General features: G+C 38.6%; 1 protein-coding gene and 1 non-coding gene across 3 annotated transcripts; both read right to left on the reverse strand.

Annotated features, from left to right (window-relative positions):
• Positions 1–51435: 51435 nt before the first annotated feature.
• NEIL3 (nei like DNA glycosylase 3) lies at positions 51436–110866 on the reverse strand. 2 transcript variants are annotated; one of them, XM_064370985.1, is made up of 11 exons: positions 110711–110866; positions 99646–99770; positions 84987–85121; positions 84198–84411; positions 81054–81128; positions 79278–79444; positions 64777–64946; positions 62901–63321; positions 56617–56791; positions 54826–55013; positions 51436–52193 (listed from the first exon to the last, which is right to left on the reverse strand). In XM_064370985.1, the coding sequence occupies exons 1-10, from the start codon at positions 110864–110866 to the stop codon at positions 54831–54833; spliced, it is 1821 nt and encodes a 606-aa protein (XP_064227055.1). In that variant the 3' UTR covers positions 51436–52193; positions 54826–54830. The 2 variants fall into 2 exon arrangements, with proteins under 2 accessions (XP_064227055.1, XP_064227054.1); XM_064370984.1 differs by lacking the exon at positions 51436–52193 and having other exon boundaries at positions 54547–55013.
• LOC135272601 (U1 spliceosomal RNA) lies at positions 92071–92234 on the reverse strand. Its single transcript, XR_010340621.1, has one exon. It is a non-coding gene; the product is annotated as a U1 spliceosomal RNA (small nuclear RNA).
• Positions 110867–144179: the final 33313 nt, after the last annotated feature.

Here is a 144179-nt window from a genome sequence, read left to right on the forward strand (position 1 = left end):
TATCTTATGTATAAGGTCACTAAACAACAAACAGGATTGTAAGATTGTCACCTTTGCTTCACTGTCCACTTCTCCCATGTACGTGTAAGAGGAATATATAAATGTTGTGCCTCGTATAACCCTCTTGGGGACACCTTGTCACCTTGTCCTGACTCTGTGTTTCCCGGGCTATCATCCTCAAATTTGGCTCAGAAAAAAAGCTCACTTTAAATTTCTTTAAGTTATCGTGCTTGTTATTTAACCTTTCAGTCAACACATTTGAGAGTTAGATTGAAAGGTGCTCTTTGTGGCACTTGGATCTTCCTCTGATTTTTTTTCAGATTACCAGACAGTAGGTGCTATCACAGAAAGACCAGGCTCTCATGGCTACAGGGAGAGAAAGATTTGAGACAATGATTGTATCATCACTGGTGATCCGTGTCTATGTGCTTCTGTGCTTTCGGATTTGGTTTTTGTATTTCTGAAAAGCTTTTGCAAAAATTATAACGGAGGAAATGATGACAGTGAAAGAAATCAGGCCTAACCAACTCCGTCTTGCTTCTAACCTTTAAGCTGTCCTTGTTCATTCCTGGGCATAGGCCAAACTAACTTTGGGAAGGAATTCAGTTCATGATTTGATTCTGAAACAAAATTGTTAATAGCCCTTTCTGGAAAAAGAAAAAAAAAAAAAAAACACCTTCTTGCCTGGGGACCGGTCTGCCTTTGCAGGACTAACAGATGAGCTACGAGATTAGAAGTTACAGTTTAGGGATCGTGCAGCCTTCTGCTCCAAAATACTGAACCTCTCCAAATTGCTCCTGGGGATAACATCATTACCGTAAAACCTAAGATCAGTGCTTGAGATATTTTGCAGACCCTGTACTCACTGGAGCAGCTGACACCACCCAGAGGAGTAATCTAGCTCAATGGGTTCTGCCATCCTACCCAGGAACAGAAAACAGCAAGAAAAACTTGCTTTGACCCCCTCTGATTCCATCTCCGACCTGACCAATCAGCACTCCCCACTTCCCAAGCCTCTACCCGCCAAATCATCTTTAAAATCTCTAATCCTAATGCTCTGGGAGACCAATTTGACTAATAATAAACCTCAGGTCTCCCACATAGCTGGCTTTGAATGAATTGCTCTTTCTCCACCGCCATTCCCCTGCCTTGATAAATCAGCTCTGTCAGGCAGTGGGCAAGGTGGTGAACCTGTTGGGTGGTTACATTTCAAGGTGGTGAAAAAAGGCTTATCTGTGTACACATTCAAAGCATTTTGATTATATAGAACTGCTAGACGCTGGGCACGATGAAGCATGCCTGTAGTCCCAGCTACTCTGGAGGCTGAGGCTGGAGGATTGCTTGAGCCCAGGAATTCTGGGCTGTAGTGCGCTATGCCGCTCGGGTGTCTGCACTAAGTTCGGCATCAATATGGTGACTTCTTGGAAGTGGGGACCACCAGGTTGTCTAAGGAAGGGGTGAACTGACCCAGGTCGGAATCGGAGCCATGCTGATCAGTAGTGGGATAGGGTCTGTGAATAGCCACTGCACTCCAGCCTGGGCAACATAGCAAGACCCTGTCTCTAAAAAAACTGCTAGACGCCTCTGACCATCAGGTGAAGTTTAGTTAGTTTTTTTTTTTTCATTTCCATATATGTTTTATAATAGCTTAATATTATTTTTTAAATGTTCAATTTTCCCATTTTTCCTGATGAATCACCTTTATCTTCTTTCCACAATGAGATAATTTAAATCTCAGCAAAAATGCTATCCCTATTTTTAAGGTAAGGCTACAACCCTCAGAACTTCATGAGTCAGATGAAGGAACTGCTTATGTAGGTAAGATTACAAAGGAACCTAGGTGATTCTTTATACTGAGTAGGCAGAAAGTGACAGCTGGGTGTGAAATTTGAGTTCTTTGCCTTCTAGATTAAATCACTGTCTTCATGTGATATTAAGCTATCATTATGGGCTCACGCATAAAACAAGGATTTTTTTAGTTAAGCTACGGGCTTTCTTAATTTTTCACAAAATGGAAACTAAAGACACTATCTCTGAAATTCTATAATGAATCATGACTTCTACCAGATAAGACTGCAGAGTACTTAATCTGTGTATCTTACTCAGATAGAAGTTCTGACTCATTTTCAACACTGTGTTAAATATATTTTTCTTTGATTAATTAATGTATTTATTTTTGAGACGGAGTCTCACTCTGTTGCCCAGGCTGCAATGCAGTGGCATGATCTCAGCTCACTGCAACCTCCACCTTCCGGATTCAAGCGATTCTCCCGCCTCAGCCTCCTGAGTACCTGGGATTACAGATGCATGCCACCATGCCCACCTAATTTTTGTATTTTTAGTAGACATGGTATTTCACTATGTTGGCCAGGCTGGTCTCGAACTCCTGACATTGAGTGATCCACCCACTTCAGCCTTCCAAAGTGCTGGGATTACAGACTTGGGCCACTGCACCTGGCCTTTTATTATTGACAGAAAAAAATCTTGCAAATATAGATATCAGCCCCTAAATCTCATTTAGCTGATTACTAGTGTTTTGATGGAAATGCCACATTCTCAGTTAAGAAGCCTAAACATGTAGCAGGAGAAACCTGAGTCTGATATAGGAATAATGGAGATACTAGAGAAGTCCAAAGAGAAGGTAGGGACAGGAGCAGGAAATAAACTTGCCAGGAGCACCTTCACAGCTTTAGAGGAAAGTGAAGTAGGGGGTGGCTAGGCTGTAAAGCTGATCAACGATAAAATGCAGAATCCTACCAATAAAAAGAATTTCTGTCTTTCTTTCCTCTTGGTATTTATTTGGTATGTAACAATTAAATAGACATGAATCAGCTCTGCAGGTCTTCATCTTTCTTCACTTCAATACTTGAGCATTTCCAGAATAAAAGCCTCCCCTAATCATTCTCAAGATATCTTCCTATTTGCAATGCAATCTCCTCAGCTGAAGGAACAAGCAACAGCCTTTCCTGGAAGCATGCGGAGAGTGTTTAAGAATCTTACTGCTTTAGGTTTAGTGAACAGGAAAGCGTAACCTTATTGGTTGAGTAGGAAGATAAAAACACAGCAAGAAAGCCATGGTACTTCCTGTGATGTTAGAAACATACATGAAAAGAAATAATGTAGATCAATAGGGAAATGAAGAAAGACTTGCCAACACTAAGTCACCCTTCCTTCCTTCTCTCTCTCTCTCTCTCTCTTTCTCTTTCTTGACAGAGTCTCCCACTATCGCCTGGGCTGGACTGCAAAGGCACGTCCGCCTCCCAGGTTCGAGCGATTCTCCTGCCTTTGCTCCCAAGTAGCTGGGATTACAGGCGCACACCACCACACCCAGCTAATTATTATTATTATTATTTTGTATTTTTAGTAGAAACGGGGTTTCACTATGTTGCCCATATTGGTCTTGAACTCTGACCTCATGATCCGCCCACCTCAGCCTGCCAAAGTGCTGCGATTACAGGCATGAGCCACTACACCTCACCCCAAGTCACTTTTTCTATGTGTTAGCAAGCATTCTCCCTAAATACAGCCTGCTATGTCCTTCACAAACACACCGCAGGCTCTGAGTAACAGGTTTGATCCGCCAGACGAATTGAGAAAGCCCTAGGGATGCAGAAGGAAACGGACAGTGATCTACAGGGAGATGGATTACACCTCCAACTTGCCAATGCGAGGCCCTTTCCTAGGTCAAATCCTGTGCTAACAGCAGTTGCTAGCTCATTGATTTTTTCCTTCAGGAAATCTGCCTCTGCAGAAAATGTGAAATGAGCAGAATTCTAGGAGCAGGAGAGGGAGAAGGGTGAATATAAGTATGGCTTGTGTTAGAAATAATACTAGAAAAAAAAAACATACATTTTTTGGGGGGTTGATGTGAGAGAAATCTTACGTTTTTCCAGAAGATATTTATTAGAAGTCTTCCTAGGTTCAGAAAGGCAGACTAATCTGAAACTCAATGTGACCTAAATCATCTGAGATTTGATGTGACTCAAATTTTACAGAACTTAGCCCAATTACTAAATAGTTTTGTTTATTATCTGAAATTGCCTTTATAAAATTAGTACTTGCTTTTAAAATGTGGGAATCAGCAGGTGTGCATTCTCTCTGCACCTCTATCATTATTTTCTGTGTATTTTTCAGCGTGAAATATGGATAATCTATGTTACACACATATGTATATATGCATAACATGGTTGTAAACACTCCCCACAAATTGCTGGAGGCTGTGTGATGTGTCAGGAGGGACTGCGGGGAAGATGGTCTGTGGACTGGATGAACTGCTGAAAAATCCAACAGTTGCCAGGAATGATTCTGCCTATACTCAGAAAAGCATTCTGTTATGGTTTGGATGTTAGTTCCTTCCATATCTCATGTTGAAATGAAATTTAGAAAAAAGAAAAGAAATGGAATCACCAGTGTGGGAGGTGGGAGGTGGTGAATCACGGGGGCAGATCCCTCATGAATGACTTGGGCCATCACCTTGGTGATGTCTGTGCTTTCGCTCTGAGTTCACCCAAGATCTAGTTGTTTCAAAGAGTGTGGCATCTCCCTCCTGGCTCTCTTGCTCCTGCTCTTGCCACGTGACGTACCTGCTCCGCTTGCCTTAGGCTATGAGTAAAAGCTCCTTGAGGTCTCTCTGGGAGCTGAGCAGGTGCTGGTGCCATGCTCCTTGCACAGGCTGCAGAACCATGAGCCAATTAAGCCTGTTTCCTTTTTCAATTACCCAGTCTTAGGTATTTCTTTCTAGCAATGCAAAAATGGCCTAACACAACCCTAAATCTCAAATAAGGAGAAGCAACAGCATTAGAAAAAGGAAACCACAATTACTGTGAAAGAAGAATGAAAAAATCTTCTTCCTCTTTACTCAAGCTGTATTTCACCTGTCATCTGTGGGTTTTGAGAAAGCAAACTTAGCCAGCCCTCTGCTGAGAACAGTTGCTAACTACCAAGAAAACTGCTGATGCCAAGCGAAACTGTGGCCCTAAAAAGGTAGACCAATAGGGCCGGGTGCGGTGGCTCACGCCTGTAATCCCAGCACTTTGGGAGGCCGAGGCAGGTGGATCACGAGGTCAAGAGTTCGAGACCAGCCTGACCAACATGGTGAAACCTTGTCTCTACTAAAAATACAAAAATTAGGTGGGCGTGGTAGCACATGCCTGTAATCCCAGCTACTCAGGAGGCTGAGGCAGGAGAATTGCCGGAACCTGGGAGGCAGAGGTTGCAGTGAGCCGAGATCATGCCACTGCACTCCAGCCTGGGCGACAGAGTGAAACTTCATCTCAAAAAAAAAAAAAAAAACACTAAGGTAGAACAATAGATCCATTCTTTCTTTGTTTATTTCTTGATTTTCCCCATGTCTCAGTCACTGTTCTAGGCTCAGGGATACAGCTATAAAGAAATAGGCAAGACCCACGAATCTCATGTGCTTGAGGGAGAAAGGAGGAAATTATCAATAAGCAAATATACGACTGAGATCATTTCAGGCTGACTAGTGGGGTATAGATGCAGCTTTAGACTGGGGATGACAGAGGTTCTCTCTGAGGGGGTAACTTTGACTGCAACTTGAACGCTGGAGTGGCACCAGGCACGGAATACATGGGATCTGATACTTTGCAAAGAATATTAACTAGCAAAATTGGTCCATAATTATCATAACCATTTTTATACCTACAGAGTTGCAAAATGACATATTACTAAAGCATTTCTGAGAGTTCTGGCAACTCCCGTGCAAATGCTGCGTTAAATACAATGCAGAGTATCTCCTAGGCATTATTCGAACTTTTTATAAAATTCATGTAGCTACCACTCGTACCACTCAAATATGCCACACTCATACAGGCATTATTTCTTCTGTTAAGATAATCACCATCTCCTTTGGTCCTTTCAAACTCTCGGCACTCTCAGTGTTTAGAAAGAGTGTTAATTTAAAGAAAAAAAAAACCTTGGGCTGTGTAAGAATTTTCTTCTTCTTTTACTTTGAGACAGAGTCTTGCTCTGTCACCAGGCTGGAGTGCAGTGGCACCATCTTGGCTCACTGCAACCTCCATCTCCTGTGTTCAAGTGATTCTCATGCCTCAACCTCCTAAGTAGCTGGGATTACAGGCATGTGCCACTACACCCAGCTAATTTTTGTATTTTTAGTAGAGACGGGGTTTCACCATGTTGGCCAGGATGGTCTCGATCTCCTGACCTCATAATCTGCCCTCCTCAGCCTCCTAAAGTGCTGGGATTACAGGCATGAGCCACTAAGTCTGGCCTATGTAAGAATTTCCTTAGACAAAGAGTATATACTACACACTTGTCTTAGCAGGAACAAGTGTTTTTTCTTGTCCCTGATTCAAAACCATTTTGTGTTGCTTTTTGTTAGCTTTAAAATAGCAGAGATATAAGTGATAATAAAAATGCTGTTTTTCTACTTTCAGAGTACTTCCACAGAAAATAACTTCCTTGTAATATGAGTACTCATTCCCGAAGCTTACTCTTGTGTGTAGGCAGGTAGATATTCATCCATGTATTGTGAATGTACAATTTGAGGAACAGTAGTCAAAAGTTTTTATTTATTATGGTTTCTAGCAGTTGCCACATTCTCAAAATTTATATTTCTTTCCCATTTAATGGAAGTCGTTGATAGTCTCAGACTGGTGATACTAAAGCTGTTTATACCCTGGTGCAAATGACTCTCGCTCTTATCCTAGGATTTGGTATTGGTGAGGGCAAGGATAAAAGTAGAAAAACACTGTGTTGGCCGGGTGCAGTGGCTCACGCCTGTAATCCCAGCACTTTGGGAGGCCAAGGCAGGCGAATCACAAGGTCAGGAGTTCCAGACCAGCCTGGCCAATATGGTGAAACCCTGCCTCTACTAAAAACACAAAAATTAGTGGGGTGTGGTTGTGGGCACCTGTAGTCCCATAGTCCCAGCTATTTGGGAGGCTGAGGCAGGAGAATCGCTTGAACCTGGGAGGCAGAGGTTGCAGTGAGCTGAGAGTGTGCCACTACACTCCAGCCTGGGAGACAGAGTGAAACTCTGACTTAAAAAAAGAAAGAAAGAAAAAACACTGTGTTTGTGGCAAGGAGTGAGAAGAAACTCATGTAGAACAGGAAGACTGTGTGTCCAAAACATGTATATTCTTGCTGGTCTCCATACAGCTGGGGCAGAAACATTTCTCTAAAAATAGGATGTTGATATAGAAAACTATTAACGTCTCTGGTAGATCATTCTATTTACTCAGAAGATTTAATGGACTTTCTTGAACAAATAGCATTTATTCTGTGAGAACTATTAGAAATATGATAAGACATTCTTCTTGCCCTCTAGCGGCTTATAATCAAGGGGAAGGGTGAGAAGTTTAGAGAAAACTAATATTGGGAATGAATTTTGTGGGTTTGTTACATTTCTTCATGTCTTACCAACAGAGGTGCAGAGGTGCAGACGACCTTTGTTTTGGGCTATCTTTCCAAGGATGTTTGTTTAGTGAACAGACTTGAAAGACAGCGAAGGGAGCTGCCTCTGGACCAAAGGACAGGTTTGTTTGTGGTCCAGAATAATAAATTAATGTCTCTGGGCAAAATTTAGTCAGGTTTACTGGTTGTTATAAAGGATTTGGGTTCCCTAAGTTCAGGGTTCCTCTCCAAAGGGCAACTCACTGCACATACAGGGAACTAGAGTTTAGAGAACTTGGATAAATGCTGATATGCCAGCTACTGCTGTATCTTTGTGTAAGAAAGTCCTTTGTCTCTGACCCAGGAGTTTCATGTCTTCTGCCAGCATTCATGAATCTGATAGGTAAACATGTTAGCTTACTTTTAGATAAAATTTCAGATGCTCCACAATTCTTGACAACCAACATGCTACCCATTTTTTATTTCAAACACAGTAGATAACTAATGATAAAATAAAGTTGACAATAGGCCTTTAATAGAAGTATATACAAATTATCATGAAAGTATATCTGAGGACAGATAATTTTGATTAGAGAACATATGGGAAGACCTAGAAAGCAGAATTTGAATGGGGCCTTGAAGGAAGGGTGGGACTTCAACAGTTAGAATATCAGGGAATGGCATTACTAGTAGTGGGAACAGTTTGAGTAAGTCTAAGAACATGTTAGGCAAGGAGAGACTGGTTATACTGATGGTTAGTAGAGTCAGGAGAAAAGATGGAGCAACAAGCCTTGAAACAGGGATAGCATCCAACTTTTTAGGGGGACTATGTAATGATGTTTTTGCTTTTTTTCTTCCTTAGAATCATGGAAGTTGTTGTGAGTTTTTGTTTTGTTTTGTTTTGTTTTTGTTTGTTTTTGAGACTGAGTCTTGCTCTGTTGCCAGGCTGGAGTGCTATGTAATAATATTTTTGCTTTTTTTCCTTCCTTAGAATCATGGAAGTTGTTGTTGTTTTTGTTTCATTTTGTTTTTTGTTTGTTTGTTTTTGAGACTGAGTCTCCCTCTGTTGCCAGGCTGGGGTGCAATGGTGCGATCTTGGCTCACTGCAACCTCTGCCTCCTGGGTTCAAGTGATTCTCCTGCAGCCTCCTGAGCAGCTGGGACTACAGGCATGCACCACCACGCCCAGCTATTTTTTGTATTTTTAGGGAGACAGGGGTTTCACCATGTTGGCCAGGATGATCCCATTCTCTTGACCTTGTGATCTGCCAGCCTCAGCCTCCCAAAGTTCTGGGATTACAGGTGTAAGCCACTGTGCCCGGCCTGTCCTTTTTTTTTTTTTTTTTCCCACAAGAAAGTTTTGCAACCTAAGTACTTTGTATTGAAGAAGTTGCTTTGGTGCCAGAAAAAAATAACAAGTAATTTCTACCTTTTAAAACTGACGGTTGTCATTGTCTTAAAATTTCTGGACAAAGGTGGGGTTTTTTTTAATTGCTTTAAGAAGGAGGAAGAATATACACTAACACTAGAGATTCACTGTTCAATGCCAGCTTGCATGCAAGGTAGGTGGCGTGGTGGTTATCACCAGGACAATGAGAATCCAGAGCATTTTCTCTTTGTCCAATGTAATCTGTGACTCTAGAAAATGAAAAATACCCGTCTTGGCAAAGAAGCACAACTTCCCTTTCTGAGCAGCTGCTCAGACAACTGAGACTTATTCAAGGGGCATCCCAATAACTTTGAACAGCAAGTCTTTAGTTTCTTCCTTGCACAGAAAAACAAAGCCAGCTAAATATGCACATAATTTCCAGAAATAAAGTCTGATGAATGTAGCCTTCATTTCTTGAAAGACCTTAGTAAATGTCAGTGATCTAAAAAGTACACTCCAATGCCACATCAAGGACCATGCTTACTAGAAACGGCTCATTTATAATTTGAGGAAAAGAGTCAGAAATGAAATGTAGGAACATAGCTTTTAAGACCTCTTAGCAGTTGATTCTTGATAGGATTGATGTTTAAAAGTTCTAGCATTAATGATATTTACAATAACGAAATATGAAAGCATCAAGGTCACTTCCTAAATGTTCTTTCACTATGTTGCTTTCCAGAAGGGTAAATATGACGGAGTGTCTAGAAGCTGCCTAACAGTAGTTTTATCATAAATTCTGAATGATAAATGACTTTCAGACAGTCCTAAGCATCCCACAATGGGCTCTAATAATACTGAAGGAAAATTTTATGATGAATACAAATCACCCCTAAAGCCCGTAATACATCATGCTGAGTAATATCACAATAAGAATGGGAAAGAAAATGAAACTTTAAATAGGCATATGCTTTTACGTACTTTGATTTGAATTTGTATTCTTTCCACCCACTCCCTCAATCTAACAATAAATATTACTGTGGAAAATAAGAAAACAGCTTAAACATTTCTTGGAAAATTTGATATGTAAAAAAACAACACAAAATGTTTATTATATTAACCTTACAATTTTTCTTATTGGTTAAATCGAGAATAATGATAATGCTTTACACGTGCACCCTTTTGAAAAGATTTTTACATGTATTCTCATTTGAACTTTATAATAATTCTAAGTAATAGACATTTCCATTTTATAGCCAAAGGAATTAGTACATTTAAATGACACTGGATAGCTCACAGGTTAATGAATGATAAAACCAGGAGTAGGAACTTCAATCTCTTGGAAATTGAATATTAGTCTTAACCAACTACCTAAGGTCAACATAAATTAATTTTGGAACCACTGTTATAGTAAATATTTCTGTGTAAAAAGTGATCCCCTAACTTAGAGGTGTTTTGTTTGATGTTGCTCATGACTTTGTGGCTCAGGGGTCTGAGAAGAGCTTGGTGAGGCAGGTCCCATTGGGGGCCCCTCATGCAGAGGCAGTCCAGGTGTCAGCTAGGGCTGCAGTCATCTGGGGAGCCAGCTGGGCTGGGTGTCCCAGAGGGTCACTCACAGGGCTTTGTCGGAGTCTGGCTGTTGGCTGGGAGCTCAACTGGGGTTCTCTCTAGAGCCCCTGAAAGAGACCTGTCCAATATGGTGTCTCAGAGTAATAGGACTTCTTATACAACATCCAATCTCCCTCAAAGAGAGCATCTCAAAATAATTGGGAAAAAGCGCACAACCTTTTATAATCCAACACGTGAAGTCACATGCTGTTCCTTCCACTGCACACCATTTGTTAAAGCAGTCCCAAGGGTTTGTTTTTTTGTTTTGGTCAGGAGTGTTAAATAATTTGTGGCTTTTATTTCTTAACTATCACTGTTTCTAAAGTCATTTTCCCCTCTACTTTCATTTGAGCCAAATATAATACTTATTAATATATCTGACCTGAGTTTATGATAAATTTCCTAATAAAACTCAAACACCAAACCCAATCCATTCCTTTGGAAGTAAGATAAACTCTGGGATTCCATCAAGAAGAAATTCCATCTCTTAAGAAATCTGCCTGATTTGCCTTTATGTTCAAAATAAAACAATTTTGATTAAGAAACTGCCATTCTACCATGAGTTAAGTCCATATAGAATAAGAACAGAAGAGGCTGGGCACAGTGGCTCACACTTGTAATCCCAGCACTTTGGGAGGCTGAGCGGGGTGGATCACGAGGTCAGGAGTTCAAGACCAGCCTGGCCAAGATGGCGAAACTCTGTCTCTACTAAAAGAACAAAAAATTGCCGGGCATGGTGGCGGGCACCTGTAATCCCAGCCACTCGGAAGGCTGAGGCAGGAGAACCACTTGAAACCAGAAGACGGAGGTTGCGGTGAATGCTCTTTGTATCATTTTTTAAATTCAGGTGAGCTGCTTATAAATGATAGAAGGGAAAAAGTATAATTAAATGTAAGATATTTAACCTGGTCTTATGCAATAGCTTACATTTGTGTTTTGTGTTAAAGTTTTTGAAGTGTTTTCCTAGATCTGATTCTTATGATCCTAACAACCACCTTGGTAGGTAGATAGAATCGCTATTTGTAATTCATATTTTGCTGATAACTAATGAGGCTTGTAAAGGCTGAATGGCTTGCCCACAAAGCTCCTAAAAGTAGGTAGAAGGAGAACTAAAATCAAGACCTGGTTTATCCAGTGCTTTCTATATTTTGTATTTTTTGAGGAATCTGGCTCTGTCGTCTAGGCTGGAGTGCAGTGACGTGATCTTGGCTCACTGCAACCTTTGCCTCCTAGGTTCAAGCAATTGTCCCACCTCAGCCTCTTGAGTAGCTGGGATTACAGGCATGTGCCATCATGTCCAGATGATTTTTTTGTATTTTTAGTAGAGATGAAGTTTCACCATGTTGCTGAGGCAGGTCTTGAACTCCTGACCTCAAGTGATCCACCCCCTTCAGCCTCCCAAAGTGCTGGGATTACAGGCATGAGCCACCGTGCTCAGCCTTGTGCTTTTTCTGTCAATCTGCAAATGGAGGAAGAGCAACAGGTCAGTACAAAAGAGGAATCTTTTGGGTTCAGGTATTTGGCCAGAAGAGGCCTGAGCCAATTCAAAAATCCAGGTTATCAAACACTGCATGTTCTCACTCATAAGTGGGTGTTGAACAATGAGAACACATGGACACAGAGAGGGGAACATCACACACTGAGGTCTGTAGGGGGTCGGGTGGCTAGGAGAGGGATAGCCGGGGGTTGGGGGACAGGGGATGGATAGCAATAGGAGAAATACCTAATGTAGATGACAGGGTGATGGATGCAGCAAACCACCGTGGCACATGTATACCTGTGTAACAAACCTGTACCTTCTGCACCTGTACTCCAGAACTTAAAGTATAAAAATAATAATAATATCCAGGTTATTAGGAGAACCCAAGTTGTTTCAGGAGAGGAAATAAGTGGCAGAAAAAAAAAGTGGAGGAGAAAATGCATTAGTTCAGGATTTGAATAGCATGCAAATAAGAGTGATACACTTTAAAATATCCCATTAACCTTCATTTCTGTAGCATACAATGACCAGAGTGGACTACTCTTATTTTTCCTCTAGAATTCTCTGGAACTAATTAATTAATAGATATCTCTGCCAGTTCTTCTTAAGTTTAGCAGGTTATTTGAAGCACTAATCCTCATAGGCTTTGAGAAAGAAAAGAAACAGTCCGCAAGACATAATTGCAAATACGTGAAATTATGCAAGTGAAAGGTAATATATGAACATGAAATAGTTGAGCTAGGACTATCGGGAGACACTCTGCTTTTTTTTTTTTTTTAAGTTGTTAACATTTGTATTTTCAGTTTTAAAATAAACCTGACTGATTCTTCAGAGCCTAGCTTTGAGCAAAATGATGATACAGAGAACATGGAGATAGTGAAGATGTAACACACCTGCACTGCTTCTTAGAGGATTGTGGATTTTGCTCTCCTTTTTGTTTTGTGATCATTTACAAGCTAGTGATGAAAGGAGATTTTACGTGGCTCTAAAGTTGATTCTTGTTGAGTATGATAAGTTTGAATCCACAAACCCCCATTTACTAAGAAGTGTTGTTTGCTTGAAGACAAATTAGTCTCTGAGCCCTATTCTAACTGGGGAATTCAATCTCCGTCATTATGAGTGCCCTTCTAGTTCAGGGTCCTCAGTGTTCCTTGGGCAGGGAGAGACTCACCCAGAGTAGACTAGATGGGGACACTCCTCCTATGACCAGCCCACCTGTATGCCTCACCTGTGTTCATGTTCTGACCCACGTTGTCCCCTGAGGTTCAGCTTTGTTGCTGCTGTGGCCCTCACAGCCTGGGACAAAGCTGAGAGCCCTCTAACTAGAGTCCAGTCCACCCGAGTTCAGCCTGCAGCGCGTTCCTTCTAGAGCACTGTGCTCAAAGGCGCCGGTCTCACTGACTTCTGCTCTAGTACAGATCCCTGGAGGAGCTCAGGATTCTTGAAAACAAAGGCAATGAGAAAGTGTTCACCACAAACCACACTTGCTCCCCACCCTTCCTTCTGCACAAAGCTTCCCTCGTGCACAGGGGCACAGAGCCCTAGCTACGTGCTTGGTCAAGTCAGAGAGAAGCAAGAGGAGAGCAGAATTTCAAATCCATCTAGCTACCAATGATGCTGCCAGAATAATTTTCATCTTGTGGCCCTCTAGAAAAGCAGATATGAGGTTGCCAAAAATGCAAGATCTGACCATTTCTTTCCCAATATTCCTTTTCTTTGTTTTTACAGCTTTAAAATGGAAATGATCTCTGAAGGGGTTAAGCCTCAGCCATCCCCTGGTGTGAATATTCTACTCAGATGAACGTCCTTCTTAATTACCAAAGTAAAGATATTTGATTGGGGTGGGTGGAAGGAGGAGAGAAGGCATGGAGGTCAGGGCTAAAAGGGGCAGACAAAAGGCACAATGGGAGAGTGGGGAAGTGTGGGCTAGCAGAGGACAATGAGGAGGGCTGCAGATAGTGGTGGTTTGGAAGGTGATAAACCTTCGATTTTCCCAACTCACAGCCTCTGTCTTAATCCAGACCACCCTAGCCCAGCTTCATGTCTTCCTGCATCTTTCCTATAAGTGGGCCCCTGCAGAACTTCTCTGTTCCTCTGATCTTCTAACCTGTGACTGTCATCTATGGCAGCAGTACTGCAATACTGTTCTTTTATTTTATTTTTCTGTCTTATTTCTTTATTTTTGAGATGGAGTTTCTCTCTGTCGCCCGAGCTGGAATGCAGTGGCGTGATCTTGGCTCCCTGCAACCTCCACCTCCCAGGTTCAAGTGATTCTCCTGCCTCAGCCTCCTGAGTAGTTGGGACTACAGACGTGTGCCACCACGTCCAGCTAATTTTTGTATTTTTAGTAGAGACAGGGTTTCACCATGTTGGCAAGGATGGTCTCGATCTCTTGACCTTGTGATCCTCCCGCCTCAGCCTCCCAAGTGTTGAGATTACGGGCGTGAGCCACCACGCCCGGCCCTGTTCTTTTAAATATTTATTTATTTATTTAGAGATAGAGTCTCTCTCTGTTGTCCAGGCTGGAGTGGAGTGACACAATCTGGGCTCACTGCAACTTCTGCCTGTCAGGTTCAAGCAATTCTCCTGCCTCAGCCTCCCAAGTAGCTGGGATTACAGGCAAGTGCCACCACGCCTGGCTAATTTTTATATTTTTAGTAGAGACGGGGTTTCACCAGGCTGGTCTCAAACTCCTGACCTCATGATCCACCCACCTCAGACTCCCAAAGTGACCTCGCCTGGCCCATACTGTTCTTGAGTACAAATGGCTTCTAGATTTTAATGTTTTTCTTATAGTGGTAAAGATGTAATGCCTGAATATATACTCTATGGTATCAATAATGAACTGGAAAAAAAAATTTATATATATATATATATATACAGAGAGAGAGAGAGAGAGAGAGAGAGAGAGAGAGAGAGAGAGTCTTGTTCTGTCGCCCAGGCTGAAGTGCAGTGGCATGATCTCGGCTCACTGCAACCTTTGTCTCCCAGGCTTAAGCAATTCTCCTGCCTCAGCCTCCCAAGTAGATGTGATTATACGCATGGGCCACCACACCCGGCTAATTTTTTGTATTTTTTCTTTTAGTAGAGACGGGGTTTTGCCATATTGGCCTGGCTGTTCTTGAACTCCTGACCTCGGGTAATTCGCCCACCTCAGCCTCCCAAAGTGCTCGGATTACAGGCATAAGCCACCACCCTGGTCATGACCTGGAAAAGATTTGTGTGTTTTCTCAGCTTCTTAAATTACTTTGTTTGGGAATCGTTGCACAAGCATACACTACATTGCGCTACCTCCTCAACTACCTGAATTCCTTTTTTACGAGCTTTGCCTACCAACTCAATCCTTTAAAGCAGCCTCCAGTTCAGTAAATGTCACTCTCATTTATCCAATATTTCAAGCCTTAACCTGGAGTTTCTGCTTCCTCCTTCTTAACGGACTACGTGAAAATTCTAAGTTATTTCACCTCTCTCTTCCCTTGAATTCATCAGTCTCCTCTGCCTTGGGTTCGGCAGAGGCCACCATCATTTCCTGTCTGTGTTGATCGTTGTAGTTGCCCTCTTTCCCCAATCTTGCTTCCTTCTAGTGCCTCTTCTTCACTGACAGCAGATTTATCTTACTAAAATGTATACTGGATCAAGGCATTTTTCTTTTCCAACCTTTTCAGTGGCATCTCATGGCTCATAGGGTTGTCTTCCCTCCATTCAATGTTTTCACAGCCCTCAATGGTGTCCTAATTGTTCTCCGACCATCCTTCTTACTGCTCTCTTGAAAGTCCTTACAGCACTGTCATTTCTTCACCATCATATTGTGGAGCCATGCCTGCCTTATCACTCACAGCATGTTCAGCACTAAGCTCAGTGAACAGTGGAGGCTCACTCAATATTTGTAGAAACAGATGAATGAGTTCACTTTTTTTTTTTCTGAGACAGAGTCTCACTCTGATGCCCAGGCTGGAGTGCAATGGCGCAATATTGGCTCACTGCAACCTCTGCCTCCTAGGTTCAGGCGATTCTCATGCCTCAGCCTCTAGTAGCTGGGATTACAGGCACGTGCCACCGTGCCTGGCTAATTTTTGTATTTTTAGTGGAGACGAGTTTCTCCATGTTGGTCAGGCTGGGCTTGAACTCCTGACCGCCCATCTCAGCCTCCCAAAGTGCTAGGATTACAGGCATAAGCCACCGCACCTGGCTCAAATTCACTTTAAAATACATTTCTGAGAGTCACATATTAAGCAATTAAAATAACAAAAACTAGTACTGTGTAAGTAGAACAGACTAGCTTGAACTATCAAAGTTGAATTTTGATATGAGTTATGAATGTGGCATGAGTTGTGGGTTATTTGACATGAGATATGAGTTATGAGTTTCGATATGAATTTAGAATGCTAACATTTGAACCAGATGATCTGGTTTCAAATCTTGGCTCTGCCAAGCCCTTAGAAGAGTTTAACCTTTATGGTCTTTGGGTTCCTCATCTGGACAATGGCAATAATATTTACTTCATATGGTTATTGTTAGGATAAAAGAAGTAAACATATTAAAATCTTTAGAATTGTACATAAGTTTGATGTAAGCATTAACTATTATTAACATCCGAATAAGACAGCTCAGAATGTTCAAAGATAGTGAGGGATATCCACAAGTTTTGAAATCCTAACATGAGTAAATGTCGCATGTATTTATATGCAATATTAAAACTTTGTTCACTTAAGCTTAGAAGAATAAATGGAAAGAAACAGAAGTTTTAAAAGCAGCTGTGGACTCATGCATGGCTTTTTAATAATCACAATAGTAGCACGCTTTGTAATGTCCCCATCAGTGTTGGTCAAGATGGTGGCGACGGACCTAGGTATATAATTATATTTGCTGCCTACATTTAAATTGACATGAAATAGTAAGACAGCAAGCAGGTGGTCGCAACTAACCCTCCTTGCTCAATGAGGTCGGTATTTGATAGTGAGTGACAGGAAGGTATTTTAGAGAAAAGAAAATGTTTCTAAGCAAATCTAGTCTTCCAGATAACAGCCTGGAAGATAACGTTTTCTCTTAAAGCTAAGTCTATATCTAAAACCTGTTCTTGCTCCAGGAGCAATAGAGTCATAGGTTTTCACAAAGGTCCTTGCTAGAAAGTCATAGGAGGTGTGAGCAAGAGAATTAGATCCTACGTTTTAACATTAGAAGAAGAAAAGAAAACAAGGACTTTGTCCTAAAGTAATGTGGCAAAAGTAAAGTAGGGTACTGCTTTTGTTTTGAGTTGAAACAAAAAACATTTAATGGAAATAATGAACTAACACTATTGACATTTTGAAGGCCCACTGGATAGAACTTACTCTAATTTGCTGTTAATATACAAATCACAAAAACGTTACTCAGTATACAAATAACACAGTAACACTGATCATGTTTTATAAGTGGATATTGAGTTACAGAATAAAAACAATAATCAACTCTTGATCATATTTAGTTCTTCAGGAGGATGTTAGTATAATTTTTTTTCATTTCAATTTTACTCTAAGTTCAAAATTTAGTATGAGAATAAAGGTGAAAAACAAAAAAAGATGTATTAAAATATTGAGCAACTGCTTCTTATTTCCTTAGAGTTATCTCTTCTCAAATTGATTGGTTCTCCAAATCTAGGCAGGCACCAAGTGTATTTGACTTTTTCCTTTGCAATCTGTCTCATATCTTATTGTTTGTGTTACTATAGTAGCTACATTAGTGTAAACCCTTATCATTGCCTCATGTCTGGATTATAGATGCTTCTTGACTTATAATGGGATTATGCCAGGATAAACCCACAGTAAGTCGAAAATAGTCTAAGTCTAAGATGCATTTAATACCCTGATAAGCCTACGGGAGAGTCAAGCCATGTAAGTTGGGAACCATCTGTATTGCAAATGCTCCTATTTTCTCTCATTTCAATCCATAATAGCACACACTACTCATGAGCTAATCTTCACAAAACACATCTCTACTAAAACTCTTCAGTAGTTTTCTACAGAGTTAAATCTAGTTCCTTAAATGATTGGATCCCATTCCAACATCTTAGTTTCATATTAAAGATCCCACATCAATTGACCCTGCACTGTACAATCTGATGTCTCACCGTCCTCAAACTATAGGCTCCATAATTTCAGGTGAGTTTTCCTTCTATCATCTGCCTATATGTTAGGGAAGCCCCATCTTCACACTTTTGCTTCAGGAGCCTCCCTTGCCTAGAACAACTAACTTACCATTCCAGAGCTTACATTTCCCTAAGGTCGCACTAGTATCCTTACTGTTGTGCGAAGATTATCTGGAAAATTCTAGCTCATACCACTGTCTTCTTTTTCTGAATCCTGACAGCATTTCTGATAGCACATTATTATCAATGTTAAGTAATTCTTTCCACTGGTTTCCAGTTTTTTCATTAACTTAAGATCTTCTATATTATAAAATTTGAATAATCCCTCAAAGGCTATATTTAGACACTGAAAATGAAAAGATGATTAGTTCAAGGCAGTCACAGTGGCTCATGCCTATAATCCCAGCAATTTGGAAGGCAGAGGTGGGTGGATCAGCTGAGGTCAGAAGTTCAAGACCAGCCTGCCCAACATGGTGAAACCCTGTCTCTACCAGGAAAAAAAAAAAAAAAAAAAAAAAGCTGGGCATGGTGGCACATGCCTCTGATCCCAGCTACTCAGGAGGCTGAGGCAGGAGAATCACTTGAACCCAGGAGGCAGAGGTTATAGTGAGCTGAGATCGCCCCACTGCACTGCAGCCTGGGTGACAGAGCAAAATTCCGTCTCAAAAAAAAGATTAGTTCTAGAACAAACCATCAAAATAGCTCAGAGGAGTGGCTGGAGGGTAGATGGGAAACAAATTGAAAAGCACATTTTCAATTTGCTAACCAAATCCTCCCATCAACCAAATAAATCCCTGTAGGGAACTCCTTGTGTCATGGCTTTGGGATCATTTTGTCTCTGAGAGGTCTTCCGCTCTCATGCCCATTTTCCCTTCTCTATTCTCAACAGTTACAAAAGTTAATGAACGGTCTGTTTGCTCTGATAATAGTCAATATAGTTCAGTGACATAAAATACAATCAAGCTTTATGTCTGTTATGGTCTATGATCTCAGACTCAGGAACACAGAAATACTTTTTGATTACAGAACTTTGTATGGTTATCTTAGAATAATATGGCTGGGCATGTTGGTTCATCCCTGTAATCCTAGCACTTTGGGAGGCCGAGGCAGGTGGATCACCTGAGGTCAGGAGTTTGATACCAGCCTGGTCAACATGGTGAAACCCCATCTCTATAAAAATACAAAAAACTAGCCAGGCATGGTAGCGAATGCCTGTAATCCCAGCTGCTTGGGAGGCTGAGGCAGGAGAATTGCTTGAACCTGGGAGGTGAAGGTTGCAATGAGCTGAGATTACAGCATTGTGCTCTAGCCTGGGCAACAGAGAAAGCCTCCATCTCAAAATAATAATAATAATATATGGGATGCTTTTTTTTTTTAACCTGAGATTGAGAGAATCAGACAGAAGCACATACAATAGTTACTCAGAATTTCAAGGGATATGGTGGTAGGGGAGACCTCTACATGACAATTACAAGGAAGAAAACAGATTTTTTATATAACCTGCCTTCTAGCTAATTCTTCTACATTAATTAGACAGAAGAATTTTGAAATACAAATGTATATCATAGGAGAAATTGCGGAAATACAAATGATTAAAACTAAACTAATGATGACTGAGGGATATGATTTCCTTCCTAGGTACAAACATATCAGAACACTATAGGAGAGATTCAGGGAACAGCTATCATGTGATTAAGAGGGTATTAGTGGCATAGAGGAAGGTACTATATCATGGAGACACTAATGCTCCATTTTGTTTCATAGACTAAAGAAATCAATCCAAGACTTATGAACAGTATTTCCTTAGACACCATTTTTAAAAAGGTAACCGAAAGAAATGCAACCAATGCTTCAACATGTGGATGGCAAGAATATTCAGGGAATCTACATGCTCACTATGTAGTTAAGAATAATTACTAGAGACAGTTTAACTATCCAATTATTGTCAACACAGAGCAAAACACAGTGATGGATTTTCAAGGAATGCATGTGTTGTAGGTTGAATTTTATATTTTAAGATGATCACTTCTACTTTCTACTTAAGCCACAGAACAGAAAAGACTGTCTGGAAATGATTTTCTCCTTCAGGATAGCCTCCCAACTCAAACATTCTTAACTAACTTCCATCATGAGGCGTTAACTAGGGTTAAAGTGAAAGGTGGTGGATTTATCCAGTCAGTTAAAAGTTCAGCCCCCACAGCTTCATTCAAATGTGAGTATGTGAACAAAACTTAAACCAGTTATCGTAAATGATTATGAACAAAACATTAATAAAACAGTCAAGGAGAACATATGGACACAGGGAAGGGAACATCACACACTGGGGTCTGTTGAAGGGGGGACTAGGGGAGGGATAGCAGGGGGTAGGGAGGTTGGGGAGGGATAACATGGGGAGAAATGCCAGATATAGGTGATGGGGGGATGGAGGCAGCAAACCACATTGCCATGTACGTACCTATGCAACAATCCTGCATGATCTGCACATGTACCCCAGAACCTAAGGTGCAATAATATATATATATATGTGTCTGTGTGTGTCTGTGTGTGTGTGTGTGTGTATAATCTATCTATCTATCTATACACATATAGAAAGTCCACAGGAAAAGTCAATAAAAAGGGAGGAGACATAGCATAGTGCATAGAAAAACAGATACCATCATGGCATAAAAATCTAACAATGTAAAGTATGGCTTTGTATTAGTCCGTATAATTTTTTTTCCACATTGTCAATGAAATATATTGCAGAGATTTGTGAAGGATAAATGATGTTAAGGTAGAAGGATTGTAGTGATAAGGAGAAATGCAAACATAAAAATGTAGTAATTGCTTGTGGTGTAAGACTTTATTCATACTGTACTGGCGAAATCGCTCCTCTGGGCTAGAATAGTTTAGGGAAGGATAAATGGCTATAGACTTGGACCTGAGCAGTGAACAGAAATCCTTGCTGGAAGTATCTGTGGGTTAGGTCGTCATATAATAGGAATCAATGTCTTCTTAAAGAGGAAACACTTTTTAAAAATCCATCACTTGGTTACTCAACTTTAGAAAACAAACTATGACAAAATGCCAGTGTTGTAAAACAGAGTCAATTATCAGCAGGAAATCTGTACGCTCTTTGAAAACACCCTGGAGCAAACTCAGGAAAAGTGTGTGCTATGAATCAAAAAGAAAGATTGTGTAGCTCCTTGCCTTTGCCACCCTCCACTCCTCTTTCTTCTGCCCACCTTTCTGCCTTCCTCTACCTCTTTTTTTACTTCTGCCCATCACTACCCACTCCAAATTCCTACACAGAGAGACTCACAAATAACACAGTTAACTGGCAAGTAATGCAGGCTGGTATTATCAAAAACATATCTTTCAAAGATGGTAAGTTTTTCCAAATAAGAACAAGACAAAGAAAACCCGCATATATTGTGGCAGGTTAGGAACAATCTAGAAATTTAGAAAGCCAGAGGTAACTGAAGACATATTACTGTTATCCAATCTCTCAAACTGAACTATTGGCGTTCTTTTATTTTTCTCTCCTTCGTTTCCCATATCTCTCTTTGCAACCGAATTGCCCCAAATCTAGATTGTAAAGACGGCAACTTCTGAAGCATCTCCCATAAACCAAAATAAATGTATTTTCTTTGACACTTGAAGCAACAAGTAAGATAGATATTACAACCTTCATCTTGAAAATGAAAGCACTAAGGCTCAGGAGACCTTCAGTGATTTGCCCAGGGCCATTGAGCTGGCAAGTGGAAAGCAGTGGATCTTAACCCCTGTTTGTCTGCATTTCTTTCATCACAGCCTGTGGTTCCCCTCAGCGAACCTCATCGCCTCTTGCCCATGTTATTGCAAGAGGTTTCCTGCTTTCAGTCGAATATTTTTCTTCCAAACCATCTTTCACAGTAATCACAATATAATTTGCACAATCAAAGCTTTCCTATCTGAAATAACTTGGGATATCTATTTGATCTGTACTTTCTGAAGAATACGGTAGATTCTGAAGAATACGGTAGATGGGAAAAGGATCATAAGGAGTGCAATTACAGAAATCAAGAGAAAGCAGAGACAGCGAATGACAACAGACTAACTGAATTAGGACTTTGGAAAGTTAAAGTGGAGAATAGATGCGACAGAAGCCAGAAATGTTAGAAGAAAAGGAGGGGAGTGAAGAGATATAGGCGGTGAGTCAGGAAAATGCCATGGAAGTGAAAGGGATGATGAATGAGGGAAACTTTAAAGGTCTAAAAGAAAAATCAGCTAATAGGATGTATATAAAACTTCTAGAAAAGTCTACCATTTTGAGATAGTAAGTGTAAAAAACATAAATGACCTCAAGATGGCTTTGGACACGTTTTTAGATCATAGTCTTGTAAAGTACTATGAACGGAAGCTTCTGGTATTTGTAATAAACTTTAATTTTTCTGAGGTTAATGTCATAAAAGACAGTTATTCTTTCTTTTTTAAAGGACACTTTGCAGCTATGGTCAGAGATAGAGGTAGAGGCAGAATGGCTGGGAATCTCACCCTATGGGGGGAGGCAGCGTAGCTCAATTCTGTCTATGACTCTGCCACTGACTTAACCAGTTTACATGTTCTTTCTAAGCCTGAGGTTTAATACCTGCAAAATGAGGGGAATGATAATTTCTGTCTCAGGATGGTTATGAAAACTAAAGAAAATATATATGTATGGGCTTGGCACAGTGCCTAGGACATGGTTAGCATTTAGATCCTTACCATTTGAATGTTTAACAATTGAATAAATGGTAAGAATCTGTGAGCCTTCCCTATGATTTTGAAGTAAGAAAGAAAAGCAAGGAAACAGGTAAGGGAGAAAAAAGAGAGAAAGACAGTAAAGAAAAAAGGGAGGAAGGAAGGAAGGGAAGATGAGGAAGGAAGGAAAAGAAAAAGAGAGAGGGAGGAAGGAAGGAAAGAGGGAAGGTGTGAAGGGGGAAGGAGGGAAGGAGGGAAGGTGGGAAGGTGGAAAGGAGGGAAGGAGGGAAGTATAGAAGAAAGGAAGGTGGGAAGGGAAGAAGGGAGGAAGGGAGGAAGGAAGGAAGATGAAAGGAGAAAGGCAGGGAGGGAGGGAGGGAAAAGGGATTTTCTTAAAAATTCGAAATAAGGCAGGAGATTTCAAACGAGAAATTTGCAGTGTAAGGAAGGTCAAATAAACTGAACATCAATTTGCTCAGTAACATGAAAACTGGATGTGAAAGATTAAATTAATAGAAATGATTGAAACAGAAAGAAGCCAAATAATCTGACAAATTAATGTGTCATTAGATAACCATCTGCAAGGAAGAAAAGACAATGAAATGAAAAAATATGTGCAGATGTAATTCAAGATATTCTCAAAGCGGTACTAGACACTGTCACAGAGAAAAGCCTAGTGAGCTTGAATTGACACAGCTTAGACATTCCCACCCAGTGGTCCAATAAGGAAATAGGAAGCCGAGGACTGCAGTGAGATATAAAGGTGGTTATGGAAAGGAGCACCATGTGTGACCTAGTTTAATATTGCTTCACTATTTCATAATAGTCTCATGTGCAGTTAGTTTAAATAACATATTTGAAACAATGGTGATAAAAAGGAAAGTAAAAATAATATTAATAAATAAAAGAACAGCAGATATTGTAAAGTCAGTTAAACATCAGGCCTGCCTTTTTGCTATTTGTCCGAAAGCATCCAGAGAGTTCATTTAGCCAGTTTCAATGGAAACTTTAACTGCCTCATGCTCAATGGGGCTATGAAGTCGTTCCCTGTGGCAGCTCTGAAAGACAACTGTGGAAAACCAGTTATACCTTTGACATTTATTTCCAGCCATTTCCTTTGCCTGCCTGAAATTCTTCTTCATGTCATCAATCTCTTGATATACTCTTAAAAAATCATTATCCTCTCCTTCTGACCTGGAGGAATTCTCTCTTTCTCTTTCAGACTCTGGACAGTAGTCACTCTTTGGTGTTGTATCAGAGAATTTGATAACAGTGAGAACTACAATCTCTATGAAGGGAGAAAAATACCTTTTCCCCATCCCCAAATTCTTAAGTTCCATATAGCAAAGTGTTCAAATGATATTTTGTGAATAGTTTTATCACAGGGCATAGTTTTCTCAACCAGACTGGAGGCTAGTGAACTGTGGCCTGTGAGCTGGATACACAGATTATTGACGCCAGTTCTTTTAGTGTCATTAGTCATCTGAGACTCTTGGCCTTTTTCATTTCTGTAAGGGAAGAGTTTGCTCAGACGTGAGAGGGTTAGCATCCAAAAAATAATAGGTTGTCTTTAGAAGTGTTTTAAGTTTTTCATAGGAAAAGATGTTATAAACAGAAAACCTTATTTTTATCATACTTACTATTAACCTTTGCCTCATGGTCTAATTTTCATCAGGAAATTCTGTCACTTCGACAAAATAGAGAGCTATTTAGTCATTTATAGCAACAAGTTTAACTCTTTGTCCACATGATGCCAGAGTATCCTACCAAGTAAAAGTAAAAATCAAAATCTAGCGAAGTGCTATGTGGGAGAAGGAATGTAATAAATTGCAATATGATTTTCTATACTTTCTTATAAGAAAACATAAGAAAAATGTATATTCTTTTCCAACAACCAGTTTATATATTAATTAATCATCATTTTAAGGCCAGGCACAGTGACACTCACATCTATAATCCCAGCATTTTGGGAGGTCTAGGCAGACAGATCACATGAGTCTAGGTTCTTGAGACCAGCCTCGGCAACATGCCGAGATGCTGTCTCTAAAAAAAATACAAAGATATATATATACACAAAAATTAGCAGGGCCTGGTGGTGCGTGCCTGTAGTCCCAGCTACTCAGGGGCTGAAGTGAGAGGATCACTTGAGCCCAGGAGGAGGTTGAAATGAGCCAAGATTGCATCACTGCACTTCCGCCAGGGTAATGCAGTAAGACGGTCTCAAAAAAAGAAAAAAATTAAGATTAAAATTGAAAATAAAAACCAAAGAAAATAATGTAATAGTCCTCAATAAACCAAACAACTTCAAGGTACATTAGTGTTATGAAGTAAGAAAACATCTTTGAATTTATCCATTGTTAGACATATCTGTGAATTGTATTGGTCTTCTATATAATGTGTTGTATAGAATCTTCATGATATAGATATTTTTGCCTCTGTGGGCACAGTCTTTTGAACATCATTTCCACATTATGTGAGTGATTCAGAGATATTGACTTAAATAGATACTTTATCCAGCCTAGTCCCTTGATTTTTTTTTTAAGGGAAAAATGTTGAGGTAAGATTTCTATTCTGATACTTGTCTTTCAACAAAAATTAATGAAATGTGGTAAAATATTCTCAACTAATTGTATAAGCTAGATGAGAGTTTGTTGATGCTTTATGTTTCTTGCCTTCTTCACTTAAAGTCTGAAAAGAGGCCGGGCACAGTCGCTCACGCCTGTAATCCCAGCACTTTGGGAGGTGGAGGAATGTGGATCACCTGAGGTCAGGAGTTCAAGACCAGCCTGGCCAACATGGTGAAACCCGGTTTCTACTAAAAACACAAACATTAGCTGGGTGCATGGCACGTGCCTATAATCCCAGCACTTTGGGAGGCTGAGGAAGGCAGATCAACTGAGATCAGGAGTTCAAGACCAGCCTGGCCAACATGGTGAAACCCCGTTTCTACTAAAAATGCAAAAATTAGCTGGGCACAGGGCACGTGCCTGTAATCCCAGCTACTTGGGAGGCCGAGGCAAGAGAATTGCTTGAACCCCAGGGGAAGAGGTTGCGGTGAGCCGAGATCACGCCACTGCACTCCAGCCTGGGCCACAGAGCCAGACTCCATCTAAAAAAAAAGCTGAAAATATTTCTTACATAATATAAGATTTGAGTGAGTTAGAAGAGTCATCAATAAATGTGCTTAGCACATCAGAGAATTTGGGGAGAGTTAGAATAATAAAACAAGGAAGAAGGGGATATAGCCTTCAAAACTGGTTCAAATACCAGAGATGAGACCAATGTTTCTTAACCTTGCTTCTAATAGAAACACCCAGGAGGGGGGATCCCAAGATGGCCAAATGAGAGGCAGCTCCGGAAAGCAGCTCCCAGCAAGAGAGACGCAGAAACCAAGTGGTCTCCACAATTCCAAACGAGGTACCCGGTTCATTTTGTGGGTCTGGTTGGACAGTGGGTACAAACCAAATAGGGCAAGTTGAGGCAAGGCAAGGCACTGCCCCACCCAGGAGGTGCAGGCAACTTACCGGAGGACCGGGGAGTCTCCCACTCTGGGACTTCGGTTCGGATACAGTGCTCCACCCAAGCCCTCTACAACCCACAGAACAGATCTTCACCAGGCTGGAAAGCCTCAGCGAGCTGCCTGAACAGGGCAGAACAGCAACTTTGGCCAGAGCCGGGGCAGAAGCACCGGCTGACGCGAAAGCCAGAAAGCCGGCTGGACAGATCTACCTCCCCCGAGAGGGAAGGGAAACTGAATACAAGGAAACAGCCCATACAGCAAGACAGGTCCCCACCTCCCCTCGACAAAGCCCAGCAGACAGAAAAAAACTCTCATGCCAGAGTTTCGCACCTGGAGAGCGACCAGGAACAATGCAGCTGGGTGGGGGCTGGGGCAGCCGCCATTGCAGAAACCTGCCGAACTTTCCTGAGTAAATAAAAAATGCAGCAGCTCCACAGAACCTGTGGCAGCCCAGCAGCGCCTCTGCAGGCAGACAAAGGAAAGGCCACCTCCCCAAGCAGCTACCTGAGATAAAAACTATACAAATCCAACGAGATGGGAAAAAATCAGCGCAAGAAGAATGAAACCATCAAAACCCAGAACGCCTCTCCCCCACCACGAGATCACAATGCCTCACCAGCAAGGGAACAAAGCTGGACGGAGAATGAATTTGACAAATTGACAGAAGCAGGCTTCAGAAGGTGAATAATAACAAACTTCTCTGAGTTAAAGGAACATGTTCTAACCCAATGCAAAGAAACTAAAAACCTTGAAAAAAGGTTAGACGAAATGCTAACTAGAATAACCAGCTTAGAGAAGAATATAAGCAACTTGATGGAGCTTTAAAACACAGCACAAGAACTTCATGAAGCATACATGAGTTTCAATAGCCGAATAGATCAAGTAGAAGAAAGGATATCAGAGATTGAAGATCAACTCAATGAAACAAAATGAGAAGGCAAGAAAAGAGAATAAGAATGAAAAGAAATGAACAAAGCCTTCAAGAAATATGGGATTAAGTAAAAAGACCTAATCTATGCCTGATCAGTGTACTGGAAGATGACTGAGCGAATGAATCCAAGCTGGAAAACACTCTTCAGGATATTATCCAGGAAAACTTCCCCAACCTAGCAAGGCAGGCCAACATTCACATACAGGAAAGGCAGAGAACACCAAAACAATACTCCTCTAGAAGAGCAACCCCAAGGCACAAAATCATCAAATTCACCAGAGTTGAAATGAAGGAAAAAATACTAAGGGCAACAAGAGAGAAAGGTCAGGTCACTTACAAAGAAAAGCACATCAGACTCACAGTGGATCTCTCCGCAGAAACCCTGCAAGCCAGAAGAGGGTGGGGACCAATATTCAACATCCTTAAAGAAAAGAATTTTCAACCCAGAATTTCACATCCAGTCAAACTAAGCTTCATAAGTGATGGAGAAATAAAATCTTTTATGGACAAGCAATTGCTGAGAGATTTCATCAATACCAGATCTGCCCTACAAGAGTTCCTGAGGGAAGCACTAAACACAGAAAGGAAAAACCAGTACCAGCCACTGCAAAAAAGAACCAAATGGTAAAGACCAATGATGCAATGAAGATATTATGCCAACCAAAGGGCAGAACAACCAACCAGTAGTAAAATGACAGGATCAAATTCACACATAACTATATTAACATTAAATGTAAATGGACAAAATGCCCCAATCAAAAGACACAGACTGGCAAATTGGATAAAAAGTATTAATTTGATTAAATGTCAACCCTTCACTTTCTGTTCTTTGACAAAATGAGAATTATGCATAAAGTGCATCTGCTACATACTGAAGTATGACGTCTTGAGGAGAAACACTTGTGTGATTGAGTTGTGAGCTAAAATTAGCCAATGTTTTCACAAACACTCTTTTTACTTGAAAGGAGGGCTAACACACAAACTATACAGACTTGGATATTTAGCAGAGATTTTATTGAAAATAAATTACGTGAGCCTGATACCTCAAAGGAATAACTCTCGTGTAAAAAGTACATTTTGAAATACATCCACAATCATGAGATTTAACAGCTTCCTACTACTTAGAGACTTTTCTTATGAGATCAGTAATTATGAGTATTTTTATATTGTGTAATGAAATAATCAGCATTTGTAAGAGCTGCATACTCAGTCAATATTTTCCAAATGCATGGATGAAAAGTGTTATGCATGAGCAAGAGACCCCCCTCTTTGATCACAAGACAGAGTAGTGGAATTTAATGCAGCACAGAAAAACAAGTTCATTGATATGGTTTCAGTTTCTACATTGCTTATTGCTTTAAGAAGTTATCACTTGTCAAGTTTTGGTATCATATCAAAGAAGGAAATTCAACATTATCTGAGAAGGCAATTAAAATATTATTCTCTTTTCCAATTACATAGCTGTGTGAGGCACGTGTAGAATTTTCTTTAGGAACTTAAACCAAAAGAAGATATTGCAACGTGGGTTCAGAAGCAGAAATAAGAATCCAGCACTCTAAAGCCAGCCATGAAAGAGATTTACATCAGTGTAAAACAATGTAACTCTTCTTGCTTTGTTTTTGTTTTGAAAAAAATATAATAAAAACATTTTATATCAACATGTAAAGGGTTTATAAGTAGATATTTTTGTAATGTCTCCATTTTAATTTTTAATATAGTGAATAGCGATAGATAGATAATACACATCAACATTTTGGTTCTCATTAATTTCTCAAAATGTAAAAGATTCCTGAAGCCAAAGCATTTAAGAACTGCTGCTCTATACTGAAGGAGCAGGTGGCAAAGCCTGGCCAGATGAGTGCTGTAATGCTGTTGAGTAAACAGAAAGAAACTGAGGGAGCTGAAATAGAATTTAATACAGAAGTCCAAAGGAAGCCACTAAGATTTTGACATAGTCAAGCAGAACTGAAAGACCAAAGCGATGATTTTCACAGTGGAGAAAATTTCGGTGGTTCAGCCATGAGACACACAAGTGTGACTTGAACCAGAGATTTGATTCAGATATGTAGAGAGGAAGATGCAAACATTTTGACCTCTTTAGGGGAAATTGTTCTGATTTTTATGACAAGAAGTCAGAATTTACTCTGAGATGTTGTCATTGGGTGACTGCTGCTGATACATATGTGATGATATCTGAAGGACTGGGAAGAGGCTACGTCTTGCGGGGAAACATTAGAAAGCACATCATGCCCCAAAATTCTCTGTGATAACTTAGCTGACTGCTATCTCTTTAGTCATCTCAGGTGATAGTTGTCTTTGATACACTGGATGAGGATCTCTCTTTTTAATTTTTTAAGTATATATATATATATATATATTTTTTTTTTTTTTTGAGACAGAGTCTCACCCTGTCACCCAGGCTGGAGTGCAGTGGCTCAATCTCGGCTCACTATAACTTCCACCTCCCAGGTTCAAGCGATTCTCCTGCCTCAGCTTCCCAAATAGCTGGAATTACAGGGGCATGTCACCATGCCCAGCGAAGTTTTGAATTTTCAGTAGAAACGGGGTTTCACCATGTTGGCCAGGCTCGTCTCAAACTCCTGATGTCAGGTGATCCGCCTTCCTTGGCCTCCTAAAGTGCTGGGATTACAGGCATGAGCCAATGCAAACCACCTGAATGAGGATCTCCTAATACAATTACTTAGTTCTATTTATCCTATTAGTTATACAATGTGTTATATAATGTGTGTTACACAACATACATTTTGAGATTTGACATCTGGAAGAGTGGGAGAACCCTGTTGTTATGGTCTGAATATTGGCATCCTCCCAAAATTCACATATCGGAACCTAATAGTATTAAGTAGTGGGGTCTTTTGTGAAACAAGTCATTTTATAAGGGCTCCAACCTCATGAATGGGATTAAGACCCTTATAAACGGGGCTGAACAGAGCTGTGCTACCCTTCTGCCATGTGAAAATGCAGTAACAAAGTACCATCTTGGTAGAAAAGATCGGGCTCTCACCAGACACCAAATCTCCTGGAGCCTTGATCTCAGACTTCTCGTTCTCCAGAACTGTGAGTCAGAAATTTATTGTCTTTATAAATTGCACAGTCTAGCCATAGGACTAAGCCACCTACCTTGAATCTCTTAAGTGGAGTTGAAGCTGTGAAAGGACTGTCTTCTCAATTTGGGGGTCTAAGGGCATCAAACCATGCTCAGGGAAAGGTAGAGAATTAAGCGTATGAGCTAAAGGTTGTAGAGAACAAGACATTTTCAATCTTTGGAATATGATCTGTTTTTCAGAAAGTTAAGATTGTTTCTTTACTCTGTAACACTTAAGTAGGTTTGATATAGTCCATACAAGGGCTGACTGCGGCATGCTGCTCTTGCTTAAACATGCTTCTTACAAAGTACCTCTTGAAAGTCAGATCACTGCATTATATTTGCATCACATGTTATGCCTGGAGTATTGTCCTTTGAAATAGATTGGGCAGAGTATGCTATTCACAGAACAATAAGCAACCAGCTTGATAGAGTTACTGCATTTTAGCTCTCATGGAGAGAATGCCAAAGTAAGTTATCATAGACTACTCCTCAAAAATTAAAGAGCCTGTTAAGACCAAGCAAAGTATGGAAAAAAGAAAAACCCTCTCTCCTTGAATAAACACTTCTTTATTCAGAAGTAGTTTTCACATTCTCCAGGTCGAGCTGAAAAGTTCTCCTATAGTCTCAGAACTAAGGTGACACTTCCCTGACCACCTGTTTATAACTTGTCTTCCAATCCTTTGCAGTCATCAGATCCATGCATAGTAGCTGTGTATAGAATTGTGGATCATTGAACTTGCACAGGTCGTCTGTCATTTGTGGCACTAGAAGAGGATCTGCAATCCTACTAGAAGAGGATCTGCACCTCTACTTCTTGAGGGATGATTGTAAAAAACTCTTTTTAAAAATTTTACTTAATGTCATAGATTTCCTAATATCAGGTTCATTCTGTGATGTCATTTAAGAAAAAATAATTTCAAAGCAGCCTCAGCTATAATGCATCCTTAAAATTATGTTGGAGATACATCAAGATTAATGAGGTTGAAACAGTCAACGAAACCATTTTCTGAGAAGTGCAATGCTGAAGACAGTATCGTGGACTCAGGAAACAATTGACACCTCAACTTTGCAATGTACTATGATGTTTAAGTAATATGTCAGTGGTCTCAAAAATTTAAAATAATAGTACTTACGGTGGAAAAATAAAATTGTATGAGATCATAAAAACGTTTGTGTTCCCAAACTATTGCAAGATTTTTTTTCTGATTAATAAAGACTGCTTTATATCATTTAAAAGCACTGTTGATTGACTGTCACTGAAGAAAGACTTCTCTGGAGGAGGCACAATAGTAAGATTTAACTTGCTCAATGCAGGTAAGTAGATTGTGGCAAAGGAAGTTTATGGAAGTTCTCTTCTGATTGCTTCTGTTTCTTTAGTGACCTAGGAAATAGATAATTAAAAGTGAGGATGTGGAAGGACAGAAGATAGGAAATAACATTAAAGAATCAAAAGAGAATGGATTGAGGAAATAGATCATGATTGCTGGAAGGCATTAGGAGCCCCTCGATATTAGTAACTATAGATTTAAAATAAGAGCAGGTGCAGTGGCTCATGCCTGTAATCCCAGTGTTTTGGGAGGATGTGGTGGGAGGCTCACTTAAGGCTAGGAGTTTGAGACCAGCCTGGGCAACATGGTAAGACCCTGACTCTACACAAAAATAAAATAAATAAATAAATTTAAAATGAGACCAGCTGTGTGATTGAGAGTTTTTTTTCCGATCGATTTAGATTCAGAGATGCTGATGATGGCAGCAATGGCCTGTCCAGAACAGCCACTGCCAACACAATGGCTGCTGTAGGGAGGATAAAGGAAGGAGGCAGAGCTGGGCCTGGGGCAGTGCCATGCTCCATGCTGCCGGTGGGAGCCAGGGACAAGCGGGAGACCCCCAGAGCCTATGCCCTGGGGGCTGCCATGATGGGGTCAGGCTGAGCCACCTGTTGACAGGGGAACAGCCTGGTCAGGCATGGAGGGGCAGACAGAGAGGGGCCCAGTGAGGACCTGCTCCTCCATGGAGTGGGCAGGAGCCTGGCCCTCCCAGGCGCAGAACCCAGGCATCTCTGCACTCTGCACCTTCCAAGCCCAGGAAAGCCCTCTCTTCTCCCCTCAGACTCAGAGATGTCTACTCCCACTGCCTGGCCTCTCCCCACTCCAGGAGCCCACTCTGATACTAGAGTGCGCTTGGGGCCAAGCCCGGGTGCTATCACAGCCTGTCAGGGTTTGCGCACACTCGGGGCAGTGCTAATACACAAGGCCCCTGCTGCCTCGGCTCCCTATGGACTTTGGGCACCAATGAGCTCTGGGTGGGGGACACTGAGGGTGGCTGAGAGCAGCTTGGCACTGGTCTGCAGGTTCCCCTGGCTTGAACAGCTGGGCATCATGGACGGTGGCAGGAGGCAGACAGGCTCATGGGCAGAAGGGGGTGGGTCCCCAATGAGGCCCCAACTTCATGGCAGAGAGGGCCTGAAGGCTGGAGACTGGGTTGCCAGAGTGGGAATGTGAGGTGCCTTTTCCAGGCCAGCCCATGGCCACCCATAGACCAATTGGCATGCACTTCCTCCCCGCTGGGCCCATAGGAGCCCTGGGCTCAGCCAGAGCTGGCCAGACGACACGACAGGAAGCTGTAGAGAAGAGATGACCTCTCTGCTGGGAGCTGAACCCTTGTTGGAACACCCTGGCTGTGGAAAGGAACTTCCTCCTTTGCATCTCTTCTGAGCTATTCTATGCCTCAGTAAAGCTTCTCTTTGACTGGCTCACCCTGCACTTGTCTGCATACCTCATTCCCCCTGGTCTCAGGACAAGAACTCAGAACCGAATGCTGAGGCTAAAAGAGGTGTAACACAAACAGGGCTGAAACATGCCCCTTGCTCACCACGTTGCAGGGGAAGACAAGGAGAGAAGAGCTGTGGTCCTTTGGGGAGCCCAGACCTGGGAGTTCCTTGAGTCAGGACTATGACTCCCTCTTTGGGGCCCTGTGGTTCCTGGCATCTCCAAGCTTCCAAGCACTGCCATGTTCCTCAGTGCCAGCCATGGAAGCTGCTTGCAGTGCACTTAGCCAGTCTCAGCCTTTCGGAGAGCGAGTGCCCATGCTGGCACCTGGGGCTGCCCAGCCTGCTACAGCAGCTGGCATGTCTGATTGTGTGCAGTCATTGGACTCCATGCTTACTCACAACATATTTTTAAGAAATAACACATTGAATCCAAAGTTTTTATGGAAGAATAAAATTTTATCAATGTTAAAATAATTAACATTTTTTGTACTAAACGATGAGTAAAGATTAAGATTATAGGTCCAGAATAGAAACCTTGGAAATATTTCAGAATATATGGATATTTAGTATGTGGTAACAGTGCCATTTTCAACTAAGAAAAGATGGATAATTTAATAAATGATGATCATCAAAGGTCATCATACCAGTTGAGTTACATATGAATAGAGTCTGAATTAATAAAGCATTATATTAGTAATAAAACTATATTAGTATAAATAACCTCAGAGGCCAAGACTTTTCTAAATTTGACACAAAATAAAAACGTTATATCTAAATACATGAAATTAAAAATAACTGCATGTGAAAAAGAATTCTATGTCATGATAGAAGACAAATAAAAAATTGTAGAAAAATATTTCCAACCTATGACAACACTATGGGCAAATTAAGCTAATATAAAGAGTACCCTTAAAGCAAATTCTTTTGCCTCCCAAAAACTCAAATATATATAAACTTACCTAAAAGAAAATAAAAATTTAAACATATGAGTGATAGTGACAGGAGGTAGTCAAACGCCTAGGCAGATAGGGGCAGGTCCCTGCTGAAATCCCACCTTCAAGCCAAAAGCAGCCTGAAGGCTGAAAGATTGGACTGCTGGTTCCGGATAAAAAACATGACCCAGAGTGAGAACTTTCGTTCCTGTTTGCCTGCCCTTTCCTGATTGGTTCTTTCTGAACAATGCTTTTTAACCAATGGAATGTTGCCTTTTCCCATCTACCTGTGGCCCACCCCTCCCCCATGTGTGCCTATACAAATCTCAGACTCACTCACACTGGGAGAGATGACCTGACTTCAGGTGACTGACCTCCTTTCTATCCCCTCTCCCACTAAGAGCTGTTTCGTCATTTAATAACATTTTTTACCCTTATCGCTCTTCAGTTGTTAGCATGACCTCATTCTACTCGGATATGGGACAAGAGCTCAGGACCCAGAAAACATGGGTACCCAGAAAGGCTGTAACACTGTGGCCCTCTGCCCTTGCCAGTGGAGGGCAGCTGCTTTATGCAACAGAAACAGTGGTGGGGCCGAGGCAGTCCCAGAGGTGTGGGCTAGAGCAGGACAAGGGGCTGACCGAGCTGCTAACACACCACTGTCCATTGGGTTGTGGGGAGCAGAACTAAAAGAGCTAATTAGCACACGGTAACACCACCTCTGGGGCTTCTGGATCACGGGCACCCGTCTCTGAGTATCACCACATTCCCTGTGGGGTGACACAGTTGGTCTGGCTGCAGCCCCGCACAGAACCTGCTCCTGTGTTGATGTTCAGAGCAGCTGGGCAGACCCCGAATTCACTCACTCACATGCTCCCTTCCACCAGAGGCTGAGTGCCTGCAGTCACAGCGACTGTGGGGTTCATGCCAGAGGCTTGCCTCAGGCATGGCTAGGCGGGCCAAGTAGATGGGCTGGTCCTCTGCTGTAAGCTGGGCGAAAGGGCTGAGAAAAATTACTGCATCATGAGGAAAAATAAAGCTAGGAAAGAGTCAAAAAAATAAAAAACAGAAATATCGGGAGATTTAATTCACTCGAGAAGAAAGAAAAATAATAGTATTCTGAAAATTATATTAAAATAAGTATGTTTAGGATTTTCATGAAGGATACAAAGAAGAGTAAATCATGAAACATAGCAAACAGATGTTAAATAACAATGGTCAGGGGAAAGAAACAGATAACATTTTTTAAAAGAAAAGCAGACAAATAAAATCGAAATATATGTGATAAACTTGGGACTAGGCAAAATTAAAAAGAGACTAAATAAATTAAAATATTAACTTAAAAAGAATTCACCTTCCATGCAGAACATCAGGACTTTAAAAATATAAAACAGCACATTAACTGGAGGAAGGAATTAATGAAGGAAGCTGAATGACAAGAAAAGCACGTATTTTCACTGTGCAGAGAAAGTTTATAACACAAAAAACAGAGAAAAATCTTCAAAGTTACCTCAACCACCAAGAGATGGTATCTGGAAGATAACGCAGACTTAGACTCTAGGAAATGACTGTGGGTCCAGGAATTCGACAAAGCTGATCCTCTAGGCTCATAGAGTGGGCATGAAATACACATGCATTGCCAGGCAGGTGACATACATGTGAGAAGTAAAATGAGTGTGAGTTAGAAAGATATTTAAGGGGCCGGGCGCGGTGGCTCACGCCTATAATCCCAGCACTTTGGGAGGCTGAGGCGGGTGGATCACGAGGTCAAGAGATCGAGACCATCCTGGTCAACATGGTGAAACCCCGTCTCTACTAAAAATACAAAAATTAGCTGGGCATGGTGGCGCGTGCCTGTAGTCCCAGCTACTCAGGAGGCTGAGGCAGGAGAATTGCCTGAACCCAGGAGGTGGAGGTTGCGGTGAGCCGAGATCGTGCCATTGCACTCCAGCCTGGGTAACAAGAGCGAAACTCCGTCTCAAAAAAAAAAAAAAAAAAAAAAAAAAAGATATTTAAGGACAATTGATGTTCTCTCAGTGTTGGAGGAACAACAAGAAATAGGGCTGGGACAGAAATGATCAGTTACCTTCTAGAAAGAAGCAGCCCATAGGGGAATGTGGATCCATCTCTGATATTTAAAGAGAATCCATAAATCTAGGCTTTTAAGGTGACATCTTCCAATTATAAATACTGACACATAATTTAAAGTATGTTTCAATAGGAACCCAGGCAGGCCAAAAAGCATGTGGTGAGGGCTGGATTTGCTACTGTTCACTTCAGAGAAATGTGCACAATTAGTTGAAACTTTACGGCTCTGAACAGGCTTGATGACGGGTTCTTTGACCTATTTCTTCCTTTGCCAATAACAAGTTATTTAAGTCAATATCAAAAGAAAGGTAAAATGCAGTTTGTATTGTGAGACTCTAGTGAGACTTTCATATAAAAAGGCTGCCCTGTACAGAGACAGGGTTGTTGCCTTTCCCCCTGTAGTCAAGAACTATGCCTGATATTGTTAGATTGGGTACAATTAAATCTATACATTCCAAAACGCTTCCGTTATAGACTAATGCAAAATTATGTCTGGCTTTATTGTTTTCTTTTCAACCAAAGAGAAAGACCAGGTCAGCTGCATCTTTCAAAAATAAGTATAAACTATAAATGAATTTTGAAATGGTGTGTGATTTCTGGTGATAGAGTACTTTTCCATTAAAGAAAGTTAATTAGAGGGCCGGGCGTGGTGGCTCACGCCTGTAATCCAAGCACTTTGGAGGCTAAAGCAGGCGGATCACCTGAGGTCGGGAGTTCAAAACCAGCCTGACCAACATGGTGAAACCCCGTCTTAAAAGAAAAAAAAAAAAGAAAGTTAATTAGAAACCACAAAAATATTAATGCATTGAATATTACTATGATTTAATAACATCTTTTTGGTGAAAAAAGTCATTTTAAAATGCTCATTTTACTACTTTATTTTATTCACTTTTTGTTTCTTAGGACAATATTCCACACAGAGCTATCATTTAATGACAAACCTAAGCATCACAACATAACAATTATGATGACAGAGTCTTACTAAATCTGTTTCTTCTAATGACTGGAAGTAATTTACTTAGCAATTTGGTCTCATTTTGCCTCCTCTTTTTATGCCTAACGTTATACAAAGTTGTGTTATTTACATAATGGAATATGGTAAAAGGTTATTTTGATGATATTTTTGTGACGGAGTGAAGAGGATGAATCCATCCTTCTCAGTTACAAGTGCTCTGGTTTTACTTGGCCTAAAGACTCTTTTTGTTAAATATTTTACTACAAATATTTCGGGTTTTCAGCTGATAGAAATGTCTCAAGCATTACACTGCTGTAATGAATCACTTAAATTGCCAGGTTATATTTTACAGCTCCAGTTGCTTGAATATTTATTGTAAAGCACCAAGTACAATAATTTCCATTTTTATAATTAATGAGAAGATCTGGAAAAATAATTCTAATTGGTAAGGCAGGAGTGATTGCAATCTATTCTTAAAATTTTGTCTAAGTCCTTATGTATCCTTGTGTTTCACACTCTAATTAGAAGATCAGAAGTATACTTGTTAAAAGCTGAGTCTCAGACACTTTAATGGTGAGATGAGCCCCCCAGGAGTAAGATGCCACTTGGGTTATATTATGCATGCCCTTCTTTTCAAGCACAACTCTGTTTTTGGTGGGTTTTTCTATAATTTTTGAAATATTTCCCAGTCTTGACTCATTGCCTCTTTCATGAGTGCAATTAATCCTGATTTTGGATCCCCCAATGTAATTCTCATGACAATATCTATTGATTATATTGGTCTCAAACCTACTCCAAGGTATCTACCTTTTTTAGTTCCTAGTTTAAATCTGTTATCTTTCTAAACTTTGTCAATTTGTTCTTCATTTTTTAAAGAATGTCATTTACCTTCAGTTATGCCTGATCATGATTGGATTTCGCTTTTTTTTCCCTTCAGATTTTCTCATTTTATGTTGCTCCCAAGGGCAAAAGTAGTTATCCTTGACTTGAACTTGCCATTTCCCCCTCTTCATGTCTTCCACTCCTGAACATTTCTAATATATGCCCCTACCAGAATCTTGCCTATGCTGAGATTCTTATTTATATCTTAACTATATCTTAATCATTTTCTATATCAAATCCTACCTCTACCTCATTTATAGGCTTCTTAAATCTTTAATCTGTGAGTTTCAGACGATCTAGAATTCTGCTGCTATATCATGCTACCTCTCCATTTTTCAAAGCTCTATATTCCTGACCTTTTCTATTATCTTTGATGGCTTCTTTATCCATTTTTTTCTTTAACTCTCAGTTACCAGGTTACTTGCTTCACTCTTGACACACCCTTTAACTTTCTTTTACCCTTCTCTTGAAATCGTTTCATTAAAAATTACAATATAAAGTACCTAATTTCCACTGTGTGTCTATGAAGTTGATTTTCACAGAATCATTCGACATGATGCCAGTTGAACTCTGGGGCATGTTCCAGAACATGTGTTAGGAGCTGAATATAAAATGTGAGGCTGGTACAGATTGAGTACTGGTGTGCTTACTGAATTGATTCCTCAATGCTGTTACTATGATCATAGATGACTCTTTCATGCTAATAAAGGGATGACTGTAAATCTGGACAAGATACGACAGTACTTATATGTTGGATTCTTGTTCTTTGCTTTTTGTGGGTTCCTGCATTTTTCTGCGCTTTCTGGCTCTTATCAGCATGGATACCAATAAGCAACTTCTCAACTTACCTCTCATTTCTGCTTTCATCTTCTGAAACTCTTGAATACCAGACAATCAGTTTTATGAAAATAATGTACAAAGAGCAAATCAGCAGAATCCGATCCTCATCGTTAAGATGGTAGGAGTTCATCCCCAAAATAAGTTGTAGAAATGGAGTGCCTGGAGTTGGGGATTTATATTTTATCTTGTCAAAACATGTTTTGTTTACTGCATAGTGTTCTGCTTACATGAGATTGTCCTGGGTTCATCTTCAAATAATGTTTAATAGACATTAAAGCTGTTATTGAGGATCTCAAAGTATGTGACAATTTTATTCAACCTCTAAAATACAGATAATATGGCCACTCATTTAGATAAAGAGAATTCCTTGATGATATGATGTTATATTTCAGAAAGTTATTTTTTTAAATTAAAACATACAGAGGTATTTGTAGTTCCGTTTTTCCACTTCTGGTAACATTCTTTAGGTATGTGTCAAGAGATTATAGTTCTTGCACTGGGCACGGTGGCTCATGCCTGTAATCCTAGCACTTTGGGAGGCCGAGGCGGGTGGATCATGAAGTCAAGAGATGAAGACCCTGGCCAACATGGTGAAACCTTGTCTCTACTAAAAATACAAAAATTAGCTAGGCATGGTGGTGCATGCCTATAGTCCCAGCTACTCTGGAGGCTGAGACAGGAGAATCACTTGAATCCAGGAGGCAGAGGTTACAGTGGGCCAAGATCACACCACTGCACTCCAGCCTGGCAACAGAGCAAGACTCTGTCTTAAAAAAAAAAAAAAAAATCTGTCACAAGATTAGAACAAATCAAAAAAAGAGAGAGATATAGTTCTTGTAGGTGAAGTGAAACAAAAATATGTTTGTATACATTTAACTGTGTAAACTTGTACCTCTCTTTTTCTCTCTTGAAAGCAATAAGATGTAGCCCTGAAGACAGAGCACGGGGGTGCACCTGCCTGTATGAACGGAAGAGATATCAGAAATGCTGGAAAACTAGGACTCCCGAACCAAAAAATAATTTAACAGCATACAAGAGATGTAAAGCTGGTACAATCTGTATTCACAGACTAAAATAATTTTAATTACTAATTAATATTTACCATGAGATCCTCCATACCCACGTGTGTCGTTTGGGAAAAACGATGTTTTAGGCACTGCCTAGCTATACCACGCTATTTCTGGAGGAGCCTTAGGGAAGTCTCTGGCATCTGGTTTCTGTGATTACCAAGAAGAAACTTTTCACCATTCATCCACAAGAGGAGGCTCTGTAAAGTCAAATACACAAACAAACACAACATACCTCACTGCTCTGCTGACCTCCCAAACCAACAAACGTAATGGGCCTAATGGCCTCGACTTTGTCACACTATGAAGTGAGCCTCTCTGTCTCTCTGAAGGCTCATCGCCATGGCTGGGAAAGCCGGAGGGAGATTGGAAGCCATCACCCGACCCCACTTCACCCTGGCAAGGGTGAGCCTGATGCAAGTGGTTGGTTATGAACTGAGCTGTGCATATGTGCTTTTCTTAATGTGCAGCATTGCATAGTGAGAATCTTTTGTTATTATCTTTATAAATTGCTTCTGCCTGTTCTGCTCCTCTAATACACTGAAGATGTTGACATAACTTACATTCCAGGCCTCTGATGAAAAATTCACACAAAGGTGTCCTACTCTTTGTTAGGAGTTATAAATGAATGAGTCTCTGCCACCACCTCTCTGAGATGAAGGAAGAGACAGGAAGGAAAGGCAAAGAAAAGCATAGTTGGTGCCCCCCGTAAGTTATTTGTCAGGCATGGTTAGTACTGGGGAAGGCAGGAAAGTCACCCCAGGAGTTTTGAGATAAAGTTGGCCTCAGAGAATAAAATCAAGAAGATTCAAAATGTAATGGATGAGATTAGTTATCTGTGGAAATGACATACCCCAAGGAATAGACAAAAAGACTGTGTGGAGAAATTCAGAAACACCCCGAGGAATTTGACAATAGCAGAAGCTTGATTGTATCCATATATTTCTAGCAACAATCTAATCACAGTAAATGGATGAAGCTGTAACACAATCAAGCAGTAACTTAATCAGTTGTAGTGAATAGATTAAGTACTCTAATCACAATCAATTGCATTGTAACCCACCTGAAGAAAAAAAGTTTTAACTGAAGGTGGGGGGGTGCCTATAAGGAAATGGGGAGCCTGAGACGCCAGAATTTGTCTGTGACTTCAGCTCCCTCCAGTGTAAGACGTGTGGCCACTGTGCTCCACTTAGCAGGCTGGCAGAACCAAGGGCTGTTTCCGTAGTAATTTGGATTTCAAAAGCTTTATTCATGTGTCCATTTGCCTGCAAGGAGAGAATGCCTTTACCAGCAAAGCAGCAAAAGGCAAAAGTTTGCATTTTTAGAAATATAATTTCCTTAACTGCCCAAGAGCAGTTAGGGACATTAATAAAGGAATAGGACACATATTCACTCAACGACCATTTATGGAATGCCAATTACACTCAAGCCACTGGCCTAGGCACAGGGGATTATTCAGTGTTGAAGAAGAGAAAATCCATGCCCTTATAGAGTATTCATTTAAAAAAGAAAGACAGATATTCAACAGGTTATATGTGATTTCATTACAATTGTGATTATTTCTAGGAAGAACATATACACCTCTCTGTCCCTCTCTCTCTTTTTTCTCTTGAAAGCAATTAGATGTAGCCCTGAAGAAGATAAGCAGCCTAATCTGAACTGAGAAAAATCACGGGGCTCCTGAAGTGATCTGAGATTTAGAGAAAGCTTTTCTGAGGATTATTTTGTTTGATTGGTGTGTATCTTACTGAAGGAAGAAGAGAAAGAATGAGGGAATAAATACAGTTAGTTAAGGGAGTAAAATCAGGCTAACATTGTGAATAAAGTGAGTGACAGTAAGGAGCTCAAAACGATCCGTGGCAAAACAATTATTTGCATAGAGAGCATTTTGAAAGACTATTGCTCATGTTTCTTTAAGAGTGGCATCAAGAGAGGCTTACATAGTAATCCACATTCCAGAAATGATGTACTATTTAGAAATGAACTACTTCCAATCTGTTTTGAACCGAAAACAGCTTTGAAGATTTTACGCCACTGGAGTTGACCATGGATCAAAATTATCTATGTTCATTTCTGAAACAAAATTAGGATGCTGGAAACGTGTTATGGTTACAGCCCCATTGTAAAGCACTGGACAATCAGCTGCAGTAGATGAGACGAATTTGAGGATACAAGACCATAAGGCATGGAGGTAGAATGATTGCAAAGTGATGCTGAAGTACGGCGTTCTCTTGTAATTTCCTCTCTGAGGCAGAGAAAGGTTATTGAAAACTTTCAGATCAACCATGCACATGCTCTAAGTGGGCCTCAAGGGCACTCAGGCAGAAGCTGCATTGCCCAGGAATGGGTTAGGAGTTGGAGAGCCAGGACATAAAAAATGAAGTGCTAGAACAGTGGAGTGTGTGAGATACGAGGAAAGCACCAGCGTATGTCCGCCCCCAGTCACAGATCATAACAGAAAGGGAGCAGGAGTGGAGGAAGCAGCGGGTAGGTGAGTTGAAAAAATGTATCTCCTTGTGAAAATACAAATACAATGTTTTGGGAAGAAACACCCAGGATTGTAAAGAAGACCAATTAATTGTTGCCAGGATTATAATGCATTATGCAATTTGTTCTTTAAGTGTGTTTCCCTTAAGCTTTTATTGAGAAATCATTTGTTTGGGGTGCAGGGAAGCTGTTATGGGGGTTATTAAATCTTGCCTTTTTGAAGATTATAGTTTACGTAAGCAAGGTTTGGTGAGAAAGCAATTAAACAGAATATCAGAACCAACAAAAAAGAAAATAAAAAGGAAGAAAGGAAGGAAGTAGGGGAAAAAAGGAAGGAAGGGAGGGAAAAGCAGGAAGGATGAGAAAAGGAAATTCAGAGGTCTTGTGTACAAACAGCAGTGTTAAACTTTTCCCCTGGATTGCCAGCTTCTCTGATCTTGTTTTCTCTATCTTAACTTCAGTGAAACTTTTTTTTCTTCTTAGTTTCCAGCCCCTGTGAATTGTTCAATTGACACTCAAGACAGGATGCTTCACACTCTGAATCAGTACAATTTGTTTTGTTTTCTTCTAAGAGTCGATTGGGGAGTTTTAATCCAGCAATTTTCATGGGAATTTACATGTATAAAAGTAAGAATACCTCATTTTAAACAAACGTATGGTAAACTAACCACTGACCTAAAAGAGAGGGCAGAAAGAAAAGCAGATTTAAAAGTGATGCACAGGGAAACACAACAGAGAGAGGTCTTTTCAGTAATGCTTTGAAAAGACACAAGAAGCCGAAAACAATGGAAGGCAATCTGAAAAGAGACTGGGGATGATTATACTATTTTATTTTATACATACTATATACTCCATGTCTGACAAAAAATGGTGAATGTGAAAACTTTTTGAGAACTGTATTTCAGATTTGGGAAGGGATTTTAGACATCTTCTAATAGAACGTTTTTGTTTTATGGCTGAAGACTCTGAGGTCCAAGAGAAGTTCTGTATGTCGGCAGAGTTTCGTATATTTATTAGCAATCATTATTTATTATTATTAACTATTATTTAGTGGCAGAGCTAAAATTAGAAATCAGGTTGCCTGACTCCCACTACACTCACTGTTCTTTTTTCAACCTCACATTTCAATTTCATTTTAAATGAATTAACCCATGAATTACAACACATTTCAAAAAAGAAGTCTCACATGTTTATCCTAATATAGTATACACATGCAAATGCTTTTTGCTCTAGGACGGGGGTCCTCAAATTTGAGAATGCACAAGGATTACCAGGAGAGCTTGCTGGAGAGCAGACATTCCTGGGTCTGAATCCCGGAGAGTCTAAGTAGCTCTAAGCTGGTACTGCTAGTCCACATTTTATCAGCACTTTTACTTACCAGCGTTGCTCTAGAAAACAGACAGGGGTTATAGTAAGCCCACTCTCGGTAAGTTGGGTGAGAACAGGTAATAATTGACAATGAATGAACAGCATGAAAGTAATTACCATTATCAGAGTGGGTTGATTTTAGCTCCAGTTGTCATTCACATTTATAACATGCTAGTTCCTTTCCATGCCAAATAGCCCTTTACAAATTCTGTTTACAGGCTTCTCCTAAACTCACATGCTTGAAGTTGGCTACTACCCATCTCTTCGGTGCTACCTCCTTTGTGAAGGATTCCTTGTATCCTCCAGGTTGCCATGGGCATTCTTTTTCCTGTTTTCTCTTTGCACCCACCTCTCTCCACTGTAGCCCTTGACATGTTGGGCTGTAATTGTTACTTTGCATGCTTAATTCCCCTTAAAGGCTTTAAACTCCTTGAAGCACTGTTCTTTATTTATGCTTTAAAGTGCCTGGCTGACACCATGCACTTAAACATTTGTCGATTGATTGAACACTTAAAAAAATGAGGATAACTAGAGAGAAGAAAAACGTAAAATATATATGGTAGAACTAATTCTCCGTGAAATTTATGGTTTCTAATTTTATCTATCCATTTAATCCTTGGTAGGCCATAAATAAACTGAAAACTATCTGTCAGAAAATAATAAACGTGTATAATTTCATTATACAAAATCTTTAATGCAAGTATTCAGAAATTACGCTGCAAAAGTTTAGCACCATTGATAATACATTCGTTTATTCTGAGCCATTTTCTTTTTTTTTCAATTGTTCAATTTTTATTTTAATGCACAGTAAGAGAAATGAACTTTTAAATCAACTGAATTATATGGAAAATGACACAGCAAATAAATTAGACCCATGTTAAAAGAGGTCAGCTAAATGTCCAAACTTTAGGATATAATGGGCAGAGATAAACATAGATTCCACAGTCTTCTTTAAGTGGTGGCATTCCCGTCTGCTGCTGATCTCTGGGCAAGTTTGTAGCAAAGCTGTGTTTGAAGGACTTCAGCCTCTTTACTTGTAGTTCCTAGAATATTACAGTGGGAAGGAAACTTTGATAGAACTAGAGGTTCCTTCTAACCACATCTATTCCTGTAGCAGGTTGCTGAATTTCTTCGATGACATTCTCAGCAGCAGCTAAGCACCTCAGGGTGTCCTCATTTCATTTTCAAGAATTCTAATTTTTGGAATTTTATTTTTGTTAAAATCAAACTCATGAATGTTAGTTTCTGTTTTTCTGGATATGCCTGGAATAAATATAATTCTTTCTTTTTATCTCCATCTTTCAGATTTCTATAGATAGTTGTCATCTTCTATCTAGTATGTTTTCTTTTGTAAAAAAGGAATAGAAAAAAAGGAGACTATATTTTTTTAAATTTAGGAAAGAAATACTTATCAAGTATATGTATTAATTCAAATGCAAATACATATTTACCAACAGTGCTGTATTTAATGTCACTCAGAAAGAATAGAAGGGAATACACAAATCAAATTTGAACTGAAAATACAAACAAGTAAGAATGATACACACTCAAAGGAATTTACTAACTGGCTTCTCCTTTTTATCTATTTCGACTCTCAATAGACAAGTTTCTTAAATCATTGGTGATATCTTTGTTTCTGTATTTTTTACTCAAGAACAATAGTTATGCGACCGTTAGAAGTACGATCAGAAGACAATTGAAATTGGCAATATGCCATCAGATGTTAGAATCTGTTCGTAATTTCATAATGGTACCTCCACCCAATTCAAGACCCACCTGATAAACCTCCCTTCTACTTGAAGTCTCCATGTCTGACAAAAAATGGAATAGTTGCGTTTATGAAGCTGTTCCTGGGCTAATTATCTGCAGTCATTTCTGATTACTTAATAGGCCATGGTAGGATGTGTGTTTGCTGCTATGTTGAGTTTACACATTAGGTTTTAATTGCTGATATGGTTAATTATTGTGCTCATTGCTGCCTGCTAATAGACCATTCCTGAAAATGAGATCGTATCTCAATGGAATTTGCTTGTTTATTTTAAATAAGTAATAACTATACAACTCAGATCCTAGATCCAGTGTTTACCATTTTGAGAAGGCACTTTTTAGTGCTGTATCATTTCTAATGCATTTAAATTATTCAAGTTTGAAAAAATGAGTTATTAAACCAATGAGTCAATAACCAACTCAGATACATCAATTTCACATTTTTCCTGCTCTCCTCAGTTTCCTAAATTGTTTTCTGGTATGATAGCAAAATAAATTCTTTAAAATGGTGCCAAACAAGCTGAATGTAATAACATAATAATGAGAAAAATAAATGCATATTACAAGCAGACAAGTATTTATTAATATGCAAACCAAGATGCTCATGCTAGTGATTGGGAGTGAAATAGATATGTTAATATGGAAGGTAGACATGGAATTGTTGGAATGAGACTTTGAATTTGTTTTGCAGTTTTGCATTTTATGATAGCATTTAGTACAAAATGCTAGTATGGAGTTTTAAAAATGTAGAAGGCTGTTCTTTTGTTGATTACATATATTTGTGTTTCTGATTACCAAAAACAGATGCCAAGTGCCCACATAAATATAGATGGTTTAGGTGTTCCTCTTCATCCTTCCCTTTCTGTTCACCGTCACAGGACCTTTTCCTTTTTCTCTCTTCACTTTTTACTTCATCACGTTTTTTTCTTTTTCTTTCTTTCTTTCTTTTTTTTTTTGCGACAGAGTCTTGCTCTGTTGCCCATGCTGGAGCAAAGTGGCATGATCATGGCTTACTGCAGCCTCGACTTACCTGGCTCAAGCCATCCTCTCACCTCAGCCTCCCATGTAGTTGGGACTACAGATGCTTGCCACCACACCAGGCTAATTTTTGTATTTTTAGTAGAGACAGTTTCATTATGTTGGCCAGGCTTGTCTCGAACTTTTGACCTCAAGTGATCTGCCTGCCTCAGCTTCCCAGCATGCTGGAATTACAGGTATGAGCCATCACACCCAGTTCTTCATCTCTTTTTAACTTCTTTTTCCTCCCTCATTATTCTTTTGTTAGAGAAGCCAAACGGATTCAAATAATAAATAGTATTTTGGGCTTTCTTCCCCGCCTCCTTTTTTTTTTTCAAGCGCACAATTGATCAAAACACTTGGCTTTCTTTCTGCAACTTCCTAGAACAATAGGTTTCTTTCATTCTCTGCTGTTCCCCAGGCCCTCTTCTGAGTACTAGATTTACCCCTTCTCAAACAGATTTCAATGAATGGGACCCTGGAATGACTTGGGTCCATCACTGTGGGTGAAAGCATGTGACTCTATAATCTGCTTCAGTGTTTCCATACACTTGAAGCCACACTCTCAGCTGCAAAGAAGTAGAGAGAGAATGAGTTTAATTTTGGTAATAATTAACATTCATTGTTCTGATACATGATTTCTGTCTGGAATATAATATGTGCCTGGGTCAATCTGAGGCTTTGGATCTCAAAATATGTCATGTATGAAGGGCATTTATGAGTTCTTTCATGTTTTCTATTTCTAAATTTTTGGTGTCTCATTGGAACTTTAATACTCACCCCAGCATCTCTTCCAAATACTTACTTTTTGAAATTCTGGACTCTGTTCCCTAAACATAATCTGTATGTCCTCATGCTTCCCTGCTTTTGCACTGTTCCCTTGACCCTTAGTCCCCTTGCTGTAGGTTGTAACTCAAGTCCTTCTTTAAGGTTACTGTCATTGCTATTTCCTCTCTGAAACATTCCATGAGAATAGTTGTGACACAGAACAGTAGCAGTGCTATTTAACTCAAGAGCTTTAACTGCCAGTGCTAAACCCTTCATGTGGATATTTTATTTTATCCTCACAACAGCCCTGTAAGAACTGTATTGTTATTGTCATGTCACCATCTAACAGATGAAGTATCTAAGACTTAGCACACAGTAGCCAAAACTTAGTAAAACATTGAGATCCAGGTCGTATGGTCAAGTCAAGGTAAGGGCTGGTGCAGATCTTGGGACCAGCAGACTGACTCCAGAACTCAATTTTATTCCAGAATCTGAGTGACTAACCACCATGCACGCCATCTCCCACAATGCTGGCAGGATTGATCATTTTTTTCATTTGTTTGAGTTCCTCTGTGTCATTAGCTTAGCATGTATCCCAGTGTACATTGGCTTGCTTATCTGCACATGGGCTCCTTAAGGAGAGAGCGATTTATTTATTTTTGTATTCAGAACACAGAACTGGCCCATCTCAGGATCCATTTATAGCCATGAAACGGGAGTTGATTCTCCCTTTACACATTTATGTCCCCATTTTCCTTCACATACCTTATGATCTAACCAAATAGGAATACTTGCTATTGCTGACACCTTGTGCTACTGCTCTCAGAGATCTTGGTATAGGCTATGCCTACTGCCTAAAAGCCCTTCTATGTATGCAAATCCTCAAGGTGACATGTCAACTCTTTCCTATCTCTTTCCTGAAGCTCTTCTAGCTCCTGAATCAGATGTGAAATTTCCCTTTCTGCAACCTTTAGCACTTTGCTTAAAGTGCTTATTTTCCCTTATCATTTTTACTCATGTATGTATCTACAAGATCTCTTTAAAAATATCTGTCCCTGAATCTTTCACATAGTGGGTGCTCAATAGAGATTAACTGAATTAAACATTTATTTAAATCAGTTGGCTTTGTTTTCTAAAAAATGAACAGGTTCAAAGTCCTGGGCATTGTAAGATATAATTATATTTACTCATCTCTATAATGTCACTAAATACAGTGTAGATGGACGGCGGTATTTTTATGTCTTCTTTCCGTTTTACTGAATGCATGTCCTTTGATTAGATTAATTTTGGCCTATTTGTAAGCAAAGTTTACAAAATATCAAAAGAAAAGGACTTTCATTTAAATTACTGGAAAGATTTAACAGCTTTTAGATACTGAGGAATTTCTTTCTCTTTTATAATAAACCAGTAACACTCTTCAATGACATTTCACTGCATTCATGTTTGAATAGTGGTAACGAGGTTAAAAATGTCCAATAGACTGAAGTTATATTAAACCTCCATCTACTAAGTCAACAAATATTTACCAAGTTTCTACTGTGTACAAGGTAAAATACTTGGTAAGATTCTGTGAAGAATAAGGAAGAGTCATATATAATTTTTTAGGGAATGGAACATTAAGAAATGCAGAGAGGACAAATATAACCCGTAGTTATATTTGTATAACCGTAGTATACTCCAGAAAAGATACCGGTGCTGTAAAGACATTCACAAAAAGAAGTTTCCTCTTTTGGGAAACCCATTAGAACACTTCCTTTTTCATTTCCTTGCCCAATTTGCTAATACTAATGACCTATAATATACAATGATAAGTACCTTTAGAAAAGTACATGAAAATGATGGATTTTTAAAAATAAAATAACGTAACTAAAATATATAAAGAGAATTTGAAATGAACTTATGGGAATTTTGACATTATAAATTTAACATACGTTAGAGAAGAAAAATTACCATAACCTCATCATACCATAATTATTTTCATTTGTGTATTTTTTTCCTTTTATTTTTCCTACATAGATGATTCTTGGATATTTGCACATATTAAAGACATGCAATTCTGGGTACACCTACTTTTCCTTAACAAATGGAAAAGGAGAATAGCTTATTCAGGGTGTGGGCATCAGTGAGTCACAAAGTTCATTTAAACCATGGCTTGTGTGACACAGACGCACTTCCTACTTAAACTACAGAAGGCCAAGTCTTCTTAACTGAAAAATTAGAAATAGCAGCAACACCACAATAGCAACAAAGTCTGTCACACAGAGTGGTCAAGAGAATTAAGTGAAGTAATCTGTGGCAAGTGTTCAGCACAGCAGCTGTTGCAAAGGGTTCAAGAAACAGTGGCTCTCAAAATCTGACTCTCAGTTTTTTCTCTCATCATTAAAATATTTTATATTCTTGTGATACTGATTTGAAATACCAGGAAATGGGTAGATAAACTCCAAAGAGATGAATACCAGCAGACCATACAGCATCTCCCAAGTTATGCACAAGGATGAGCAGATACAGGCTCTGAAACCTGACAACCCTGTCCAGGTTCTGCTGCTGTGGGAGTCAATGTAGTTGATGTGGGATGATAGTAACTTTTTCCCTCCACCTAGTGATATAGGGAAACACAGGCACAGAGACAACTACTCTCCCCAACTCCAGAAACAACAGGCAACTCAGGGAATCACCTTCTGTGCCTGCAGACAGCACCACTGGGGATTGATAAAGAGCCGCAGCAGCACCAGAAGAAAGTAGACCAGACCTGTATTGCAAAGGCTCTGTAAATGACATTGTCATTGAAACCAAAGCCTACAATGTAGGCTGGAACCTACACACTAAACCTAAACAGGGTGATGGGCATGCTAAAATAGAAGATTAAATAGGATCTAGGCTCTCCTCACATAACTGAAACATCCAGGATATGATGAAAAAAAAAAAAAAATCACCTGTCATGCCCCAAACCAGGAAAACAGCAACCTGAAGAGAACAGATACTCAACAGAGGACAGCAGTGAGATTTGTCAGATTTGGGGATTATCTGACAAGAATTTTAAAGCAGTTGTCACAAAATTCTTCAAGTATCAATTATACATGCTCCTGAAACCAATGGGGAAAAAAGGGAACATCTTAGCAAAAAACACAGAAATAATGTTTTTTAAAAAACCAACTGGAAGTAATAGAAATGGAAAATACAATAATTGAAATAAAAAACTCACTGAATGATCTCAGTAGCAGAGAGGAGATGACAGAGAAAAGATTCAGTAAACTTGAAGACAGATCAATAAAATTTACTCAACTGGAACAAAAGAGAGAAAAATAGACTGGGGAAAATGAAGAGAGCCTCAGGGATCTGGGCTATGTTCCTCAGGGATCTCAGTGATAATCTAGTAATTTAACATTTGTATCACTGGAGTCTCAGAAGAATAGGAAGAGTATGGGATTGAAAAGCATTGGAAGAGATAATGATTGAACACTTCCCAAATTTGGTCATAGATACTAAAAATACATAATTAACTTTTACAATTAGAATATGGTAACAACTTACATAAAATGTAGAAAGCTCATATAATAGGTCCTTCAATCTCTCTATCCTTTATGACATAGCTGTCACGTATGTCTGCCTGCATTGTAAATTTCACAAGCTCATTTCTTGCTTTAAAAGTCCCACATATTTTAAAGAAACTAAGAGGAAATACTTTATATTCCTTATTTGCAATGTCATATTTTTTGCATTGCTACTTGAATATTTGGATTTCCATCTGGTATTAACATTCATTTTGATGAACAAAATTATAATAGATGCTTTAAAATCTTTGTTTACCATCCAACATCTGGGTCATCTTAGAGTGGGTCTTGGTTGATTGTCTTTCCTGTAAAACCGGGTCACATCATTCTGGTTCTTCATATGCTGTGTAATTTTGGACTGTATCCTGAAGAGTATAGGTATTACATGGTGAAGACTCTAGATTTGGTATGCAGTAAGCTCTCACTTCACATCATTGATAGGTTCATGGAAACTGCAACTTTAAGCAAAATAATGTAAAACAGAACCAATTTTCCCAAAGGCTAATGGATATAAGCCAGAGTTAAGTTCCTACGGCATATTCCTGGTCACTTCTAAATAGACTTCTAATGTTAAACACCAAACTTCTAAATAGACTTTTAATGTTAACACCAAAATCAATGTAAGCTGTACATATATTTAAGAAAGATGAATGAAAAAAAGATATTTACTCAAATTTTGAATAAATTCATTCACCAAACTGCATCCAGAGTAAATTCTTTTTCTTTTTCTTAGTCACTCAAATTTTGGAGTGACTGATGGTGGTTGTAGTGGTGATGGGTTAACCCACAGAATAAATGTTTGCAAATGTTTTGTACTGTGTTGTGCATTTGTATAATTATTGTATACTTGGCAAATTTTTATTTTCCTGTAATTCATATTCATTCATTCATGTTCCAACCCACTTATTCCAATTCTGGGTTGCAGGTGGTGGGAAATCATCCTAGCAGCTCAGAGCACCAGGTGGGAACTCTCCCTGGCCAGAATGCCCTCTCGTGACAGGGCAACTCACACTCATACACACTCACTCATGCTGGGACCATTAACACATGCTAGTTCACCTAAAGCACATATCTTTGGGATGTGGGAAGAAACCCAGTGTCCAGAAGAAAACTCATGCAGACATGGGGAGAGCATGCCAACTCCACCCAGATAGTGGTCTTGGCTGAAAGTGATTTTTTTCTCATAGTTGTAACAAAATGATGTTGAATGAAGTAAGTGTTAATCAAGGACCTGGTGTAGTCTTCTAAAGAGTGTTGATGTATTTGGCTCGGCAGCAGATTAATTTGGTTAGATTCAAACTGCAAAATCTCTTTCTTCATGGCAGATCACATCTTTGCTCAGCTCTCTTATCTTCAGCTTGCTTTGTTTTCAGTTTGTCTCATGCACATATGGTTCAGTGGTCAATGACATCAGCAGAGTCTCCAAGTCCTTTCTGAGATTTCCCCCTTACTTCCCAGTGGCTGTGGCGGCCAAAATTGCCTGCTGACTCTGCAGATGAGAAATATTTTAGGTTTTGTAGTGAAGTTTTGGTTGGCCTACTTGATTCTGTTTTTGTTCTGCCCTCAGGGCAAAAGCTTTAAAAAATGGGAAATCACCTCCAGCTGATTCCTTCTTCTACATTTCACAGCCCTCAAGAATCTGCCTGCAGTTCACTCTCCAGCAGTGCTTTTGATTTTGTCCAGAATCTAGAGTTATCTGCAGAAAGGTTGGGTTCAGCTGGAGCTGACCAGGGCACAAGGAGGCGGAAACCCCCATTGAGATTTTTATGAGAAATTTTGTTATAGTAGAATTAAGTCTGAAAGACTGCTGTCTTTTTAAACACTCCTCCTTTCCAAATGAGGACTTGTTTTTGTTCTTGTTTGAACCAGAATGCATCTGGCTCTTTAGGCCTCTCAGATGAGTTTCTTCAGGCCAGGCGCACTGGCTCACGCCTGTAATCCCAGCACTTTGGAAGGCTAAGGTGGAAGGATCTCTTGAGCCCAGAAGAGACCAGCCTGTCTCTATAAAAAACACAAAAATTAGCCTGGCATGCTGGCACACACCTGTATTCCCAGCTAGTTGGGAGGCGGAGGCTAGGGAATCACTTGAGTCCCACAGGTTGAGGCTGCATGCAGTGAACCAAGATCATGCTGCTGCACTCCAACCTGGGCAACAGAGTGAGACCCTGTCTCAAAAAAAAAGTTTCCTCATTTAGACCCTGCACATTTCTTATTAGGATAAGGATCTAAGTTTATCACGTACCTATTGTTTAATTTACCTACATTTCCATGTAATTAATATGCACATTTTTGGAGACCAGACTTTATGGAAGTCCTTTGTGCAGTAGACGTTTTTTCCTCTTTATTACACAATTAGCTTGCAGTCTCCTATTTTTTTGTTTTTTTGAGATGGAGTTTCACTCTTGCTGCCCAGGCTGGAGTGCAACGGCGCGATCTCAGCTCACTGCATTTTGTCTCCTGGATTCAAGTGATTCTCCTGCCTCAGCCTCCCAGTTTTTTGTATTTTTAGTAGAGACAAGGTTTCTCCATGTTGGTCAGGCTGGTCTCGAACTCCCGATCTCAGGTGATTGCCAGCCTCGGCCTCTCAAAGTGCTGGGATTACAGGCGTGAGCAGTTTCCTTCTTAATGTACTCCCTATGTACTTCACATCAGGGCAGCTAAGATTGTCAACCGTCCAGTCCATTTCCTGGTCTGTTCTGTAGACTCACTGCCCTGTTGAGCAATTTGGGTAAAGATCACTGATCCTAGGTTGGTCCTGTCTTTTCAGTGTGGAGTCAAAACAAAATACTTATAAAACTATAAAATATGCTTTGTTCTTGCCAGTAATTTCATATATTATTAACTTCTATAGCTCTGCATGGAAAAATTAGTGGTAAAATGGAAAAGTGGTTCAAGCCACGTTCATGCTGTCCTTTTAAAAAAAAATAGATTCAACAGCTCTGAAAGGACTTTTTTCTTTTTTTTTACAAGCATGCAGAAATACCTTAAGAGTCACTTTTTATTGATGGGGAACAATCATAATGATCTGTGCTAAAATATAAATAAAAGCAGGGGGAAGGGTGTTAAAAATGCAATAAAATTAGACATGAAAAATACATTAAGCTTTTGAAATTGACTTATTTAAAAAGTAACAGATGTTAAAATGAAGATGAGAAGATTTGAAAAATATAAATCAACCTCTCATTTAAACACCTACATGCAAGATCTTCTTTCCTTAAATGTTACTTTGATAGTCTGCATCCCCATCACTTTACATGAAAACACAAATTTAAAGTCAAACAAGGTTTGGCATCACCCTAGCATCTAACAGGAACGTGATGTTTGTTGCACAGAATTTAATAGATTTTTTCATAAAGGAGATCTTATTTCTTAAATTTTATTTAATAATACAATAAATATCTTTAACTTTTTTTTTTTTTTTGAGATGGAGTCTCGTTCTGTCACTCAGTCTAAAGTGCAGAGGCATGATCTCAGCTTACTGCAACCTCTGCCTCTCAGGTTCAAGTGATTCTCCTGCCTCAGCCACCTGAGTAGCTGGGACTACAGGCGCCCATGACCACACCCAGGTAATTTTTGTATTTTTAGTAGAGACGGGGTTTCACCATGTTAGTCAGGCTGGTCTCAAACTCCTGACCTCATGATACACCTGCCTCAGCCTCCCAAAGTACTGGGATCACAGGCATGAGCCACTGTGCCGGGCCAATGTCTTTAACCTTATAAATAGTGGTAGTACATGAGAAATATATTCACTACAGACAGAATATCTTATTTTATTGTGCTGCAAACAAATCCTTTCCTAAAAAAAAAAATCACTGCTTCTCCACAGTTACAAGAGACCAACAGCATACTAAAAACACTTTATTGTCATTACTAAATGCATTAAATATACATCCTAAATGGAATATGCCGTACATCTGATAAAACACATAGAACATTCATCAAGGCAAAAAGAAAAAAGCCAACGATGGAAAGATGACACACACAAGAAAAAAAAAAAAAAACAGTTCTCAAATATTGCAGTAACTTTTCAATGTATCATAGATATTCTACAGCCTTTCTATGAAACAGAAGGGACCAAACATTAGACACAGTTTGAAGAGATTAAATGCCAGGGAACCTACAGATATTAGCATCCAGGAATAATTTTTATTCCTGGCCCGTTTTCTGCCCACTGGAAAAAATTGCACTGTTTTTCCTTCCCAAGAGGACATCCAAAAAAATTCTTTCCATTGTTAGGTCCAATCTTCAATACTGTTTTCATGATGGAACGTTTGCCATGGTTGCAGAATGGGAAGGACAGATCTGCCCACTGCAGGAAAAAAGGTAAATTTAGAAGTTTATATAAAAGTTATCATGATGTACAGGCTAACCCTAGGCACATGTGATGAGTGCCATATAGTCTTCACTGCTGTTATCATTAATTTGATGTTGTAAAACACACAATTAGTTGTTGCCCTTAAAAAAACATATATCCTAAAAGAAGCATCTCTCTTACAAATTTGTTTGAATCACTCAGCAAATTGCCACAATTCTGAGCTTCCCTGTGTCTATTTACAGAAGTTTCTTCAGTTTGCTAAGAATAATTGAAAACTATCAAAATCTTGCTATAATCACCGATAGCCCTGCTATAGGTCTGTTTCAGTTAAAACTGTAAGATCAGGTGAGGCACAGTGGCTCATGCCTTTCATCCCAGCACTTTGGGAGGCTGAGGCTGGAGGATCGCTTGAGTACAGGAGTCTGAAACCAGTCTGGGCAAGCCTGTCTCTAAGAAAACCAACCAACCAAACAAATAAACAAAACAAAACAAAACTGTAAGATCAAAGATTTGTCATGATTTTAATATTAAACTTTCTTACAAAAGGAAATAATCAAATAGGGACTTACCCAGACTAAATTTGACAGATTCTATTATATTATTCTTATTAATTTTGACCTTGAGAGATATGAAAAAGGCTGTATTTTTAGCAATACCATGATTATAGCTAGTAATATTTTCCCATTACATCTACAAAAGCTTCTTGAGGAGGAAATCTGTGAATTTTGTAGGATAGAGTCATATTTTGTTCAGAGACTGAGGTCTAAAATCACTATCCAATTCTCCCTGGGAAATTCCTTAATAAGGTATCACATGGAAGACAGATATTTGATCTTTTCAAAACATCCAACCAGAAAATCTTTGCTTTAGCACTGAAACATATCAATATTTTCTTTTTTCAGTTCTATTCCAGATGAAGCATAACTAGAAAAAATATGTATCTCTGAACTATAGAATCACACTCAGCTTGATGAGATGCTCACACGAGGAATACTGGAAGTGAGACCGACTAAACGGACCTGAGGTTCTTATCTCCTGTCTTAGGTTCATCTTCAGGGACACATCCACAGAATGGGAAGGCATGAGGAATCGCCTACTGCTAAACTGCTATTGCGCCATCACGTTTTTGGGTCAAGTGTGGTTAAGTAGGATTTGATAAGGTTAATGTAAATCCCAGGCATGTAAATTCTTTTTCTTATAAACCTTTATCCAGTGCATAAGCAAAGGTTTGGATGTAGCACTGAAGTCAGGAAGAACAAATTCTTATCTTGGATTATTATTAGCCACATATGTACTACTATTACTTACTAGTGACTCAGTATTTTTCTAACTTTACATGCTAAGGGCAACACTTCTAGACTTGTGATTATAAATGTGACATACTCTAACAATGTAATAGCTATTATTTTATTAAATTTTTTTTGGCTGAATATCTGAATTTTAAGGTATTCAACATTCAAGCTTTAGACTGAATGCCAATATGGCTATTTCAAATTTAAAGGTCAAAGGTCAAACTAGGTAAGTATTGCTACTTGTTATATGTGAATAACCAAAGTATTTAATTACACTTAGTAAGCTAGATAAATCTTACACATACTTCAAAAAATCCACATTGTGCTTCTCTAGGTAGAGGACAGGCATAAAAGTGCCTGCCCTTGTTTTCACCATCCTTCCTCACGACTCGTAGAATGCAGAGGCGGTTGTGTTTACTACAGCGAGGACTGCCAGGGTTTAAGGTACGAGGGCCATCTGTCATATTAATTTGAAGTTCACTGTAATGACAGGTTGTAAAATCAGTACAGCATAAGAGTGCTAAAGGGACTGTTCACAACACTTTACTCCCACGTCAGAATTTCACTTGTACAGAGAAATTTTATCAAAAAGTGGACCATGATTAGGTAATTACACAAACTGCCGTCTTTATTCTTTGTTTTCCCAGGTAATTCTCATTTACTTCCAAAGTTACCTATGTACCTAAAACACATCATTTAAATTTCTAAAGAACAAAATCAAATTTTATTTTTCATTTGTGATATTCAGTTCTTTTCTTGCCCAATATTACACTGTAGCCACTTTTATTTCTTCTAAAATATTCTCAAGTCCAGGTTCTCCATTCCCGCTGGCCCCAAAGTAGCTAGTCAAAATCTTCTCTAATTATTTTCTCATCGGTAGCAAACTCTCATCAATGGCTCTGACAAGGCCATAGAAATCACTCTATCTGCTGTCCACTTTAAAGACAATTTTCTATGCTTTTCTTTGATCAAGGCTACTGTAATAGTCACAATCATATTCCTGCAAGAAACAGGCTGCCTGGCAGAGAGCAAAAATGTGAATTTTGTAAAGCTAGCAGAGAAGCTTTATCCTCCCCCACAATTAGGATCAAGAGTATTTGAGGTTATCCTCACATCCAGTGTACACAAGCTAGAAGCTGGCCTTGTACTGTAGCTGCATAAACAGAATTTTCTTTTTGAAAAGAAGCTTAATTTTCTATGTTGTACATATTTTAATAATGCCTTTATGAGAGTTAGTTTTTTAACAAACTAGTTAAAGAGAAAGTATTCACATTCATTAAAAGCAGAAGTGCCCTCTTTATGTTCCTATTTTTTAAAAATCTCTTTAATGATAAAACAGTTCATCCCTTCTCATCTTTTTGGTAAATTTCTAAGGAACAAAATATCATTCTTAAATAATTGTTAAAAATACTTAAAAAAAAAATCCAATGTGATTTCCCGTTTTCCTTGTTTCCTAAACTGCACTTTTTACCCAATTCTTTCTATAATGATGCTTCAATGCATCATATGTAATTGAAATGTTCAGAGAATGCAATCTTTTATTTCTGATGACATTTACTGAAATTAATTTATCTAACAGATGCTTAAATATACTGCTTTAAATATGTTTGCTGGGATGAACTCAAACATTCTGAGGGCAGTTTTCGAAGGTTTCTTCGATAGCCATTTGTAAAGTAAGAGCAGTTGTAGCCATTGATAAATAAATCATTATCATTAAATTCTTCACCAGCAACTATTTTGTTGGTACCTTGTTCAGGGTAGAGGGGTGGTGGTTGTATTTTAGAGTCATAGGTAAAACACAGAAATAGGAAAGCTGAGAGGCAAAGAACTTTTCTTTTCCACAACCTTTCAGTTCACCAATCCCCTCCAAAACTCCATTTCACCAATCTCCTCCAAAACTTTAACTACAAGAACAGCCAAATGTCTGAATAGTTGTAGCGAAGTCAAGAGATTTCACAATTAAGGCAAGTGGTTCATAAACAATGCTTTCTTTAACAAAATTAAAGGAGAAAAGATTAAGAATATTAACAGAAATGAATGAAATGATGCCTTCTTACTAAAAATTATGTGCACATAAAAACAGTTTTATATCTTATTTTGGAGGTGGCTGTTTTGGATAACAGTTGATCATTTTCTAACCCACTTGTTTCAACCTAGAGAGCTCCAGGGTTCCACATATCCAGGGAGAGGTTTAGATTCTCTTACTATTAAAGCTTTTCTGGGGAGAAAGGCAAAGGTAGAAGGCAGGATTTAAATAGAAAGGAAAGGCCCAAATGTCTTCTTTCTGCCTTCCACTCCATTTCTTCCTTTAAAAGTTAAATTAAAAACATAACCACATGCGATCTTATTCTTGGTACTCAGAGTGTGGTCCACAGACCAGAAGCATCAGTATCACCCAGAGCTTGTTGGAAAATACAGACATAGGCATCCCTTCTCCAGATTGCCTGCAGAATCAGAATCTGCGTGTTAGCAGGATTCCCAGGTGATTCGTATGCACATTAAGTTGTGACACACCAAGGTAATGTAACCAAGACACTGATATCACCTGTGATCACATGGGCTCTATATATGCACGGCTAATCTTAATTTTATGATAGAAAACATTACCCAGGATAATTAAATGTTCTGGTTAACTGAGGACATCTTAGTTCCTCTTTGTTTTAATCATCTAAAAACTTTCTAAAATGTAGCAGATTTCTTAGTTAAATGTAGCATACAAAATTGTCTATTTCAGTGATCACGACTATCATTTTGAATATTAACGCTGGGTTATAAATGATCAGGAGCTGGCAAACCTTTTCAGATTACATATTTTAGGCTTGTTGGTCTTATGGTCTAAGTTTGTTATCACAAAAAGTAGCCACAGAAAATATCTAAACAAATGGAAATAAGCTTTACACAACCAGGTGGTGGGGTGGATTTGGCTCTGCTGGCCGTAGTCTGCCCATGTACATGTCATAAGACTCAAGAACAACACCTGAGGCATAATAGATTCTCAATACTTATTCATAAATAAAACGACTGAGACCAGACAAAAACTATCATCAAGAAGAAAGACATTACTAAGCACAGATCTGTAATTTTAAAGTGAATATTATTTTTTCATGGTCAATTTATCAGTTTAACTCAGGGATGTCCAATCTTTTGGCTTCCCTGGGCCACGCTGGAAGAAGAAGAAGAATTGTCTTGGGCTACACATAAAATACACTAACACTAATGACAGCTGATGAGCTTAAAAAGAATCACCAAAAAACTCATGTTTTAGGACAGTTTATGAATTTGTGTTGGGCTGCATTCAAAGCCATCCCAGGCTGCATGTGGCCCACAAGCCTTGGGTTGGACAAGTTTGGTTTAACTTATTTTATAGATAGGGTGGTTCATTATAGTAAAAATACTGTCTGAATTTTTTTGGATTAATCAGTCCCACTGAATGTAGATTTTGTCATACAGGATTATTTCAAGGATTAAAAAAAAAAAAAGTGAAATGACTCATTCTGGATGGTCCCAGGTGGTTCTGAAATCGTTAGACTGAGAACTCCAAGAAGTAACCCAGAAACAAGGACATGGTGTCAGTACTTGCACTGGTGATTAAAGATGGATCTTCAACATCCCTGACAGCAGCAAACATGAGAAAACATTAATGATTTTGTTACTGTCATTTCACCCTTCTATGTGAGCCTTTGCATGAACTCAAGAAAAATTTCGACCTACAACACATGCATTCCTTGAAAATGCATCACTGTGTTTTGCTCTGTGTTGACAATAATTGGATCAACAACTTAAATTGTTTCTAGTAATTATTCTTAACTGCTTAAAAATGGGTTCAATCATCTAATTTAAAAGCCAGTAGCTGGATGGTGTACACATCTATCTCAAGACCAATTGGAAAATATGCCTCATCAACATTGCATGCATTGTGTGGTAATGAGAACAGTAATTAAGAGAACAAAAGTCAAAGTAATTATCATATAATATTAAAGAAAAAATAAACTGGCTATAAATTATGAATGGACCACCTGCTTTAATAGTATTATGTTGTGAGCTTCTGCTAGGCATCTTGTCCACAAGATGAACACTAGAGCTGTCAGACAAGGAGAAAAATGAAATAAATGACAGTAATTTGCAATTTATTCCTTGTAAAGTAGCTGGGTGCAGAAGGGCTGCTGGGTGAATTTATTTCATCGCTTGACATTTATTCTGCTGGTTGATCTTGATTGATTGTGGAGTCTCAGTCCTGGTGTTCTTATATTCAATACATACACAGGCTGCAGCATTTCTAAGTAATGCTATGCACTGTGATTAATCATATGATCCTATCACTAATGGCTTATGAAGAAATCATTTAAATTTAAGGTTACATTAATGTTTTTTTAAATCCCTAATTCATTAGTTAAATTGTCTAAGATTTTCTACAAAGCACTAAGGGAATAAAAATATGCCAAGATATTTCATCTAGGTACAACGAATGCCACAATATTTTAAGATGATCACTTCTACTTTCCACTTCAGCCATGGAACAGGAAAGACTGTCTGGAAATGATTTTCTCCTCCAGGATAGCCTCTCAACTCAAACATTCTCAACTAACTTCCATCATGAGGCATTAACTAGGGTCAAAGTGAAAAGGTGGTAGATTTATCCAGTCAGTTAAAAGTTCAGCCCCCACAGCTTCATTCAAATGTGAGTATGTGAACAAAACTTAAACCAGTTATCGCAAAATGATTACAAACAAAACATTAAAAAAAAACAGTCAAGGATAAGTCATCAGGATTAACTGATGGTAAATTTAGAGTTGGAATAGGAAGCTTGGAGTAAATGCATCTATTGAGCAAAGATTGTCTCAGAACTTGTTATGAAATAAGCTTTAAGGATTTCTACAGGTTGATCTAGGAGTTTACACCAAATGGTCCTTCATTCCACTGCCGAGAGGAGGCATCTACCTACCAGTAAAGGCATAGTTGATAAGAGGAAAAAATGGTGAATCTCAGAATTACACCTGAGCTTACTCTAGGTCCCAATCAAAGCACACCCCTCCATATCAGTAGGTTCCCAATCCATGAATTCAAGCAACCTTGGATTGAAAATATTTGGAAACAAAAAATAATAATAATGAAACAATAAAAAAATTATACAAAGAAAACTCAAAACAGTATAACAATTATTTACACAGCCTTTACATTGAATTCAGTATTATAAGAAGTAATGTAGAGATGATTTAAAGTATATGAAAAGGTGTGCATAGATTATATGCAAGGACTATGCTGTTTCATATCAGGGACTTGAGCATCTTGCAGATTTTGGTATTCTGTCATGTTGCCTGTAACTTAGGATAAAAATGGAAATGCTGGCAGGGCACGGTGGCTCACGCCTGTTAACCCAGCACTTTGGGAGGCAGAGGCGAGCGAATCAGCTGTGGTCAGCAGTTCGAGACCAGCCTGGCCAACATGGTGAAACCTCGCCTCTACAAAAAATACAAAAATTGGACAGGCATGGTGGTGTGCACCTGTAATCCCAGCCACTTGGAAGGCTGAGGCAGGAGAATCGCTTGAACCCGGGAGGTGGAGGTTGTAGTGAGCCAAGATCACGCCACTGCACTCCAGCGTGGAAGACAGAGCAAGACTCCATCTCATAAAAGAAAGAAAAGAAAAAGAAAAGGAAATATTAAGTTTCCTGTGTTCTGGTTAAAATAAATCTGTAAATCTAGTAGACTAGCTCAGGAGTCTTCAGGTTTTTCTATGAATATCTTGGATTACTTAGACAAAATTGGAGTTTATGTGATTGAATGCCCTGTGAAGGCCTTTTGCTGAGTTTTGGGGGGAAGGATGGTCATAGTTTGCTTTTTAAATTTAAGCTGGGCTACTTAGACGATGTCTCAAGTTATGAACAAAAGATCTGCTAGTATGTTGTTTCGTTTTTCTCATGAAAACTTGTGTGGTTCCTAGCTAATTTTAGTTGCTCAGGTGTTTGCTAATTCTAAATAATAGCATTTGTTAAACTTGCAAGGTAAATCTGTTAAATAGAGAAAGTAAATTTAGATAAACTGATAGGCTAGATAAGGTTTACTCTAAGATGTGAAAGATCTAAAGTCAATTTCTTTATTAAAGGTAGGAAGAGATATGATTTTATTCAAATAGTCGATACGTTTCATTATCTTTACATCTGGCATAAAGCAAAAAGAGACACATTGATAGGTAATTTATTTACTCTTCGGGGTGACGATCTGAATCTAGTAAGTTTCCTTTATTCCTAGGATATAAAAGGCTATGACTTTATTCAAGTACTTGATCCACCTTGTTACATCAACTGGTATGATGTGTGAAAGATGTGAATGTAATAACTCTCCTTATATCTTAAAAGATAGAGAAATATCTAAAAAGATTCTTTAAAATATTGAAGTTTGGCTCTATTTTGTTATACCAATAACTGACATGAGACAAAAAAAGTGACCAATATACTTTTGTTATTTAAGACTTGTTAATATCCTTGAATTTTCCCAAAGAACGTGAAAGATAAATGATTTACAGTCAACAACTCCATCTCACACGCACACAAAAGTAACTGTCTTAAAGACCAAAGTTAAAAACATCATACCTGTTAGAATATCCAGGGTTGCAGCTTTTAAGATCTGGTGATGAGTAGTGGGCTGTTTTCAGTTTTTTATGCGTTGGACTGAATAACTTAGATTCTGAACTGACTGTAGGTGATATGTTTGCTTTGCTGGATGGTTGAGTTATATCGTTTCTTCTCTTCTTGGAGGGCTGCTGGGTATCACTCAAACAAACATTAGTAGGAGGAGATATTTGAAACTCCTCATCTAGTATCTGGTTTTGTTCTGTTTTTCTTTCCAAAGTACTGGATTTATTGCTAAAATCAGTCAAGACAAGAGTTGTAGTTCCAAATGTAGTTTTCCGGTTGATCTTTACTTCTGTGTGAGGTTTTCCAAAAGTATTACACGGGTACTTCACTAAGTTGCTGAAGGCAGAAGAATTTTCTTCATTCTTTACCACTGAATCTGGAAGAAGAGATAAGTAACTCTGCAATAGTCCTATAAATATAACATACTGACTATGTGAAACATCTTTTTATTTGATCAAAATGTTTATGTCACTGTATTATGGTGAAATATATAGAACTAATAATACAAAGTTAGTTTGGGGAAGTCAGAATTAATCATCTTCTGGCTAGGAAATGAAATATGTAAAATGCAAAATTTCAACTTACAGAAACCCAGAGATGGGTTTAACAAAGATTTATATTTGCTTTTTATGATGTTTAAGCATTTAAAGGTCATTCAGCCATCAGTTTTGCTAATATTAGGCAAAGTATTAAAAAGTGGTAATTAAGAGGTGATGTCCCATAAAGCTTTAGGTCAGCAGTTACAGACCTGTTTCTAGACTAACAGGACTGTTTCTGTGAATGGAAAGACAAAGTGAAAGGCTTATTTAAAATAAGTAAAGATGAATTACAAAGACTTAAATCTATTAAATGCAGTGTTTCAACAAAGTATCAGAGGATTTTGAAATCTGTCCAATAATACATTTTATATCATCATTAAGATGTCTTTCTGACTCAGAAACATTAACAATATAATAGTTAATGAGACATATAAATGCATTTCAGAATGTTGAAATCAGTGTGGCAACCTAAGATCGTGATTTTCCATGGGTTCTGTCTCTGCTGAAGGATACTAAAGAAGAAGGGATAGAAACAGGAGATGCAGCAAAGCTGTGCAAGGGATAATGTCTGTCTTTTTGGCCCAGAGAACAAAACACAACATGACAGTTAACACAGTGTGGGGGTCCATAAGTCAACAATGAACTTTCTCATCTCTAATTGAAGAAAGAAATAACACTTTGAGAACACAATAGAAGCCGCAGCAATGAAATGGCTCTTAATCACAGGTTTCAAACCTCTGAGGTTTTACATGCTCTAAATGCATGAAATTGTGAGCTATAAAGAGTTATTTTGAAGGATTTCAATGAAATCAGTACAATTGTCTGGGTAAAGATTTTAATAACAAGGGGTAGAAGGGATAAAGAAGAGAAAAAATTCAGCATTTTTCTATTCCACCTGCAAAGATATTCTTACAGAAATCCTCCCTTTCAATTTATGAAACACTTGGACTGAATAACAAACTCGAAAGTTGCTGAAATCTGCATAAAACAAAGCTTTATTGAATAATTCATTAGAAACAGTAGAGAACAGATGTGATCATCTCCATTTTTTTGAGATACAAAGGCACAAACTGTTTTAGCACAAGCATGTTTTCCCTCCCTGTTAAAAAAAAAAAACTCAACAGAATATCAGCATGGTTTACATGCAAAACTGGCAATTCCTTTAAACCTCTGAGAAAGAAAGTATTTTATTTAGTTAGGGAATATCAGGATGGAGCTAGATATATTCCTAACTTTGTATAATTTACCCTCTTTAGAAATGTAACAAACTCGAAATCAAAATTCAGTCTTACCAATAGGTCTTGAGGTCAAGCAAGCATCGCATGCCTTAGAAGAGGGCTTATTTATTAAAGTACAGACCACACATGTCCACTGCTCTTCAGACTTCCGAGCCACAGAGTCCATAACGTGATCCACCCTGCTAGGTGTCCAACCGATTACACAATTTCTAGTCGGTAGCTTGCTGTAAGATAATTTTTAAAATTAATCATTAACAGCGCTATTGCCCTATTATTGTCTGGGTATTTTAGAAATGATTACAGAACCATTAGTACCCCAGTGCTATTTCTTTATTATTGCTTAGAAGTTAGAACTATATCTTAATTTATTCTTTCTTTGTAGAGATGGGGTCTTGCTATGCCATCCAGGCTGGAGTGCAGTGGCACCATCATAGTTCACTGCAGCCTTGAACTCCTGGACTCATGCAGTCTTCCCACCTGAATCTCCTGAGTAGCTTGGACTACAGGTGCACATCAGCATGCTTGGCTAATTTTGAGTAGAAATGGTATGCTATGTTGCCTAGGCTGGTCTTGAACTTCTGTCCTCAAGTAATCTTCCTGCCTCACCCTCCTAAAGTGCTGGGATTAAGGTGTGAGCCACAGTACCTGGCCAGAGTAAAATGTTTTCACCTGGACCCTACTAATTGTTGTTAAAGTAAGAACTATCAAATAAAAGTTATTTAGAGTCAAATAACTGAGTACTTTTTTTAACTAACTAAAAATATTTGGTATCACATTAAGAAGTATTTCTCAAATAATATTTTAAGTAATTGCTATATTACCAAAACAAAACTAAAATACCTTTATTCAATTAAATTATGGGAAAATACACCTATGCAGAAATTAGAGGATTTGAAAGATGTGCAAGTTTTATATTCATGTGCGTAGAAAAAAAAACTCAGGAAACTCTAGAATTTCTCTACAGTATCTGCTGAGCACTATACATTCATTACTCCATAATGATAATAAAAGATATCTCTTTGTTTTATTTCCCTTCATGTAAAACTGTTTCATGGTGGATAGGTGATTAATAGATTAGCAAGCAAACAATAAAACCAACACTGATTTTTGGCCACAAATGTAAATCTTGATTCTCCATCTGAAGTTCTTTATTGACCATGTATTTTTACACAAACGGCCTTTATACGGCTGTGACATAGTCCTACTCTCTAAAGCACAGCTAGCTATAGGTCTGCATCTAGAGCATGTCACGTGGTCATGCAACCATGGCAGCATCACAGATTCCCTTCATGATCCTAAACACGAATACTGACAAAAGCTCTTCCAGGTAAAGGCTATGTATCTTACATTTCAGAACATGAGTTCTTTGACTTTCAAAGGTAACCTTCTCTTCTGTAACATTTTGTTCTTTACATATAATTATACTAGTTTTAAAATTCAGGCGTGTCTGGTAAAATAATAAATAGCCTAAGAAAATCTGAAAGCAAGATACATCTCATTAGGATTCTTTTATCTTTACTTACCTTGACTTTTAATGCCACTCAGTATTTATCGTCCCTGTGGAACATCAGATCTTCTACAGAATTTGTTTATTTGACCTAATCTCTGTCCTCTACTAACATACTTTGAAAGGCAGCATGATGCATTTATCTATAATTAAAGGCAATTTAAATGACCTTTAGATTTTCAATGTGCTCCAACTTTTCCCTATTTTCATTTTCTTCTGTCCTATAAGTTTCCTTAATCATAAGGAGAATTTTATTGTTACATATGGAGGCTTTGGAAACATTCTTTCCTTACTATTCCATTTCTTCATCACCCATTAATAAATTCTTCCCAGTCTCCACTTGGATATGTAACAAGAATCTCAAACTTAATGTGTTGTAGTAGAGTGAGTAACGGCCTCCCAAAGACACAGGTCACAATTCCAGGAATCTATATATGTTACTTTATAAAGATGGAGGGTTTTGCAGATGTAATTACAGATCTTGGCATAGAGAGATTATTTTGGATTAGCCTGTGGTCCCTTAACCCAATCCTAAGTGTTTTATAAGAGAGAGGCAGCTGGGCAAGGTGGCTCATGTCTGTAATTCCAGCACTTTGGGAGGCTGAGGCAGGCAGATCACCTGAGATTAGGAGTTCAAGACCACCCTGACCAACATGGAGAAACCCCCATCTCTACTAAAAATACAAAATTAGCTGGGTGTGGTAGTGAATGCCTGTAATCCCAGCTACTCAGGAGGCTGAGTATCACTTGAACCCGGGAGGCAGAGGCTGTGGTGAGCCGAGATCTCACCATTGCACTCCAGCATGGGCAACACAAGAGCAAAATTCCATCTCAAAAAAAAAAAAAAAAAAAGAGAGAGAGAGAGAAGCAGAGGGAGATTTGATGCATACCAAAGAGAAGACAGAGGCAGAGGTTGCATGCAGTGATGTAGCCACACATGAAAGAATGCCGGCAGCACCAGAAGTGAGAAGAGAAAAGGAATAGGTTTCCCCACTAGTGCCTCCAGAGGGAGCACGGTCCTACCTACACCTTTATTTTAGTCCAATGAAACTGATGTTGAGCTTTTGGCATCCAATATTTGAATGAATCCATTTCTGTTACTTTAAGCTACCAAGGTCATGATCATTTATGATGGCAGCCACAGAAAATGAACACAGATAAAATTCACGATCCACCAATCTGCAGTTCTACTAGTCCATCTCATGTCAGTAAATGGCATCAGCATCACTCAATTGATCAGACCCAGACCTAGAAGTCATCCTTAATACTTTTTTTTCTCCCATTCCCGCCTTCAAGTCCATCGGCAAATCCTGTAGGGTCTGCTGCAGATGCAGATTTACATGAAGCAAAAAAAGTTCAACTTTCCATGGCTGGTGTGTCCTCTTCGGACCAGGATTGGCAGCATGGAGAACGGGAGCCATAACTCAACCACATGCTGGGGGCTCAGAGTGTTGCAGGCAGAGGTAGTCCTCGGGCCTGGGTGCTGCCAATATCACCTCACATCTGCTCAGTGCCCAGGGACAATGTTGCCTTGGTGACCCCAAGGAGCAGGTGGACTCTGACCTGAAGCTTGAGGAGAAGGACCTGAACAAGAGATGCCTCATCATTCTGTGTTCACAGGCCACCATGATTCAGGCTGCCAGGCCACTCAACCCCTACACCACCCATCCTAACCTGGTAGAATGGAGAAACCTGAGACACCTGAGGAAGACCAAAGGGCTGGGGTTCTCAAAGTCAAGTCCTCAGGCCAGCAGCATGGACATCATGTGGGAACGTGTTAGACATGCAGATTCTCAAGCCCCTCCCCAGACTCACTGAATCTCCAGCTCTGGGGGTGGGGCCTGGCAATCTGTGTTTTCATACGCCCTTCAGAAAATGCTGGTACACACTAAAGTCTCAGAGACACTGCTCTCAGGGTTTCCTTACAGCTAAGAAGTAATGCTGAAATAACATATAGGGGAAGTTGGAGATGTGTCACTATCAACAACTGTGAAGCTAAGTTTTCGTATCTAGCCATAATAAAAGATGCAATGATATTGTTGGTGGTCATATGAAAAGGCAATCAAGGAGTTTGCAGCCAAAAACATGAGGAAACACAATTACACAGCTGTGTCAGGCAGTGAACTAATAATATTTCATTTTTTCTGATGTTTGTGGTGTTTAAGAAATATAATTTGTTGTGATTTCTTATTCTAAATATTCACATTAGAACCTAACGTTGTAGACATAATTTTAAATTGTTTTTCATAAATAAGGCCCCCTAAATTATAAAAATTTCAGTCCTTAAGCCTACCTCAACTTCCAATATTATCCTAAATTCCACGTTTTTTTCCCATCACTTCCACTCTCTTCCCTGTCACCAGCATTTACCACCTGCACTACTGCTGAGAGCCCCCGATGCTGCCGCTTCACTCTGGTTCCACGACCATCACTTTCCCACACAGCGCCTAAATAATCCTCAGAAAACCCAAGTCAGCTCATGCTGCCCTCCTGCTCAAAATCTCCCAATGGCCCCAGCTCAAACTATTGACAACAGTCGCCAGAATGACTGATTTTTTCAAACATAAGTCAGTTATTTCACACCCATTCAAAATCCTCCAAAGGCTCCCATACCACTCAGAATAAAGTGGAAATGTCTTTTCTCAGACAAGTCAAGTCTGCATGCTCCTTGGTCCCTCCCAAGCAGGGAGGCTCCCTCTGTCTCTCACTCCCTCTGCTTGGTCAGTCACACATACCTTCTTTCTCTTCCTTGAACAACTCAGAGGCTTCATGCTTTTCTGGGCTACCTTCTTTGAAAATTTTATCCCAACCCCGGATTGTTACAAGTCATCAAATCTTTTAAAATCTCCTCAGGGACTAATCTGCCCACCCTATAAAAACGGAGCCCTCTCCATCACTATCCCCTACTGTGGCTGATGTTCTTGAGAACACTAATCACCTCTTATCATTGCCTCATGTCTTTTACACGTATGTATAGATATGTTTTTCTTTCTCTTGAAACAGAATCTCAGTCTGTCTCAAGAAAGGGATGAAGGAAGATTTACTAAGCAAGTGAAGAGCAAAAAAAAAGCAGGGGTTACAATCATAGTCTCTGATAACGCAGACTTTAAACCAACAAAGATCAAAAGAGACAAAGAAGGGCACATAACGACAAAGGGATCAATGCAACAAGAAGCGCTAACTATCCTAAGTATATATACACCCAATATAGGAGCACCCAGATACATAAAGCAAGTTCTTAATGAACTACAAAGAGACGTAGACTCCCACACAATAATAGTGGGAGTCTTTAACACTCGACGGTCAATATTAGACAGATCAATAAGACAGAAAATTAACAAGGATGTCCAGGGCTTGAACTTAGATCTGGACCTAATAGATATCTACAGAACTCTCCAACCCAAATCCATGGAATAAACACTCTTCTTAGCACCTCACACTTATTCAAAAGTTGACCACACAATTGGAAGTAAAACACTCCTCAGCAAAGGCAAAAGAACAGAAATCATAACAAACAGTCTCTCAGACCACAGTACAATCAAATTAGAACTCAGGATTAAGAAACACACTCAAAACTGCACAACTTCATGGAAACTGAATAACCTGCTCCTGAATGACTACTGGATAAATAACGAAACAAAGGCAGAAATAAAGGTGTTCTTAGAAACTAATGAGAACGAAGGACAATGCACCAGAATCTCTGGGACACATTTAAAGCAGTGTCTAGAGGGAAATTTATAGCACTGAATGCCCACAAGAGAAACGAGGAAAGATCTAAAATCAACACCCTAATGTCACAATTAAAAGAATTAGAGGAGCAAGATCAACAAATTCAAAAGCTAGCTAGCAGAAGACAAGAAATAACTAAGATCAGAGCAGAACTGAAGGAGAGACACAAAACCCTTAAAAAAAAAAAAAAAAAAATCGATGAATCCAGGAGCTGGTTTTTTTTTTAAAGATCAACAAAATAGACCACTAGCCAGACTAATAAAGAAGAAAAGAGGGAAGAATCAAATAGATGTAATAAAAATGATAAAGGGAAGATCACCACTGATGCCACAGAAATATGAACTACCATAAGAGAATACTACAAACACCTCTATGTAAATAAACCAGTAAATATAGAAGAAATTAATAAATTCCCGGACATTTACACCCTCCCAAGACTAAACCAAGAAGAAGTTGAATCCCTGAATAGACCAAAAACAAGGTCTGAAATTGAGGCAGCAATTAATAGCCTACCAACCAAAAAAAGTCCAGGACCAGACAGGTTCACAGTTGAATTCTACCAGAGGTATAAAGAGGAGCAGGTACCATTCCTTCTGAAACTATTCCAAACAATACAAAAAGAAGGAATCCTCCCTAACTCATTTTATAAGATCAACATCATCCTGATACCAAAACCTGGCAGAGACACAATTAAAAAAGAAATTTTCAAGCCAATATCCATGATGAATATTGATGAAAAAATCTTCAATTAAATACTGGCAAACTGAAACAAACAGCACATCAAAAAGCTTGTCCATCACAATCAAGTCAACTCCATCCCTGGGACGCAAGGCTGGTTCAACATACGTGAATCTATAAACATAATCCAACACATAAACAGAACCAAAGACAAAAACCGCATGATTATTTCAATAGATGCAGAGAAAATCCAACAGCCCTTTATGCTAAACACTCTCAATAAACTAGGTATCGATGGAACGTATCACAAAATAGTAAGAGCAATTTATGACAAACTCACAACCAATATCATACTGAATGGGCAAAAACTGGAAGCATTCCCTTTGAAAACTGGCACAAGACGAGAATGCCCTCTCACATCACTCCTATTCAGCATAGTATTGGAAGTTCTGGCCAGGGCAATCAGGCAAGAAAAAGAAATAAAGGGTATTCAATTAGGAAAAGAGGAAGTCAAATTGTCTCTGTTTGCAGATGACATAATTGTATATTTAGAAGACCCCATTGTCTCAGCCCAAAATCTCCTTAAGATGATAAGCAACTTCAGTAAAGTCTCAGGATACAAAATGAATGTGCAAAAATCACAAGCATTCCTATACACCAGTAATAGACAGAGTCAAATCATGAGTGAACTCCCATTTACAATTGCTATAAAGAGAATAAAATACCTAGGAATACAACTAACAAAGGATATAAAGGACCTCTTCAAGGAGAACTACAAACCACTGCTCAAGGAAATAAGAGAAGACACAAACAAATGGAAAAACATTCCATGCTCATGGTTAGGAAGAATCAATATCGTGAAAATGGCCATACTGCCCAAAGTAATTTATAGATGCAAAGCTATCCCCATCAAGCTACCACTGACTTTCTTCACAGAATTGGAAAAAACCACCTTAAGCTTCATATGGAACCAAAACAGAGTCCGCATAGCCAAGACAATCCTAAATAAAACAAACAAACAAACAAAAAAACCCCCACAAAGCTGGAGGTATCACACTACCTGACTTCAAACTACACTACAAGGCTACAGCAATCAAAACAGCATGCTATTGGTACCTAAATAGAGATTCAGACCAATGGAACAGAACAAAGCCCTCAGAAATAATGTCAAACATCTACAATCATCTGATCTTTGACAAACCTGACATCAACAAACAATGGGGAAAGGATTCCCTATTAAATAATGGTGTTGGGAAAACTGGCTAGCCATATGCAGAAAGCTGAAACTGGATCCCTTCCTTACATCTGACACAAAAATTAACTCCAGATGGATTAAAGACTTAAACATAAGACCTACCACCATAAAAACCCTAGAAGAAAACCTAGGCTAGGCAGTACCATTCAGGACATAAGAATGGGTAAGGACTTCATAACTAAAACACCAAAAGCAATGGCAACAAAAGCCAAAATAGGCAAATGGGATCTAATTAAACTTAAGAGCTTCTGCACAGCAAAAGAAACAATCATTAGAGTGAACCGGCAACCAAAAAAAAAAAAGAATTTTGCAATTTACCATTAGACAAAGGGCTAATATCCAGAATGAACAAAGAACTTAAACAAATGTGTAAGAAAAAAACAACCCCACCAAAAAGTGGGCAAAGGATATGAACAGACACTTCTCAAAAGAAGACATTTATGCAGCCAACAAACATGTGAAGAAAGGCTCATCATCACTGGTCGTTAGAGAAATGCAAATCAAAACCACATGGAGATATCACCTCATGCCAGTTAGAACAGCAATCATTAAAAAAGCAGGAGACAACAGATGCTGGAGAGGATGTGGAGAAATAGGAACACTTTTACACTGTTGATGGGAGTGTAAATTAGTTCAACCATTGTGGAAGACAGTGTGACGATTCCTCGAGGACCTAGAAACAGAAATACCATTTGATCCAGCAATCCCATTACTGGGTATATACCCAAAGGATTATAAATCATTCTACTGTAAAGACACATGCACACATATGTTTATTGCAGCACTGTTCATAATAGCAAAGACTTGGAACCAACCCAAATGCCCATCAGTGATAGACTGGATAAAGAAAATGTGGCAAATATATACCATGGAAAACTATGCAGCCATAAAAAAGGATGTCTCTTTGCAGAGACATGGATGAATCTGGAAACCATCATTCTCAGGAAACTGACATAAGAACATAAAACCAAACACCACATGTTGTCACTCATAAGTAGTGTTGAACAATGAGAACACATGGACGCAGGAAGGGGAACATCACGTACTGGGGCCTGTTGGTGGGTGGGGGGATTGGGAAGGGATAGCATTAGGAGAAATACCTAATATAGATGACAGGGTGATGGGTGCATCAAACCACCATGGCACATATACCTATGTAACAAATATGCATGTTCTGCCCAGGTACCCCAGAACTTAAAGTCTAATTTAAAAGAAGAGGGGGAAGAAGAAAGGATGCAAAAAAATTTTTTTTCCATTTTTTAAAAGATAGGAGTATAATGGAGTGATTATATAGCTTACTGTGATCTCAAACTCCTGGGCTCAGGTGATCCTCCTGCCTCAGCCTCCCATGTAGCTGGGACAACAGGCATGCACTGCCATGCTTGGCTAATTTTTTATTTTTAGAGATGGTGTCTTGCTATGTTGCCCAGGCTGGTTTTGAACTCTTGGCCTCAAGCGATCCTCTTGCCTCAGCTATCCAGAGCGCTGGAATTATAGGCATGAGCCACCCTGTGCCAACCAACTCAGTTGAATTTAATTCTCTCCATCACTTCCCATCTTTGTTCCTATACCACTGTTTCTTCTACCTCTTGAACTTTCATGGGGTCCTTTTCTTTTGATCATCAAAGTTAAGGCGACAACATGGCTCTCCATTGGACCTTTCTGCCTCTCCTCTGTGCATTCTCAGTGATTGTAAACACTACCAGATTCAGCTATCCTCTCAGTCTACCCCATAGTGGGAAATGGGGAGGTGCATAAAACATAAGTGAAGAATGGCAGTGCCTCTAAGGCAGCGGTCCCCAACTCTTTTGGCACAAGGGACCGGTTTTGTGGAAGACAATCTTTTCAAAGACTTGGTGGGCTTGGGTGGGGTGTGAGGGAGATCAGCAGGCGTTAGGAACTCGCTACCTAGATCCCTCGCATGCACAGCTCACAAGAGGTTTTGCACTGTTATGAGAATCTAATGCCTCTGCTGATCTGACACAAGGCGGAGCTCAGGTGGTAGTGTACTGGTACCAGTACTGCTCCATGACCTGGGGGATGGGGACCCCTGCTCTAAGATATCTCTGCATTTCTCAATGGAAACAAGTTACGGGCATGGGAAGCAATTGATTTTTCTTTGTCCAAACAAAACAGATTAGTTTTTAAAAATATCAATATAAATGTTAATAAAGCTGAAAAGGAAGTTATGTAAAATAAAGTGGCATTTAAAGGTTTGAATAAAAAACTGCTGTCTACCTTTGATTTTAATCGATATATGATTTCTATTTCATTCAGTCTACCATGAATCCTTATTCTTGGAGCACCAAAACTTCCTGGAAGCCCTCGAAAATATAGTTATTTTGCTGAAACCAGAAATAATTTCTTATTATGAAGCTTGAGGTAAGAGGCTTAAACAGGAAGCAGCTTAAACCCATCTTTTCTCTTTCTATTTGTTCTATCTGTGGAGAGCCATGGTAAGGTCAGCTTTATGGGTTCCAGCCTCTGAGGCTCTGGTCCCTACAGCTTTTCTATTAATTCTGTGAATTACTCCAATATTCATTTTGGCTACATGACCCATACATTGCCATTTTTGTTTATGAGAAGTTGAGCTGGGAGTTGGGTTTCACTGTAGTCCAGACCTCCCTCCCTCCCTCCCTTCCTTCCTCCCAGGCTGCAGTGCAATGGTGTGATCTGGCTCACTGTAACATCCACCTCTGAGGTTCAAGCAATTCTCCTGCCTCAGCCTCCGGAGTAGCTGGGATTACAAGCATGCGTGACCACACACAGCTAATTTTTTTTTTATTTTTTTAAGTAGAGATGGAGTTTCTCCATGTTGGCCAGACTGGTCTCTAACTCCTGACCCCAAGTGATCCACCCGCCTTGGCCTCCCAAAAGTGCTGAGATTACAGGCGTGAGCCACTGCACCTGGCCTCAGATTATGTTTTAAACATGGCAACTACACAGCTTCCCCAGAACAAATTTATCCTACCAAGACCAACCCATCACAGGTTTTCTTATGTCTCTCAAGTGCCCTCTAATTGCTCCAGGCCCTCAAAAATTTCTGCCAGATTATACATGGCTAAATAATTGGTTTGCAGACAACACTAAATTCTCATTGACTGGCAACCAACTATCGCCACATTTCCAAACTAGATGGTTTTTAGAGACCTGAATATGTGCTTGTGAAGGAACAAAACATCCTCCCTGTGTTCAGTTTTCCAAATGTTTTCCCTGTATACTTTCCCATGTGCTGTTTCGTCTTTCAGAAAATCCTTTTCCTACCTCTTGTCTTGTATGAATTCCTATTTCTTTCTATACTAAGCTCAAAGCCTGCCTCTTTCAGAAAGACTTCTCTGTCCTTCCGAGGTAGACGTAAGTGTTTCTTTCTCATACTTCCATTGCCATCAGGATAAACACGTGCCTTTATAGCACTTCCATCTCGGTGCTTTACCTATTTTCCATTTACTTCCCCATTCGCCCTTCGGCATTTTGAGAGGCTGTGCTCTATTTTGTCTCTGTATTCCCAGTACCTGACATATAGTAGACCCTAATAAGTAAATAACAATTTTTAAAAAGTTTTTTAAAAGGCCCTAATGAAAGGTAAACTCCTCAGTTTTCACTAAAGGAAACAATATTCACATATATAAATTATATTAGCTAGCAAATAACTAAGAATCAACAATAGGCCGGGGGCAGTGGCTCACACCTGTAATCCCAGTACTTTGAGAGACTGAGGCGGGTGGATCACCTGAGCTCAGGAGTTTGAGACCAACCTGGCCAACGTGGGGAAACCCAATCTCTACTAAAAATACACAAATTAGCCGGGTATACTGGCAGGCGCCTTAATCCCAGCTACTTGGGAGGCTGGGGCAGGAGAATCACTTGAACCCAGGAGGCAGAGAGAGATTGCAACGAGCCGAAATCATGCTACTGCACTCCAGCCTGGGTGACAATAGCAAAACTCAGACTCAAAAGAAAAAGTGTAATCCCAGCACTTTGGGAGGCCGAGGCGGGTGGATCACGAGGTCAAGAGATCGAGACCATCCTGGTCAACATGGTGAAACCCCGTCTCTACTAAAAATACAAAAAATTAGCTGGGCATGGTGGCGCGTGCCTGTAATCCCAGCTACTCAGGAGGCTGAGGCAGGAGAATTGCCTGAACCTAGGAGGCGGAGGTTGCAGTGAGCCGAGATCGTGCCATTTTACTCCAGCCTGGGTAACAAGAGCGAAAATCCGTCTCAAAAAAAAAAAAAAAAAAAAAAGAAAAAGAAAAAGAACCAACAATAAACAGTGTCTATATTTAAAGTGTGATATGATCAATGAAAACTGGAAAATTAGGGGAGGACTTGATAAGTTCAGTAAGCTTTCAGCGACGGAAGAAACAGGAGGATTTAGATAATTGGTACTGAGCTTTTCAGACTCCTTCAACTTAACCTGAAATGACTTTACACTAAAATGAGAAAATTTAGTCAACATAAATGTTCAAATACTCATCCAGAAAATAAATGGGCTGTACTTAATCACAGAAAAATCTAAGAGGGCAAATAGTACTGGTTTTCAAACTTTTTAAAATATGTAAACATTTATTTCGCAGTGTATAGTTGGTTATCCAAACAAAGTCTTAAGCTGACTGCCAATATTGAAAACAGAATCAGGTCAAGAGAGAAGAAGGATTACAAGGTCCAAAACATTTTCAGCACACCACAGCCTTTGCTAACTCACAGGTAACCCCAAATCTCTTTTGGGGAACTCTGAGGTCTTGGAAATCTAGTTTCAAAACAAAAAAGAAATTCACAACCATTTATGTAATAAATAACATATTTATTTGACAATTTTTTATCTCAAAAGATATCAGTTCACAGAACATAGAAAACAGATACAGAACATTAATCATTCATTTAGTAAACAAATATATATCGATGGTCTTCTATCTGCCAGCTACTATGTTCAATACAGTATCTGGATATTGGTCATAAATGTACATCCTTATTATAAAAAAGTTCTTGTTCATAAAAAATTATGAAAGTTCTTGTTCAGGCCAGGCATGGTGGCTCACCTCTGTAATCCCAGCACTTTGGGAGGCCAAGGCGGGCAGATCACGAGGTCAGGAGTGCAAGACCAAACTGGCCAACATGGTGAAACCCCGTCTCTACTAAAAAATACAAAAATTAGCTGGGCATGGTGGCTTGTGCTTCTAATTCTAGCTACTTGGGAATCTGAGGTGGAAGAATTGCTTGAACCAGGATCCGGGAGGCAGAGGTTGCAGTGAGCTGAGATCACACCACTGCACTCCAGCCTGGACTACAGAGCGAGAAAAAAAAAAAAAGTTCTTGTTCTTAAAGAAAATTATGAATGTTCATTAAAAATTTAAAAAATATAAGCATGTATTTTATATATATATATATATATATATATATATAAAGGTAGTTCAGATCTGTGATAGTAACATGGGGTGAAGCAGCTGAAAGGAAGATATGAAGTGATTTAGAGGAAAGTATTGGAGAACAAGAGTGATGCAGAAAATGAAACACAGAGACACAAAGAAGAAAAAGCACGCGGCTTTAGATATACTTATGAAGACATAAGCTGGGACCTCCTTTGCACGCCAGCTCCCTCCCCTGGCCCTGAGCTCTACAGACAAGATGGCTCCTCCCACCTCCCAGGTTTCCCACAGCCAAGTGGTGCCCCCAGTCTCTTCCTATGTCCAATCCTATGGTTTTGTTTCCTTTGCTTTTTCTTTGCCGCCCACCCTGTAGTTACTGGCATTTGCTGAAGCTCAGACCATGGCTCATTTCTTTATTCATTCTAGTGAACTGAGAAGTCGGAATGCTTCAGTCAACTCCACTGTGCTGACAACCCCTAAGACATGTCTTCCTGGCTATTCCACTGTTGTTTCACCTATCTAGCACACACTGCATCTTCACCGCTGTATCCCAATTTTCCCAGACCCATAATGTGAAAATTTACACTATTTGGCCTGAAAGCTTTTGTATTATCCTACCTGTCAAATCTGCCACAGTCCTTGTTGACTTTTAAAAAAAGTTTTACTAGGGCACCATGTCCAATGTCTTGACCCCAGCCTGGTGACCATCGCTTGCCCATTACGCTGCATCAGCTTCTTTACACATGTTTTCAATCTCTTCGTTTTCCATACTTTCCGTATTTAACTATGCTACAATCAACTAAAAAGTCCTTAATGCGCTAATTTAGGAAAGACCTTAACCATTCCCAAAACTACTCATGATCCCCACCATTGGATCCCATCCTCCCTGTAAAACTAGCTTTTACTATTCAACAACGTGGAGCCTCTGTTGGGGCTGGCCAGTATGCTCATCATCCCTCCACCATGCCGTGTTTATTAATGATTCAAGATTTGTGGCTATGCTCCTTTCTTCCAATTAAATACTGTCTGCTTTATCATTTAATCAAAATTCTATTTTTTAAAGTGGATTTCAAACGATACTTTTAAGTCTAGTCAAATACAGTAGGAAGAAGGAGGAAAAGAGTAGAATAGGGAGCTTGATTCAAATGACGCTTTCTTTGAGATCTTCCCAACCTTGCTGTACATGTAAACCTCTAACATCCCTGAACACTTACAGCATTTTATGTGCTTCATGTCATACTAGTACTACTGATTTATAATCACATATACTGCTATGCAGTTGCTTTATACTGTTTAATCTTTCTCTTACAGTTCCCCAAAAGGTCCTATGGCCTGTTACCAAGGTAATGGTACTTTGGGGAAAAGAAAATAATCAGACATTTTAAGGATTATTGGACAGTGGCTCTGAACTGACACTAATTCTAGGAGACAAAAATGTCACTGTGATCCACCACCAGTCAGGCCAAGAGATCGATGCAGTTTTAGCCCAAGTACCTCTCACAGTAACTCCTCAAACCTATCCTGTGGGTATTTCTCCAGTTCTGGAATGCATCATTGGAAGAGACAAACCCAGCAACCGGCAGCACCTCCCGACATGAGTTTAATAAGTGGTCTATTATTTCACCAACAAGACATACAATCTGTAAAAAGATCTTGCTCTTGTTTTATAATATTATTTATATTATTTCTAAGTGAAGCAGAGACTTAGGAAGGTAGTTGCAGTTTTTCCAATTATTGACATCTCCTGGTACTCACTTTCCATGCTAGGTTAAATGTAAAGGCTAGATATTATTCCCTGAGCCAGAGATTTTCTACCTAAATTCAGAATTGGTCCATAAATCACCTTTAACTCCTTCTGGTTCTTCGATGCCATTATTTACTATTTCCTTCCTAGGACTAAAATGCTTCTGAGTTACGCTCTCTTCTGAATAGCCTGACAGTTATTCAGTTATATTCTCTGATTATTAGCCTTTTAGTTAGATGGTTGGGGCAAATGGTACCCTTTAAATTAGATATCTTACCATATGTCAACATGTTGAGGATTTTCTTTTTGACAGTGAGGACAGAAATATGTCATTCTGTTATTGTCCCCGAAGCGGCACACGGTTATTCTGCAGTGGCACTGACCACAATTAGGACGTTTGTAAACCTTACAGTGTTTAGAGACAGCAAGTCCTGCTTTACGGCACTAAAAAAAAAAAAAAAAATTCTGTTAGCTACAAAACAGTGCTGCCAAGAAACCAAAGACACATTGGCGAAAGTCATCTCTAAAAATCATCTGTTAACAATTTACACGTTTGTACATATGACGATACAATCTTTTCTTTCATCAGGGAAAAAGGTATTGACAAGATTTGGTAATATTTGTCAAATAAGAGTTGTGTGAAATAAGTCATTATTTTATGTCATTAGTATTCAAAATTGCTCTTTGCATGGCTTTACCCTCTTATCTAAATGAGATGTAAAAATTCTATATTTAAAAATGTCTTTTATGCTTTTAAGGATTTTTTTAATTAACCATAATTATATAGTTAAAAGAAAAAGACTAGATTAGCTTTAAATATTATTATTTTTAGAAGGCTGAAACTGCTCACTCAGTTTCGACAACCAAAAAACTTATTTCTAAGGGACAAAATTTAATAAGAGCATTTTCTTTGTTGACCTGAAAAAAGAAATTTTTTTCTTTTTTAACCTTAGAGATTCATTAAAAAACAATAAAAAGAAAATAAACATTCAAATACCATCCTAGCAGAGAATATATTCCATTTTGGTATAAATTCTACTTCAAAAGATATTTTGATATATTCTGTCAGTTTTAATCCACTCACAAATATTTAAGGCTCCTACAAAGAAAATATCTTGAGTTTCCATCAGCAGTGTGAAAATTTAAAAGCCAGGAAATATGGCTCACCACGTATGAGCTGAAAATTACACAAACAATTTGTACTAATTTAAGGAAAGTATTGAAACACCCAATTTAATCTGGGTTGAAATGGGCAGTTTTCTATGGTCATCTTTTACTGGAGGAAGTAAGAAAATGCAATTTAAAAATAGCCATAGTTACTCAAGACAGATCTGTAGAGCAAGATGTTCATTAACATTTTGGGCCAATTAATAAAGAATGCTACAATTCCTGCCTTTCTGAACATAGTAAAAATGAAAAGTTTGAATATAGAAAATGGACCATGAAGAAAAAAAAGGCATACTTGCAATATTTTGTTTAAAAGATGAAATGTGTTTATCGAATTCTATATATGCATACAGTATAAAACTTTCCACATTTACAAGTCAGCAAGTACTTCATTCTCAAAACTGTGGTAGACAGAGAAACATTATTATCCCATTTTACAGATGTAGAAACTAAACCTAAATAAAGTTATCCAAATAATCTAAACCACACAGACAGTAAATGGCAAAGCCTGATTGAACCAAGGTCTATAGTAAGTGGCACGGCCTGATTGAACTAAGGACTATTTATCTGAAAGTGTTACTGTATGTCGGCCTCTCTAGACTCTCTATATTTGATGTATCCAAAAAATAGAAAAAGAGTCTGTAAAATGCTAACATGGCTGCTCCCAACTTGGTATAAAGATAACTGAATATTGTTATAGTTAGACGAATTTGAACTGACCTACAACCTAGAATTTCAAGATGTTAATTACACCCACATAATGTCCCACTCTTTACTGCACCTCCATGCTCCTTCCACTAGATGGCTATATACAGCTTTCACATTTTTGGTGCAATCCAAAAGGAAACCACTGACATGTTACATAGTTGAAAAATTTTGCTCTTACCCTGTAAAAGAGAATGCTGAAATCACGTATCATTTTGACAAGGTGATGGATCTGTCCATCTGTTAGTTGACAAACCTTAAAATGGATAAAAAAACAATAGAGCCTAGTTTCATGACTTGCTCATTTCTGTAAGAAATAATATGCTTTGCCAATTCTGTGAAAGAGAATGTAATTAGATTTTGAATACAGCTGACCTTTGAAAAACATGGGTTTGGATTGGGAGAGTCCAGTTATACACACATTTTTTTCCTCCTCTGCCACCCCTGACACAGCAAGACCAACCCCTCCTCTTCCTCCTCAATTTATTCAATGTAATGATGAGAAGGAAGAAGATCTTTATGATGACCCACTTCCACTTAATGAGTAGTAAATATATTCCTTATGATATTCTTTTGTTTTTTTAAAGACAGGGTCTCACTCTCTTGCCCAGGCTGGAGTGCAGTGGCACCGTCATGGCTCACTGCAGCTTCAAACTCCTGGGCTCAGCCATTCTTCCGCCTCAGCCTCCTGAGCAGCTAGGACTGCATGGGCAGTTACCTGGCTCTTACAATATTCTTAATATACATTTCTTTTCTCAAGCTTACTTTATTGTAATAATACAGTATTTAACACAGAAAACATACAAAATATGTGTGAATTGACTATGTTATCGGCGAGGCTTCTGATCAACAGCAGGCTATTAGTAGTTACATTTTTGAGGAGTCAAAAATTATATACAGATTTTCAATGGGGGGGTTAGCACCCCAATTCCTGTGTCATTCAATAGTCAACTGTATCTGCATATCTTCTAGAGCTCTATTTCTCACGTATCTACATAGTACCATTAACAATAGTTTTATTTTGAACTGATATTACTGATAAAAATACCTTTCTTATTTATAAATTTTAATTATAAATTCAAACATTTATTGAATATTCTGTATTAGACATCTTCAAAGTCTCAGCATCATCTATCAGACACCTTGAAAAGTCTTGCTGGACTTGAAAAAAAAATTACCAAGAACAACATAAAAACAGAAGGGAAGGGAAACTAGGTACAGGAGTAGAAGACAACACAGGTCACTACCAATTAAAAAGACATGCATTTATATACATGCATTAATATCAAAGTACTTATTAACACATGGAAGACCTCAGACACAGACCATACCAAAGAATTTTTTTCTGACACAGCCTAGCATAAATCTCAGTGTTACCCTTGAAGAATTACTACTTGGCACATGTGTTGTCAATGGTAATCCCAAAAGAAATGGTCTGATGCCTAATGCTTGTTGCTTGTGTGTGAACATGTACATATACAGCTGACCCTTCAACGACACAGGTTTGAACTAAGCAGGTCCACTTATATGCAGATTTTTCTCAATCAAACATGGATTAAAAAAATATAATATTTGTGAGATGTGAAGCCTGCATATGTATAGCCTGCATATATGTAGGCTTTTTGTAGAGCAGTTTTCCTAGGGCCAAAAGCAGGACTTGAGTATGCATGGATTTGGTACAGCCTGGAGTACTGGAACTGATGCCCTGTGTGTACCAAGGGAAGGCTACATATCTACATACACATACATGTACAAAGAAAATAATTTATCAGTGACTATAAAAGTGAAAATCTAATCAACATAGTCACCCTGAAAGCATTATAAATATTCCTCAGTTGTTTAAACTTTAAAACTTGCATACATCCAAAACATTATTAGTTACCATATCTTACATACTATATTAAGTTACACCTTGAAAGGTTATACTGTACTTTTTCAATAATTGTGCATGTGCTTTCAAGAAGCTAATAGTTAAACTTCAGAAACGTCATTAACTTTTAAACCCCCAGAAATGACAGGTAAATGGCTGGATGCAGAGATAAAAAGTAAATTCTCAGTGTATCACAGATAACAACAAAACCCTGGGTCCTTTTCTTTTTCAAAAACATCTTTCATAGAAGTTTAAGTGATTTTTAAAAAGCTCATTCTTGTTAAAGTTCTGTTTCATGATTTCCATTCTGAACTCACTTATTCCAAGTATCAAAAAGCAGAATCTCATCTAGATATATCATTAACTGGCTTCTTTTACAGCTTAATTCATACTAATTTGGGTATTACTAAACTATCTAGTAAGTATCTACACAAAGTAAGAAAATACCCTGGGTTTATATAAAAGATAATTTAGTTAATAGAGTGAATTATGTAAAAAATAATTCAGCTATTGGAGCTAAACATTAAGTTAGCTAGTAGCAACAGGTCTTGATAAAAGCCCTAATGTAGAGGGCTTCCCTAGAAACTAAAATGTATGTATTCTACCTGGGTTTGGGTTCTCACCTCTCTTATCCTCTTAGAGCATTGCCATATTCATCACCATTCTCTTTTCTACAAGTTTAACATCTCCCCTTTAACCACTTTTTTTTTTTTTTTTGCAACATGTAAATAAGTTCAAGTCTCTCCAGTTGTAGAACAAGAAAAAAATAAAATAACAAACTCATGTCTTGTCCTGGTAGCCCCCTCTAGCAGGCCAATATTTCCCCTTCACTCCAGCCTATTCGAATAAGGGCTGTACATTTTGGTTCCATTTCCTCACTGATCTTTTTTTTCCCGGCTTCCTGCCTTCCATTGCTCTTTGCACTACAACAGCAGCTTCTAATGTCACCCACAGCTGTAATCAGGAATATGTGAGTGTGTGCCGAACATGTACTTAATATGCCAGAGACAGAAAAAAATTTGTGAGTTAGTTCATTCACATAACCCACAAATATTACTATCTAATGCCAATCATACACCACAGGCTGTGTGTCCTAGATGTTGGGATACTTCAGTGAACAAAACCTTGTTTTCTTTAGAGACCGTGTTCTAGCAGGAGACAGATTTTAAACAGTAAGTATAATAGGTCCATATGTCATGTTTGAAAGGAATAGATGGTATGGAGAGAAGAGAAAGCAGGGCAAGTTAAGGAAGAGAGAGTGAAATGTGGAGAGGGAGGGTGTGCACACAGCAGCTTAGTGCTGGTATGCTGAGAAGTTGACCTGGACAGAGATGGGAAGCGGGAGACCTGAAGTCTGGGGAGACCGGTAGTGCAATGCAGAGTTAAGGCTTCCACATTGGTTCCTTCACAGGACTGAAAAATAGACAGATAATTTTAAAAAAATTTTAAACCTACTTTAACAGCTGGGTGGAGACCACTGTCAAAGAGAGCTTCATTTTTGATGATGTTCCCTACTCCAGGCAACACGCTCTGATCCATCAGCACATCACCCAGCATCCGGCCTTTCTGTTTCTTAACTTCACTTTCTGCTCTCAAGAAACTAAATGTAGGTGAACATACATCTAATTCTTTCATCATTCTTATTCTCTGTTGGCTTTCCGTTGAGTTTCTATAGAAAGGAATATAAAACACATGACCATAAGTCTGGTTACAATTTCACAAAGTCTCATTTAAAATGAGCTTTGCTGGCCGGACATGGTGGCTCAAAGCCTGTAATCCCAGCACTTTGGGAGGCCAAGTTGGGTGGATTACCTGAGGTCAGGAGTTATAGGCCAGTCTGACCAACATGGAGAAACCCCATCTCTACTAAAAATACAAAATTAGCCAGGCATGGTGGCACATGCCTGTATCCCAGCTACTTGAGAGGCTGAAGCAAGAGAACCTCTTGAACCCGGGAAGCGCAGGTTGTGGTGAGCTGAGATTGTGCCATTGCACTTCAGCCTGGGCAACAAGAGCAAAATTCCATCTCAAAAAAAAAAGAAAAGCTTTGCTATAAGCACTTTATGTTAATCAGGGTATAAGAGTTGTATATGCAAACAACAAAGACCTTACAAATTATATTATCTGAAGGCTTCTTTAAAATGAGGTTTCATCAATTATAAACTATTTGTTTCTTTAGTCACACAGGTGACATCCCAAACCAAGCTCTGCAGTATTGCAGCTTAAGTACTTTTATTTTTATACCTGAGTTCTACTGATGAGTCAAAGAAAGAAATCAAATCTTTGGTGAGTTGCATTTCCAAAACAGGAGAAGTTCCATTTTTATATTTATACTCAAGTGGATTAATCATGATGGAGCCTTTCATTCCAAAATGAATCCTGAAACAAAATCAAACCCATTTTTGAGTGGCAGAAAGTGTATCATTTATCAAGCTTTTTTCCTATACTATCATTTTTTTGGATTACAAGCAAACAAATGTAGACAGGATAAGCACTTTGAAAGGGCAGAAATCAGTAGTAATATTACTATCTATTTTTCTTTCATGACTTTGTATCCTTATAAAGATAGAAGACATGACAATCAGGTTTTCAACTCAAAAATAAAATAACTTCTCAGAGAAATAAAAAGGTACCAACAATAAGCCCAAGAAAATACACCCCTGCTCCTATTTTCTTGTCAGATGAAGTACCTTTTATTCACGGAACAGTCTAGCATCTCTTGGCATTTTCTCAGACTCAAAGGCCTGGGATGAGATAAGGCTAAGTGTAAGTTGCCTACAGTTTGTGCTTTCATAAATTCTACAAAGCCACTAATATTCAAATTCCTTATTTCTAACCACAGTGAATTGGAAATATTTACCTATTGCAAAATAATATCTATGGTTTAAGACATTCTTTTTTCCCCTTGTTTTGCACTAAGCAATGAAACAATTTTTGTTTTTTTGCAAAATCTTATGTATCACAAAAAGAGAAAACAAGTCAGAACGCTATTGTCTTCAATTCTTTTCATTTTCTTCTACCTCTATATGTATTGGGAAGAGGAGATTTATAAATATTTACGGTTAACTTGAAAGCCACGATGCAGTGATGAAAAATTCATAACCTTTCACATTTTATAGGATTGATTAGCATGTCCAGTTTTTTAAAAAAGTAGTTTTGTAAGATCTCTGATGATGAAAATAAAAGATGATTATCAGGATAAAATACTGTGCTCCGCCTTTCAAATCTCTCTCCTTATAGCTTTGTTGAGTTAATAAATACGGCTCTTTTGGCAGCAAATGTTACTGCTCTATGCTTCTAATTGTGGAGCACCATGTTATAGTATTGTACAAGGTTAACCGGTCTAACTTTAAAAATGTGGGTTTTAAACTCTGTGTGCCCTACTATCAATCATAAATGCATTTTATATGCCCCATAGTTCTTGACAGGAAAAATGTGCACCTGTAAGTACTCCATAATTTAGCTTACGGAGGTTCAACCCCAGTGAACAGTGTACAACTGTCATGCCCAGAAGCCATCATAGCTAAAATCTTTTCAGCTGCATGGCTCATAAAGTGGATTCTAAATAACTTTCTATAATGAAACCACATCCACACCAAAAATCTCAAAGGTTAAGACCCAATTCAAATGGAGGTATAGCCCTAACAAGAACCCTAGATCAAATAAGTATGCCTATGTCTTATAAATAATTCACTTTTAGTAAAACAGTGCCTAAAATATTTATTTTATTTTTATTTATTTTGTTTTATTAAATAGTTATATATTATAATTGAGTCCCAATAAACCAACACATCTCGTGGGTTTATCATTAAGTACCTTTGATCTTAAACTACAAAAAGCATATCAGTATCATGAAAATATTTATGGCAGAGTAAACATTGATATTGTGACAACAATTGATACTGATTTTTTTTTTAACCAGGAATAGACCCATACTACATAAAGAAAAGACATTCTTAGGTTTTCATTTGCTTTCCAAGATTCCCCATAATTAATTAGTTTAGGAAAATGTTATTAGATCCTTATTTCTATCTCAAGCTCCTTCTACCAACCCAAAAGGTTACCCGAGACCATTCTGCATAATAGAAGTCTACCTGCCAACCACAGTCACGTGGTCCAAGGATGGGCATGAGGCTTAACCTGAACAGGTCTCTGTCATCTCCTCAGATCCTGTGCCTTGGTGACAGTTGATTAAGAAATGGACACCTGTCCCAAGCTAGATTCGTCAGTATCCAAGCTGAATTCATCGGTTTTTCTGATGAATTTAAAGATCTAGGACCCAGGGAGATCCTGCCAGCATTAAGAGATCTAATATGAGAGCTGTCTGTGGGAATGATTCCCAACGTGAGCACCAGCAAAGCCAAGGAAGATCTCTCTGCAGAGAGGAAGACTAGAGAAGATCTCTGTGAGGAGCAGAGTAAAGAAATGAAGAGAATCCTAACAGCTTTTAGTCTTTGCTTGCTTTAGTTCTCCTTGAAGCCTGCCTGTATTCTCTTCAGGTTTTGTAAGATACTCCATATGATTTTCTAAGTTTTAAAACAATTTTTGGTACCAAAGTCAACAAAAGATAATAAATAATTATTGAACCTACTTGAGTTGGGCTTCTGTCACTTGCAACCAAGTTCTAATATGAAAATTGTGCCCAAACTAAAAATTCAATTAATAGTAAGAAAATTCCTCTCATTAGAAATAGCTTCCTAAAGAAATCAGTAAATAAGCCCTGATCCTATTTTAAGAATCAGCCATATTCTTCCAGCTATCACTGTCAGAATAATCTGAACATCCTTAAGCAAGCACAAATAGCATAAACAAAACAGTACTGAAAACAGTTTCACATTACTGACAATTACATTTTGCAAATAAGGCAATTGCCTATAAACATTTTCAAGTGGTCAGAAGTGTCCTAACGATAATAAAGAGTGTAAAATGTAGAATATAATAGGTGCAAAACCTGTGCTAGGAATTTTAAAGAAGAGAATGTAAAAAGATATGGTTTTAACCATGCTAAAAAAAAAAAAGGGGGTGGGAGGAGTTCTGCTTCTACTTAGGATACAGAAGATTGAAACTGAACATAGCTACCACTCTAACAAGGAGGAAAAAAATCACATTATCTACAAAACCATACATTTTCTTAAGCCCATCAGAGACATGAGATTGCAACGCAACCAGGTAACCTAAATTCCAAAAGGTGACAAGCCCCTCCAAGGAAATGAAAGTCAGAACACACAAACTGTTTCATCTGTGGCAGCGCACAAGAGGAAGAGAAGGCTACCATAAAAATGGGAAAGCAGAAAACTGGGAAATTTTCAACCAACTTTTAGATTCTGAATGTAGGCTGGTGTGACAGTTTAGAATCCCTGGAGTCTCAGACACAAGGAGAGCACACACTCGTGGGCCCATGTGAAAGATGTGAGTGACAGCAAGAGACCTGAAAGAGCTGCTCTTGGTGGCATGGCACCTGTTTGCTTCTTGAACATTTCTCTCATATGAAGCTCAAGTCTTAAAAAGTCTTTAAGCTGCTGGGGCCAAGGAAGAGGTAGAAACAAAGGTCATATCTGTCCTTGAGAGAGGAACAGGAAACTTCCTCTGCCCAAACAGTAAGTCTTATACTGAATAACAGCCATAAGCAGTCTGCTACAGGAGTGGCAGGAAACCCTTCAGCCATCCAGCCCAGACAAAGGTACCCTGGCCTGTTGCACATGAGGTAGAAGCAAAAGCCATCTGTTCCTAGAGTTGGAGCTGAAAACCAGCTTTAGCACAAAATACTGTGATTAAAAAAAAAGAGAAATCTGCTCCCACTAGAAGAGAGGTAGGAAGTTCTCTGACCCAAATATACCCACGGATGCAAAGCAGAGCCTGGCTGCTGCTGTAAGAGGGCAAGGGACAGTAACCCTAAGAAAGCTGCAACCTTGGGGTCTACATATACAGGGCCTGCTCAAGACTCAGGCTAGTCCAGAAGAAGTAAAAATCCCCACTATCCCCATCATGGGCCTCCCACTAAGTCACAAGCTACAGCAGCCTACATGGTGGACAGGTAAGAACATGGAGAGACTTTCTCTGTGACATGAATATGCAGTATCTGCTGAAAGCTGAGAGTCAAGCAGCAACACAGAGAAACCATTCACCGCCAAACCAGGCCACACACAAGGCATAAAGTAGCAGTAGCAGCTGGAGTTTCGAAGTTGTTGGTGCACTGAAGTCAAGCCAAAGCAAAACCCAAACCTAGGTCAACTACTTTACTAGACTCACTCAATCCCAAACACTAATGACTGACAGAAAAGGCATGACTGTTTTCGAGCTTAAATATTATTTAGCTCTTGTTTGTCTTTACATGATGTCTGGGATTTAGTTTTTGGTCTTCTATAGACAATGTCTAGGATTCAAAAAAAGTTATAAGTCACACACATACACACAAAGATCAAAAACCCAATATCAAGAGATAAAGCAATCAGCAGAGCCAGACCCAAAGATGCACCAGATGTCAAACTATGTTTTTTAAAAGTAATGTTAAATTAATTTTAAACTTAAAATATTAATTCTTAATCAAAGTTTATATATTAGTTATTAATATGTTAATAATCTAACATATATAAGGATTTAGTATAAAGGTTCATGAACAGGTGGGCTATTTTAGCAGCGAAATAAAAATACATATCAGGGATAAGACATTTCTTCAATGAGTAGACCAGAAGACTACACAGAGCAGGGAAAAGAATAAGTGAACTTGAATATAGATGAATAGAAATTATCCAAACCTAAGAAAGAGAAAAAAGGATGAAAAAGATAAAACAGCACGTTCCTTAAATATGCCTGGAGTTTTCTTTCTTGAGGTTTTAAACTATCAACTTATTTACAACATAGAAAATAACTCATATTATTCACTTTTTCTAGAGTATGTTTTGATAATTTGTGTCTTTCAAGGAATCTGTCCATTTATTTTAGTTGTTGAATTAACTGACATAAATTCTTTATGTAATATATAATGTCCTATTTCTATTCAAATAACAACTTGAGGATCTGTAGTAATGTTCCCTTTGTCATTCCTCTTAGTGTTTATTTGTGAGCTGTATTGTCCAATATGGCAGCCACGACACACATGTGGCAACTGAGCACTGAAAATGTGATTAGCTCAAATTAATGTGTACTGTAATTATAAAATACACAGCAGATTTTGAAGACTCAGTATAAAAAAAGAATGTTACATATCCCATCAATAATTGTTTAAATTGTTTGTATGTTGAAATGAAATATTTTGCATAGGTTAATAAACTATATTATTAAAATTGATTTCTTTTTGCTTTGGTTCATGCAGCTATTAGAACATTTTAAATTATATATGTCTGCCATGTTTATATTGGACTGCATTGAGCTAAAAGTTTATCATTTTTATTATAGTTTTCAAAGAACCAATTTTTGGTGTCATTCATTTTTATTACACTTTTCAAAGAACCAATTATTTGCTTCATTGATTTTTTTTTTGTCTATTGCTTTCATTTTTTAATCCCATTGACTTTTGTTCTTCATTATTTTCTTCCTTTTGTCTGTTTTGGGTTTAATTAGCTTTTATTCTCCTAGTTTTTTTATATGGAAGTTTAAGTCTTAGAGAATTTTATTCATTTATAATAAATATTTAATGCTAGAACATTCCCTCAAGCATTGCTTTAGCTGTGCCCACAAATTTTGATCTGGTGTTTTCATTTTCATTCAATTCAAAATACGTTCTAACTTCCTTTGTGATGTATTTGATACAGGAGTTTAGAAGCATGCTGATTTCCAAATATTTAAAATTTTTCAGCCTGGTGCAGTGGCTCACACCTGTAATCTTAGCACTTTGGGAGGCCAAGGTGGGTGGATGACCTGAGGTCAGGAGTTTGAGACCGGCCTGGCCAACATGGTGAAACCCCATCTCTACTAAAAATATAAAAATTAGCCAGGCATGGTAGCAGATGCCTGTAATCACAGCTATTCGAGAGGCTGAGTTAGGAGAATCACTTGAACCCAGGAGGTGGAGGTTGCAGTGAGCTGAGATCTGTCATTGTACTCCAGCCTGGGGGACAGAGAGAGACTCCCTTTCAAAATGGGGGAAAAAAAAGAGTTTTCTAGTTATCTCAATGATTTCTAGTTTAATTCTTTTGTAGTCAGAGATGATTCTTTCATGATATCAATACTTTTAAATCTGTTAAGACTCATTCTGTTGTACATAATCTGGTCAGTGTTGCTGAGTGTTCTACGTGCACACGAAAAGCATGTGTTGTTGGGTGGAATGTTCTCTACTTGTCAATTAGGTCAAGATGGTTGATAGTGATGCTCAGGTCTTTTATCCTTACTGATTTCTGCCCACTTGTTCTATCAGTTACTACCAAGAGAGTGTTGAATTAGTCAACAATATGTTAGTTTCTCTTTGTTCTTTCCATTCTAGCAGTTCTTTACATTTTTTGAATTTCTATTAGGATTACTATATTTTCTTGATGAATTAACCCTTTAATCTTTATTTAATGTCCTTCTTTACCTCCAGTAATATTCCTCGATCTGAAATCTACTTTGGTATTATTATAGCTATGCCAGATTTCTTGTGATAAGTGTTTCCATAGTATTTTATTTTATTTTTTTTGAGGCAGAGTTTCACTCTTGTTGCCCAGGCTGGAGTGCAATAGTGCGATCTCAGATCACTGCAACCACTGCCTCCCAGGTTCAAGTGATTCTCCTGCCTCAGCCTCCCAAGTAGCTGGGATTACAGGCCTGTGCCACCATGCCTGGCTAATTTTGTATTTTTAGTAGAGACGGGGTTTCTCCAAGTTAGTCAGGCTGGTCTTGAACTCCCGACCCCAGGTGATCCGCCCGCCTAGGCCTCCCAAAGTGCTGGGATTACAGGTATAAGCCACCATGCCTGGCCCACAGTATTTGTTTCCATCCTTTTATTTTAACCTGCATCATTATACTTCAAGTGGTTTTCTTGTACACACATTATAGTTTGCTCTTGTGTTTTTATTCAATTAATTTCTGCCAAATAATTAAGATGGTTAGATTATTTACATTTAATGTGATTATTTGTATGCTCTGATTTAAATATATTACTATTGTTTTCTATTTGTTCCATCTGTTCTCTGTTCATCTTTTAATGCTTTTTTGGATTCAGCATTTTTTATAATTCTATTTTATCTCCATTAGCAGCTTATTACTTGTACCACTTTTTGAATTTTTTTAGTAGTTGCTCTAGTTTTCATAATACACATCTTACACTGTGATAGAAGTTATCACAGTGTAGCTTCAAATGACAAGCAAAACGTATATTGCAACAACCTTTTTTTTTTTAATATTTTTTTTTTACCAGGGGAAAGCGCGAATGTAGTTCCCCACTACTACAAATTATGCAGTCAAGTTTCCCACATTTGGGGAAATCGCAGGGGTCAGCACGTCTGGAGTGCACTGGATAAGCCTTGCCCTGGGAAAACCACCTTCGAGATCATGGTATCTCCCCTGCCAGGTAAGTATGCAACAACCTTAAAGTAGTGTACCATCATTTTCCTATCCCATTATTTGTACTATTGTGACAAGGCATTTTACTCCGATATATGTTATAAAGTCCAAGTCCACAATAAACTGTTATTATGCTTACTTTAGATATAGAACATAAGAGAAAAACATCTTTTATATTTACTTCCAAGTTTCCATTCCCAGTTTTTTCTTTCTGTAGATTCAGATTTCTATCTGTTATCATATCCCTTATGCTGGACAGACTTTCTTTAACTTTTCTAGCACTGCAGGTCCTGGTACTACATCCCCTTAGCTTCTTTGCTTTTTTTTTTTTTTTTCTTTTTTCCGAAAAAGTCTTTGCTAAACCTTCATTTTTAATAGATATTTTTGATGGGTTTAGAATTCTGAGTTGAGAGGGTTTTCTTTCAGCAAATGTTGCTCTGTTGTCTTCTGTCTTACATAATTTCTGTAAATGTATTTCTGAGCTCTGTTCCTTTGTGCTAATATATAATGTTTCTTTGGTTTTTAGCACACTGGCAAGGTATGTGTGAGGGATATCTGGTTTGGTTTGAGGTTCTTTTAGCTTCTTGGATCTGTGGTTTGTTTAGAAAAATTCTTGGCCATTTAAATCCAAAGATGTATTCTGTTCTGTTTTTTCTTTCTTTTCAGATTACAGTTACAAGTATGTTAGATTATGTGACCCTGTTCCACAGCTTTGTTAATCCTGCACAATTTTTGGCCATTATTTCTTTTTTTTTTTTTTTTTTGAGACGGAGTCTCGCTCGTTACCCAGGCTGGAGTGCAATGGCGCGATCTCGGCTCACCGCAAACTCCGCCTCCTGGGTTCAGGCAATTCTCCTGCCTCAGCCTCCTGAGTAGCTGGGATTGCAGGCACGCGCCACCATGCCCAGCTAATTTTTTGTATTAGTAGAGAAGGGGTTTCACCATGTTGACCAGGATGGTCTCGATCTCTTGACCTCGTGATCCACCTGCCTCGGCCTCCCAAAGTGCTGGGATTACAGGCTTGAGCCACCGCGCCCGGCCCATTATTTCTTTTAAAAATGTCTTCTGTTTTATCTCTCTTCCCTTCCTGGAACTCCAAATACATCAGGCCAGTTGATGTTATACCAATAACAAATCTACACAAATATCATTACCCCAATATCAAAATAAGACAAAGGCAGTAACAGAAAAATAACACTATAGCACAATATCTCTCATGAAGACGCATGCAAAAGTCCTCAACAAAATATTAACAAATCAAATCCAGAAACATATAGAAAGGATAATCCATCATGACAAAGTGGAGTATATTCCAGGAATGCAAGGCTCATTCAATATTTAAAAATCAATCAATATAGAATTCTACAAATGAAGTCAGAAAGGCAATATGATGATCTCAATAGATGCAGAAAAAATATTTGAAAAATTCAACAAATTAGAAATAAAAGGGCACTTTTTTGATCTATTAAAGTGCATCTACAAAGAAAATAAAGCTAACATCATAGACAACGAGGCAAACTTATTTGCTCTTACCACTACTACTCAACATCATGCTGGGGGTCCTAGCCAGTGCAATAAAACAAGAAAAAGAAATAAGAGACACATAGGGTGTAGGGGGCAAGGGGAGGGAGAACATTAGGACAAACACCTGAAACCTAGATGACAGGTTGATAGGTGTAGCAAACCACCATGGGACATGTACACCCATTTAACAAACCTGCATGTTCTGCACATGTATCCCAGAACTTGAAGTAAAATTTGTTTTAAAAAGGCATATAGCTTAAAAGGAAAAAATAAAACTGCTTTAATTCACAGATGATATGATTATCTACATAGAAAATACTAAAAGTATACAAGAAAAAGCTACTAGAACTGTAATAATGAATTTAGCAAGTGTATTAGTTTGTTTTTACACTGCTGTAAAGGACTTCCTTGAAACTGGATAAGTTATAAAGGAAAAAGGCTTAATTGACTCACAATTCCATATGGTTTGGGAGGTCTCAGGAAACTTAAAATCATGGTGGAAGGTAAAAGGGAAGCAAGGACCTTCTTCAGATGGCAGCAGGAGAGAGAAGAGAAAGAGAAGGGGCAAGAGCCCCTTATAAAACCATCAGATCTAGTGAGAACTCACTCACTATCACAAGAACAGCATGGGGGACTGCCAGAGGCAGATCATATCAGCAAGGCTGCAGGACACAAGGTCAACACACACACAAAAACTGTATTTCCATATACTGTGAATGAACAATTGAAAATTCAAATTTTAAAAAAGTACCCTTTACAATAGCATCAAAAAAACCACTTAGTTACAAATATAAAATATGTCTGAATCCGAAAATTACAAAATACATATAATGTAAATACATATAACATATACTGTGTAAATATGTAAATACATATAATATTTACACAGTAAATACATATATTTACATGTATTATAATATATACACAGTAAATTATATTACATGTATTACATGTATAATATATACACAGTAAATATTACATGTATTATAATATATACACAGTAAATATTATAATAATATAAATTATAATACATGTAAATACATATAATATGTATTTACAAATATTATATGTAAATACATATAATATATACTATGTTCATGGAGTGGAAGACAATGATGTTAACAGGTGAATTATCATCTAATTGATCTATAAGTCTAACGCAAGGTCAATCAAAATGCCAGCAAGAATTCTATAGAAATCAACCAGCTACGTCTAAAATGTAGGAAATAACTAAAATAACAAAAACAATTTTAGGAAAAAAAAAGAATAAAGTCAGAGGACTGACACTACTTAATTTAAACTTACTTTAAAGCTATTTTAATTAAGACAGGCAATATTGGTGAAAGAACAGATACATAAAATATAAAATAATATCATTTTATCTGATATTCTTCCAAATAGAGAGTTCAGAAATGGACCCACACATATATGGTCAACTAATTTTCAACCAAGATGCAAAGAAATTCAATGGAGAAAGGATAATCTCTTCAACAATGGTGCTGGAATAACTGGATATACACATGCAAAAAAACAAACTTCAACTCTTGCCTTGTACCATATACAAAAAAGAACTCAAAATAGATCATAATCTTAAACATAAAAGTTAAGACAATAAAACTTCCAGAAGAAAACAAGGAAATCTTGATTAATTTGTATTAGGCAAATATTTCTTAGACTGCTCACAAAAAGTATGAACGAGCCATGAAAGAAAAACTTGATGAATTAGGTTTCATCAAACTTAAAAGTTTTTAGTCTTCAAGAGACATGGTTAAAAAAATGAAGAAAAAAGCCACAGATTGGGAGAAAATACTTGCAAACTATGTATCTGATAAATGGTTTACATCTAAAATATATAAAGAATACTACAACTCAATAACACAAAAATATATCCAAAAAAAGGGAAAAAATTAATAGACCCTTCACCCTGTAAAATACACAACAGCAAATAAGCACATTGCATCAGATATCATTAGTTAGTAGGGAGAAGAAAATTCAAACCATAATGAGATACACTGTATACATATTGGAATAGCTAAAATTAAAATGACTGGCAATACCAAGTGCTGGCAAAAATGCTAAGTAACTGAAATTCTCATACTCTGCTGGTAAGAATGTAAAATAGTACCACAACTTTTAAGAACCATTTGACAATTCCTCTTAAAGTCAAACATATACTTATCAAATGATTTAGAGATTCCAATCCAATGTATTTATCCAAGAGAAATGCAATATATGTCCACTCATATATGTCACATGAATGTGAATATTCATAGCAATTTTAGTCATAATATTAAAAACTTGAAACAATCCAAATGTCCATCATCTGATGAATAAATTAACAAAATATGGTTCAGTCACACAATGGGAGACGACTTAGTAATAGAAAAGAAAGTACCACTGACATTTCAAGCAATATGAATGAATCTTACAGTATTACACAGAGTAAAAGCATACTTCAATTTCTCCTAACATGTTATGTGACAGTACAGAAAATATGTTGAAGCTGTAAACTCTTTTATAAGTAGTATGTGATGGATTCAATAAAGGCATTTCAGCAAACTGAAAAGACTCATTATATTATGTCTTGCATATCTGATTTGAGGTTCATACTCACTTAAACCCCAGTAAATTATAAAATCAATCATGTATAAAGCATTTCTAAAATGGCAAATCCTCCAAAATATCTCAGATATCGTTTCTGGTCTCTGAGCACATATAACTGCAAACAGCCAGAGTCATGTAAATCACAAACTGGAAACAGTGAAGGGTCTTGGAAAAATCTATCTGTCTGTCTGTCTGTCTATCTATCTATCTATCTATCTATCTATTTAAAAAATCTGTCTATCTATCTGTCTATTTATCTATCTATTTTTAAAATTTTAGTCCAAAATGCAACAGGTATGCCTATTTTGATTAAAATGATAGCTTAAATGTGAATGCAGCTAGGTGAATGTGCATATAAATATTTGCATACACCATACTGGCAATGTGGCAACGTATGCATCCAAAGTTAATAAAGATCATGTCTGGTAGTGGGATTGAGAATGTATTACTTTACACTTATTTTTTCATTATTTTTCAGTTTTCTCTACTGAGTACTATTTATAGCAAAAACTTGGTGATGTTGTGTTGCTTTGGTTGAAGAGTTACTGGAACGTGCTCAGAAGTTGCACAGGTAGTCATCACACATAACACCACAACAGTGCTCCTAAAATAAACGTATATCAAATCATTTTTAGTATTTCTTGGCACTACTAGGAGCACTTGAATATATCATTTAGTAGATAGAGAAATAATCACTCTCTAACATGTATCTTTCTGATGTTTGGATTTTTACAGAGCAGATTCTACTAGAGGGCTATGTTTGTATTCTACTTTCGTTAACAAATGAATCCCAGAAGATTCATGGCCTGACCTGTGAGATGAACATAGTTTACGACTAAAATCTGTGGGAATTCTCATTGTGAAAAGCTGGGTATCAAGGGGAAACTGTTAGCAAACTTTAAACATGTTTCCTGATATATGCCCTCTCAAATGCAGACGAGCCACCCACCTGGCTCGTTTGCATTTGAGAGGGCATATACATTCTATTTGCAATAGAAATGTCTATTGGGAGGATAAAGACATTCTATTTGCAACAGAAATATCTTCATGTTTGACTTCCATCCTGCAGCCTCACAAAAAAGATCACATTTCTTTGACAGAGTCATCCATTTCCCCTAAGAAGCACAGGTTGGAAGTATGTTTTCTGAACTTATGTTACATTCTAAAAGGGGAGCAACTGATTTTAGGTTCAGATTCCAACAGCAGATCTGCCATTGACCTTGAATTATTACGTCCAATAGTTGTTATGGTTGCAGGAAATTGAAAGGAAGCAAGTCACTGCATTTTTCCCACCCGTATATACTGACAGAGGTACTCTCCAGGGATGGCACCAGTTCAGTGAGTTTGAAAAAGTGATTGTCCTTGTTTAGAACTTCATGGAATACTTACTGACAGCCCTGTACTGAGAAACGACTTCCCTCTTATCAGTCTAGTGGAGAGCACTTGATAAAGCACCCCCCTCTCATCTTACAGAAATAAATCTGTACCTAACACCAGAGAGTCAATAACATATCAATGTTTTCAACTATCATGCCCAGATCCCATTGTGTACTACTCTATCCAGAGCTACGAGTTTTCAATCACATCAATCTACCACAGCAGTAATGTAACCTGCAATATATCATTACTGCATGAACCACTAGGCATATGCTGATGTTATCAATTCCAGACTAAGAAAAACCATTAAGTGACAATGTTGTCCAAGGACAGCAGCTGCTGACAATGAAAAGAGAACACCTCACAGGAAAAGCAATTACATAAACCCTGGATTACTCTAAATATGTGGTAGATGAGATGCAATAAATAACAATCATATAGTATCATCTCTTTGTGACAATTATTCACCTTTGGTTAGCACAGGGTCCAGGAACAGGTCTTTTCTCTTTTTTTGATACAGAGTCTAGCTGTGCTGCTCAGGCTGGAGTGCAGTGGCATGATCTCAGCTCATTGCAACCTCTGCATCCTGGGTTCAAGCGATTCTCCTACCTCAGCATCCCAAGTAGCTGGGATTATAGGCGCACACCACCATACCCAGCTAATTTTTGTATTTTTAGTAGAGACAGGTTTTCACTGTGTTGGCCAGGCCGGTCTCAAACTCCTGACCTCGTGATCTGCCTGCCTTGGCCTCTCAAACTGCTGGGATTACAAGTGTGAGCCACCGCGCCTGCCCAGGTCTTTTCTTTTAAGAAGGTGATAAATGTGGTCAATATCTTTAAAAAGCACTAAAAACAATCTGAAGAAGCAGTATCAATCTTTACAGTTGGCAAAAGCTTAGGCTAAACTCAGAAAAGACGGGCTGAGATTCAGTAGACATATTAACTCATAGACATTTTAATTTTCCTGCAAAAATTAAATATGTGATCATGCATCACAATTAACATATATTTTAACTTTTTTATCACTAAGTCAACCAAGGAAGTAGGTTGCTAGTCCTCCTTTGCCAGTATATTAGCGATGAATTTCCATGGGAACTGTAAAACAATGGAGAACCTACTATTTCTCTGGAAAGTTTTTAAATTCTCTAAGTAAATTTCCAAATTCCATTCAAGGCTTCAGAGAAAGAAGGAAGCCAGAAAAGTATTTAAAAATCAAGCAATATATTTAAACCAAACTAGAGTCTGTCACAAATATAAAGTAACTGCTCTGGGAGGCCAAGGTGGGCGAATCACAAGATCTGGAGTTTGAGACCAGCCTGGGCAACACGGTGAAACCCCGTCTCTACTAAAATACAAAAACTTAGCTGGATGTGGTGATGGATGCCTATAATCCCAGCTACTCGGGAGGTTGAGGTGAGAGAATAGCTTAAACCCAGGAGGCAGAGGTTGCAGTGAGCCGAGATTATGCCACTGCACTCCAGCCTGGGCGACAGAGCAAGACTCTGTCTCCAAAAATAAAAAAAAAAAATAAATAATTATATATATATATATATATATATATATATATATATATATAAAGTATATAAAGTAACTGTGTCACTGAAATACAATAAACATTTGGTAAAATCAAGAAGAGACTTGTGGTATAGGGAGTTTGGGGAATAGCAAAACAGAGCTGTGTTGCTCTAATACATCTTGGGAAACCCTATAAAATGACTGTCTTCCAACAAATGATGACATAAGAATTTATTCTTCTGCTGCTTATCGATTTCCATGATAGAATCACAACTTCTCATATTGGAGGTCTCTTAAAAATACAGTACTTCCTATATGATTAAATGTGACACCCGGCAAACTCCATCTAGCATTCTATGCATCTTTAAATATAGAGAGATAAGATGTATTATACAGGCTTATCTTACCGTAAAGCTTTTGGTCCAAAGTACATAAAAAGCTCCTTCCCCAAAGTTTCCACGCCATTGTAAACATATCCATTAAACAGGCTCAAGACATTCTGGCTGGAATCATTATTATTCAGTACAGCAGCCTAGTAGAAAATACATAGACACACATAAGCACAAACACACAAATTTTAAACAAAATTACAATTTAATTCTTAAATGTGTTCATATTACTTCATGCCCAGGTGCATTTCAATGAGAAGAATAATCTCCAACAAGTAATGTAATCGGCTGTTTACATACATTTTTGTCAAATTACTATGCAGTCATTTAAAGAGAGAGAGGCCAAAAAAATTAAGTAAAAAAAAAAAAATTGACAGACAATCAAAATAAAGTTTCTTCCAGGACCATATAGCTCTGTGCATATGAAAAGGAAGCACAGGAATACAACATGAATGTTTTAAAACTAAAAACTGGAATATAGGTTCTTCCATTTCCAGAAGTATAGACAAGTTCCCTGAAAGAGTGGTCAGATAAAAACAGCTACAAATCATAGATGATAAAATATGAAAACAAAGTATTTTTAACCGCACCGATGAACTCTTAAGCAAGTATGAAAGAATAAAAGGTCAAAAACCAACAATGGGAGAGAAGCCGGAGAGGTAGTAAGGAGAGTCCTGAAGCCAGCATCTACCCTAAGGGCATTGATTGAAACTAAGGAATAAGAGCTTCAATTCTCACGTCTTGTGATGCAGGAGATCAGAGATAAAACCTGGGCCGCCTGAGTAGGAGAATCTAATTTGAGACCTGTCCTATTCCAACCGCAATGTTAAGAATAAAGAAAAAATAAACTCATATTCCCTTTCCCCCATCAGTTTTGCAAAACCAAACAATACATTGTTAGGATTACAACATATATGCAGAATACTATAAGATATTCAAGGAAATTATAAACACAAATCAACATAAAACAAAAATATTAAATATAGGTTCTTCTGTGGGAGAAGGAAAGAAAGGGACTTTGGTTTAGATTTTAGCAATGCCCTTTTTCTTAAACTGGGCATTATGTATGCTGGTGTTTCTTATGTCATTATTTTTATTTTAGACTATTTTCAATTAAATAGTGTTTTATAAACATTATTTAATTTAAACTCAAAATGTAGTTAAAAATTTAAAACTTAGACATGCATAACTATTATACAAGATAAAACAGGATACATAAAATTCTATCTATGCATTAACTCAACCTAAGGTAATATCCTTATTTACCTCTAACTTCTTTTCTCTTTTTCTCAAATGGGCCTAATGATTCTCAAAGATTCTGAATGAAAACTTGGTGGGCAGTGGGAATGGGGAAATGTCAAGATATAATTATAAAACAGCTTTAGATACAGAGTCTAAAAGCAAGTCACAACTTTTCCTCACTTTAAGGTGAAATGATATTGTTCGGTGATTCTCCAACCTTTGGTTTTAGACATTTGTCATTCTAAATGCTTAAGATGGCATGTTCACTCTATTCTTTATTTCACGAAATTAGTCTTTGTTAAGGTACAACCACAGTACGCAGTTCAAATAGATAATGGAGATAAAGAAAAATAAAAGACCGAGACCAGACACTATTCTTACTATTCTTCTACTAAATCCATTCAAGTTCAAGGTTGAAATAGCTAGTCAATGCCAGAACTTTCCAACTGCCTAAAGTTCAGGCAACTGGCTTTATCTATCCCTCCTTTATGTAAGAACTGGAGAATCAAACACTGGCTTAGAATGGCAGATAAATTAAATGCACAAGAGTAATCAAAAATGGCAGCAGTCACTTCCAGTTCTGCACAAATGACAAAAAAGAACCTGTGGAAGACTGTAGGCACATGCCACCATATCCTCAGAGCTCAGTTTTTGATTTTCCTTTCTGGCAGGCACTCTAGTACCTATCAATAACTATCAAGCACTGGGAAGGCAGGCTTGAGTACTCAGTAAGGAAAAAACACATTTGCCTTGTTATTTATATAAGTCAGTCTTCTAGGGCCCTGAACTGAGAAGCACCAAGAATCTTGATGCTTTTCTGCCTAACAAGGGACTTTAAGCCACTTAAGTACACTTCAGGCCCAGTATAGATTACAACAGGTTTTAAGGTAGGTTTCCATGACAACCAATCAGTCTGTAAAAAGTTCTTATAAACTAGCCAGGACACTTTTAAGATGATGACATACAAAGCAGATATAGATCTTTGTCTCAATATAGATTAGGCTGTACATTTTCAGGATCTCAGATTTAAGTTCCTACTAACATTTTAAACCCTCATTTGTAAGTCAAGGGTAAGAGCCTTGTTTCTCCACCACTCCAATGTCAACACTCTCTTATCTTTTCCCAATATTGGTTACTTGCAACTGGTTTATATACGCCCTGTGAAATCTTCTAGCTTTTCTTGGAGCTCTCAGCAGAGGCCAGGTGATGAATATTACCACATTTTATATACAGACACACACACACACACACACACACACACACACACTCTTTCTCTCTCTCTCTCTCTCTCTCTCTCATATATAGCAGCTTTCCCTGCTTCATGGGTAGGAAAGAATTTGCTACTACTGCCTCTCCTGTGCTTTAATCTCATTTATCTCTTTAAGTTTTTGTTTTGTTTTTTTGAGACAGAGTCTCGCTCTGTCACCAGGCACAAGGCTAGAGTGCAGTGGTGTGATCTCTGCTCACTGCAACCTCCTCTTCCCGGGTTCAAGCAATTCTCCTGCCTCAGCCTCCCGAGTAGCTGGGATTACAGGTGTGCAGCACCACGCCCAGCTACCTCTAAGTTTTATAAGTTAAATCTGATGCAAAAGCATAAGAATGATACATTAGACTTCGGGACTTGGTGTGAGGGGCAGAGAGGCATAAGGCATGAGTGATAAAAGACTACACATGGGGTATAGTGTACATTGCCCAGGTGATGGTTGCACCAAAATCTCAGAAATCACCACTTATCCATGTAACCAAACACCACCTTTTCCTCCAAATCCTACTGTAATTAAAAATAATAATACATTTAAAGGAAAAAATTAAAACTGAACTCACTATCTAGCTAATGTCTGATTGGCCAATTATAAAATTCTTGTCAGCTGCCACATCACTGTTCCTCACTGCACCTGAGCATGCCTGTAATCCCAGCTACTTGGGAGGCTGAGGCAGGAGAATTGCTTGAACTGGGGAGGTGGAGGCTGCAGTGAGCCGATCTGCTGGCAGCCCTGCAGCCTGCGCAACAGAGCGAGACTCCGTCTCAAAAAAAAAAAAAAAAGAACGTTCTAACCATGGAAAATGATGCGGCCATTTAGAAAAACCAAGTTTTGGGGGGCCGGGTGTGGTGGCTCACACCTGTAATCCCAGCACTTTGGGAGGCCGAGGCGGGTGGATCACGAGGTCAAGAAATCGAGACCATCCTGGTCAACATGGTGAAACCCCGTCTCTACTAAAAATATAAAAAATTAGCTGGGCATGGTGGTGCGTGCCTGTAATCCCAGCTACTCAGGAGGCTGAGGCAGGAGAATTGCCTGAACCCAGGAGGCGGAGGTTGCAGTGAGTCGAGATCGCGCCATTGCACTCCAGCCTGGGTAACAAGAGCGAAACTCCGTCTCAAAAAAAAAAATTAAAAAAATTAAAAAATAAAAAAAAATAAAAACCAAGTTTTGGTGGATAGTACTTCAAACCTTATGGTTACTGGGCCACTTATTAACAAGAAAAAAGGTAGGATGTTCCCTTGCAAATAAATTCCGAAGGCCCCAATATACTCCAAATGCATGAGGCCATTATATATCTTCGCATGGCTGTCAATGGAAATTGAAGTATGTTGTCTTTGCTGACAGAGCCTCAAAGAGAACCTCCAACTAAAGTCTTAAAGGTGTAATACATGTCTTATTTGCTCTACTGATGTTTTACCCTATTCTCTGCAATTAAAAACAACATTCAATATGATCTTTTAAAAAAATTGAAACTCTGAAATTACAAATGTTGAAAACAGATGTTTATCACCTGATGAATGTTAATATTGTAACACATGTTGATAGAAAAGCAAATGAAGGAATGATCGCAGGTAGATATTAACTTATAGAAAAAGATTAACCTGAAAATATCAAATGACTTCAGCGCAGCAGAAACTCTTCCAGCTACAGATGCTATATGAGCTTGGCTTGAATATGTTTAAGAATTCCTTTTTAATACTCGATGATATTTGGTATTAAAATGAAATGTTAGCAAAACCTCTTCCTTGCTCACATATATATAGTTTGTAATTCTCTCTAGGGCTAGAGTGTCCCCACCTGGGCAGTAGGATAATCTTGAGGCCTTCTACCTGCCAAATTTCGCATAGTATTTTCTAAACCACTGTTGAAGTGTCTTCTACACTGAATTATTATTTATCTGTGACTTGCATTTCTTCCCTATCTGTCTATAAGCTCTCCAGGGACAGTAACAAGTTTAGCTAATATCCTTGACAGCTTTACACAATGCCTGAGGTTCAGTGAACATTTGTGAGATAAAATAGATGCCTCTTCCTTTAGCTCCTAACACCAAGTGTGGCTTTAAAGTATACACTCGGGCCGGGTGCGGTGGCTCACGCCTATAATTCCAGCACTTTGGGAGGCCGAGGCGGGTGGATCACGAGGTCAAGAGATCGAGACCATCCTGGTCAACAAGGTGAAACCCCATCTCTACTAAAAAATATAAAAATTAGCTGGGCATGGTGGCGCACGTCTGTAGTCCCAGCTACTCGGGAGGCTGAGGCAGGAGAATTGCTTGAACCCAGGAGGTGGAGGTTGTGGTGAGCCGAGATCGCGCCATTGCACTCCAACCTGGGTAACAAGAGCAAAACTCCGTCTCAAAAATAAATAAATAAATAAATAAATAAATAAATAAATAAATAAATAAAGTATACACTCACTGCTTCCCCTCCCAACATCCCCATCCTGCTTGACTTTTCCCAAGGTATCCGGGCAAATCCTCCACTCTTCCATCTACCTAATCTCCTTTTAAAATTCATTAACATCCTAATATCTTATTTTCTAATTACCTGCAATAGAGTGAGATTTAAACATAGGAGGACCAAATTCTCATGACTACTAAAAGCTATAATGGAAGTAAAATACCCTATTTACCAGAATTTCCCATAAAATAAAATGAACCATATGGGAAGGTTTAGGGAGGAGTTCCTCTGTGTTTAGCAAGTAATCCTAGAATGCCTGGTTTTTATTTGTCATGTTTACTTAGCATTTAAATTGTTGCTCTAAAAAGATCTAGTCTAATACAGTAGTTCTCCCTTATCCAAGGCTTCACTTTCTGGAGTTTCAGTTACTCATGGTACAGTACCATAAGATACTTTGAGACAGAGAGAGATACCACATTCATTTAACTTTTCTTACAGTATAATGTTACAATTGTTCTATTTGATTGTTAGTTATTGATATTAATCTCCTACTGTACCTAATTTATAAATTAAACGATCATAGGTATGTATATATAGGAAAAAAGCATATATAGGGTTCGATATTATCCATGGTTTCTGGCATTCACTGGATGTCTTGGAATGTACCTTCTGTGGATAACGGGGCACTACTGTGCTTAATTTTGGTTTTGAAATGTCACATAAAGTTTTTTTATTCAGTTGTTTATCATGCAGGTGGTTTACCCAAGTCAGAGGATTCCTGGTATTCTATTATTTCTAAAATAATCCGCTCTGGATAATATACTTGAGATAATATAAAATTTTCAACTTATGATTGGCCATTGCAAGCACCTGCATATATCTTTCACTGTTCTTTTAAAACTCCATCTTAAGGCAAAATTCTGGTATACTGGTAATGGTTTGTTCTACTTGTTTTGAGAGCTATTATGTATAAATTGGGCAAAGCTTTTGCAATAAACCTAAGGTTTACAAGACATTCACTTCTCTTACGATAGACGCTAGGGTTATCACTTTTCTCTGCAAGCTTTTGCTGCCAAAATTCAAAAATTAATTTCCATAAGCCTGTTATCTTTGCTGGAACTATACACAATTGTCCAATATACACTTGACTTTCTCATGTTGACCCTTATAATCCATTACTGTATTGTTTGAACACTTCATCCTTTTTATTTATTTTTTTCTGAAATAAAGATGAAAATATCCTTTGCCACAATTTTAAGTATGATTGAGAAGGGTTCACCTTCCCATTTTCAAGTGGCTTAATAATCTTCAAAACAACATGTATTTTCAGAGATAGCACATGATTTATTGTGCTGATTACCATTTATCCGGCCTATCCATGGGTGGACAAGGAAGATAAACTTTTCAGAGCAGAGTAAGTCTTTTACATAGATAAATGTTTCAACTCTAGTGCAGTTTTTTCCCTACATAAAAGAAAATACCATATTTACTTCCCTGTTCTCTCTTCTTTTCCTCACATGCTTTCCCCTCCAATACAACAACACTTTTTAATCAGAGATTAAGTCTACCAGTCTAAGTCATCAAAGAACATAATTTTAAAATGATTTCTAAACACCAAAATAGAGGTCCTTAGGTCCATTCATCAAAACATAGTCTATAATTTTGTAGGTGCAGGACCTTTAAGCACTTACTGAGAGACTAAAGACTTTGTACCTTATCTGAAGGCACCAAATGATTATGAATCCTTCATACAAATAGGGTGTTCCTCAGATAAATGGGTCTGGTGAGAAAGCTCTGATCCAGAAGAAAAAGGAACAATTCCCAGGATGTTTATTTTGCTAGGAACTAAGCTAAGAATGTCATATGCTGCTTAATTTAATCCTGACCAAATAAGCTGTGACAATAAGCATTTCCAGACAAGGAAGTAACAAAGAAATGGGAATTCAAAATCAAGATGATCAGATGTTCTTTTCTCTACAGCATACCGAATATGTTCATCTGGATAAAAAGCTACAATGGTCATGGAAAATCACCTCCCCTTTTTTCTCCTTTGTAAGAATGTTATCTGTTATCCCTTGTTTCATGATTCCATAGCATTCTGGATACTGATAATGATGATCCTGAGTCATTAAGGAGAAATCATTATCAGTATCCATTTAATAAGGTAAGTATATAATGCATGTTCTCTAAATTATTTAGAAATCCCCTTCAGATACTTAAAGAAATGAGCCTCATTTTGCTGGAAAATCAATCTCTGTAGATTGGCTCATTTCTTTAAATAATGGCAATAAAATGAGCCATGATTTTTTTCCCCACTTTGAAGAAGGAAAATTTACTACATGGTTTACATTCTGGTAGTAGGAATTTCCATATAACATGCACAACAAAATATGCACATACTTATAATGAAAGATTCCAAATGGAATTTATTTCTAAATCTTTAATTGTTTTACACTATTCAAAATCTTGCTCTTCTCCATCCATTCAACTTTTATTAAATGCCTCCTCGGTTAGGTTCCTGACACTGTGAAGTCACTTATATAAAGATAAGTAGCCAGCATATTAAATACATGTATCAAATTTTAAAGAGTGATGGAAATAACCAGACCATGTTTCAAAGAAAGTGAATGCTTATAAATAAACTGTTTCATATCCTGTTTTGTGATATTGAAAACACATGCAGATTAAATATGATTTCACTAAAATATTGTATCCACCCAACAATTAAAATCAAAGGAATGACTCTTCAAAGCTCATTAACCAGATATGTTCATTTATATTCCAACATTGTTTCTTACCATAAGGTTCTACAATCTCCAGCAGAGTTTTATGCAATTTGTTTATACTGTTGCACAATTTTATGCTGACAAGACAGTGGATCATAACTCAGAGAAATAATATAGTACATACATGACTAGCAGATGCTGGGATCTTCTATGGCTAGGTTTTCTCAAAATGAGGATCAGTTGTCACAGGGAGACATGCATTCAAGTGTGTTCTCTATAAACTTTACACTGGAGCAAAGAGGAATGCTGTATGACAGAGTAACAGTCCATTATGGCAATAGCAACTGAAGTAGTGTTTTTTGGTTTCTTTTTTGGTACGATTATCTGAGGTTTAAATATTTTATTTTGAATGCCCATTAAATATTTCTTTAGCTCTCATTGGTAACTTTTTCCATGTTTACTGCACTGTAAAGAATGCAGTATGCAGTTATTAAATTATTTTTAAATGCTGCCTTGTGAAAACTAATCATTTCAAGCCAGTAGCAGAAACATTTAAAGAGTTTTAATTCTTTGGCATAAATGCCTAGGAGACATAGGCTCATCTGTTACAGTAATGATCTTGCCAGAGGTTTGTGACAACCTACCATGTTTTAATGAAATTTACTATGGATCCCTCTAAAATGCAAAAGACTCTTCATGTTTACAAAAGGTTATAATTATGTTTTTTCTTTAGATCAAAGGCCCAGAAAATGAAGCCATGGTAAATTATTTAGAATTTTATCAACAGCCCCAAAGAGCATATTCCTTCCATATTGATTTTGAAATCCAGTGTCCACAGAACCAGATTCCTGATCCTAATCTTAATTACCTATTCCAATTTGTAATACTTTTTTCTATCAAGGTATCAAAAATAATATCTTTAAATGGTGGGCTTTTTATGTGTGGGGTATAACTTATTGAGTATTGCTGCCAAGTGATGTTAATAATTGCCTAACCATTAATGAAGCATTTGTATTATATTATCAGGCTGCACTCTTTTGTGCAATCCAAACATAGCCATAAAAGTTATTAGAAGAGAATGATCAGAACAGATACAAGAGAATTGACTGAACCGAACAAAACTAAAAATGGTGGTAGACACAGCCAAAACCCAAGGTTGTACTTTTCTGTTTAATAAATAGCCACTACCACAAACTGAGCATTATGGTGTTCCTACCATTGTATGCTGAGAAAACAATAAAGATCCTACTGAATATTTGACTGCTGAGTGGAGCTATGGCATGGTTAACCCTGATTTAGCCCATTACTAGTCATGTGATCTTAGGCAACTGATTTAAACTCACTGAGACTCATATGCCTCATCTGTACAATCAGGTTATGATCCTTTATCATAGGGTTATTCTTTTTCATGACTGAATGAAATGTAAAAGCATCTCATGCCTTACCATCAGAGATAATCACAACAAAACTTAAAAGGAAATGTTCAAGCTATTTTTCCTAAATACCAACGAGATATTTATTTAAAACATTAGGTTGGACTCTCACAGCAGAAAGCATATCTTACTCATCTTTGTATCCCCAGGAGCTAGCATAAAACCGAACACAAAATATGTTGTTGTTGAATGATGTAAATTTACGGATATCATATCCTTTGCTAAGCCATATCCATTGCTTAGCCCTACCATCTTTACTTCTAAAATAGTGACTCTCTTCTCTTGTCTTCATCTCCACCAGCAGCACTTGATTCCAAATTCGTCACCTGGATTTCTGCAGTCATCTCCTAACTGAGAGGGCAGTGTCTACTCTGGCTTTCTTTCAGTCTTTTTTCTAGTCCCTGTGCTGCAGAGCTTCTACTCACCCTTCACCTTTGCTACTTCCCTGGGGAAGGCTTCCCTGATCTTCCTATAAGTCCTTTAAGAAACATGTATCTCTGCCAGACATGGTGGCTCACAACTATAATCCCAGCACTTTGGGAGGCTGCGGCAGGCAGTCACGAGGTCAGGAGTTTGAGACTAGCCTGGCTAACATAGTGAAACCCTGTTACTACTGAAAGTACAAAAAATTAGCCAGCTGTGGTGGCAGACACCTGTAATCCCAGCTACTCAGAAGGCTGAGGCAGAAGAATTGCTTGAACCCAGGAGGCAGAGGTTGCAGTGAGCCGAGATTGCGCCATTGCACTGGGTGACAGTGTGAGATTCTGTCTCAAAAAAAAGAAGAAGAAGAACATGCATGTATCTCCTTATCAATTTATATTTCTTTAGCTGATTATTTAATGAATGTCTTTACGTCTTTGTATCTTTCCAACTAAAATATAGGCTCCAAAAGAGGAAGTATTTATTTTTGCTCCCCAGGCACCCTGAGTATTCAAAATTCTGTTGAATGAGTAATATTCATAAATATTAGTATTTTAAAGAAACCATTTAAAATCCATCTATGATAACCTGAAACGATTTTAGAAACACTATAACAATAATACAAAAATAGGTGCAGAATACTTACTGGCATATCAAGTCAAAATAAATAAAAGGGCAATTGGAAGGAGATGCAAAACTTATTCTTTTTCCCCAAGTTTGAAAATGTATTTTCTTCGACTTAGAATCTCATCTCTTTCAAGTTGTAAGTATATGCTAATTTCATAGCAGGCAACTTTTTCTTCAGGACCAAAGGCTATGAGGAAACTTTGCAGAAGAAATTGAAATACAGTGCAATATTGCATGTATCCATGAAATACAATCATCCACACATCTAAAGGGCTTTTAAAGCATGATGCCTTAATCAGAATATTTTAAGTACAAGTTCTGGCCACATGAATACACATCGTCTGCAATGAATGCCTGAGTGGCAAGAAGCTGTGCTAGTTTACTTTAAAAAGAAATAAATTCACCTAAGGGAACCAGATCTGGGTTTCACTGCCCCTTAAGTAGATGGCAGTATGAAGTTGAGTGAGAAGTTAACGCTTAGTGCTAAATTTTCTACTTGTATTTTTATAATTTTATACTAGTTGTGATACACTTATCAATTGCAGAATATTAGGCAAGCAAGAAACTAGACATTTACGCTAAAATTTTAAAATGGGACAGAAAAAAACCGTATCAGACGTAGCAGAGATTTGATGTTATCAACAGCGGAAAATGCAGCTGTAGACACAGGAAACCATGTGGGTATCATAAAGAAGTCAACCAAGGCGACACAGACAAAACAGCTTCACTGGATTCCCACAGTGCATCTTGCCCGGGCAGCATCAGCCCCGAGCGCGAGCCCTTCGCTCCTGCGCAGGCGCGCTACGACCCCCTTCTCCCAACAGCAAAGTGACAATAAACTTTGGAAAAGGTGGAGCCCCAGGAAACCTGGGCCAGAGCAAAGAGATGACACTTTAAACCTTGGAACCCTGATGGGGTCTTTATTCCATTTCCGTCTGCTGACTGCATGGCCGGTTACAGGAGTAGCTCACCTGCGGGGAGACCACAGCCGAGGAGGCTGCGAGGGGCAAGGCGCGGCCCTGTAGGTTCCGCAGAGCGCTTCCCCGCACGCCGGTCACCGCCTGGCCCGGGAGCACTCGCGCTCGAATCTTCTCTCCATTCAGAGTACAGCCTGGTCCTTCCACCATCTCTGTGGCCGGCAATGCGGCCCACAAGTTGCAGGGCCTGGCGAGAATACTGCCGCAAAACTCAACCTCTAAGCGGGCACTGACTGTTCGGAGAGGAAATTCAAATCTCGCGCGCGTCTGGCCCCGCCCACGACCGCCCAGGCCCCCCCCACGACCGCCCAGGCCCCCCCCCACGACCGCCCAGGCCCCCCCCAAGCAACGCCCTAGAAGTTGTTGTCGCTCCCTATGGCGCATGCGTTATAGATCTCCCCCACCCCGCCCCCCGGTCTTGCTGTGGGTTTATTATTAACAAATCGCAAACGCGGGTGGGGCTGGGGGGCGTGGAAAACAACGAACTAGGCTGAACTGTAAAAGCCGAGGAGATTGGGATTTGGAAAGCTCTGAATGTATTTTCTTTGCGTTACAGTTTTGGCCTTGTCTTTGAGCTACACAGTATGCACACATTTTCTGGTCTAGTCCTCTTAATCTGTCCCTGTCTGTGACAGAACAGATATGTCACAGACAATCTGGTTTCTGGCTCTGTTTTTGGTATGCTATATTTGGACGTAGGTGGGATGAGAGAAACGAAGAGGAGGGCTTTTGGAACAAACAGCCGAATATATTCTAGTGCCTCTATTTAAAAATTTCGTTATTAGATAGTTAAGTGAGTCCTACCTAAGTCCATGCATCCATTTTGTTAGGGGACGCCCCAAGATGAAAGCTATTTGAAATTTCTTTGTTAAAGGTAGACCTCTATATAAATTATAGGGTAATGCATAGCTTTGCAAATTTACCCACAACCCTAGCCAAAGATACATACATACATTAAAATATGTGAAGCTTATGACTCCATACACTTTTGTAAATTACAAAGTGTATTCTTTTTTGGAAACTGAAATACATCCCATTAAAACGGAATGTCAATTTCTAAGTGATTTCATAAGCATAGCACTGCATTGCAGTTAAACCGGAAGAGTATATACAAAGGTGGGCGTTGCCTTAGTATATACAAAGAGTATATACAAAGGTTCAGCGTAATAGGGTTTTGACTTTATGATGGTGCAAAAGTGATACACACTCAGTAGAAATTATACTAGTAAAGTATACTTAGTAGTACTCAGCCATTCTGTTTTTAATTTTCAGTACGGATTCAATAAATTATTCAACACTTTATTATAAAATAGGCTTTGTGTTAGGTGATGTTTCCCAACTGTAGGCTAATGTAAGTGTTCTGAGCACATTTAAGAAGGGCTACATGAAGCTATGGTGTTCGGTTAGGTGTATTAAATGTACTTTCAACTTACTGTGTTTTCAATTTACAATGGCTTTATCGGGACATAACCCCATCATAAGTTGAGGAGCATCTGTATATTAGAGACTTGAATTTGAATAGACTGAAGACTTGACTTTGAAATTCTGAAAAGTATTAAATCTCTCTTCGTGGGGAGAGATTCGTGGTCAAAAGTTGGCTGGATGAATTTCAGGACTATTTGTACTTTACTCCCTTGTTCAATTCAATAATCTCTGTCCTTTGATGAAGAAAAGTCTTATATACCTTCTCCTCTTTCAGCGTTGTATTCGTTTATTGTTACCTTATAAATTATCCCATTTGTTATTTCAGAGTTTCTGTGGGTCAGAAATTTGGCAATAGTTTAGCCAGGGTCATCCTGGCTCAGCATTTCTTAAGAGGCTACAGTTAAAATATTAGCCAAGGCTAAAGTGCCCTAACGGCTGTTTGTAGCTAGAAGACCCACTTCTGAGATGAGTTGCTGGCACAGCTGTTGGCAGAAGGCCTGTTTCACACCTCATGTGTCTCTCCATAGTGCTGCTTGGCTCTTCTAATGACATGGCGGCTGAGTGTGTGATCCAAGAGAGAAGTCAAGGAGAAAGCTACAATGCCCTTTATTACTTAGTTACCCTTTATTACCTAGTTTATTATGGTAACTTACTCCTTATTCCACTCATTAGAGGCCAGTTATTAAATACAGTTTAAACACAAGGGGAGGGAAATTAAGCTTTGTTTTGAAGGGAGGGATATCAAAGAGCTTGTGGACAAATTTTAAAAATATCAACTTGTTCATTTATCTGATTCACCTCATTTCTCTTTAAAGTGTTGGGTACTGAGAATTGCCTGAACCCAGGAGGCGGAGGTTGTGGTGAGCCGAGATCGCGCCATTGCACTCCAGCCTGGGTAACAAGAGCGAAACTCCGTCTCAAAAAAAAAAAAAAAAAAAAAAAAAAAAAAAGTGTTGGGTACTGAGCACATTTGGGTCAAATACAATCTTTAATTAGTAAGAGTTGGGGACTGAAACTGAAGGCATTAAGAGACTTCACTGATGTGACTGAAAGGCAGAGTCAGATTTGTTTTGTTTTGTTTTGTTTTATTAGCTGGAGCGCAGTGGCCTGATCTTGGCTCACTGCAGCCTCCTCTACCACCTGGGTTCAAGCAATTTCCTTGCCTCAGCCTCCCAAGCAGCTGGGATTACAGGTACCTACCACCATGCCTGGCTATTTTTGTATTTTTAGTAGAGGCGGGGTTTCACCATGTTGACCAGACTGGCCTCAAACTCCTGACCTTAAGTGATCTACCCGCCTCAGCCTCCCAAAGTGCTGGGATTGCAAGTGTGAGCCATGTCACCTGGCCCAGATTTTGTTTATATGTGACTAGCCTCTGAGTCCTTTGGTTCGTCTCTTTGTTCTCACTTCTTACATCCAGTCAAAAGCAAACTCGCATATGCTGTGCATCTACAGTGTCTATAAAAAGAGTCCTCACATCATTGTAAGCAGGCCTACCCTGGTGCAGACCCTTGCTACATTTCACCCGGACTATGTCAGGATCCTGCTAACTGTCACCCTCCCTGCATTTTCTCATTGTGCACTCTTACCAGAGGAACCTTCACAATTTCTTAAATACAATTTACTAATCTCAGTAAATTTGCTAAATTTAATAAATTTGAGTGTTTGATAACCATCATCTTTTCCAAAACTCTCTTTCTTTATACAGACAATAAATAATACTTTTTCTATACACCTGCATATGATCGCTGTAATTTCCATACGCAAAGTAACTTATGTGAAAGCACTTCAAAAACTGTGAAACACTCTACAAAATTAAGATAAATTATATTTGCCATTCCCAGAATATACTTTGTACCTATTGTTTTTTGGTTCACACTATTATTCTCATTTTTTTCTTTAATTAATTAATTAATTAATTTTTGAGACAGTGTCTAGCTCTGTCTCCCAGGCTGGAGTGCAGCGGCACGATTTTGGCTCACTGCAACCCCTGCCTCCTGGGTTCAAGTGATTTGCCTGCCTCAACATCCCGAGTAGCTGGGATTACAGGTGCCCACCACCAAGACCAGCTAATTTTTGTATGTTTAGCAGAGACGGGTTTTCACCATGCTGGCCAGGCTAGCCTTGAACTTCCAGCCTCAAGTGATCCGGCCACCTTGGTCTCCCAAAGTGCTGGGATTACAGGGGTAAGCCACTGTGCCCGGCCTATTCTCACCTTTTTAATACCTCTCCCACTTTTAAGCCCCAGGTGTATGGATACCCTCTAAAAACCCTTATTGATTCAGTCAGAATGAACCTATCTTCTGAAGATAGTTAGTCTAAAGAACTTACCAAACCTACCTTGCAGCAAAGTTATTTGTGTACACTTCATACATTTTGATCCTTTTCTAGACTAGACCCTCATTCCTTAAAGATAGAAGAGATGCTCATCTTTATACTTCCCACAGCAGCCAGAGTGCTTTCTTTGTATATTCAACAAATATTTGTTTACTTGAATTATTATTAACTTAAGGTTGAAAAATTGAACCATATGTTCCCAGAGGCCTTTAATGACATTCTTTCAAATTGAGATTTGATGTTTTCAAAGGTCTCTTCTAAAATAAATGTTATGGAAAATTAGTAATATATTGTTACCCTGTGACATTCTTTATTAGCGCAACAAGCCAGTCATCTTGATGTATAAGACCGACCGTATGTGCAGTCACTTGTGTACATTACAGTCATGCATCACTCAACGATGGGATGCATTCTGAGAAGTTTGTCATTAGGCAGTTTTGATATTGTGTGAACATCATGGAGTGTACATTTATAAACATAGATGAGAGCCTACTGCACAGCTCGGCTATGTGGTATAGACTATTGCTCCTAATCTACACACCTGTACAGCATGTTACTGTACTGAACACTGTAAACAATTATACACAATGGTAAGTTTTGTGTTTCTTAACAAACCTAAACATAGAAAAGGTACAGTAAAAATACAATATAAAAGCTGTTAAACTGGTACACCTCCATAGGACACTTTTTATCATGGAGCTTAGGGGACTGGAAGTTGCTCTGGGTGAGTCAGTGAGTGGTAGGTGAACGTGAAGGCCGAGGACATTGCTGTACACAACTGTAGACTTTGTAAACACAGTACACAGGCTTACCCTACATGCATAAAAAGTGGTAATAGATTAACATTATCTTACTGTGACTTCTTTATGAACTTTTAAAAATGTTTGACTCTTTTGTAATAAAACAACTTAAAACGTAAACACGTTGTACAGCTGTACAAAACTATTTTATTTACATCCTTATTCTATAAGAGTTATTCTATTTTAAAATTTATTTAATTTTTTTTACTTTAAACTTTTTTAAAAATGAAGACACACACACATTAGCCTAGGCCCACGCAAGTTCAGGGTCATCAGTATCACTGTCTTCCACCTTCACATCTTGTCCCACTGGAAGGTTGTCGGGGCGATAACACTCATGGAGCTATCATCTCTTACAGCAGTGTCATCAAATACCTCCTGAAGGACGACTTGCCAGAGGCTGTTTCATGGTTAACCCCTTTTTTAATAAGTAGAAGGGATAAACTCTAAAATAATAATAAAATACACAGTATAGTATATATAAAAACTAGCAACATAGTCAATTATCATCATTATCAAATATTATGCACAGTACATAATTGTTTATATGACAGAGGTGCAGTAGGTTTGTTTACACCAGCATCACCACAAACATGAGTAATGCATTATGCTATGATGTTAGGATGGCCATGATGACGTCACTAGGCAATAGCTCCATTACAATCTTTTTTTTTTTTTCTAAAAAGGAAGAAAGAAAAAAAAAAAGGAAGAAAAAAAGAAAGAAAGAAAGAAAGAAAAAGAATGAAGAAGAGGAAGAAAAAGGAAGAGAAAAAGAGAGAGAGAATGGGAGTATTGCTTTCTTGCCCAGGCTAGAATGCAGTTTAGTAATGGGTATTGAAAACCTCTTTTATACCTATAATTATACTTAATGATGTAGACAGGAAGGAATAAGGGAAGAAAATAACAAACAAGCAGCCAACCAATATGTCATTTAAACCTATGAAATGCTATGCGATTACTGAGGAGTGATTTACTTCCAATTATGTAGTCACTTTTGGAATAGGTGTGAGGTGGTAATGTATGTTTTGTGTATTTGAAGTGGAGAGCTCTATAAATGTTTATTAAGTTTACTTGTTCGAGGTCTGAGTTCAAGTTCTGGATGTCCTTGTTAATTTTCTGTTTTGTTGATCTATAGAATCGTTAGCTCTTCTTGTTACATTGATCCTTTTGCCATTATGTAATGTCGTTCTTTGCCTCTTTTGATCTTTGTTGCGTTAAAGTCTATTTTATCAGCGGTGAGAATTGCATCTCCTGCTTTTTATTTATTTGTTTATTTGTACTGTCTGTTTGGTTGGTAAATCTTCCTCCTTCTCTTTGTTTTGAGCCTTTGTGTATCGTTGCATGTGAGATAGGTCTGGATGCAGCATACTGATGGGTTTTGGCTTTTTATCCAATTTGAATATATATGAGTTTAACACTGCCATTTGATGCTAGCTAGCTGTTTTGCCCATTAGTTAGTGTAAATTTTTCATTGTGTTGATGCTCTTTGCTTTTTGATATATTTTTGGAAAGGCTGATATTGGTTGTTCCTTTATATGTATAGTGCTTCTTTCAGAAGCTCTTGTAAAGCAGGCCTGGTGGTGGTGAAGTCTCTAAGTACTTGTTTGTTCGCAAAAGATTTAATCTTTCCTTCGATTATAAAGCTTAGTTTGGCTGGATAGGAAATTCTGGGTTGAAAGTTCTTTTCTTTAAGGATGTCAAATATTGGTCCCCACTCTTTTCTAGCTTGTAGGGTTTCTTCTGAGAGATCTGCTGTAAGTCTGATAGGTTTCCCTTTATGGGTAACCTGACCTTTCTCTGTGGCTGTCCTTAGTATTTTCTCCTTCATTTCAACCCTAATAAATCTGGTGATCATGTGCCTTGGGGTTGGTCTTCTTGAAGAATATCTTTGTGGTGTTCTCTGTATTACCTGGAGTTGAATATTACCCTGCCTTGCTAGGTTGGGAAAGTTTTCCTGGATAATATCCTGAAGAGTATTTTCCAGCTTGGATTCATTCTCTTCGTCACATTCGGGTACACCTATCAAACGTAAATTAGGTCTTTTCACATAGTTCCATATTTCCTGGAGACTTTGCTCATTCCTTTTTATCCTTTTTTCTCCAATCTTGTCTTCTCGTTTCATTTCACTAAGCTGTTCCTCGACATCTGATATCCTTTCTTCTGTTTGATCAATTCGACTGTTTAAACTTGTGCATACTTCGTGAAGTTCTCGTGTTGTGTTTTTCAGCTCCATCAATTCACTTATATTCCTCTCTAAATTGTCCATTCTCGTTAGCATTTCGTCAAACCTTTTTTCAAGGTTCTTAGTTTCTTTGCATTGGGTTAGAACAAGTTCTTTTAATTCACAGAAGTTTCTTATCACCCACCTTTTGAAACCTGCTTCTGATAATGGAACACACTCGTTCTCCATTAAGCCTTGTTCCATTGCTGATGAGGAACTGCGATCCCCTGTAGAGGGAGAGGCATTCTGATTTTGAGTATTCTCTGCCTTTTTAGGCTGGTTTCTTCCCTTCATTATATATTTATCCCTCTGTCGTCTTTGTAATTACTGACTTTCTAACTAGGTCTCTGAGCGGACGTCCAACTTGTTGATTTCCAGCGCCGAAATCTGAGCAATCCACTGCGCCGGACAAAACAGCGGTGTTAAGATTGATGGTGCTTTTCTGCCCGGGAATCTCTGAACTCTGCACTAAGAACTGCCATGCTAAGGCACCAGCAAAACCACCGCGCCGGCCACAAAAGTCACTCTGGCAACCCGTGGGGCTCCTCTGCTGGGAATCTCTTAGACCGTGAGCAACAAAAATTCATCTGAAAGTGTGGCATCCTCTCGTTCGCTGTGCTTTCACTGGGAGCTACGAGCCCAAGCTGCTAGTGATCAGCCATCTTGGATCTCTCTCCCCATTACACTCTTATGAGACTGCCATAGTATATGTGGTCCGTTGTTTATCAAAATATTGTTACACAACACATGACTGTATTTTGTATGTATTTGTCTTCACAATAACCCTGTATGGTTGTCAGGGAGGATATTATCTTTAGCATTTTGCAGATGAAGCAACAGTTTCAGTTTAGTCGTTATTAAGATAACCCACATTTTTTTTGCTCCTGGATCAGTACTTTTTTCACTAACAACACAGGCAAGTGTTGATGAAATAAAAATTTCCAAAATGCTGGAAAAGCTAGCTTTCTTCAAGACCTCAAATAGGCAATATACAGCACAGAAATACATGATACTAGTGGAAAAAGCATTGAAAGGGGGTAACAATTTGCCAAAAGGAGATGGATGGGAGCTAAATATAAATACAAATCTTACTTCTAATGATTTTATTAATAAAAAAATATACTTAATACTTGCTCTATCTGGGGCACAGAGTCAGGCCCTGGGGTACAACGTGACATAGAGGAGACTTTGTACATAAATAAATTACAATATAGTTAGAGAGACAGACATTAAAAAATGTAATAAAAGGAAAGAGATCTCATGCTATGAATGAAAAATGATACAGATACTAGGAGAATTCATTGAAGGAACCAATCACTCAGAAGCAATGTAATTTAACAAACACGATCAGAGAAGAGATGGAAGCTAAGAGGGTTCCCATCAGAAGTGGGGGCCCTAGGGAGGTAGAAAAGTCAATGAAGGAAATTCTAAGCAAGGGGAATATGGGAAAATATGTGATGTATTTTAGGCACAGTGATGAAAGTAGAACTGTCAGGTAGGTAAGTAATAGCAGATGACACGGAAAAAATACCCAGGAACTATGTTGTCAAGAACACAAATCAAGGAAAATAGAACTCATTTTTCTGGGATCATATGCACTCAGTGAAATTTTTCAAGAAGTGTAGGAATCCCAAACCCACAAATTCACAAAACTTTTTACTGAATTTGAAACCCAGATTTAGTATAGAAGCGTTTAATACATTTACTAACTAAAATCCAGAGTTGCATTTTAAGCTATGAAGAGCCGTGGTTTATGTCCCTTATTTGCTCATTCTTACTAAAGAGTAGATGGATCTCACAGTTGCCGATAGTAGGTGGGTAGAGTTTCCTGCACAATGCCGAGTTCTTAACACTTTGAAGAGTCCTTAGTACAAAATTCCTCTGTTTTCTCTAATAATCATCCCAGATGCTTACTTAGTGCTTTCATGTACCCAGGAAAGGTTTGGAGTGTTTTACAAATATTGACTTTTTAAATCTGTTTTTATTTTTTTTAGAGACAAGGTGTCACTTTGTCACCTAGGCTGAAGTGCAGTGACACAATCATATTTCACTGCAGCCTTGAAATCCTGAGCTCAAATGATTCTCCTATCTCAGCTTCCTGAGTGGCTGAGACTATAGGCACTCACTACCATGCCTTGATAATAAGAGATAGGTTCTTATTATGTTGCCCAGGCTGGTCATAAACTCCTAGCCTCAAGTGATCCTCCTGCCTTGGCCTGCCAAAGCCCTGGGATTATAGGCAAGAGTCATGGCACCTTGCCCAAATACTGGCCCTTAGTCCTCACAGTAACCTTCTGAGGTTGAGGTTGGAAGTATTATTGTTATCCTCATTTTAGAAATCAAAGAACCGAGGCACAGAGCAGTGAATTCACTTGCTTGAAGTTACAGAGTTAGTATTCAACCAGGCAAGCTGTAATCTTAGACAAATATTTTCAGCAATGTCAACTATGTTACACTGGCTCTCAACCAAATATTTTTAGCAACAACTTAAAAAAAGGTGGTTTAAAGGAAAAGAAAACCTTTAGTCAGCCTTATATAGGAACTAAAGACAATCTAAATATCTGTGGGCAGATTTTTAGCTGGAGTAATAAAAGTATAGCATGGGGGAAATTTTTTTAATTTTGGCTTTTTACATAAATTACCTGAATACATTTTAAAAGTACAGAGATGATAGCATCCATCCTCTCTCAGCACCCTCTTAATTTGAGCTTTGAAGTGAGGAAACCTCATTAGCGAGCATTATATGCAGGTGTTTTCAGTGGTATTTATTGAAGAGTCTCCAGTTTCTAAACATTAAGAGAAACTTTTAACGTTCAACTATCAGAAGAATAATAAAATGCACAGCAACAGAAACCATATTGACACTTTTATGGTTTGGAACATACACCAAATGTTGGGACTTCACAAATCAGTTGTTTTGTTCCACAGTGAAGGCTGGAAGTGCCCAGGTGACAGTTTTCTGCCTGCAAAGTAAAAATCTAAATTGTAAAATCAGCCATGCCCTCTTCATACAGGAAACTGCTCTGACATACCTACCCTTTTCATAGTGTTGTGAAGTCTATGATTGCAGTGTTTAATTCTAGCTTTCTTTTGCCAGATTCTTGGTGAAAGAGATGTTTCTTCTAATTAAAAAAAATTTCAAATATATTAAGAAAAATAGCTTCTGAGCATGAGCCTTAATTTTGCAAAAAATAATAATACTGACAACATACAAAATAATTTCTTTTTGAGGGGTTCTCTCCATGCAAGAGAATGTGAGAATTAATTTCTTTTCTGTTTTAAAATAGAAAAGCAAGTTCTCTCCCGTTAATATTTTGGAGCAATAGTCTTCCTCAGTTTCAGCCACTGGAGAGCGTATTCAAGTTGAGACATGAAATTCACCATTTACTCCATCATTCCAAAAACGATTATTGTACAACTAATATCTTCCAGGAAGAGGGTTAAACCCACAGAAACAGATAACGGTCAGAGATCTAAACAACTCACAGCCTAGTGCAAGGAGAAGAGAAAATAAACACCAGCTCTCTAATTGAGGTAATGTGCTCAGAGCGTACCTGAGAAAGTGAACTAGATTCTCAGACATTTAAACTGGATCCTAAAGAGAAGTAAGTAAAGGTTCATCAGATGAAGAATAGAAGGGGTTTTCTAGGTGGATAGAGGAAAAGGTATTCACAAAGCCAGAAGGTGTGAGGGAACCTCATATTCAGGGGAACTGCAAGAATATATGGAATACAAGAGGAAAGAAAGAGAGGGCAGCCAGAAAAATCAGCAAGACAGAGAAATAACCAAGAGAAATGAGCAAAGCCCGATTTTTAGTAATCTAATGTGATATATTAAGAAATGTGGACATTGTTCTGAAAATAATGGGCAACAACCAATTCTATGCAGGAGAGTGACACAATTGGATTTGGTTTTTTTCTTTTTTCTTCTTTTATTATTATACTTTAAGTTCTGGCGTACATGTGCAGAACATGCAGGTTTGTTACATAGGTATACATGTGCCTTGGTGGTTTGCTGCATCTATCATCTCATCATCTACATTAGGTATTTCTCCTAATGCTATCCCTCCCCTAGCCCCCCACTCCCTGACAGGTCCTAATGTGTGATGTTCCCCTCCCTGTGTCCATGTGTTCTCATTGTTCAACACCAACTTATGAGTGAGAACATGCAGTGTTTGGTTTTCTGTTCTTGTATCAGTCTGCTAAGAACAATGGTTTCCAGCTTCAACCATGTCCCTGCAAGGGACATTAACGTATCTTTTTTATGGCTGCATAGTATTCCATGGTGTATATGTACCACATTTGCTTTTTTAAAAGATCAATAGAACAGGGTGAAGGAGTGGGTCTCAGCCACGGGAAATATTGCCACTCAGGTGACATTTAGTCACAGCTCGGGGAAGGGGATGGGCTACTGATGTCTAAGGAGCACAGGGCAGGGATCCTGCTAAGTATCTTCCAATGCAGAGGACAAGCCACCATAACAAGGAATCATCCAACCAAACACGTCAATTGTACCAAGGTTGAAAAACCCTGGTGTGGTAGACAGAATACCTCCCCAAAGTGGTCAAGTCCTAATTTCTGGAACTGGTAAATATGTTTCCTCATATGACACAAGGAGTCTGCATGTGTGATTAAATTACAGATTTTGAGATGGGGGATTATCCAGAATTGTCCTGGTGGGTTCATTGTAATCACAAGGGTCCTTACAAAAGGCAGGCAGGAGGGTCAAAGGCAGAAAAGCTGACATGACAACAGAAGCAGAGTTAGTGACGGGGGTGTGGTGATGCTATGCTGATGCCTTTGAAAAAGGATGAAGAAGCCATTATCCAAGGAACACTGGTGACCTCAGCCAGCCAGAAAGGGCAAGGAAACTGATTCTCCCTGATTCCCTCCAGAGGGAACCAGACCTGCTGACTCTTTGACTCCAGTCCAGTGAGGCTGATGTTGAGCTTTTCACCTGCAGGACAGTAAGAGAAGAAATCTGTGTTGTTGTAAGCCACTGAATTTGTGGTAATTTGTTACAGCAGCAATAGGAAATAATATATCAGGTTTAGAGGATGAATCGGAGAAGCAAATTCTGAAACAAGATACACAGTAAGGAGGTTTAACAGTGAGGAGTAACAATGTCGTCAGACACTTATCTTAGCACTGGAGCTACAACAGTGATCAGTACAGAAAATAGTAATAACAATAATAATTCCTGCTGTCTTCAAGTATATAAGCTACTGAATGGTATGAGTTTTTGTCGTACTCTAGAAAATAATCTCCTGTATAATGCTGATTTCTTTTTTTTCTTTTCTTTTTTTTTAAAGAGACAGGGTTTCATCACGTTGGCCAGGATGGTCTTGAACTGCTGACCTCAGGTGATCTGCCTGCCTCAGCCTCCCAAAGCGCTGGGATTACAAGTGTGAGCCACCTCCCCCGGCTATGCTGATTTCTTTTCCTCCTCCATCATATATCAGCCATTTTTTCTATCCTGAACATAAATTTTTACTTTTGATTTATTTTTTTATTTTTTTTTATTGAGACGGAGTTTCGCTCTTGTTACCCAGGCTGGAGTGCAATGGCGCAATCTCGGCTCACTGCAACCTCCGTCTCCTGGGTTCAAGCAATTCTCCTACCTCAGCCTCCCGAGTAGCTGGGACTACAGACGCGAGCCACCATGCCCAGCTAATTTTTGTATTTTTAGTAGAGACGGGGTTTCACTTTGTTGACCAGGATGGTCTCGATCTCTTGACCTCGTGATCTACCCACCTCAGCCTCCCAAAGTGCTGGGATTATAGGCGTGAACCACCATGCCTGGCCCTTACTTTTGATTTATTAAGATTTATCAACATCTTATACTATGATTTGTTCTTTCCCTCAAATCCAAGGTTACACCAATGTCATAAAAATATTTTCATACACAGTGTTTTAATAAACATTATAGTTTTATTATGCTAGATTGATTGCTGTTTCCAGTTAACCCCTTACCTTGCTTCCTCATAGCAGCTTTGTTAATGCTGTCATTGATGGATTTTTCTCTAGAGGATAAGACTTCACCACACCGTTGTCAGACCACTTGACCACCGTTAGTCAATTGAATGTAGGTTCCCTTATCTGATCACAGATTTGTGAGTGACAAATAAAATGTTTATTTTTAGGCCAGGTGTGATGGCTCATGCCTATAATCTCAGCACTTTGGGAAGCCGAGGTGGGTGGATCACTTGAGGCCAGGAGTTTGAGACCAACCTGGCCAGCCTGGTGAAACCTCATCTCTACTAAAAATACAAAAATTAGCTGGGTGTGGTGATGGGCACCTGTAATCCCAGCTACTCAGGAGGCTGAAGCAGGAGAATCACTTGAACCTGGCTGGTAGAGGTTGCAGTGAGCCGAGATTATGCCACTGCACTCCAGCCTGGATGACAGAGCAAGATTCCATCTCAAAAAAAAAAAAAAGTTTATTTTTGGAAGCCACTGACTGAGACTTTGGGATGATTTCTTATGCAGGAAACCTAAAAAACTTTGACTAACTCTTTTATGTTTTACATTTAGATCTTTTACCCATGATGCTATCGTTATATGCAAAATTCACATTTAGATATGTCTGTTTGTTCTTTCTCTTTAGTTTCGTTGATCTATCTGTTCTTGCCCCAGTTCAATACTATTTTTATTACTGTGGTATTATAATATGTCTTCATATCTTGGAAAGTGAGGTCCCACTTTTAGTCTTTTTTTTCAAAATTATATTAGCTTTCTATGAGTGTTTAAACTTCCAAGTTATATTTAGAATCAGTTTCATATTCCTCCTGAAATTCTTCAGAGATTTTAATTATAAATACATTAAATTTATACATAAGCTTAAGAAAAAATTAATAGCTTTACGATATTAATGTGTCTTCTTTTATTAAGGCCTCATTGGATTAACTTTAGTAATTTTATAAGTTTCTCTGTGAAGGTAGCGTGCTTTCTTTATTGGCTTAATTCCTAGTTATTACATAGATTGATATGTTGAGTGGTATATTGTTTTCTATTGTATTTTTAGTTTTTTCTTTTACTGTGTAAGACACTGGACTGCAATGTGAAATGTGTGCACTAAGTTAGGAAACAGAAAAACATATTAGCATTCCTATGTAGTTTTAAATTTTTCTCTTTTTTAAAAATTTTAATTTTAAGGCAAGTAGTTCCTAATGGATTAATAACTTAGCTCTACACTCATAATAATAGATAATATTTATGAGACACTGACTTTGTACTATGAATATTTAAGTGCTTTTTAAGTATTATTCGCTTAATCCTTGCAGTATCCCAAGTGATAAGTATTATTGTTCTCATTTTACAAATGAGAAAGCTGAGGCAGAGAATGGATACATAACTTGCCTAAATTCATACAGATAATGACACAACCAAGATTTGAGTGAAGGCAATCTTGTTCTTGTTGCACCACCAATGGATTCTTCTTGCCTGCTGCACAGATAAAACCAATGTACTGAGACAGCAGTGATGCAGCAGAGAAACAGTTTATTATTGCAAGGCAGTTGAGAGGAAGGGTAGGAGATGTTTCTCATATTTGCCACACCAACAGCTTGGAGCTTAGGGTTTTTAAGTATAATTTAGTGGGCAAGGGGCTAGGGAATGGGTGCTGCTGTTTGGTTGGGGTGAAATAATCAGAGCATCCAAATTGTCTTCTTGTGCTCAGTCAATTTCTGGGTATGAATCACAGGTCCAGGTGGCATCAGTTGGTCTGCCCAAATATAAAAGTCTGAAAAATATCTCAAAAACCAGTCTTAGGTTTTTATAATAGTAATGTTATCTATAGGAGCAATTGAGGAAGTTACAAACCTAGTGAGCTCTAGCTACATGACTCCTGAACAGTAAGGAATTAAGAAAAGCAAGCTAGGGAGCAATGGCTGCTTTTCATTTAACTATGTCGACGTTTGCAGAATTCAGGCCCCTCCCGTAACCCTAACCCTGTAGCCTTTCAGTGTTCTTCCAAAGACAGTTTCTGTCCCCAGATGGTTGAGTTTTAGGAGTTAAACTGTGAACTAAATTTCTCCCATAGTTACCTTGGCCTACATCCAGAAATAAGTGAGAGCAATTATTAGTTTGTGAGGCTAGAAGCAAGATGGAGCCAGTTATGTTAGATTTTTCTCACTGTTATAATTTTTGCAAAGGTAGTTTCACTCTTAGCCTCTCCATTATATTGTATGTGAAGTACATAATTGTAGCTATTAAATAAATAAATAAATATATATATATAATATCAGGGTCATAGTAGGCTCATAAAATGAATTGGCTTGCTTTTTAATTTTTTTTTTCTTTTTGAGACAGAGTCTCACTCTGTTGCCCAGGCTGGAGTGCAGTGGTGCGATCTCAGCTCACTGCAACCTCTGTCTCCCAGATTCAAGTGATTCTCCTGCCTTAGCCTCCAGAATAGCTGGGATTACAGGTGCCCACCACCACACCCAGCTAATTTTTGTATTTTTGTAGAGACAGAGTTTTACCCTGTTGGCCAGGCTGGTCTCCTAACCTCAAGTGATCTACCTGACTCGGCTTCCCAAAGTGCTGGAATTACAAACGTGAGCTACCATGCCAGGCCTGGCTTGCTTTTTAAAAATAAGGGTTATATATTTTTCAGTTTTATTTTTATTTTATTTATTATTATTATTATTATTACTTGTAGAGACAGGATCTCATGATGTTGCCCAGGCTGGTCTCAAACTGCATGCCTCAAGTAATCTTTCTGCCTCAGCCTCACAAAACACTAGAATTACAGGTATGAACCACCATAGCAACCCTAAAAGTTTTATTTATTAATTTTTAGAGAAACTAATATTTTGAGACTAGTGGTGTGGAAAAATACTATTGGTTTTTAAAGTTTATCTTGTATATAGCAATTTTACTTAACTCTTTTATTAGATCCACTAATTTGGTCTTTCTCTTGGATTTTGTACGTAGCATCTACAAACAATGGCGGTTTCACAGTCTCATCTTTTCCTTCCCAATTATTATTATTATTATTATTATTATTTTGAGACAATGTTGAATTCCCACCGCACACATTTGGTGCCAAAAGTATTCTGTGTATAGAAACAGATCATAAGACAAGTAAAGGACGTCCCATTTGCTCCCAGTTTTCCTAGTTTTTTTTTTGTTGTTGTTGTTTTGGATTAAATAAGTGGAAAATTGTATTAAATGCTTTATCTACATCTATTGAGATAATTAATTGTCCTCCATTATAGTAGTCTACTACTATAATGAATTACATTGATAAAGCTTTGATCAATAAACCTTTCTAGTGTTCCTAGAATAAACCCTACCTATTCGCATTGTATTATTCTTAATATACTCTGAATTTATTTGGCTAATATTTTATTTAGTATTTTCCCATCTGTGTTTAGAAGTGAACTAGTTTTCTTTTTCTTTTATATTGTCCTTATCTGATTTTAATACTGGGTACTACTGATATAAAATGACATGTACAATCTCTTTCTTATTCTGTATTTTTGTTTGTTTGTTTTTTGGAGAGGAAGTTTCACTCTTGTTGTCCAGGCTGGAGTGCAGTGATGTGATCTCGCCAACCTCCGCCTCCCGAGTTCAAGTGATTCTCCTGCCTCAGCCTCCCGAGTAGCTGGGATTACAGGCACCTGCCACCGTGCCTGGCCATTTTTTTGTATTTTTTAGTAGAGACAGAGTTTCACCATGTTGGCCATGCCGGTCTCAAACTCTTGACCTCAGGTGATCTGCCAGCTTTGCCTCAGCCTCCAAAGGTGCTGGGATTACAGGCGTGAACCAGCGCTCCAGGCCTCCTGTCTTTTTCTGGAAGAGCTTTTTTACGATGTAGATTATCTATCTTTTAAACTTCCATTTATCAAACTTTAAAAGGCCCTACTTCAACTAAGTATTAAGTATTTACTTACCAAGGGTGAAAAGGAGGGATACCAAAGCTGTGCTATGACATTCTCTAGAGGAAGCTGATTTAGTCCGTTAAATAATTTCTGTAATTCATCATAAAATAGTGAATTTTAAAGCTTCACAGCAGAATTTTAAAATTCGTAGTATTCGGGCCATTTTGGAAGAGGATTGAGAACATTAGCACTTCTGTATATTTGCCTCGTTTGACGTTTTGATGGCCAACCGCTTTCGAAGACAGTTTCCCCTTCAATTCCTGTCAGATTATTAATGCGAAAAATTAAAATAACTATGTCAATATAAGCTATGATTTGATGGGCAAATTGAAAGACAAAAAGAGATGAGGTTCCAGAAAGCGATTACTATAAAAGTTAGGTTTCTAGTGAGGGCTGCATGTGTTCCAGGGAGCAGAAATATCAAGCTAACCATTCTTTCCAAAAAAATTTTAAGAAATTTAAAACATTATTTTTTATTTTTATTTTGAGACAGAGTCTTGCTCTGTCACATAGGCTGGAGTGCAGTGACACTATCATAGTTCAATGCAGCCTCTAACTCTGAGACTCACCTCACCTCAGTCTTGATGTGGGAGGATTGCTTGAGCCTGAGAGTTTGAACCTACATTGAAGTATGATTACCTTCCTGAGTAGCTGATGCCATATGCCACAATGCCTGGCTAATTAAAAACAATTTTTTTTTTTTTTTTTTGTAGGGATGGGGTCTTACTATGTCGCTCAGGCTAATCTCAAACTCCTGGGCTCAAGCAATTCTGTCTCAACCTCTCAAAGTGCTGGGATTACAAGCCACAGTGCCTGGCTTAATCATTCTTTAAAAATCAGAATTTGTACTGAGGCAAAGGGGCCACTATTATCTGCATTGATAGAATCTGAATGTGGAGGAAGTGTTTAGTAAGGAATTCCCCTCAAGAAACAAAAACTGAGAACAGAAATATTACTAAGCCGGGCGCGGTGGCTCACACCTATAATCCCAGCACTTTGGGAGGCCGAGGCGGGTGGATCACGAGGTCAAGAGATCGAGACCATCCTGGTCAACATGGTGAAACCCCGTCTCTACTAAATATACAAAAAATTAGCTGGGCATAGTGGCGCATGCCTGTAATCCCAGCTACTTAGGAGGCTGAGGCAGGAGAATTGCTTGAACCCAGGAGGCGGAGGTTGCGGTGAGCTGAGATCGCACCATTGCACTCCAGCCTGGGTAACAAGAGCGAAACTCCGTCTCAAAAAAAAAAAAAAGAGAAGAAATATTACTAATTTCATCCCAGTCAGGGACAATCGTGTTAGACCAAGGACCAAGAGTTTTGAAATCGTTTTGCATACAGATTCATTGTTGCTATTTTTTAGTGATCGTCAGTTCACATCATGAATAGCTGCAAAACTCTTAAGTTTGAACGACCCATGTGCCAGTTTTTAGGGACAGCAAGCCATTTGGAGAAATGGAACCAAGGGACAGAGTAGGAGGTGGCAGCTGACAGGTAGAACAGACACTAAGTTAAGGCCTGGCTGCTACAAAGCAGAAGAGGAAACAGAAAGTCTTCTGCCTAAGAATGGACCTGGAGTTTCAAAAAACAGAAATGCTTGAATGATGTCTTTATGCCACATTATCCACTCTGTGGATGTTCCAAGTCAGCTTGATTGTTTTAAGGCATGATTTGAAGCAAGGTAACACTGAAATTGATAGCTGTGCAATGACAGCAACAGATGGACCTTGCTAGCATGAAGCAATCAAAGGTGTGCAAAGTTTAAGCAAAATACTCAATCCTGAGCTTGACAGACCATATAGAAGCAGGTTATATCATTAACTAAAGGTCAGATATAAATATAGTGAGCTCGTTTAAGACAGCTGGGCACACTAGCCTTCTCAATCATATTTACACACCTGGGAGATAACTTGTCAGCTCTATGTATATTTATCCCTACCTATCTAACACCACAAGTACAACTTTCAGGAGGTGACTAAATCTAGTCTACTGTATAATGTCTTAATGAGAACACAGTAGTTATAATGTCGTAAATGGATTTATATGCCTTTTTTTTTTTTTTTTTGAGAGGGAGTCTTGCTCTGTCATCCAGGCTGGAGTGCAGTGGCGCAATCTTGGCTCACTGTAACCTCTACCTCCCACATTCCAGCGATTCTCCTGCCTCAGCCTCCAGAGTAGCTGGGACTACAGGTGCATGCCACCACACCCGGTTAATTTTTTTTTAATTTTTTATTTTTTAGTAGAGATGGGATTTCACCATATTGGCCAGGCTGGTCTCCAACTCCTGACCTCATGATCTGCCCGCCTTGGCCTCCCAAAGTGCTGGGATTACAGGCATGAGCCAACAAGCTGGGCCGGATTTATGTTTCTGTGGAACAGAAGGTCAGTTTCAGGAGCCAAATAAAAGATCACTCACTTCTTGCCCAAAGTTTTAGTCACCCACCAAAATCAACAGTAAAACTCGATTGTATAAAATTTGTACAAGTCTTGAAACTCATTTTTTTTAAAGACAAGAATTATTATTTTGAAAGTGTTCATCTTATGCAGACAGGGTTCATAGTTTATACATTAAACCTCAACAAAAATTCCTTGGCATTTTTTATATAATTATCATTGGCTTGTAATGCGTTTGAACTACTGATTAGCCACAATAGGTTCTATCTTTATTTTTTCGTCTCTTAGACTTGAAAGATTTATCAGATCTAAACCTATCCAGCATTTAAAATTCAAGACTTTTTGCTTACTTACTAAATACCAACACTTAGATTTTTTTCTTTTCCACTGGTTTCATTTATGAAGCAATTGGAAAATGCTCAGAGGTGTGTGTGTGTGTGTGTGTGTGTGCATGTGTGTGCGTGTGTGTGTATGTATGCGTGTGCGTACATGGACATGTTTTATAGTCCTTCAGGGATAAGCACTCACCTTTACAAAAATTCTAATTTCGATTAGCAAAGCTGAGAAACATGCCATTCTTTTCGTTTATTAATGCTGCACTAGGGCATCCTGAGCCATATTCTAAATGCTGGCTGGAGTTACTGTCTATCTTTGATGTGGAAGTTTGCATCAGTAGACATTTATGTGACAGCTTGATTATAAAAGGTTTTCATTAATTCCTCAGCACATGAATGTTAGAACTTTATTCCGAGGTTGAGTACTAATGTGAAAGGGATTAGCACTGCATATTGGAAATTCAAAACTCCCCCTAAGAAAAGAGTTAAGCATAACTTCAGCTCAGACAGAAAAGGCCAAGGCAGTTACAGAAACATATTTGCAGAGATTCCAGATATGAAAATAATTCTGTAGAAATTTCACCTTGGGAATGTCTTTCAAACTATGTAAGAAGTTGAATTGTTTTATAAAAGGGCAGTCAACCATGTTCTTCAGGATAGACTGGATTTAATGTCGCATTTTAGAGAAAGTAGGGATATTTCAGAGAAAGAAAAACACTACTCAGATGATTTCTGATTACCAAAATGATGCATAATGGGAGGAAGTCCGCACTGAATTCTTTGCATGATAACATAGTAACCTTTGAAGTGTATTCTTCAGAGAAACGATTCTAGAAGAGGGGAAAACGGAAAAATGTGCCTCACGCAGAAGTTTGAATTTGGCTTCTGATAGAGTCATGAATTTCCTAAGACTTTCTCTTTTGGTATTAGTTAGAGATTATGTTCTCCCGACTATAACAGCAACACAACTTTGTTGGCTTAACCATGTAGGAGTTTCTTTTTCTCATATACAAAGTCTGGATATAAGGAAATGAGATTGGTATAGTGGCCTCATGAGGTCATCAGTATCCTGGACTTAATTCATCTTTTACTCCTTCCTCTCATGATTATTTTATGGTTGCAAGGTGTTATTCTCCATCACTAACCTCCTTTCTCTATTCCAGGCAGGAAGAAGAAAGTTATGAGGTGGAAGGACAGGAGCCCATGTCAGAGAGACAGAATAGCAGAGGAATTCCTGACAGTTCAGTTAATTTCATTGACCAAACCGTAGATGGGTAGCCTTTGCTGAAATAGATCCTGAGAAATAGGTGTGGGTTTTTGTTTTTGTTTTGGTTACATTGCTAATAAAATAAAATGAGAGTTCTTTTAGTAAAAACAGAGGGAGGATTCTTTTAGTGGAAACAAAAGAGGGAATGGGTATTGAGTGGCCAATCAGCATGTTATACCGCATATTACTTCAAGGTATTTACCAGCATCCATTCTGATGTTTGGCAGATGCCTGTGACATCCCGATTGTTAGTTATTTTTTACACAATACCTTCTATCCTTATTTCACTTAATTAAAAGTAGATTCTGTGTAAAATAGCTTTAGTGCACAGAGTTTATGTTCTCGGGAAATAATGACATACTGAGAGCTTGTTGATGAAGTGTTTATTCTTTCACAGTGTTTCAGAATAATAACAAAACCCTAATTATTCATACATACAGAAAGGCTAAGAAGGTGTGTTAGACTGGCAACACTGGGTAAGAACTCAAAAGCAAGTATGATGTCATTCTTCATATGGTTGCCCTGAGAGGTAAACCTGAAGGATGTACAATGTGGATACCAAAAATACCTAAAGTAAAAACTGGTGGAACTAATGGGAGATACAGACAAGTCTAATGGAGATGTGAATACCTTTTGTCAATTGCATATAGTACAACCTCCAGGATAAACCACATGTTGGAAAATGAAACATGTAAAAAGCTTGATATTATAAACTATGTTAACTGCTAATAACAGACTTCAATTAGGAATCAATAGCATAAGGTATTTAGAAAAGCCAAAACATTTGAAAAGTAAAGAACTGCCTTTTAAATATCAGATGGGTCAAATAAAACAATTACAATTAAATAAAAACTTAATTTGAGTCAAATTATAACAAAAATACAGCCTATGAAAATTTGAGGGATATTGCTAAAGCAATATTTAAAAGGAAAATTCTAAAATTGAATAAGCAAAATGATTTAAAATCACTGTTGTAAATTTCTACCTTAATAAGGTAGAAAAAGGTAAGCATTTAAACTCAAATACATAAAAAGACACAAAAACAATAAAGAGTGGAAATAAGAAATATAAAACAAACAAAGGCGAAAATTGACAAAGCCAAAAGTTGGTTCTGTAAAGAGATGAATAAAATTGATAAAACTATCGCTAGATTGGTAAGTTCCAAAAAGTTAAAAAGAAAATCAAAACTACTACTTTCAGGAAAAAATTAGGAATTTTTGTTCAAATAATACGGGTATTAAAAGGATAATCATGGAATACTATGAACTTTTTGCCAATATGTACGACAATTTAAGATAAAATAGACAAATTCCTTGAAAAACGCCAGTTATCGAAACTGATGTGATAGAAAATCTGAATAGTCCTGTAATAACTGAGTTGAATTTATCATTGCAGTCTTTCCACAAATAAAACTTGAGTCTTTTTTTTTTTTTTTTTTTGAGACAGGGTCTTGCTCTGTTGCCCGTGCTGGTGTACAATAGCACAATCTCAGCTCATTGCAGCTTCAACCTCCCGGGCCAAAGTGATCCTCCCATCTCAACCTCCCAAGTAGTTGGGACTACAGGAGCATGCCACCACATCTGGCTAACTTTTTTAAGAGATGAAGTCACACTCTGTTGCCAGGCTAGTCTTGAACTCTGGGACTCAAGCATTCCTCTCACTTCAGCCTCCCGAAGTGCTGAGATTACAGGTGTCAGCCACTGCACCTGACCAAAACTTGAATCTTAAATGGCTTTATTGGTCAATTCTGTCAAACATTTAAGAAAGAAAGAATGCAAATCTTACATATAGTTTCACATAAAATAAAAAGGAGGCAATAATTTCCAACGTTTTCTATGAGGTCTGTGTCAGGCTTAGGATTTGATTTTACCCTAGTTACAAGCTACTATCTAGTATGTTACTGTTTCATAGAGTCTGGCAGAAGACATGAGACTCAACCTCATGAACATATTTGTGTCTATTCACTTTGTTCTACAGTCCCACAGGGGTGACCCAAAGGGTCCAGATGGATGCCAGTACACGCAATGTATTACATGACAGGAGAGCTATTCTGTACTTAAAAAATCCACCAACTTGTATCTATCTGGTGATAAAGAAACTTGATTGAGAATTAGGAAACATGATTTTGGTTTTAGTTTAGCTATTGATGCATTCTCACCTAAGGACAAGCCATCTGTGTTTTGTGGTCTCAGGTTCATTATTCGTGAAATCAGAAGGTTTGGACAAAGGAATTTTCCGTTCCTCTCGTCTCCAACTCTAAGAAGAGTTTAATTCGTGTCTATAAACGTGAATTAAGGAGGTTTGATAAAGATAGCCTTAAATTATTTTATGTACTAGAACTCCTTCCATCAACATTTGCCCTGAAAATATCAATTCTTCCCCACCCTATGATTCATACATAATCCATGGATCTTAAACTTCCCGACATTTTCACTTAGTGTTTCAGATTTGTACTTTTCATTCTATAGCTTTCTTTTCATATCCATTTAAAAACTACCCTGATGATAAGAAAACATCTAATAAATAATCCTGAGTATTTATATGTGTATACAAATGTCTAGCAAATATGGAGATATGTGTACACATGAATATGTATATGTATGTTCATATACATGTGTTTATATGCATGTATATACACTGATAAATAATACTAGTACAATAATATTACTTTTTTTTTTCAATTTAATGTGTAGCTTTGGTCTTTAAAAAGCTGACATTTTCAGCCAGGTGCAGTGGCTCACACCTGTAATCCCAGCACTTTGGAAATCCGAGACCGGTGGATCACGAGGTCAGGAGTTCAAGACCAGACTGACCAACATGGTGAATCCCCATCTCTACTAAAAGTACAAAAAAAGCTGGGCATGGTGGTACCTTCCTGTAATCCCAGCTAGTTGGGAGGCTGCTGAGGCAGCCTCGAACTGGGACCCGGGAGGTGGAGGTTGCAGTGAGCCGAGATTGTGCCACTGCACTTCCGCCTGGGCTACAGAGTGAGACTCTGTCTCAAAAAAAAAAAGAAAAAAAAAAGCTGACATTTAGTTCCTAGATACTTTTGCTACTATTAGAACAGTGTCACCAGGTTACAGAGGAACATTGGTCATAGGCATCAAGCTAACAATCTGTATTTTCTTCTAAAATTTAGATTTTCTAACCATGAATTCTTCTGAATATTGACAATAAAAAGTGGTATTTAACTAACTAGAATCAAATGGAATCAAATACATATTTTTTACTTAAACTTTAATGTCTAAAATAACAAATGGCTCTTGTCCAATTCAAGATTTTTATTACTAGTTTATTTAATCCAGTTCAGACATTATTTATGGAATACACTGTAGAGTTAAGTCTACTGGACTCCAGCTTGAAACCAAAAGATACCTTTCCAGTAATTATTTTGAAACTTTGTCCTCATGCATTTTTCAAACTGTGTTCCATGGAATATTTGAAAATAATATTAAAAAAGAAATATTTATGAAATATTGGGTTAAATTTTTAAAAAAATAAAGTGGTTTCCTCTATGTGAACTTCTAAGGATCTTCATCCACTATGGCACATTGTGGACTTCCAAGGGAAAGTATGGAACATTGTTTCCCAAATCTATTTGATCCCTGAAATTTATTTCAAAAAACACACTCTGGAAACGCCATTTGAGGCTCTTCAGCATCAAGCCTTGTGATTCTTTTACAGAGGTCACAGAAAGTCTGCCTAAATTTTACAAAGCTCTTAATTTGCCCTTTTCGATATTGATCAGTGAAGGTATTGTGTTGCTTTGAATCCCCTGTACTTTTTTCTCATTCATTTAGATAGAGAGACACAAGACTGTGGATAAGAGAACACTGGACCTACTTAACAGGAGCTTGAAGCCACAGAGGGACAGGCAGGTTGAGTGGCTGAGCAGGCAGATATTTAGACAGGCCAAGAAATGGGCAGAATCAAGGCTAGTGGTGAATGCCAGCGGTCAGTGCAGACTTTTCCAGGAAGAAATCCAAGGCAAGATGAGTCAAAAAGGCAGGGTTGAAGCTTAATTAAGTTAGGACTGGAATTGCAGAGTTTGAGTCTCGGCGCTTTGCCATAGGCAGGAGCTGAGTCTTAATTCTGCTGGATACTTGATACGAATGCCTCTTTATTTTCTAACTCTGGTGTCTCAGATTGTCTTTCACCTGTTACATCCAGGTAGAATTATTTTGACTTTAAAAGACAAGGGTCTCTAAGGCAATCTGCCTATGTGGGAAACACTATATTTTTAAAGTAGATTTTGGGCTCAGATTGAGTCATCTGTAGAATGAAGATGGGTGGATTCCTGGGGTCTTTGAATTTTGAAGCCAGGCCTTAACTTCTCTCTAGCTATGAAAGTCCTAGATAGCATCTTTTTCTAATGGAAGGCTGTTCCATTTACATTGAAAATCTGTTGTTTAGTGTAGTCACTATTGCAGCTAGATCTTCTGAATAACTTTCAGCAGCGTCTCCATCAGCGATTGCTGTTTCACCTTCGCTGTTACGTTGTGGAGATGGCCTTTTTCTCAAACTTCATGAATCAGCAACCTCCATTAGCTTCCGACTTTTTTCCTGCAGTTTCATTACTTTCTGAGCCTTCACAAAGTTGGCTTAGGGTGTTGCTCAGGCTTAGACTTTGATTTAAGGGACTATTGGGGCTGGTTTGATCTATTCAGACCACTCAAACTTTCTCTAGATCAGCATAAGGCTGTTTTACTTTCTGACCATTTGTGTGCTCACTAGAATGGTATTTCTTTTTTTTTTTTTTTTTGAGACAGAGCCTGGCTCTGTCACCCAGGCTATAGTGCAGTGGCACAATCTCAGCTCACTGCAATCTCCACCTTCTGGGTTCAAGCAATTCTCCTGCTTCAGCCTCCTGAGTAGCTGGGACTACAGGCGTGCGCCACCACACCCAGGTAATTGTTTTGTATTTTTAGTAGAGACGGGGTTTTACCATGATGGCCAGGATGATCGCAATCTCCTGACCTCGTGATCCGCCCGCCTTGGCCTCCCAAAGTGCTGGGATTACAGGCGTGAGCCACTGCGCCTGGTCTAGAGTGGTATTTTTAATTTCTTTCAAAAACTTTTTGCGCCAGGTGTGGTGGCTCACGCCTGTAATCTCAGCACTTTGGGAGGCCGAGGCGGGTGGATCATGAGGTCAAGAGATCGAGACCATCCTGGTCAACATGGTGAAACCCCGTCTCTACTAAAAATACAAAAAAAAAAAAAAAAATTAGCTGGGCATGGTGGCGTGTGCCTGTAATCCCAGCTACTCAGGAGGCTGAGGCAGGAGAATTGCCTGAACCCAGGAGGCGGAGGTTGCAGTGAGCCGAGATTGCGCCATTGCACTCCAGCCTGGGTAACAAGAGCGAAACTCCATCTCAAAAAAAAAAAAACCTTTTCATTTGCATTCACATGATGTCTATTTGGTTCAAGAGGCCTAGCTTTTGGCCTATCTCTGTTTTCAGCATGTCTTTCTCACTAAGCTTAATCATTTCTAGCTTTTCATTTAAGTTGAGAGGCATGTGACTCTCACTTGAACACTTACCCGCCGTTGCAGGGTAAATTGCCTAATTCCAATGTTGTTTTTTCTTAAGGAATTGGAAAGCCCAAGGAGAGGGAGAGAGATTAGGGAATGGCCAGTGGGTAGAGCAGTCAGAACACACACAACATTTATTAAGCTTTTTGTCTTATAGGTGCACAATTTGTGGAACCCCAAAACAATTACAGTAGGGACATTGAAGATCACTGGCCACAGATCACCATAACAGATATAATAGCCATAAAAAAGTGTGAAATATTGGCCAGGCGCGGTGGCTCACGCCTGTAATCCCAGCACTTTGGGAGGCCGAGGAGGGCAGATCACCTGAGGTTGAGAGTTTGAGACCAACCTGACCAACATGGAGAAACCCTGTCTCTACTAAAAGTACAAAAATTGGCCAGGCATGGTGATGCATGCCTGTTATCCCAGGTGCTCGGAGGCTGAGGCAGGAGAATCGCTTGACGCTGGAAGGTGGAGACTGTGGTGAGTCGATATAGCACCACTGCACTCCAGTCTAGGCAACAAGAGTGAGACTCCATCTCAGAAAGAAAAAAAAAATTGAAATATTGTCAGAATTACCAACATATGACATAAATTGAGCACATTCCGTTGGAAAGATGGCATTGATAGATTTGCTTCATGTAGGGTTGCTACCAATCTTCAATTTGTAAAAAATGCAATATTTATCCAGGTGTGGTTGTGCATGCCTGTAGTTTCAGCTAGTCCAGAGGCTGCATCAGGAGGATCACTTTAGCCCAGGAGTTTGAGGCTTTAGTAAGCTGTGAGTGCACCACTGCAATCCAGCCTGAATGACAGAATGAGACCTTGTCTCTGAAAAAAGGAACAAAAAGAAGAATGCATTATCTTTGAAGCACAATAAAGCAAAGCACAAAAATGGAATAGGCCTTTACTGTACATAATATTATGTTTGGTTTTGAGCTATACAAATCCTGATGAACAGTGGCTGAAACACAGAAAGTGATCATTTTTCTCATGTATGCAGCAGGGTACAGATAGGTAGTCCAGGGCTGCTGTCGCTGAAGCTCTGTAAAGTTATCAAGAATTCAAAGTCCTTTTACTTCTCTACTCTGCCCTCCTCAATGTGTTGCTGCCTTTGTGCTTGTTATGGTTTGAATGACTGTGTATTCCCAATATTTTTTTTTGAGATGGAGTCTCTGTTGCCCAGTCTGGAGTGCAGGGGAGCGATCTCGGCTCACTGCAAACTCCACCTCCCAGGTTCAAGCAATTCTCCTGTCTCAGCCTCCCAAGTAGCTGGGATTACAGGTGCCCACCACGGCGCCCAGCTAATGTTTGTATTTTTAACAGAGACGGGGTTTCACCATCTTGGCCAGGCTGGTCTCGAACTCCTGACCTCATCATCCACCTGCCTTGGCCTCCCAAAGTGTTGGGATTACCATTTTTATGTTTGAATTTAATCTCCAATATGATAACATTAACAGGTGATGCCTTTGGGAGGTGATAAGCTCATGAGGGCTCTGCCCTTATAAATGGGCATGGTGCCATTGTAAAAGGGGCCTGAGGGAGGCTCTTTGCCCTTTTGCCATATGAGAACACATAGATGATGCCATTGATGGGGAATGGGTCCTCATCACACATGGAATCTGCTGGTGGTTGATCTCGAACTTGCCAGCCTCCAGAACTGTGAGCAATATATTTCTGTGGTTTATAAATTGCTCAGTCTAGCGTATTTTGTTATTGCAGTCCTAATGGACTAAGACAGTGCTCATGTTTGCTAGATGGCTGCCACCTCTCCAGGCCTTCTATTCCCATTCCAGGCAGAAAGACAGGGATAGGTACATAACTGTTTCCCACAAGACTCTGTCTTAACTTGAGCAAGGTGCTGGCCCTAGGTGTGTCTGTCTGTATCTTATTACCCAGAACTGGCAACATAGCGTCTCTTAGCTGCAAAGGCATTTGCGAAAGTGAATATGTTTACATATAACATATTAAGCTGGGAACGTTGGTAATAACCTCCAACAAAATTGGAGTTCTGTTAGCTAGGAGGAAGGGGAGAAGAGATGGTGGCAAGCGACAAGAGGTTTCTTCCATATTCTTACTGTAGAAAAATTATGAAATGCAAAGAAGCATCTTTTGATTTTTTTTTTTTTCCATTTATCTCTTTACTCAGCCTTTTCCCACTTTCTTCTGGTCAATCCCTTATTTGAAAATAGAGCCTTTCCTGGCCTTCCCTCGACTAGTTAAAGCAACTTTCAAACTATGTCCTTAAATGAACTATGTTCTAGCTTTCTGATACAAATAACTTGCAGAAGACTTTTTTTTCCCCTAAAATCATTTAATATCTTTAAGAAAAAAAATGTAAATAAGGTTTCAGGCCAGAAATTGAAAATGGTTTTATGACAGACTGTCAGCATTTTACTTGGGTCCCAAAACAGGCCATTTCCTGTCTTCTCAAAGCCCTATACTTCTCTCGTCACTGCCCTGTAAGCCGGCGAGTGGAGACAAACTCAGTAAATGTCACAAAGGCAGCAGCGTCCCGCTCCTAAGTGCATGGATTTTTGTTAATGTCTCTAGACACTGATTGCAGGACCTGGTCCTGTTCATCATTGTCATAATCACCACGGATTATTTTTATTTTTTGAGTGCCTACAGGGGGCATGGCACTGTACTCTGCATAATGTTTACTGTTCTATTTTTGCTTCTGAATCATTAGCTATTTTGTTCACACTGGGCTTATCTCTGATTGCAAGCAATATGGTCCACTGCTGTCAGCTACCTAAAATTAAAGCTTTTTATACTGTGAAGATCCCCTTAAGGAATCTGATGAAAAGTGTGGTACTACCACTTTTTGGCTATGTGTTTTCATTATTAATAGATTTGCTCAACATGCCTATTTGTAGGTATTCTTTTCTTTACTATGTAGCTCAGCAATGACATTGCTGAGTTCAAGCTTTGCCGGAACCATCAAGATTTGAAGGAAAATGAGTCTATATGCATCAGTCCTGGGAATAGTACAAAATGCTTTATATTTAAATCCTAAGTTATCTCTCTGAAGGAATAATTAGTACAAACACTTTGTAGACCAAGCAGCTGATGCTAAAAGTGATTAGATTATTTGCCTAGACTGGGCATGGTGGTTTCTGGTGGTAATCCCAGCACTTTGGGAGGCTGAGGTGGGAGGATCGCTGGTTAACATAGCCAGACCCTGTCTCTACAGAAAAAAAAGAGAAAAGACAGCTGGGAAGGGGAGGGGAGCGGGGTAGGGAGGAGGAGCTGGGCACAGTCCCGTGCATCTGTAGTCCTAGCTACTCCACAGGCTGAGGCTGAGGTGGGAGGATCGCTTGAGCCCAGGAGTTTGACATTGCAGTAAGCTATGGTTGCACCACTGCACTCCAGCCTGGGTAACAGAGTAAGGCCCACTCTCAAAAAAAAAAAAGAAAGAAAGTTTAAACTCACACAGATGATAAAAGATTAAAACTAAACTTGAACTTGGGTCCTAATCTAATTATCTTTTAACTGCAGTATACTATCCTTTAATAAATGTTCTGGTATTTCACAGAGACCATATAGCCCAACCCTCATTCGTGAGCCTGGTTAAACATAAAGTATCCTGAAGAACTCCTACCTTTATTGCTATCAGTTGTTACTGTGCATGAAGAAGAATAGGTCCTTTCACAAGGTAAATGAAGGTACTTAAAAAGTCTAGCAGAATTCACGAATAAGGTATTTTATTTTCTTCAAAGTATATTATGTACTATGTTCTTTTAATATAGTGGAACTAAAATTACACTATATTCTTGTTCAACATGGTTTATTTGCCCTGAACATGTTTACAACTTTGTTCTGCTTACTTACTTTATAAGTTAGTTCTCCATCATAATGATAGTTTTTCTAATAGTTTATTCTTCCTCTTAGCTCTTTGTTTTAGTAGCAATTTCTAGTGTGATGCTTTATTTGACACATGCTTTCTTACTTTTGTTCAAGGGCTTTCATAATTTTCATACGCATTCACATCAGCCTCATTCTCCTCTTGCATTATTTCTGAGTGCTACTAACTGCACATTTCCTGAGTTTGTTTTAGAATCCTCTATCTTCCTTCTGTATTTTACAATTGCAGATGGCTTTTTTTTTGTAGCATGCTTATTTTCTCAGTCTTTACTTCTTAAAGCTTGATGTTCACACTCACTTAAATAACAATTCACTAAGAACCTGAAAATTTGCAAATTGTGATTACTATTGAATATAATTGTGACTTCTATTTCATAGATACCAAAGTTTTCCTTATTTCTAATAATTACATCCATAATGATTTTCAACTTTATTACAATTTTACAAAGGAATCTAGAATATCTTTCATGTATGTTCTTTTTCTTTCTTTTTTTTTTTTTTTTGAGATGGAGTCTCACTCTGTTACCTGGGCTGGAGTGCAGTGGCGCAATCTCCACTCACTGCAACCTCTGCCTCCCGGGTTCTAGCGATTCTCCTGCCTTAGGAGTAGCTGGGATTTCAGGTGCCCACCACCACGCCTAGCTAATTTTTTGTATTTCTAGTAGAGATGGGGTTTCACCATGTTGGTCAGGCTGGTCTCAAACTCCTGACCTTGTGATTCACGCTCCTTGGCCTCCCAAAGTGCTGGGATTACAGGTGTGAGCAACTGCGCCCAGCCCTTGTTCTTTTTCTTTATAGCATTTGTTGTACAGAAGCTGATCTTTCTTTTAACTAGTCTCAGTCATTGAAAGTATTTATGCTTTATGTTAACAACTAAAGCCCAAAGAGTTTGCATTAATCTCTTCTTCTTATCCCATACTCTCTGGCCTTTAATACACATTTCCTACCTGGTAACATGAGATCCATCTCACGTTTGCAGCTTTTCCAAGCTTTTCTCATTAGCCTCATACCATCTTGACATTCAGGCATTGACGCTGGTAATAGCAAATATTTACTAATGTAATATTTTGACACATATACTTTCCTACAATTATATGGCTAGTAGAAAAAAGTGGTCAGCTGTGTAATTCAATCTGATGGAGACCAAAATTAAATAGAAAAACATCTAAAAGTGCTTTTGAAATAAATAGATCAAGTGAAGGAAAGCAGGCTCACTTTAAAAGACAAAGAAAGGGCCAGGGGCGGTGGCTCATGCCTGTAATCCTGGCACTTTGGGAGGCCGAGGTGGGTGGATCACGCGGTCAAGAGATCAAGACCATCCTGGTCATGGTGAAACCCTGTCTCTACTGAAAATACAAAAAATTAGCTGGGCCCGGTGGTGCGTGCCTGTAATCCCAGCTACTCAGGAGGCTGAGGTAGGAGAATTGCCTGAACCCAGGAGGTGGAGGTTGTGGTGAGCTGAGATCGCGCCATTGCACTCCAGCCTGGGTAACAAGAGTGAAACTCCATCTCAAAATAAATAAATAAATAAATAAATAAATAAAAGACAAAGAAAGAAAACACAGAATGAAATATGTAAAGACATAATAAAACAGCAATAACTGTCTATAAAATACATGGAAATTGAACATCAGGTTCTTTGCAGATTTTTAAATCACAGAATCATGATATGATTTTCACCCATCTGAAAGAAAACCAGTAAGCATTAGAATTATCATCAATAAAGGAATGAGCCTCACTCATTCAGCCTGTCTGTATCATAATAATATGTAAGACAAGGACCCCAAAATGCAAGTCTAGTGTGAATATAGAAAGAGGCAGCACTAGGGCCGGGCGCGGTGGCTCAAGCCTGTAATCCCAGCACTTTGGGAGGCTGAAGTGGGTGGATCACGAGGTCAAGAGATCGAGACCATCCTGGTCAACATGGTGAAACCCCGTCTCTACTAAAAATACAAAAATTAGCTGGGCATGGTGGCGCATGCCTGTAATCCCAGCTACTCAGGAGGCTGAGGCAGGAGAATTGCTTGAAACCAGGAGGCGGAGTTTGCAGTGAGCCGAGATCGCGCCATTGCACTCCAGCCTGGGTAACAAGAGCGAAACTCTGTCTCAAAAAAAAAAAAAGAAAGAAAGAAAGAGGCAGCACTGTGGGCCAGCCTGGGTGAGGAGAACTTTGGAGTCAAAAGAGGACAAAGGAAAAAGAGGGGCGTAGGTTGGGTATAATTATATAAATCTGAGCATGCGTGTTTAAGGTATTCTGAGGTAAAGCAGTCTCCTTCATTTTGCCGCTGATTCTGGTCCTGAGACTATAATTAATACAGCATATAGTTGAAAACTACATTATGTCACAGGCTCTTATTATTAGTCAACATGTATGTAGCTCATACATAATGGGGGACTTGCTGAGAAGATAGTTTATACATAGAAATAAGTAAATACATACAGTTGATCTATTCGGCCCAAACTTTGGAAATCCTTGCCCTCATGTTAGGAAGTGACTGGAAGGGAGAAAGGTGCTCAAAAGCTAGTTTGAGTGGGAACGCTTCAGAAGTCAATCTGAGAGAAGTCACCTCCACACCCGGTATGCTCCTGGGGATGCCATCACTGCCTTTGAATGGCTGGCCTTGGCCATAGATGTTGGAATGTGTGGCGTTGACCCTTTTCATAATCTCTGCCTTACACATTGCCTCCATCCAAGGACTCCCCTCCTCAAACCTCAGGAGCCAACAGTCCATGACCCACTTGCTCACCAATAGTTGTTTCCTAAGTGGAAAAGAATATGGTCAACATCCATAGGTTCTATGTGCCATGTGGAAACTTCCTTCAGTTAGTACATTTGTCAGGATCAGCCAGGACTCTTGCTTTTGGGGCTCCAAACCCCTGCCTACACTGAATGCTGTAAACTTGAGGACAGATAGATTTGGAAATAATATCTGTGACAGAGTCAGGAAAAGGGGAGGGAAAATTTTGATTCCAATGAAACGCTTACTTCTCTCACCTGCTGCCGTGTAAGACGTGCCTCTTTCACCTTCTACCATGATTGTTAGTTTCCTGAGGCCTCTGTAGCCACGTGGAACTGAGTCAATGAAACCTCTTTTCTTTACAAATTACCCAGTCTTGGGCATGCCTTCATGGCAGCATGAAAACAGACTAATACAAACCCCTCACCTCTTGCTGACTCATCTCCTCCCATCCCCTGCCCCGTGTCGCCTCTACAGATCCCCAGTGTTTTCATGTTACCTACTCATTGTTCATTGTCCTCTCCCCAGAAGAAAAGCTGCTTTTCTCCAACATCCAATTGCTTCTCGTATTCTCTCTGTCGTTGCCACTCTGCTCCGCTCCTCTGCCAGTGCAGCTTGGGGCTTTTATGGGTACAGAATGGGGGCAATGACAAGCCAGGGT

The sequence above is a fragment of the Aotus nancymaae genome, unplaced genomic scaffold (assembly GCF_030222135.1).
Source record: "Aotus nancymaae isolate 86718 unplaced genomic scaffold, 86718_ANA_hifiasm-v0.15.2.pri h1tg000115l, whole genome shotgun sequence".
In the NCBI taxonomy this organism is placed as follows: domain Eukaryota; kingdom Metazoa; phylum Chordata; class Mammalia; order Primates; family Aotidae; genus Aotus; species Aotus nancymaae.

Coding starts and splice junctions, on each gene's coding strand:
- NEIL3 (XM_064370985.1), bottom strand. CDS start 110,866: ATGGTGGAAGGACCAGGCTGTACTCTGAATGGAGAGAAGATTCGAGCG. Junction 99,771..110,710: donor CGGCTGTGGTCTCCCCGCAG/GTGAGCTACTCC, acceptor ATTTTCTACTAG/GCTGCTGTACTGAATAATAA. Junction 85,122..99,645: donor TTTGGACCAAAAGCTTTACG/GTAAGATAAGCC, acceptor ATTTTGTTTCAG/GATTCATTTTGGAATGAAAG.